This window comes from Phoenix dactylifera, chromosome 8, assembly GCF_051530095.1.
Source record: "Phoenix dactylifera cultivar Ajwa chromosome 8, Ajwa_hap1_PhDact_Kaust_v1.1, whole genome shotgun sequence".
NCBI classification, from domain to species: Eukaryota; Viridiplantae; Streptophyta; class Magnoliopsida; order Arecales; family Arecaceae; genus Phoenix; species Phoenix dactylifera.
In genome coordinates, this window is record NC_143197.1 from 21,139,377 (window position 1) to 21,282,620 (window position 143,244).

At 40.6% G+C, this 143,244-nt stretch overlaps 11 protein-coding genes, 1 non-coding gene and 1 pseudogene across 16 annotated transcripts in view; 8 read left to right on the plus strand and 5 right to left on the minus strand.

Annotated features, from left to right (window-relative positions):
* Nucleotides 1–15,047: 15,047 nt before the first annotated feature.
* Nucleotides 15,048–15,154, plus strand: LOC148714244 (small nucleolar RNA R71). Its single transcript, XR_015976899.1, has one exon. It is a non-coding gene; the product is annotated as a small nucleolar RNA R71 (small nucleolar RNA).
* A 3,298-nt stretch (nt 15,155–18,452) lies between these two features.
* Nucleotides 18,453–19,174, plus strand: LOC103723903 (uncharacterized). Its single transcript, XM_008814990.6, has one exon. It carries the CDS (start codon nt 18,622–18,624, stop codon nt 18,910–18,912), a length of 291 nt encoding a protein of 96 aa, XP_008813212.2. The 5' UTR covers nt 18,453–18,621; the 3' UTR covers nt 18,913–19,174.
* Nucleotides 19,175–38,195: 19,021 nt separating this feature from the next.
* LOC103723904 (uncharacterized) lies at nt 38,196–38,693 on the plus strand. The gene has a single exon (XM_008814991.6). It carries the CDS (start codon nt 38,300–38,302, stop codon nt 38,585–38,587), a length of 288 nt encoding a protein of 95 aa, XP_008813213.1. The 5' UTR covers nt 38,196–38,299; the 3' UTR covers nt 38,588–38,693.
* Nucleotides 38,694–43,192: 4,499 nt separating this feature from the next.
* LOC148702740 (protein FAR1-RELATED SEQUENCE 5-like) lies at nt 43,193–47,228 on the minus strand. Its single transcript, XM_089924886.1, has 6 exons — nt 46,928–47,228; nt 46,513–46,590; nt 45,256–46,427; nt 44,457–45,183; nt 43,702–44,175; nt 43,193–43,599 (listed from the first exon to the last, which is right to left on the minus strand). Exons 1-6 carry the CDS (start codon nt 46,970–46,972, stop codon nt 43,432–43,434), a joined length of 2,664 nt encoding a protein of 887 aa, XP_089781012.1. The 5' UTR covers nt 46,973–47,228; the 3' UTR covers nt 43,193–43,431.
* A 137-nt stretch (nt 47,229–47,365) lies between these two features.
* On the plus strand, nt 47,366–47,958 carry LOC148702741 (uncharacterized). Its single transcript, XM_088703036.2, has one exon. It carries the CDS (start codon nt 47,539–47,541, stop codon nt 47,800–47,802), a length of 264 nt encoding a protein of 87 aa, XP_088559162.1. The 5' UTR covers nt 47,366–47,538; the 3' UTR covers nt 47,803–47,958.
* Nucleotides 47,959–51,306: 3,348 nt separating this feature from the next.
* Nucleotides 51,307–51,927, plus strand: LOC113463394 (uncharacterized). The gene has a single exon (XM_026808535.4). The coding sequence runs from the start codon at nt 51,529–51,531 to the stop codon at nt 51,811–51,813; it is 285 nt and encodes a 94-aa protein (XP_026664336.1). The 5' UTR covers nt 51,307–51,528; the 3' UTR covers nt 51,814–51,927.
* Nucleotides 51,928–56,795: 4,868 nt separating this feature from the next.
* On the minus strand, nt 56,796–57,386 carry LOC148702742 (uncharacterized). Its single transcript, XM_088703037.2, has one exon. It carries the CDS (start codon nt 57,241–57,243, stop codon nt 56,995–56,997), a length of 249 nt encoding a protein of 82 aa, XP_088559163.2. The 5' UTR covers nt 57,244–57,386; the 3' UTR covers nt 56,796–56,994.
* Nucleotides 57,387–58,447: 1,061 nt separating this feature from the next.
* LOC103717315 (diacylglycerol kinase 1-like) lies at nt 58,448–67,763 on the minus strand. 2 transcript variants are annotated; one of them, XM_008805639.5, is made up of 13 exons: nt 67,543–67,763; nt 65,362–65,575; nt 65,105–65,227; nt 64,781–64,909; nt 64,157–64,242; nt 62,932–63,055; nt 62,544–62,592; nt 61,438–61,520; nt 60,932–60,999; nt 60,228–60,302; nt 59,451–59,538; nt 59,225–59,341; nt 58,448–58,947 (listed from the first exon to the last, which is right to left on the minus strand). In XM_008805639.5, the coding sequence occupies exons 2-13, from the start codon at nt 65,560–65,562 to the stop codon at nt 58,615–58,617; spliced, it is 1,476 nt and encodes a 491-aa protein (XP_008803861.1). In that variant the 5' UTR covers nt 65,563–65,575; nt 67,543–67,763; the 3' UTR covers nt 58,448–58,614. The 2 variants fall into 2 exon arrangements, with proteins under 2 accessions (XP_008803861.1, XP_008803862.2); XM_008805640.5 differs by having other exon boundaries at nt 65,362–65,564; nt 67,543–67,687.
* A 4,434-nt stretch (nt 67,764–72,197) lies between these two features.
* Nucleotides 72,198–75,454, plus strand: LOC103717324 (pentatricopeptide repeat-containing protein At5g66520 pseudogene; annotated as a pseudogene). Its single transcript, XR_015968110.2, has one exon. The product of XR_015968110.2 is annotated as a pentatricopeptide repeat-containing protein At5g66520 pseudogene (transcript).
* A 3,935-nt stretch (nt 75,455–79,389) lies between these two features.
* On the minus strand, nt 79,390–80,016 carry LOC103717323 (putative ribonuclease H protein At1g65750). The gene has a single exon (XM_008805651.5). It carries the CDS (start codon nt 80,005–80,007, stop codon nt 79,390–79,392), a length of 618 nt encoding a protein of 205 aa, XP_008803873.1. The 5' UTR covers nt 80,008–80,016.
* A 19,293-nt stretch (nt 80,017–99,309) lies between these two features.
* LOC103717313 (protein RRC1-like) lies at nt 99,310–134,510 on the plus strand. 2 transcript variants are annotated; one of them, XM_088703038.2, is made up of 18 exons: nt 99,310–99,451; nt 99,700–99,786; nt 99,889–100,024; nt 100,172–100,217; nt 113,515–113,569; nt 115,421–115,573; nt 118,925–119,044; nt 119,139–119,304; nt 126,113–126,225; nt 126,488–126,559; nt 130,020–130,241; nt 131,300–131,358; nt 131,551–131,629; nt 131,792–131,929; nt 132,203–132,427; nt 132,512–133,311; nt 133,415–133,593; nt 133,925–134,510. In XM_088703038.2, exons 2-18 carry the CDS (start codon nt 99,721–99,723, stop codon nt 134,182–134,184), a joined length of 2,889 nt encoding a protein of 962 aa, XP_088559164.2. In that variant the 5' UTR covers nt 99,310–99,451; nt 99,700–99,720; the 3' UTR covers nt 134,185–134,510. The 2 variants fall into 2 exon arrangements, with proteins under 2 accessions (XP_088559164.2, XP_088559165.2); XM_088703039.2 differs by lacking the exon at nt 100,172–100,217 and having other exon boundaries at nt 99,321–99,451.
* Nucleotides 134,511–137,263: 2,753 nt separating this feature from the next.
* Nucleotides 137,264–139,665, plus strand: LOC103717311 (uncharacterized). 2 transcript variants are annotated; one of them, XM_039116440.2, is made up of 2 exons: nt 137,264–139,275; nt 139,409–139,665. In XM_039116440.2, the coding sequence occupies exon 1, from the start codon at nt 137,523–137,525 to the stop codon at nt 139,236–139,238; it is 1,716 nt and encodes a 571-aa protein (XP_038972368.1). In that variant the 5' UTR covers nt 137,264–137,522; the 3' UTR covers nt 139,239–139,275; nt 139,409–139,665. The 2 variants fall into 2 exon arrangements, with proteins under 2 accessions (XP_038972368.1, XP_008803859.2); XM_008805637.5 differs by having other exon boundaries at nt 137,384–139,275; nt 139,369–139,501.
* Nucleotides 139,666–143,023: 3,358 nt separating this feature from the next.
* LOC103717310 (uncharacterized) overlaps nt 143,024–143,244 on the minus strand; it is a 2,323-nt gene continuing 2,102 nt past the window's right edge. Inside the window, exon 1 of the mRNA XM_026808513.3 lies at nt 143,024–143,244. This exon is cut by the window's right edge and continues 2,102 nt beyond it. Within this exon, the coding sequence (XP_026664314.3) occupies nt 143,204–143,244 (41 nt within the window). The 3' untranslated portion in view covers nt 143,024–143,203.

Sequence of the window (143,244 nt, forward strand, 5' to 3'; positions counted from 1 at the left end):
CTAGATATAATACTCAGGAGGAGCCGCATTTCAACTGAAAGCTGACTAGCGGACACCTCATCTGGTGGGGACTGGGGTGGACTCCCTAATATGGCCGTAAGGGCCTCAGTCCTATCGGCCGGGTGAGTGGGAAACACCCCTACTTGGGGAAGATGTAGGATTTGTGCTATAAAATCCTCTGAAATGAATAAAGGGACACCGGCTACGGTTCCCTATATCCCACCATTACCCCTAGAAACAGTCCCATAAAACTCCCTCACTAGCCCCGGGTAAGTAGGGAGATCTAGAGAGCAAAACATTTCTAATCCTTGGGCCCTCAACCTATGCCCTATAGTGAAGCTTTTCCGGGAGAGATAGTCGAAGTTGACATATCTCCCGGTGGAGACCGCCTTCCCGGCGCACGGACGCGAGGGAACCGGCCTCAGCGGGGAAGGAACCAGAGGTTGTGGCCTCACGGGTTCATTCCGAGCCTTGGACCGTCGCTCGGCGCCGCTCGCGGATTGAGGCCTCTTCCGGCTCGGGACAACTACCTTACGAGGCATAGTAGACCTAGAGAGGGGGAAAAGTCCTAATGGTCGGAAGAAGCTCGACGGAAAAGCCCTAATGGAGGTCGGAGACGAGGTCGGAGACGGCTCTAGGGTTTGTGAACAGTGGAGGCGGTGAATAGAAGTGTTGATTAAACGCTTCGATTAGGGTTAAAACATCGGATTCCCGACTGCGAGTCGACTCCAGTAAGTCGCGAGTCGACTCGACCTCGAGTCGACTCCAAAATATGCGCGAGTCGACTCCCCATATGTTGCCATCGACCTCGAGTCGACTCCCATCTGTGTGCGAGTCAACTCCCCCTCATGAGCCGACTCTGAAACGTATCCGAGTCGACTCGAACTCTAGCACGCACCTAAAAATCATGCTATTTTCATGCCAAACAAGGGATAATCACTAAGTTTATGATCTGATTTGATAATCATTGATGAGAGACTCTATATTTAACACACCTAATCATCAAAATCAATGAACTAGAAGAGAACATCACTAGGATGGATCAATCACTCCTAATTCTCTCCTAAGCACACTAAATCTCTCTTCACTCAAGGGTTTTGTAAAGATGTCAGCTAGTTGATCATCAGTGCAAATAAATTGAAGTATAATATCACCATTCAGTACATGATCTCTTATGAAGTGATGTCTTATTTCAATGTGTTTGGTTCTTGAGTGCTGAATTGGTTTCTTAGTTAAGTTAATAGCACTTGTATTGTCACAATTAATGAGAATTTTATCTTGTTTAATTCCATAATCTTCCAGTTGTTGTTTGATCCACATGATTTGAGCACAACAGCTCCCGGCAGCAACATATTCAGCTTCAGCAGTAGATAATGCAACCGAGTTTTGTTTCTTGCTAAACCATGAGATTAAATTTTCTCCTAAGAATTAACATGACCCGCTGGTGCTTTTTCTATCAAGTTTACAACCAGCAAAGTCTAAATCTGTGTATCCTATTAAGTTCAGGCTAGATTCTTTAGAATACCATAAACCTATATTTTTTGTTCCTATTAGGTATTTAAAGATTCTCTTGACTGCAATTAGATGAGATTCCTTAGGATTAGACTGATATCTAGCACACATGCATACACTAAACATGATATCAGGTCTACTTGCAGTGAGATACAATAAAGATCCTATCATACCTCTATACATCTTTTGATCTACAGATTTACCTGATTCATCTTGGTCTAGTTTGCATGATGAGCTCATGGGTGTGCTGATTGACTTATTTCCCTCCATATCAAACTTCTTAAGCATCTCCTTGATGTATTTAGCTTGATTGATGAAGATCCCTTCTTCAGATTGTTTGATTTGAAGCCCGAGGAAATAGTTCAGCTCTCCTATCATGCTCATTTCAAACTCACTCTGCATCAAGTCAGCAAATTCTTCGCAGAGGCGATTGTTAGTAGCACCGAAAATAATATCATCAACATAAATCTGCACTACTAACATTTCTTTGTTTTTCTTCTTTAAAAATAGTGTTGTATCTACATTTCTCCTAGAGAACTCATGATCTAGTAGAAATTTGCTAAGTCTTTCATACCATGCTCTAGGTGCTTGTTTCAAACCATAAAGTGCTTTGTTCAATTTATACACATGATTAGGGTATTGATGATTTTCAAAACCAGGAGGTTGTTCTACATACACCTCCTCATTAATATACCCATTCAAAAATGCACTTTTTACATCCATTTGAAATAATTTGAAATCCTTAGAGCATGCGAATGCTAGTAATAATCTAATTGCCTCAAGTCTAGCTACAGGAGCAAAGGTTTCATCAAAATCTATACCTTCTTCTTGATTATAGCCCTTTGCTACTAGTCTAGCCTTATTCCTAATTACAATTCCATTTTCATCAAGTTTATTTTTATATATCCATTTGGTACCTATAATTGAATATTCAGAGGGTCGTTCAACTAGGTTCCATACCTTGTTTCTAGTAAATTGGTTTAGTTCTTCTTGCATTGCATTTATCCAATTTACATCTTTTTCAGCTTCTTCTATATGTTTGGGTTCAAAATGTGAGACAAAAGCTAGATGATTATTTAAGTTCCTAAGAGATGCTCTAGTCCTAACAGGTTGAGATGGATCATCTAAAATTAATTTCTTAGGATGCCCATGAGCATACCTCCAAGCCTTAGTCAGCCCATGATCCACAATAGCCTCTTGGCTTGATGATGCATTTCCAATTAATTTTTGTTCATCTTCTTGTAATGTCATCTCATCAATCTTTTCTTCAAGAATTTCAGCATCATCATCAAGATCAACTCTCTTGCTAGAAGAGATATCACTAGAATCATCAAAAACAACATGTATAGATTCTTCAATAACAATGGTTCTTTTATTAAAAACTTTATAGGCTTTACTAGTTGTAGAATCCCCAAAAATATACCCTCATCAGATTTAGAGTCAAATTTACCTAGATTATCTTTCCCATTATTATGAACAAAATACCTACATCCAAAGACATGAAAATAGTTTACTTTTGGTTTTCTATTTTTCCAAAGTTCATAAGGTGTTTTCTTTATAATGGGTCTCAATAAAACTCTATTTAATATATGACATGAGGTATTAATGGCTTCTCCCCAAAAGTACTTAGGGAGGTTACTTTCACATAGCATGGTTCTAGCCATTTCCTCTAGGGTTCTATTTTTTTCTTTCTACAACTCTATTTTGTTGTGGTGTTCTAGGTGCAGAAAAATTATGAGTTATTCCCTTTTTATTGCAAAATTCATCAAATAGATAATTTTCAAATTCCGTTCCATGATCACTTCTAATAGCTATGACTGAAGTATCTCTAGCATTTGTTACTTCCTTATGAAATTTCTTAAATACTGAAAATGCTTGATCTTTATGAGCTAAGAACATGACCCAAGTATATCTAGAAAAATCATCTACAATAACTAGACCATATTTATTTCCACCTAGACTTGTGGTTCTAGTTGGTCCGAATAGATCCATGTGTAGTAGTTCTAGAGGTCTAGAGGTAGAGACACAATTTATGGATTTAAATGAGTTCCTTGATTGTTTGCCATATTGACAAGCTTCACATATTTTATTCTTCTCAAACTTTAGTTTTGGCAAACCTATCATGGAATCTCTTTTAACTAGTTTTGATATTGTGTCCATACTTGCATGACCCAACTTACGGTGCCACAACCAACTAGCATCATTATCCTTAGTTTCATTAACAACTAAACATGGGTTATGTTTGACAAGATCCTCAAGGTCTACTACGTACACATTTCCACGTCTTATTCCTTTAAAAACTAAACTGTTGTCATTTGAGTTGGTTATGATGCATAAAGATGGTTTGAACAAAACATCAAAACCTCTATCACACAATTGACTAATGCTAAGTAGATTATGCTTAAAACCATCAACATATCTAACATTATCAATAAAGGTTGAAGGGGTGATTTGTACTTTACCTATACCAATGATGTGACCTTGGTTATTGTCTCCAAATGTCACAGCACCTCCCTTCTTAGGCTCAAGGGTGAAGAATTGGTCTTTGTCACCCGTCATGTGTCTTGAGCAGCCACTATCCAAGTACCAACAATTTTTGTCGATCTTGGCTGCAAGACACTCCTACACAAGCAAATCATACAATTTTAGGTGCCCAAGTTTTCTTGGGTCCTTCATGGTTAGTAATGTTGGTTCCTTTTTGAACCCAAACCCTTTTAATTTTTCTCTTAGTTTTTCTTTTTCTATAATCACACACATTTGCTTTATGTCCTAATGTTCCACAGCAAAAACATGTTATTTTCTTAGTTTTGCTTTCCCCTGCTTTTACAAAGAAATTACTAAGGAGCTTTTGCTTATTTTTAGGTTTATACCCTAAACCAGCTCTATTGAACACAGCTCGTTGACTATTAAGTATCATTTCTAATTTTTCTGAGCTATATGTAAATTTTTCTACAAAAGGCTTGTACTTTTCAAGTTCTAGTGCCAATTTTTGTTTTTCTGTTTTTAGTCCATTTAGGTCTTTTGTGAAACTCTCTTTTATGATTTGTTTATTGTTTTTAAGTTCTAATATTTTTTTGGTTAGTCTTTCGTTATCTTTAATTAAGGCATTAGTCTTTTGAATTAACATTTGGTTGCTTGTCTTAAGTTCTGAATTTTCTTTAATGATAACATCTTTATCCTTAATTAATGTATCATACTTATGGAGGTGAGTTTGGTTAGTTAGTTTCAACTCTTTGTTCTTAAGGTTTATTGTCTTATACTCGTCCATTAATTCATTGAAAGCATCATATAATTCATCAAAGGTAAAGTCTAAATGTGTTTCGGATGTTACCTCATTGTCGTTAGCCATAAAATATAGGTTGGCCTTTTCTTCTTGTTCCTCATCCGATGATGATGATGATGTATCGGAGTCCGATAGGGTGGAGACGAGGACTTTCTTTTTCTTGTACTTGCTCCCCTTCTTCAGCAAAGGACACTCAGCTCTGAAATGCCCCGGCTTCTTACACTCATAACATCCGATCCCCTCATTTTCCCTTTCCTTACCTTTATCCTTGTGATAGGAGCTTGAGGGGCCTCTCCTTTGATGAGAGGACTTCTTTCGGTTGATGAATCTACGGAATTTTCTTACAAGGAGAGCCTCATCATCATCTCCCTCATTGTCTTCCTCTTCACTGCTACTGCTGCAAGACAAATTTTTGTTAGTGGAAACAGATTTTAGCGCTATTACCTTTTTCTTGTGAGAGGACTCTTCTTCATTGTGTTGTTTCATTGTTAGCTCATGCGTCATGAGGGATCCAAGTAGCTCCTCGAGTGGCGGCTTGTTTAAGTCCTTGGCTTCTTGGATTGCCGTCACCTTGGCTTCCCATGACCTTGGTAGACAACGAAGAATCTTTCTGACAAGCTCACTGTTAGTATAATTTTTGCCAAGGCTTTTTAGGCCATTGACAATGTCAGTAAATCTAGTGAACATGCAAGTGATTGTTTCATTAGAATCCATTTTAAATAATTCATACTTATGAACTAATATATTTATTTTGGATTCTTTTACTTGATTTGTGTCCTTGTGGGTCACTTCAAGTCTATCCCAAATCTCTTTTGCAGAAATGCAAGTAGAGACTCTATTAAATTCATTTCTATCTAAAGCACAATAAAGCACATTCATGGCTTTGGCATTTAGTTGTGCCTTCCTTATGTCATTGTCATCCCAATCCTTTTCAAGCTTGGGTACAGTGACACCCTCTACATAAATGGATGGGATGTATGGTCCATTTAGTATGGTGGTCCACATCTCATAGTCTTGGGCTTGGATAAATATTCTCATCCTAGCCTTTCAATATGAGTAGTCGGATCCATTAAAAAATGGAAGTCTATGGGTGGAGTGGCCCTCAATGTGAGAAGATCCAAATGGGGTTGTCATTTTGATCTTTTACTCTTTGGGTAATAGAGTTCCGGCTCTGATACCACTTGTTGCCCAGATAGACAACCCAAGAGGGGGGGTGAATTGGGTCTTAAAATAATTATAGCAATTAAAAGGTTTGTGAATAACTAATTAATGCTTTTTGCAAGTGGATTAATTAGATGCTGTGTGCAGTGTATGAAATGAAAGTAAGAGACAACAAGACAATCACAAACACAAGGAAATTTATAGTGGTTCGGAGCTAACCCTTGCTCCTACGTCCACTCTCCAAGCCTCACTTGGGAATTCACTATAACCCCTCGGATTACAGCCGGTTGTTTTACAAGCTCACAACCTAACTTGTTGTTTTACGAGATCACAACGAACTCGGTCGGTTTTTCCAGGCTCACCGACTAGAACCACCCGATTGTTTTTCCAGGATCACAATCAAACCCTTACACGTTGGTTTCAACCTAGGCTCACCAACAAACCTTTACACCCTTGATTCAATCCCCTAATTGAATCAAGTAAGGAACAAACGGATTGAAAAACAAATAGAAAAATACAGCTTCTAAACAAGCAGATATTCAGCAATATAAATAAGAGAGAAGTTAAGAGCCCTCAAACGAATTTATGAAGATGTAGAGGAGGGCTTCTCGAACTCGGGGTCTCCTCTTGAATGTCTTGAAGACTTGAAGACTGAAGGAAACTTCTTTAATGCTGGGAAGAGTTGGTTGGATGGAGTTAATGGCCCCTCTTCCTTCTTTTCCTTTGAAATCCTTTGGTAGATGAAGATTTCTTGTTCTCTTTGAATGGAATGTCGCTTCTTTCCTTGCTACAGTTCTCTGTGGCTATTTAAGCCATTCCCCACGGAAACTAGCCGTTCTGCACATTCTGCACATCCTGACAATGTTTTCGTTGGGATCGGAGTCGACTCGCGCGATCTGGAGTCGACTCGGCTGCAGCAGGAGTCGACTCATGCTTTTCTGGAGTCGGCTCGGCAACTGTTCCGGATTTGAATTAAAGTGCTCTTCTCGACTGGGAGTCGACTCGACTTAACCCGGAGTCGACTCCCCAAAGTCTGGAGCTGACCTGGCACTTTTGGAGTCGACTCATTTCAAGGAATCCATAGATGTATTCTTCAACTTTGCTCACTTGAGTCGACTCGGAAATTCTGGGAGTCGACTCGGCACTCAGAGTCCGAACTCCCGATCTTCTGTCTTTTGATTCGTGCCGTCCTGGAGTCGACTCGAACTGTTTCGGAGTCGACTCGGCTCTCAGTATCCGAAAAACAGTCTTCTGTCTTTTTGGGGTAGCGCTGTCTTGGAGTCGACTCGAACTGTCTTGGAGTCGACTCGCCTCTCAGAGACGAAAATACTGTCTTCTGTCTTTTTGGGGTCGCGCTGTCTTGGAGTCGACTCGGACCTTGCGGGAGTCGACTCGGCTCTCAATGTCCGAAAGTTGCTCTCTGACTTTTGCCTTGTATCACACTGGGAGTCGACTCTCGCTTCCTTTGGAGTCGACCTGCCAACCATCGGAGTCGACTCGAGTTCCTCAGGAGTCGACTGATAGTCCCTAGACTCTACCACAAGTGCATGGGTCATGACAAGTAGAATAGGGCAAAAAGAGTATCGTTTCCACAAGGAGGCGATTCAAGTACCAATTTATAAATTTCCTATATTATTTAGACAACCCCAAATTGATGTGACTGACTGCAATTTCTTGACCTGAAAAATCAAATGTGAAAGGTTCCTAGGGCTTGGATTTCATCAATTGAATTCCTTCAATGAATTTAAATCTGATTGTTAATATTCTGCTAATTACAATGACCGAATCCCTTTTTTTTATGTGATATCCTCTTTCAAGGTATAACACCTATACTTATATTAATCCTATGTCTACTTTCGTGATCATAGAAATTAATATAAATTCATTATGATCTGTGAAATTCTTGATTGTAGGTCACAAGGGTGTGCATTTATTTCTAAACTACACCACCAATGTTTGATAAATTCACCAACTAATATCGAACTTCAACTTTCGTTACTTCATTCAACATCTTAAGCATGCAATTCATGGCCAGTAAATTGCAAGAATGAAAACCGAAATCATCAAATTGCAATTAACAAAAGATATTCAATACAACCATACTCAATTCATATCAAAAATTCAATGACTACGTCCTAGCCCTAGGGTAAGAAAACTAGCAAATCATAACTAATAAATCAATCCAATTATTTCTCAAACATAAATTCGCATTCAACATTCTTAAAAACAATTCAGCAAATAAAAAATAAAAAAATATATATATATGAGAAAGGAAAAGAACTCTGTATTTGCAAAAATCCTCCGTTCCGTTCTTTCTCCCAGAATTCCAGCTTTTTCTTCCTCTCGGAATTTCTAGCTTTTCCTCCTCTCGGAATTTCAGATTCTCTGCTTCTTCTTTTTTTTTATCTGCTTCTCCTCCTCTTCGTATCTGCTAGCTCTCCTTCTCTTTTTCGGAATTTCCTTTTTTTGAATTTTAAAACAGATTTCCTCCCTATCTGCTAGCTGAAATCCCGAAATTCTAGGCTGATTTTTAGACTCGACTCCCAGCTGGATTTAGAGCACCAAAACGATATACTTTGGAGTTGGACCCTTCACGAAAGTTTTAGATATAGTTCTCAGCTTTCCAACGCATCTGGGTTTGCATTATTCTGACTTATATAACTCCAGATACAAGCTGAAAACCGAAACAGGGTCTGGGCCGCAGTAAAATTCTGGACAGATTCGGACTTCTCCGTTTCGGCTAAGTTTTGGACTTTAAAACGGCAGAACTTGGTTTTGTGATCTTCATAAAAGTTTTAGATCTCCATCTTATCTTTCCAGCAAGCTAAACAACATCTAAAACGGAGGTCTGTAGCTCTAGTTAGAACCCAAAAACCGAACAGTGTTCTGGGTTGACTAGACCAGCCCAATTTCAACCAATTCAATAATTAAACACCTGCAAAATACCAAGAATTTTCAAGAATTAAATAAATATAAAAGACACCTAAATTCTAGACAAATGAGCTAAGAACATACAAAACACTCTAAAACAAAATAATTAAGACTAAGAAAATGTGTGAAATAAATTCCCACGTCAAATACCCCCAAACTTGAATGTTTGCTTGTCCTCAAGCAAAAGAAAAACCATAAAAACAAAGGACAATAACCATAGTCAGGCTCAACTCATCACACCCAAAGGACCTATCATGTAAACATCAAATCTTCAACTTAGTACATAAACAATAGCAAATAAAGGAAAACTAAGCATACTCACATTCTCTAGATCAAATATCCATATATAATTCCAAACTCAATCATATTTATCATGCGACCAACACAATTGAATCATGTAACAACTCAACCTGCAATCACCCCTTTTCACTACTACAAACAAGGTAGCAAACTAGAGAGTTTTTTTTTTTTTTTTTGAAATTTATTCTTTGTCTTTAAGTTGTCACTTGCCTTTTGACGCGAATACAAGCATTTGTGATGGATGCACCCGGTTACTCAACAAGTCACATACTTAAAGTGCTTTTGCATACTCATATTTCAAGTTGCCGTTTGACGTAAAAGTAAACATTGGTGATGAATACCCCTAGTTACTAAGCAACTCAAAACATTGGAGTAGAAAGAACTTTGTACACATTTATTTATTCGACTGTCTAATCATTATCACTCTATTTACTTAAACCCTGTTTAGGACTAGATCAAAGGGGATAATCACAAGAAAAGCATCACACTCATCTTTTATGCATAATCACACAACTCATACAACTTTGCAAGGAAAGATGTACTTCAATAATCCCAAAGGAAAACAAATATGCTTACTCTTGCTTTATAAGATATTGCCTATCCTAAATCAAAATTCAATGCTTAAACACAATAAAGAACCCAAAAGTGTAATGTTGATCCTAGATAAGTCTCACACAAGTGCAAATGCATGTTCATTTCTCCTAATCTTTCACATAAAAATTTGGTTTGGAAGACATGGATATGATCACCAATTAACTTGCATGAAAGTGAACAAACCAGAATTTCGAAAAAATTTTCTTTCTCAAACAAACATAACCTGTACCAACATTCAGCATAATCAAATATCCACTCCCCCAAATTTTCACATTGTCCTCAATGTGAAAGCAAAGAAAAATGGAAGACTAATACTCCCCTTTTAGCAAGGCTGAACACAATGAATGTCCGACTGAATTGAACACGAACTAGCTTTTTGCTTGATTTTTCTGCACCTACACAACACAACCAAAAAGAAAGGGGTAACAACAATAATTATTCAAAGACTTAAATAAAAACAACAATTAAAACATATAACAAAAGACAAAAGAAAGGATTTTTTTTTTTTTTTTTGTGGTTGGGTTGCCTCCCAAGAAGCGCTTGTTTACAGTCATTAGCTTGACTTCCACACCATCAACCATAGGTAGGATTCTTCAAAGAGTAAATCACTCCTTTAGGAACCACATTACTAGCAAGATAAGGCTTCAAACGCTGCCCATTAACCTTGAATGCACCAGTGACCTCACTACGCACCTCAACAGCACCATATGGATACACTTTCGTTACCGTGAATGGGCCAGACCACCTAGAACGAAGCTTGCCTGGAAATAACTTAAGTCTTGAGTTGAAGAGTAATACTTGCTGCCCAATTTCGAAGTTTCTAATCTGAAGATGTTTGTCATGCCAATGCTTTGTCTTTTCCTTGTAAATCCGAGTATTTTCATAAGCATCCAACCTAAACTCCTCCAACTCACTCAACTGTAACAATCTCTTTTCCCCCGCAGCTTTCAAATCCATGTTCAAATCCTTGATTGCCCAATAGGCCCTGTGTTCCAATTCCACTGGTAAGTGACAAGACTTTCCAAAGACAAGTCTGTAAGGAGACATACCCAAAGGTGTCTTGAAAGCTGTCCTATAGGCCCAAAGTGCATCATCTAACTTATTTGCCCAATCCTTTCTTGAACTGCTCACAGTTTTCTCCAAAATTTGCTTCAATTCCCTATTTGCAAGTTCCACTTGCCCATTTGTTTGGGGATGATAGGCAAGTGCCACCTTATGAGTAACCCCATATTTCTTCAACAAAGCCTCAAATGACCGATTACAAAAATGGGAGCCTTCATCACTAATAATAGCTCTCGGCACACCAAATCTTGAAAAAATATTTTTCTTCACAAATCTCATCACCACTCGAGAGTCATTAGTCTGAGTTGCAGTAGCTTCAACCCATTTAGACACATAATCCACTGCTACCAGAATGTACTGATTATTGAAGGAAGAAGGAAATGGGCCCATGAAATCAATTCCCCATAAATCAAACAGTTCAACCTCCAAGATATTGGTCAAGGGCATCTCATTCTTTTTCGAAATGTTGCCAACCCTCTGACATCTATCACACATGCTCACATATTGTCTAGTATCTTGATACATGGTCGGCCAATAAAAACCAGATTGCCATACCTTTGCAACTGTCTTAGAGGTACTGAAATGTCCACCACACTCCAAGGAATGGCAATAGTCAAGTATATCCTCCATCTCATCTTGGGGCACACATCTTCTAATCATCCCATCTGCACAGTGTTTATAGAGTAGCGGTTCTTCCCAAAAATAATGCTTCACATCCCACAAAAACTTTTTCTTCTGATGATAGCTCAAATCAGGGGGAACAATGCCACTCACCAAATAGTTCACCAAATCAGCATACCAGGGGATGACTGAAACTGCCAACAACTGCTCATCTGGAAAGCTTTCATTAATGGGCACCTCATCTGCTCTTGACTGCCCCTCTAATCTAGACAAGTGATCTGCCACCACATTCTCCATGCCTCTCTTGTCTCGAATCTCAAGATCAAATTCTTGAAGCAACAGCACCCACCGAATCAAGCGCGGTTTGGCATCTTTCTTTTTCAGCAAGTACTTGATTGCTGAATGGTCCGTATATACGATTACCTTGGAACCTACAAGATAAGATCGAAACTTGTCAAAAGCAAACACAACAGCAAGCAATTCTTTTTCAGTAGTTGCATAATTCAACTGTGCATTATTTAAAACTCTACTAGCATAATATATAACATGCAACTTCCTGTCTTTTCTCTGGCCGAGAACAGCACCCAGAGCGAAATCACTAGCATCACACATTAGCTCAAAAGGCAAACTCCAATCTGGGGCTGCCATAATTGGTGCTGACACCAACTCTTGCTTCAACCTGTTAAAAGCATTCAAGCAGTCCTTATCAAAATCAAACACAACATCCTTATTCAACAGATTACAAAGAGGTTTAGAAATTTTAGAGAAATCCTTAATAAAACGCCGGTAAAATCCTGTGTGACCAAGAAAACTTCTAACTCCCTTAACATTTGTAGGTGGTGGCAATTTTTCAATAATTTCTATTTTTGCTCGGTCCACTTCAAGGCCTCTTGCTGAAATTTTGTGGCCTAAAACAATACCTTCCTGCACCATAAAATGACATTTCTCCCAATTCAAGACCAAATTGGTCTCCTCACAGCGCTGCAAAACTCGAGATAAGTTATCTAAACAACTATCAAAAGAAGATCCAAAAACAGAAAAATCATCCATGAAAACCTCCATGATCTTTTCAACAAAATCAGAGAAAATAGCCATCATGCAACGTTGGAATGTAGCAGGTGCATTACACAAACCAAAAGGCATCCTACGGAATGCAAAAGTACCATAAGGACAAGTGAAGGTGGTCTTTTCTTGATCTTCGGGGGATATAGAAATCTGGTTATACCCTGAATAACCATCTAAAAAACAGTAATATGCATACCCAGCAAGTCTCTCAAGCACCTGATCAAGAAAAGGTAAAGGAAAATGATCCTTACGGGTAACACTATTAAGTTTCCTATAATCTATGCAGACTCTCCACCCAGTTACTGTCCTAGTGGGAATTAATTCATTATTTTCATTATGCACCACAGTCATCCCACCCTTTTTAGGTACTACCTGCACTGGACTAATCCATAAACTATCAGATATAGGATAAATAATCCCTGCATCTAACCATTTAAGAACTTCAGCCCTAACTACTTCTTTCATGTTCGGATTTAACCGTCTCTGATTTTCAACAATAGGTTTATGGTTATCCTCCATTAAAATTCTATGCATACACAATGAAGGGCTAATTCCTCTAAGGTCTGATATAGTCCATCCTATGGCTTTTTTTCTCAATCTCAAAATACGTATCAATTTGTCAAGTTGCTCATCAGACAAAGAAACACTCACAATCACAGGCAAAGTATTATTCTCACCTAAAAATGCATACATGAGATGTGAGGGTAATGGCTTCAACTCCAGAACTGGTGCTTGCACATTAGAAGGGGGAGGGGGTGGCTTACCTTTGCCGATATCCTCAAAATAAATACCTCTCTTCTTTGGCTTAGGACATGTAGCCTCTAATGCACACGCCACTTTAGCAATCTCTAGATTATCATCTTTACTTGTCCCTGCACTCACTAAACAAGTCTCAAGAGGTTCTTTAGTATTTTCAGCCTTAAAAAACTCTCTGGTCGACTCATCTACAACATCAACTCGAAAAACATGATCAGTAAAAGAAGGATATTTAGTAGCTTCAAATAAATTAAACTCTACCTCTTCTTCACCAACCTTCAAAGTCAACCTACCATTCTTAACATCTATGATAGCTCCAGCTGTGGCTAGAAAGGGCCGGCCTAAAATGATAGGGATCTCGGTGTCTTCTTCCATCTCCAAAACAATAAAATCAACTGGAATGATAAACTTCTTTACCTTGATCAGCACATTCTCAAGAATACCTAAAGGATATTTGACCGATCGATCAGCTAGCTGCAAAGAGATGGTAGTAGGCTTTAACTCCTTCAATCCAAGCTTCCTAGATACAGATAAAGGCATTAGTGAAACACTAGCACCTAAATCACACAAAGCTCTAGAAAAATCAACATCACCTATAGTACAAGGAATAGAAAAACTCCCTGGATCTCTTAGCTTTGGTGGAAGCTTATTCTGGATAATGGCACTGCATTCCTCCGTCAAGGCAATGGTCTCGAAATCTTCCAATTTCCTCTTCTTAGACATGATCTCCTTTAAAAATTTTGTATATGCAGGAATTTGTGCTAAGGCGTCTGCAAAAGGAATATTAATGTGAAGCTGCCTAAACACTTTCAAAAATTTCTCAAACTGTTGATCAATTTTATTCTGCTTAAGCCTTTGAGGAAAAGGAATGGGAGGAACATAAGGTTCGACTGGTGGTAGTGGGGATGGTGTCTTGGCTAGGTCCTCAACTTCTTCACTGACCTTCTTGTTCACCTCTTCATAGTCTACTTTATCACCAACTATAGTCTCACCACTTACCTGACCAAGTTGCTTACCACTTCTCAAGGTGACTGCCTTGCAATGCTCCTTCGGATTGACCTCTGTCTTACTAGGCAAATTACCCTGTCCACGAGAATTGATGGAATTGGCTAACTGCCCCAATTGAATCTCCACATTTCTATTGGAACTCGCCAACTGGTCAACCTTTGCTTCCAGTCTCTCAAATCTCTCTGAACTGGCATTGGCTAACTTCTCAATAGCTATCTCCCAAGACTGTTTACTTTCTGGTTGGGATGGTTTTGGTTGGAAACCAGGAGGATGGAGAGGTCTAGAACTGCTACCTTGGTTACCTTGATCTTTCCATGAAAAGTTAGGATGATTCCTCCATCCTGGGTTGTATGTGTTGGAATAAGGGTTGTTCTGCTGTTGCTGCCTGTTATAATTAGACACAAATTGAACCTGCATACAATCAGAACTCATGTGAGCTCCTCCACAGCAATCACAACTCAATACAGGACTAGAAACGGAATTCACATTACCTAGCTTACCGAACATTTTTACTAGAGAATCAACCTTGGCATTCAACATGTTTATGCCATCTACATCATACATACCTGGAACTTTCTTAGGCATACATCTTTCATTAGACCACTGATAATTGTTAGAGGCCATTTCTTCTAACAACTCATATGCCTCTTCTGTTGACTTACTCATTAAAGTACCTCCTGCAGCTGCATCTATAGTAATTCTGACTGAATGTGTTAATCCATTATAGAAAGTCTGTACAATCAGCCAATCAGGAAGACCATGATGTGGACACTTCCTCTGCAAATCCTTAAACCTCTCCCAGGCTTCATACAAAGATTCACCATCAAACTGAGCAAAACTGGTAATATCATTTCTAAGTTTGGCAGTCTTACCTGGGGGAAAATACTTACTCAGAAAAGCTTGTGACAAGGCATTCCAGGTGGTGAAAGAGTTAGGCGCTTTGGAATTCAACCAGGCCTTGGCTTTATCCTTTAGAGAAAATGGAAAAAGTCGGAGTCGAATAGCATCATCACTAACTCCATTCATCTTGATTGTATCACAAATCTCCAAGAAATTGGCAAGGTGTGCATGTGGATCCTCAGAAGGTCCTCCACCAAACTGCTCCTGCTGCACCATCTGGATGAGACCAGGCTTAATCTCAAAATTATTAGCATTGACTGTAGGTCTCACAATACTGGGTTGAGCACCATTGACATTCGGCACTGCATAGTCACTCAACAACCTTTTATTCTGGTTATCTTGATTATCTGCCATGGCTACTGCTTGTTTTTGCTTTAGCTCTAATCTTTGTTGTTTCCTTAATGCTCGTAGGGTTCTCTCAATTTCTGGATCAAAAGGCTCAATTAGCTCACAGTTTCGTGGCATACACTAAATATAGAAAACGTAAATTAACAAAAAGAACAAAACAGTCTAAATTAATGCAGAAAATTATTTGTATTGATATTAAAAACAATCCTCCCCGGCAACGGCGCCAAAAACTTGATAGTCCCTAGACTCTACCACAAGTGCATGGGTCATGACAAGTAGAATAGGGCAAAAAGAGTATCGTTTCCACAAGGAGGCGATTCAAGTACCAATTTATAAATTTCCTATATTATTTAGACAACCCCAAATTGATGTGACTGACTGCAATTTCTTGACCTGAAAAATCAAATGTGAAAGGTTCCTAGGGCTTGGATTTCATCAATTGAATTCCTTCAATGAATTTAAATCTGATTGTTAATATTCTGCTAATTACAATGACCGAATCCCTTTTTTTTATGTGATATCCTCTTTCAAGGTATAACACCTATACCTATATTAATCCTATGTCTACTTTCGTGATCATAGAAATTAATATAAATTCATTATGATCTGTGAAATTCTTGATTGTAGGTCACAAGGGTGTGCATTTATTTCTAAACTACACCACCAATGTTTGATAAATTCACCAACTAATATCGAACTTCAACTTTCGTTACTTCATTCAACATCTTAAGCATGCAATTCATGGCCAGTAAATTGCAAGAATGAAAACCGAAATCATCAAATTGCAATTAACAAAAGATATTCAATACAACCATACTCAATTCATATCAAAAATTCAATGACTACGTCCTAGCCCTAGGGTAAGAAAACTAGCAAATCATAACTAATAAATCAATCCAATTATTTCTCAAACATAAATTCGCATTCAACATTCTTAAAAACAATTCAGCAAATAAAAAATAAAAAAATATATATATATGAGAAAGGAAAAGAACTCTGTATTTGCAAAAATCCTCCGTTCCGTTCTTTCTCCCAGAATTCCAGCTTTTTCTTCCTCTCGGAATTTCTAGCTTTTCCTCCTCTCGGAATTTCAGATTCTCTGCTTCTTCTTTTTTTTTATCTGCTTCTCCTCCTCTTCGTATCTGCTAGCTCTCCTTCTCTTTTTCGGAATTTCCTTTTTTTGAATTTTAAAACAGATTTCCTCCCTATCTGCTAGCTGAAATCCCGAAATTCTAGGCTAATTTTTAGACTCGACTCCCAGCTGGATTTAGAGCACCAAAACGATATACTTTGGAGTTGGACCCTTCACGAAAGTTTTAGATATAGTTCTCAGCTTTCCAACGCATCTGGGTTTGCATTATTCTGACTTATATAACTCCAGATACAAGCTGAAAACCGAAACAGGGTCTGGGCCGCAGTAAAATTCTGGACAGATTCGGACTTCTCCGTTTCGGCTAAGTTTTGGACTTTAAAACGGCAGAACTTGGTTTTGTGATCTTCATAAAAGTTTTAGATCTCCATCTTATCTTTCCAGCAAGCTAAACAACATCTAAAACGGAGGTCTGTAGCTCTAGTTAGAACCCAAAAACCGAACAGTATTCTGGGTTGACTAGACCAGCCCAATTTCAACCAATTCAATAATTAAACACCTGCAAAATACCAAGAATTTTCAAGAATTAAATAAATATAAAAGACACCTAAATTCTAGACAAATGAGCTAAGAACATACAAAACACTCTAAAACAAAATAATTAAGACTAAGAAAATGTGTGAAATAAATTCCCACGTCATCGACTCGGCTCTCAGGGTCCAAAATAACTTCTCTGTCTTTCTGTCCGTAACTCCCTGGAGTCGACTCGTACTACCCTGGAGTCGACTCGGCAGTATCGGAGTCGACTCGCGTTCTTCAGGAGTCGACTCGTTGACAGGTTTTGAGTTGGATCTTTCTGTTCGTCTGTCTGTTCTCAGTCGGAGTCGACTCGTAACGTATCCGAGTCGACTCGAGCCTGTGCCAGTGCTTCTGAAACGCTTGGAGTCGACTCGTAATCTCCCGGAGTCGACTCGAGTATCAGACTTTGGTTCAAATTGACTTCTTAACTTATCCAAAATGTCTTGAACCAAATCTAGAAACACTTAACCATAAATTTACAAGAATTTTACTGAAACACTAGATTGAATTCATTAGTAAACATAAAATATACTCAAATGCTTTGAGCTCATCAAAATCAAATAGGGTTATAATCAATCACTCCACACTATGCCATAAAAAAAAAGAATGCTAGATTGCTCATACACCACCCTAGTCCCATCTTGGATTAACATCTAAGCAAGACTTGATTTAGGAGCGGCAAGTTGTGTTTCATTGTGGACAAATAGTTGATTTTTATTTGAGTAAAATGTGTGTAACAACTTCAAAAAATAGCCAACTTAGATACGCGGTACGAAAGTTTACATTTTAAAAAAAAACAAAACAAATAGGTGCTAGCTTACAAAATCCATGTTAGGGTAGAAAAAATTAGAGTCTTAATGATTAGAATTCCCAAATAATCAACCCCCTCTATTGACATTATATATTGTTAAATAACAAACTAATGTGGAGTATATGCCTGGGTTGGTCATTTGATCGACACTGCTTGCAAATGGTTCATGTTACAGCTAGATTTGAGCTCCAATCAAGCTTGAATAATAAATAATTTTTTTCTTAATAAAAGTTATCATCCAATCCACCTAAAAGGCATGACTGTCAGCGGGGTCTTATCCACAGTCAATAAAGTGCCAAACTTCATGACAATTAACTTAGACGCCCTCCGTTATTTAATATATTTTTCTCCTGTTCTTGCTGAAGCCCTGTTACTCTGCTTTCAGCTAGATAAACAATATGGCCCCCGGTATCTGGGAAACCGTGGGAGGCCCAAAACCGGCAGCATCTCATCCCCAGTTTTCTCCCATCTCAATCTTTCAGCCAGCCTCTATATATACACACTCTCCTTCCAGCTTTGTTATCAAGCTCGCCAAAGCAAACAACTTTCCTCCCTTCATATCTTCCTCAAATTCAGAGTACTCAGAGAGAGAGAGAAGAGATGTGTTCTGCAAGCACGGCTTCTTTGATCGTGGCAGCGAGCATGGGTGCGGTGGAAGCCCTCAAGGACCAAGGAGGGCTGTGCCGTTGGAACTATGCCATCAGATCTCTCAACCAGCAAGCCAAGAACAACATCCGTTCCTTCCCTCGGACCAGGAGGGTGTCTTCTTCTTCTTCTTCTTCTTCTGACATTGAGAGGAGGAAAGGATCTGAGGGGGCTGATGAGAAGGCCAAGCGATCGGAGGAGGCGCTGAGAAAAGTCATGTACTTGAGCTGTTGGGGTCCTAATTAGGACTTCAGAAGCAGGGGAGACCCAAAGATAAAACAAGTCTTTGTTTGGGTGTCTCCGCATCTGACTATTTTAGTACTTTGTAAATATGATGAGCCTTGAGATATACTGCGATTTTTGGAAATGGCCTTCGTGTGTTTTTGTTTCCTCCCGAATTGCAGTTCGATATTATTTCACTTGTGTGTTTTTGCGACCTTTGAATTCCGATATGAACCAATTAAATGGCTGAGGCATTTGATTTTGATCGGCCCTTTCTAGGATCAAATTGAGAACACTTTGATACTAACGCCTTACTGGATGCATGTAATGTCTCATTTTATGTAGGAAAACTTGGAGATCCCCAACAATAATTCTCCAAAATATTGGTCTTGCCTCAGGCTTTGCTTGCACTTGATCCACCTACTTGGCATTCCATTCGCCAGAACTGCAACTGACACTGAGGATAATAAGGCAACAATCCACTCAATCCATTTATTTGGGAACCCTATGCCTCAAAGCACTGCCAAAAGGAAATCCCAATTCATCTCGTCAAATGTCTTTCTCAAAATCTAGCTTACACGGTACCCCCTTGTATCTGAACTATCACAGTATGCAACCATTTCTTGAGCACTAAAAAAAGTTCTCTATAATCCATCTCTTTTTTATTAAGGCTGATTGGGATTCATCCACCAACTGGGGAAGAAGTTTGGCTAATCTGGATGCTAGGATTTTAGTGATAATTTTCTACAGACCATCAAGTAAGCTGATGGGGCGAGAGTCACGAGCAGATAGAGAGCCATCTCAACGTAAGCAAAATTGAGGTGGGAGAGATCAAAGGTAGTATTGTGGAAGAAAAGCATGGGAAATCCATCCGAATCTGGAGATAGAAACTCTATTAATAATGTCATTAATATGGATGTCCATATGACGAAGGGAGAGCTCTGCATAAACAAAGCCTCTACTTTAGTATACATACATACATGTATATATGTCTAATGTAATTACACAGTAGGTCAACGATCGAACCAAACTACTATACTACAAGAGAAAGACATCAAGATTGGCTATGCTCTGGCTTTGCACGGCCAACGACTCTGGCGAAGTCACCCAGCTCAAGAGAGCATGCTTTACCGCATCTTGAGCCTCCACAGTGGTGGCACAAAGCAGAAGGAGGGGGTCTGCAAATCTTTTGCCTGGGGCTCGATGGCTCCCCGACCTCACTGTTTCGCTCCCCAACCTCATCATTGTTGTTTGCAGTCGAATCAAGATTGTCGTAGTCGGCCCATGGGAAGAGCCTCACCGTCTAGTTTCGACCCTCATTGAAGCCCTCCATGAAGGATTTAACCGTAATGAGGGCGAGCCGCGCTCGGTAGCTCCCCAACCCCATTAACCTCTCCATTGCCCGAGAAGTTTTCTTCTCAGCCTAGGCAACCTAGAGCCGAGCAACCCTCAATTCCTACTCCATTAACCTCTCCATTACCGAAGATGCCCCCAGGAGACCCCAACGAAAGATGTTTGAAGGCGGAAAAAGAGACCGTTGGAATTCCTGGTATCCCGATATTCCGAGCCCGCGCTATCTTCTTCGTTTTCTCTTTGGCCGTTGGAATATGGAATTATCTCTTCGCTGATATTCCTAGCTGACCGAAACCTCTTTCCCGTCTGATCACCCTTTCCTGTGTGGTCCCTCTTTGCCGTGAGACTGTGCCCCACTCTCCCTCTGACTCTGTTTTAACAGAGAGTCCCTGTTGGCCTGCCATTTTCTGTCCAAAGATTTCGAGCTGATTGCAATTCAGAAGCATCTGTTCCCTGTTGACCCAAAATGCTGAGAGTCACTCTTCCTCTTTCCATGAGACTGTGCCCCACTCTCCCTCTGACTGTATTTTAACAGAGTCCCTATTGACCTGCCATTTCCGGTCCAAATATTTCGGGCTGATTGCAATTCAGAAGCATCTGTTCATCCTTTCCTCCTTTTTCTAACCTGATTTTCATGCTATTTGTTCTTATGATAGCGAAGCTGTAATTATTTCTATCTCAGAGCACACAAATCTCGATCAAATTCATAAGAAAATAGTGAAAAGGCGGACACATCTATCTTCTACAATAATAGAAGTTAAATTTTATATTCCAAACAAGTTTCGAATGCTTGTTACCCTCATGGGCGATAAGCATGTTCGAAATATGCATCAAATACATATTAAGTTAAATGCGCCGGTGATCGAAATGGTTGTTACTCATTCTCCAAGCTTGATCGAAGTTGCTGATGTGCTAATTAATAAGAGGTAATGCAGAAGTTATTTTCATCCATTTATGTCTTGCCATTCGTAGTTTAAATTATTGTTGTATTGCATATTTCACTTCTTAGTTTGTGTATTTTAAGCTCAACATGGTTAGTTACTATGCTAAAATTTTGTCTAACCTATTGTATGAATAGTGGCCCATCCCATGATGTTGAATGTAGTTGCAGATCCAAAATTGTTTTAAAGGGTGGCTCAAGTAATTTCGATCAAATTGTTGAAGAAACAAAAGCCGCAATTGAAGAGGAACCTACTCAAAAAAATTCTTTGGATGCTTGGAAAACCTCTATAGAGGGCGTTGGTTAGGAGTTCAAGAATGTGAAAAGTCTTCGTGACACAATTCAAGGACGAGACCGCATTTCTATACCTCTTCCGGGGGGGGGGGATGTTTCTTTGTTTATTGTAATTGACTTGTGGAGCTCCAATAATGCACTACTGATAAGCTCCTATAAAGTTACTCGATTGAGAGGGTGAATCCTCCTTTTTAATGGTAATTGCCATACTAGCTTCACCTATTTTGCCGACTTTCATTTTTTTTAGCCTTTTTATAAGTCTTGGAAAGCTGTGACATGGCCTTTGCTTTTCTGTTGCCTTTCTCTCGCGTGCTCCTAACTTGACGCCCCTGCATAAGGAGAAACATATTTGGTGGCAGTTCCACATTCCTTTCTAGCTTTAGCATCAGTAGACCAAATAACCTGATAGAAAAATGCATTTTATATAATGACCATTTATACTACCATTCTAAAAACATATGCAGTACGAAGCAAACAATTATATACCTCCACGTCATCTGCATTATGGTGCATATCATCTTTCTCCACAGCAGCTTGGTCCATAGCTTCACCAACTGCAGTATGCTCTTCCCTCACCTAATAATTTGTTGTATTTAATTCATACATTAGTATATACTTGACAAGATTCCATAGTTAATAATTCGTCCAACTTTGCTTACCTCAGCAGAAACTGCAGCATGCTCACTAGGTTTGTTATCCACTAGAAGACCCTTATCTCATAGGACCTTCTCGACTCTCAACAGCCTCTTATTGATCAGGACAATCCTATCATCCTCCCCATTGATATCTCCTAAGATAGGTGATGAGGTCAGACGTAAATCTCCCCTTCCTATGCAGTTTGACCTCATCGTCCGTCATACTCAAACTAAGGATGAGTGCGAAATCACTCTCTACAAAAGGTACTAGAACCCTACCAAACCAAAAATCCTCCTCCACATCATCCTAAAAGAAGAGCAATGTGTCCAAGATAGGCCTACTCTGTTTGATATATGAAAGGCCTAACATATGCCCAAAAGGAGTGCCACTAACCCTTTCCTTCTGCTCACAAGATATAGATGGAACTAAGATGACGGTAAAATTGACAAAGTGGCTGAAGTAACACCTTCTGTTGACCATATTAGTAGGGCCAATAGCAGATGCTTTGTTCGTAGTCTGAATTTGGGCCATCTATGATGTCTGCATCACAAATATATTCAAACAATAATTTTCAATAATATCAACTTAAAATTAGAAACACATAATTCAGTAAAACATCTTGCATTAATAAATGATCTTAAAAACTAATACAAAGAGTAGAAATAGCACTGAATAGCTATCAGTGAAGGATATTCAAGATTTTTCCATCATAAATATGGCAAATGTGCTATCCCAACCTCTCTATCTATTAATTTCTAGAATCCTAACTATTGCTGGGGGTCCAAACCGAGAACGATTGGCACAGCGGTGTGAACGGGGTTCCCTTGGAATTGCTTCGGTTGCGCTCCACCTTCCGCTGGGAAACTTGCAAGCAAGCCTCGCACCACCACCGGGGTGGTGGGGGCCCTCCGACGATCAAGTTAGGGAAGATCGAAGGAGAAGGAGAGGTAGCAGGTAAGATGATACTCTGAAAAATCTTTCTTACCCTCCCCTTCCCCCCCAGCCGCATATATATCAGGCTGGGGGGTTTTTTTGGGGATTGGTCATCGTGTGGCACGATGGGGTTGCCACTGACATGGTCGTTACAGGACATCGTGGGGCAGCGCCGGGTACGGCCATGGCAGGGCGTAGTGGAGCTCCGCTTTGTACGGCTGTTACAGGGGATCGTGGGGCAGCGCCGGATACGGCCGTTGCAGGGAGTAGTGGAGCAGGGGGCCGCGGCGTGCCTCAGGGGAACAGTCTGTTGTTGTCAAGAGATTGCCGACTTGGGGTCGGATTGCTGGATCAAGGGGCACCCGACTCGGGGTCGGGCTGCGGAGCCGAAGATATCCGACCCGAGGTCGGATTGCTGGATCAAGGGGCACCCGACTCGGGGTCGGGCTGCGGAGCCGAAGATATCCGACCCGAGGTCGGATTGCTGGATCAAGGGGCAGCCGTAGTCTTTCTGGGCGCGCGTGCCGGTCACGTGGGGCATGGTGGCTAAGTTCCCCCGTAACAGTAGCCCCCCACTTCCGAGCCTGGAACCAGGAGGGGAACGGGTGAAGGGAGTGATGCTTCGAGATTGCCGCCATCCCTCGGAAAGGCGCGCGCGCTCCGAGCTCCCCGCCTTCTTTATGGCGTATGGCGGTTGTCGCTGATCTGGCGGTCTGCGGATTTCGGCGGACATCCTTCCTTAATGGCGTCGATTCGCCTTTGGGGCGCGAACGATCCTTCGGTAGCCAGGCGTCCTCTGGCGTCACCGAGGCGTCACCCGCCTTTCTGCCTATTTAACCGGGGGCCCTCCCCCGTCCGCCTTTCTCTTCACAGGCATCCTCGAGTTTTTCCCTTGTGCTGCTGCCGTTGCCGTCGGACTGTTCGTTCGCTCCTCCTTTGACGCTCTCGGAGCCGTTCTTCCTTCCCTTCCGGTGAGTTGCCCCACTCTTCAATTTAGGGCTCTCCGTACTTTCTCCTTTCGTATTAGTGTACCCCAGTCGTTCCGGTCCCTTCTCCCCTCTTGACCCCGTCCTGACCGTAGATTCACTGGCCGTTAGGGATGGACGAAGTAAGAGCGGACCGTATTCAGTCGGAGCTGGTCCCCGAAAACCTAGATAGGTTCGTGGCCCGGTACCACCTTCCCGAAGCCTGCAACGTTACGCTTCCGGGGCCTGAGGAGAGGATGTCCCATCCTCCTCCAGGAAAGGTCGCCATCAATGAGGACATCCTTCGGGCTGGGTTCCGCTTTCCCCTCTCGGACTTAGTCGTGCAGGTGCTTCGAGGTTTAAGAGTGGCGCCGACGCAACTGGTGCCGAACTCATGGCGTACCCTGACGGCCTTCCAGGTTCTCTGCCGCATGCACGAGGTTCCCGCCACCCTGAACGTCTTTTGGGAATGCTACGGCCTGAACGGCCACCCCCGGGACAGAGGGTGGTGGTGCTTTGCGGCGCGGCGAGGGTGCGGCCTCGTCAAGGAGGCTCCTTCCTCCATTCATGGCTGGAAGGAGCGTTTCTTTTTCATCGACGTAGATCCCTCTTGGGGAATCGGGACAACCTGGGAGACGCCGATGAAGTCCCCGATCGGCCTATCGAGGTTGTCGAGGGAGGAGTCCGATGGCGTCGCCATCTTGAGGGGGTTGGTTGCCGAGGGCCGGCTCCCCCCGGTGGCTCGCCTTATTTCCGAGGATGCCTTGGTGAACGTCGGTCTGAGCTCGGTCCCCGCCGACCGTGAGCCCGCCACGACTTCTTCTTTTTAGCTCTTTTCTCCTCTTTCATTTCTTCTTTCCATCAGTTTCTCGGTTTCTAACCATCTCGTCCTTTTTGCAGAAATCGACGACGTCATGCAGTCGGACAAGGCAATGGCTGTTAGTAGGGCGTCCCTACTGGAAGCGGTCCGGAGGAAGAAACGGACTCCTCCGAGCGGGGTCCCACCGGCGAAGAAGCCCCGCCAGCAGGCGACTCCGACGCCGACAGACGGGTCCGGGCCCACCGATCAGGGGGACGCCGCGGGCTCGGACCGACAGTTGACGCCGCATCAGCCCTCCGGTGATGAGACTACCGTTTTTCTGGAGGTGTCATCCGGGCGCGCCCGAGACGGCCGGGTCGGACGCGGTCGGTCCCCAGCCCGGCCTTCGACTCGGTCGGCTTCGGATGATACGGGAAGGAGGGGCGCGCCGAGGCCCCGGCCGAGCGGGACCCTGTCGATTTCTGGCGCGGCCCCCGCCCCGAACACGGTCGGCATGACTCTCCCCCAAGCGATGGGTAAGGGTAAGGCTGCAGAACCACCATCCGGCTCCGGGGCGAAGTCGGGGTCGGCCTTCACTTTCGCCGGCGCCCGAAACCTCGTCGAGACGGTGCTGCTGGAGGGGGACCGTAGGCAGGTCCGGCAGATGGGTATCTCTGAAGTTGGAGCTGCCAGCTGCGTCTGTCTCATGTCGGTGAGTGTTCTTTTGGTCGCTTTCGTCATTTATAGGCTCTATTGATCCCCGTCTGACGCTCTCATTTTTCCTACCTCTTAGCTCGCCCAATACATGATCCGCCTGGAGGAGAGCCACGAGGAACAGGCGGGGCTTCTGGCGAGGGCCGAGAGGCGATTGAAAGCTGTAGAGGAGGGAGGCCGGGCTGCGGCGGGGAGGACGACCAGGGACCTCGAGACGAGGCTCCAGGTGGCCGAAGAGCGGGCACTCGGCTTCGCCGCCCTCGAGAGGCAACTGTTGGAGGCTCAGGAGCAACTCAAGGTTGCCTCGGGTCTCGAAAGCGAGATCAGGAAGGCGGAGGAGCGGGCCGAAAAGCAGTCCCGGAAGGCTGCCGACTTTCGGGAGAGGTGGGAGAAGGCCCAGCAGTCGGCCGACAACGCCCGCAACCGAACCCGATCTCTTGAAGCCAAGCTGGCCGAATTGGAGTCGGCCTTTGAGGGGACTCGTGCGAGCAACCAGGAGCTTCATTCGCGCCTGGAGGAGGCTGAGGCTGCTCGCGTCGCTGCCGAGGCGAAGCACATGGAGGCTCGGGCCGATCTGCTGAGGGTCTCTTCCGAGGCGGACGACCGGATTGTGGCGAAGGTCATGGAAGCGAAAGCTCAGATTACGGAGCGAGTGGAGGCGGCGCTGGCCGAGAAGAGCGCGGAAATCGGGCGTCAGGCGGTACAGGCCTATCGTCAGTCCGCCGAGTTCATCCGTGACATGTCGGACGCGGGGTCCGACTCCTTTGCCTTAGGCTTCGATGAAGGCCTGGCAAGGGTGTCCGCTAAATACCCCGAAATTGACCTGAGTGGGGTCTCCCTCCTCGACTCCCCTCCGATGCCATTGCCTGCCGATTCTCCAACCGTCTCCCTACCCTTCGCGGACGCGCTCGCCGTTCCCGACCCAGGGGTTCCTCCAAGCTGACTCTCTGTACTTTTCTTTGTTCTTTTCTTTGTATGTTGGCGTTTTGCCACGTTGTATGGGTCTCGACCCTGATGCAACGAAAGTTAATGCAAACAAAGTGTTTCCTCATTTCACTTTCGTCCTTCCTCTTTTTAACTCCTGGTAGCGCCTCGCCGACTCCTGACTCTTGAAGTTCTTCCGGCGCTAGGCCAGGCATCCGAGGGTTAGGCCTCAGAAAATTTTTCCGGCGCTAGGCCAGGCATCCGAGGGTTAGGCCTCAGGAAATTCTTCCGGCGCTAGGCCAGGCATCCGAGGGTTAGGCCTCAGAAAATTCTTCCGGCGCTAGGCCAGGCATCCGAGGGTTAGGCCTCAGGAAATTCTTCCGGCGCTAGGCCAGGCGTCCGAGGGTTAGGCCTCAGGAAATTCCGCTCGTTGGTCGGCCAAGGCTGGCGCAAGCCGAGGCGACCGGTCGGGGCTTCAGGCTAGTCTGCTCCCGGGATGATCATCGGGTTAGCCTGGCATCCGAGGACCGAGCCTCGGGGAATTCCGCTCGTTGGTCGGCCAAGGCTGGCGCAAGCCGAGGCGACCGGTCGGGGCTTCAGGCTAGTCTGCTCCCGGGATGATCATCGGGTTAGCCTGGCATCCGAGGGCCGAGCCTCGGAGAATTCCGCTCGTTGGTCGGCCAAGGCTGGCGCAAGCCGAGGCGACCGGTCGGGGCTTCAGGCTAGTCTGCTCCCGGGATGATCATCGGGTTAGCCTGGCATCCGAGGGCCGAGCCTCGGGGAATTTCGCTCGTTGGTCGGCCAAGGCTGGCGCAAGCCGAGGCGACCGGTTGGGGCTTCAGGCTAGTCTGCTCCCGGGATGGTCATCGGGTTAGCCTGGCATCCGAGGACCAAGCCTCGGGGAATTCCGCTCGTTGGTCGGCCAAGGCTGGCGCAAGCCGAGGCGACCGGTCGGGGCTTCAGGCTAGTCTGCTCCCGGGATGGTCATCGGGTTAGCCTGGCATCCGAGGACCAAGCCTCGGGGAATTCCGCTCGTTGGTCGGCCAAGGCTGGCGCAAGCCGAGGCGACCGGTCGGGGCTTCAGGCTAGTCTGCTCCCGGGATGATCATCGGGTTAGCCTGGCATCCGAGGGCCGAGCCTCGGGGAATTCCGCTCGTTGGTCGGCCAAGGCTGGCGCAAGCCGAGGCGACCGGTCGGGGCTTCAGGCTAGTCTGCTCCCGGGATGGTCATCGGGTTAGCCTGGCATCCGAGGACCAAGCCTCGGAGAATTCCGCTCGTTGGTCGGCCAAGGCTGGCGCAAGCCGAGGCGACCGGTCGGGGCTTCAGGCTAGTCTGCTCCCGGGATGGTCATCGGGTTAGCCTGGCATCCGAGGACCAAGCCTCGGAGAATTCCGCTCGTTGGTCGGCCAAGGCTGGCGCAAGCCGAGGCGACCGGTCGGGGCTTCAGGCTAGTCTGCTCCCGGGATGATCATCGGGTTAGCCTGGCATCCGAGGGCCGAGCCTCGGGGAATTCCGCTCGTTGGTCGGCCAAGGCTGGCGCAAGCCGAGGCGACCGGTCGGGGCTTCAGGCTAGTCTGCTCCCGGGATGATCATCGGGTTAGCCTGGCATCCGAGGGCCGAGCCTCGGGGAATTCCGCTCGTTGGTCGGCCAAGGCTGGCGCAAGCCGAGGCGACCGGTCGGGGCTTCAGGCTAGTCTGCTCCCGGGATGGTCATCGGGTTAGCCTGGCATCCGAGGACCGAGCCTCGGGGAATTCCGCTCGTTGGTCGGCCAAGGCTGGCGCAAGCCGAGGCGACCGGTCGGGGCTTCAGGCTAGTCTGCTCCCGGGATGGTCATCGGGTTAGCCTGGCATCCGAGGACCGAGCCTCGGGGAATTCTGCTCGTTGGTCGGCCAAGGCTGGCGCAAGCCGAGGCGACCGGTCGGGGCTTCAGGCTAGTCTGCTCCCGGGATGATCATCGGGTTAGCCTGGCATCCGAGGGCCAAGCCTCGGGGAATTCCGCTCGTTGGTCGCGCCCCTATCACTTGCCGCTCGATGGGGTTTCTCCGTGGCCAGCTGCGATCGTGTTTCTCCTCCTCTCGAAGCGTCGCCTGGGGAACACCAGAAGGCCATTAAATGCTAATTGAGGCGTTACCTGGGAAATCGGACCGGCCAGTTGCTGCTTGCGAGGAGTGCCAGTTAAGCGGCCGCGATACGCGCGTTCTTCGAGGCGGATGCGGCCTGGACGCGTGCGGAGATATGTGGGCCGCGGGATACACGCCGCCCGGAGTGTCCTGCACGAAGAATGCAATTAAGGAGAACGACGCTTAGGAGATCGTGGGGGGATAAACCTCGAGAGCCGGAACGGCTCCTGATTCGATGTGCCCGCATTTATTGGAGCCACCCGCATCGGAACGACCAGGGGGCCACAGTTTGGCTATAAATATAAGCGCAGGTGCGGTGGAGCCTGCCAAGCCGGAGCTGTTCAGGTTGCCATGGATCGTGGACCTCCTCTCCGGCGCGTGGCTGGGAAACCCCCGCCGGAGGAACGGGAGGCGCGCCCCTCGCAACTTTCGCCAACTAGTCGTTTCATCTGGGATCAACAGGGAGATTCTCTCCGGTGGAACTCCGTTCTAGGCGTTTCATCCGGGATCACATCCCCCCTCTTTTCAGTCCCACCTCCCGATTGAGCTCTGCGCTAGACGCTTCATCCGGGATCGCGCCTCCTCGCGCTCTTCTCCCTTGTATTCCTTTCCTCCCCTTCTCCTGGGAAGGACCGGAATATCCCTTGGAGGTGGCGTTCCTCTAGAAGCAGTGCGAACTTCTTCTTCGTCCGCGCCGGCTCTTCGTCTTTTGCGTGAGGCGTCGATGGCGCCTCCGGGGGGACGCACCCACGCCCGGTGGGATTGCAGCTGCTTCGGATGGAGGGTTCGGGATCCCAGATCTTCAGCTTAACGGAGTCCCCACCTCTTCCTTACTTTCTTTACTCCCCAATTCCCCTCTGGGAATTCTTTGTAATCACACGAACACGCCATTGTAACCAGGAATTATTGAGATGAAAAGGACTATACATTTTTTGAACTGTCTTTCTGGCTTTGTCTTTCTACTGGTAATACACCCGTAGGTTAGCGGAATTCCAGCTCCTTGGAATTTCTCGACCATCTAGGGCCTCCAACTGGTAGGAGCCAGGTCGGTTTACCCAGCGAACCCTATACGGGCCTTCCCAATTTGGCGCCAGCTTCCCACCTTCCGCGGGTTGAGATGCTTTGGCTCGCCTTAGCACCAGATCTCCGATTCTGAAAAGTTTTGGTCGGACCTTGGAGTTATAATATCGGGCCACCCTCCGCTGATACATCGCCATCCGAACCTGCGCCATTTCCCTCGCTTCTTCCAAGAGGTCCAGGTTTCCTCGGAGTTGCTCCGAATTGGCCTCGGGTCGGTGCGTAGCCACCCGGGGCGAGGGGAGTCCGAGCTCCACGGGGACAACCGCTTCCGTGCCATAGGTTAGGCTGAAAGGCGTCTCCCCGGTAGGGGTCCGATGCGTGGTCCGATACGCCCAAAGGACGTTCTCGAGTTCTTCGACCCAAGCTTGCCCCGTCCGACCGATTCGCGCCTTAATTCCTTGGAAGATTGTCCGGTTTGTCACCTCGGCCTCACCGTTGGTTTGGGGATGCGACACAGATGTGAACCGATGCTCGATCCCGAACTCTTCGCAGAAGTCACGGAAATGCTTGTTGTCGAACTGTCGACCATTATCCGAGATGAGGACCCGGGGTACCCCAAATCGGACAATGATGTTTTTCTTTACGAACTTCCGGACTTGCGCCTCCGTGATAGTGGCCAGCGGCTCTGCCTCCACCCACTTGGTGAAGTAGTCGATTGCAACAATCAAGAATTTCCGCAGGGCGGAAGCGACGGGGAATGGTCCGAGGATATCCATTCCCCACTGTGCGAAGGGCCAGGGTGCGGTGATTGGTGCCAAGGGGACAGAAGGGACTCTCTGGACGTTGGCGTGGCGCTGGCAGGCATCGCATTTCCGTACGTGATCCTTTGAGTCCTCCAACAAGGTAGGCCAATAATAGCCTTGCCTCATGATCTTGTGCGCCAAGGACCTAGCCCCCGAGTGCGATCCGCAGACGCCCTCATGGACTTCGCCAAGGACGTAGGCCGCCTCCGAGGGGCGGAGGCACCTTAAGAGGGGGGCGGTAAACGAGGTCCGATACAGCCTCCCTTCATAGAGTACGTAGTGGGCGGACTTCCTGACAAGTCGCCGAGCTTGATCTTCGTCTTCAGGGAGGATCCCTTCGGCGAGGTAGGCGACGAGCGGGTCCATCCAAGACGGCTCCGGATCAATCGCCATCACTGCTCCAGCCTCGCCGATGCCCGGGGCATCCAGGGTCTCCAGGTAGATTGCCCTCGACAAGTTGTGCGCCTCTGCGCCCACCAAGCGGGACAATCTGTCGGCCCTGGCATTTTCGCTTCTGGGGACCTGCTGGATGCCGACACTGCCGAGGTCGGGAATGAGTGCTTGCACCTTCCGGATGTAGTTCTGCATGGTCGGGCTCCGGGCCTCAAACTCCCCACGGACCTACCCGACCACCAGCTGGGAGTCGGTGAAGACCTTCAAACGCCGGATGCCGAGCTCTCCGGCGAGTTTGAGTCCCGTGACTAGGGCCTCGTACTCCGCCTCGTTGTTGGTCACTGGAAATCCAAACCTCAAGGCATACTCGGCTATCACTCCATCAGGACTGGTAACGACCAGCCCGGCCCCTCCACCCTCGGGGTTCGACGACCCATCGATGTGAAGCGTCCAGGTCGGGAGGTCGAGGCTGGGCGTTTCCGGTGGACTAGGTTCCGCCTCCTACACCGTGCACTCAGCGAGGAAGTCCGCGAGCACCTGGGCCTTGATGGCGGGTCGAGGCTGGTAGCGGATGTCGAACTCACCGAGTTCTACTGCCCACTTCACCAGCCGTCCCGCATTCTCGGGGTTGCTGAGGATCTGTCGTAGTGGTTGATCAGTTAAGAGGGTGACAGAATGGGCCTGAAAATAGGGGCGGAGCCTCCTGGTCGCGGTCAGCAGCGCGAAGGCGATCTTTTCAGCCTTCGTATACCGCGTCTCGGCGTCCCGTAGGACCCGGCTGATGTAGTACACAGGCTTCTGGAGCTTTGCCTCTTCCCGAATCAGCACCGCACTGACCGCGGTTGGGGAGACCGCCAGATAGAGGTAGAGCATCTCCCCTTCTTGCGGCTTGGACAGTAGGGGAGGAGACGCCAGGTATTCCTTGAGCTGGTCGAATGCTGCTTGACATTCGGCCGTCCAGAGGAAGTCTTTCGGGCGTTTTAACACCTTGAAGAATGGTTGGCAGCGTTCGGCCGATTTTGCCATAAATCGTCCGAGCGCGGCGACCCTTCCAGCGAGCTCCTGAACTTCCTTTACTTTGGTCGGAGGGGACATACCTTGGATGGCCTTGATTTTGTCCGGGTTGGCTTCGATACCCCGTTGGTTGACAATGAAACCAAGGAACCTCCCGGCCGAAGCGCCAAAGGCGCACTTCGCTGGGTTCAGCTTCATGCGAAACTTCCGTAAGGTGGTGAAAGTCTCCTCCAGATCCACAATGTGCTGGTCTGCCTGGCGGCTCTTCACCAGCATATCGTCCACGTACACCTCCATGTTCCGGCCGATTTGCTCTTTGAAGATTTTGTTGACGAGGCGCTGGTAAGTGGCGCCAGCATTCTTCAGACCGAAGGGCATTACCTTGTAGCAGTACAGCCCCCGGTCCGTTATAAAGGCAGTTTTCTCCTCGTCCTGTGGGGCCATCATTATCTGGTTGTAACCGGAAAAGGCGTCCATGAAAGACAGCAGCTGATATCCGGAAGTCGCGTCGACCAGTTGGTCTATCCGCGGAAGCGGAAAGCTATCCTTAGGGCACGCCTTGTTCAGGTCGGTATAGTCGACGCACATCCTCCACTTCCCGCTCGCCTTCCGGACAAGTACAACATTTGCCAGCCACTCGGGGTAACTCACCTCCCTTATGAATCCTGCCTCCAAGAGTTTGTCTACCTCCTGGTCGACCACCCGGATCCGATCCGGGGCACAGTGTCTCTTCTTCTGCTTCACTGGCCGGTGGGTCGGGTCGACGTTGAGGGCGTGAGAAATGACCTCCGGGCCGATCCCAGGTACATCGGCCGCCGACCAGGCAAATACATCGGCATTGGCTCGGAGGAATTCCACCAACCGGGCCCGAGCTCCCGGGTCGAGATTGGCGCCGACCCGGACCACCCGGTCCCGGCGGCCTTCCTCGAGGGGAACTTCGACCACACCCTCGGCCGGCTCCCCCTGCCGCAAGGCCACCTCGTCTCTGGCATCAAGGGACTCGACGCTTAGGGCTTCTGCGGGCTTCTTCCCTTTGAGGGTCGCTAGGAAACATTGCCGTGCAGTCGGTTGGTCGCCTCGGACCTCCCCGATCCCGACCGCCGTGGGGAACCGCATGAGCAAGTGGTACGTAGAGACCACCGCGCGAAGGGCGTTCAGTCCGGGTCGTCCGAGGATAGCGTTGTAGGCCGAGGGAACACGGACGACCAAGAACCCGAGTCGCACCGTGGCTTTTGCGGGTGCGACGCCCGCAGTCACAGGCAGCTCAACGACACCTTCCGCCGGGACAGCGTCACCGGTGAATCCTATGAGGGGGGTGGATATTTTGTGCAACAATTGTCTGGACAAGCCCATCTTTTGGAAGGCCTCGTAAAACAAGATATCAGCTGAGCTTCCACTATCCACAAGAACACGCCTTACATCATAGTTTGCCATAGTGAGGGAGATCACCATGGCGTCATCGTGGGGGGTCTGAACCCCCTTTACATCCTCATCACAAAAGGTGATTACATTGCCGACCCTCTGCCTCTTTGCGACGGCCGCCCCTGACGCCTCCGTCGAGCCCCCTGCGTTCCTCACGGGCCGGGGGCAGCCCCCAGTGATAGTGTGGATCACCCCCGCAACGGGTCGATTCTGCTCCCGAGGCTCCGGAGGAGCCGGGTCGGCCGGACGCGGGTCTGCGGGGGGACGTCGGTCGCTCACATATCGACCGAGATGCCCCCGACGGATGAGAGCCTCGATCTCATCCCGAAGCTGGAAGCAGTCCTCTGTGTCGTGGCCGTGGTCTCGGTGGTACTCACAGTACGCCCTGGAGGGCCTCTTCCCAGGTATCCTCCGCATCTGTCTCGGGGCCGGGAGGTCCTCCCGCCCCTTGATCTCCATAAGGATCTGGGCCCGGGGAGTCAGGAGAGGGGTGTACCGGTTGAAACGTCGGGGCGGAGAACGAGGGCGTGGGGCGCCGTGGTTCTTCGCCGGCGACGGGCTTCTGCGCCGACGCTGGGGCGTCGGGCTCCTCCTCTGGCGTGCCTCTTTCCGCCTTTTCTTCCCAAGCTTTGGAGGGATCTCGACGGCCTCCTTGCTCCGGTGGGCGGCCGCCTCCTCGGCGTCCGCATACTGGTTCGCCCGAGACAACAGCTCTGGGAAGCTCCGCGGCAGGCGTTTGTCCAGGGAGAAGGTGAGTCTGCCCTTCCGGAAGCCACGCTTCAGGGCTGAAAGAGCTACCTCCTGACTCAGGTTCCGGACCTCCAGCGTAGCCCTGTTGAAGCGGGTAAGATAATCCCGCAGGCTTTCTCCCTCGTTTTGCCGGACATCAAAGAGGGAGTCGGAGACCAGTCGCCGCCGGCTACTGACGGCGAAATGAGTGATGAAGAGGCGGGTGAACTGGTCGAAGGACCGAATTGAGTCAGCCTCCAGCCCGGCGAACCACGCCCTCGCCGGGCCACGGAGGGTTGCCGGGAAAGCCTTACAGAGAAGGGGATCTGATGCTCCGTGGAGGAGCATAAGGGTCCTGAAACTCTCGACGTGATCCCGCGGGTCCGCCGCCCCGTCATAGGGCTCGATCGCCGGCATTTTGAACCCCGGCGGATTCGGGGTCCGCAGGATCCTCGAGGTAAGCGCCGGCTGGGAGAAGATCTCTAAGTCGGCGAAGGGATCTTTGGAATGGCCCTTCAGGACCTGGAGTTGTCGGTGGAGATCGTCCACCCGCCGGTCCAGGGAGCGCGACCGGTGGGTGGGAGACAAGGAGCGGCGAGAGGGAGACCGACTGGAGCGCGGGTTCCTCGAGGACTGGGGGGTCTGGGAACGCGCCCGGGCCCGCCTCTCGTACCCCGCGCAGCTCCGGTGGGAAGGTCCCGGCAGAATGGAGCGTGCTCGAGAATCCTCCTCGCGCCGGCGCTCCTCCCCATGGGAGAGGAAGGAGCGCGGGTTGAGGAGGACAGGCGAACGCTCAGGCAGCGGCGGCTCCTGAGCCCACTGCGGCGCCCGGGACATCGCACCCTGCAGATTCTGCACCGCCTCCGCGAGGGTGCGAACCTGCTAGGTTAGCTGGTCGAACTGGGCGGCTTCGACCGTCTGAATGGGCGGTGGGGCGGTGGAGTGTTGCTGAGAGTGTGTCGGAGATGCAGCGGCCTCCCGGCCAGAGGCGCGAGAGGCCCCACGACCGGGAGCATTGGAAGCTCCACGACTACCTCGCCGTGCCATTACGATCGCTCTGAAATCCGGTCCCTTCCTCTAGCGCCAACTGTTGCTGGGGGTCCAAACCGAGAACGATTGGCACAGCGGTGTGAACGGGGTTCCCTTGGAATTGCTTCGGTTGCGCTCCACCTTCCGCTGGGAAACCTGCAAGCAAGCCTCGCACCACCACCGGGGTGGTGGGGGCCCTCCGACGATCAAGTTAGGGAAGATCGAAGGAGAAGGAGAGGTAGCAGGTAAGATGATACTCTGGAAAATCTTTCTTACCCTCCCCTTCCCCCCCAGCCGCATATATATCAGGCTGGGGGGTTTTTTTGGGGATTGGTCATCGTGTGGCACGATGGGGTTGCCACTGACATGGTCGTTACAGGGCGTCCTGGGGCAGCGCCGGGTACGGCCATGGCAGGGCGTAGTGGAGCTCCGCTTTGTACGGCTGTTACAGGGGATCGTGGGGCAGCGCCGGATACGGCCGTTGCAGGGAGTAGTGGAGCAGGGGGCCGCGGCGTGCCTCAGGGGAACAGTCTGTTGTTGTCAAGAGATTGCCGACTTGGGGTCGGATTGCTGGATCAAGGGGCACCCGACTCGGGGTCGGGCTGCGGAGCCGAAGATATCCGACCCGAGGTCGGATTGCTGGATCAAGGGGCAGTCGTAGTCTTTCTGGGCGCGCGTGCCGGTCACGTGGGGCATGGTGGCTAAGTTCCCCCGTAACACTAACCATTCCAACAATTTAAAACAAGCTGCAACGGTTGACAAACCTGTTCAAAGGCTCCAGAGACAACATGGGGACGGTTTGGGAAGTAATGCTGAACGAAGCTTTGGCTGCCACCGAGTCGGCTGAAATCGAGAGCGTCAGGGAAATCTTCTAGAGAGTGCGAGTTGATAGAATGTCGTACGCTCCCAAATCTCAGTCGAAAAATGGAGAAAAAATAAACTCAAACTAGCAGAGGGGGAACAACGGAAGATTGGATGAGCAAAAGAGCGATAGAGCTTTCTCTAAGGATGAGGAGAGCAGATTAAAGGTGGGAGAGTGGACCTAGGGTTCGAAACGGAGGAAAAAACAAAGAAAGAAAAATGAAGGGGATGAAAGGGCATTAAGGTCTTCTGATGGTCATTTATTACACCTCGAAAATACGTCTGGAGTGTTTGTTAAAGAACCAGTCAACAGAGACTGAAAATTAGAGACCGATTCAAAAATGGACCGTTCATTAATTTCTCCAAAAAAGAAAGCAGAAGAGCAGTAGAACCACCACCCAAGCTTGATATGGAGCAAGTTGATAAGTATGTTCTGTAGGAGTTCTTCTCAGAGTGATGGAGAGGGTGCCTAAAGCCTTCTCAAGTATGGTGGACTTGAGGGGGGGCTCCGCCCTCCTTTAAAGAATTTTGGATGATCCGGATTGGTCCACTCAGTCACCTTCCTATCGAGATCGGTAAATATGCATCGCACCAATATTGCTCTAAATGGTCAAATGACACCTCAGGAGGCAGAGCATTAGGACTTGTCCTTCAGAGGATATCATTCTAGAGTTAATGTCCTCATTAAAATAGCATTGAGTGTAACAAATGGCCACTTTTTGTGCCGGATCAAAGAGATGCTTCGGACGCAGAAGGAGGGCTAGTGTTACGGCATTTAATGACCAAAATGATGTGTCACAATGAGATTCGTCCAGCTCACAACTCGTGTGGTGACACAAGGCTACCCAAAAACTCTCCAAGGTATTCTAATCAAGCCCTCTCTACTGAGACAAGTAGATCTAAGGCGGCTGACCTCCGAGACTAATATCTCTCGGTTCAGCTCGACTATCTCAGCCACCTATTCGAGCTGAGCAGGATCTTTCTGCAAAAAAAGCAGCTCAATCCCCCTACCTTAAATCTGCACATGGCCTCAACAATCCAATCATATGCCAAACTATTACAGCATGTTCTTAAATTTGTTATGCCGTATCCGTAGTTTGTTACGGCTCGACTCCAAGTTTGTTAGAATATAATTCATTGGAGATGTGGGATACTAGCTATAAATAAATCTGAAATCTCTCCATCGAAAAGGTAACACAAAATCACTATAGCTAAGGAAGACCTTGCCATTATGTTCTTTCTTCCTTCTTTTGTTCCCCTCCAAAATTCTCTCAACTTAAGCATTAGATGGGATTGGGAAACCATATTATTTCAGCTGCGGCGGTATGGAAGAAGGAAGGCGTAGCGCTCACACGAGTAAGTGCAAGACCCCCTACGGGCCTTTCTAAAGTGTGACACACTGATTTCTGCTAGGATTACATCGTTCATCCAGCAATTTAAGCGAGCGTTAGGGTTAGAATAGACTGCGAGGGAGAATTTTTTCTAAGAGCTCATCCACTGGCTGACATCAATGAAAGCAGTCTTTGTACTAAGTGCATCAAATATGTATTTTCAACTTTTGCTTTGCTTATGGGCCCCACTTGGAATACTTAGTGTGTTTGGTTCAAAATTATTACTAAAACTCCTCAGGGACCGTCGATTGAAAGAATTTCAGAAAAGATGGATGTCGCAACTTCATCATTCTTTGAGTCATTGGCAGACCCACGAGAGGACATAAAAATAAATGCAGTTGTACCCTTTCCGCAAAAAAGCTACTTCAGAAAGAAATCATCGGTAGAGATATATAGAGATGGTCCGTACCAGCGTCTCAAAATTGGTGGTAATAGAATTGTTGGTGATCGAATGTTGAGTCCCCTCACATGATAATTATCACTAGTTTATGAAATCTTTAACATAAATACTAAGGTAAATCTACGTGTACCAAAGCAAATCCAAGCGTGTTTTGCTGTGGTGGTTGGGTTTTCGGGTTTTCAAGATGGATGGACCTCAGCCCAAACCTCAGCCAATAATATTTCGGGCTGAAACTAAAGGAGTCGAGTGCCATGTAAAAGACTATCAGCTCATACAACTTTGGACCCACTCCCAAGATGTCGATTTGGGTCCTGTCAGCTACCAAGTCATCCCCACCCCCATGAACAGCCCCTACCTGTACTTGAAGACGAGGCCTGTGAACTCAAGATGCAGCCAAACTTCGCTTGACCCATCATTGTCCGTGTGATGCTGAAACCTTTGCTCAATAATCATAAACAAACAATATAGCCCCCGGTATCCAGGAAACCGCGGACCACAGAAGGTAAACAAGCAGCAGCTCACCCCCGGTTTTTCTCCCACTCCATTTCTTATCCATTCTTTATCACGGCTTTATATATCAACCACCTCCTCGCCACTTTCTCGGCGAACTCACCAAAGCACCCTTCTTGCTTCAACCTTTTAGTTCACGGTATCAACGAAGGAGAAAGAGATGGCGTCTGCGAGGAGTGTTTCTTTGATTGTGGCAGCAAGCGTGGGGACCGTGGAAGCTCTCAAGGATCAAGCGGGACTTTGCCGATGGAACTATGCCCTGAGGTCTCTCCAACGGCGAGCCAGGAGTAGTGACATGGGATCGGTAGCTCAGGCCAGAAGGATGTCTTCTTCTTCTTCTTCTATTGTTGAGAGGATGAATGGAAGGGAAGGGATCGATGAGAAGACCAAACGGTCTGAGGAGTCACTTAGGAAAGTCATGTACTTGAGCTGTTGGGGTCCCAATTAGAGAACTGTGGACGCTGAATTCTGTTGGGTTTTTGTGTTCTCGTTTATGGGACATTTGTAATTGTAAATTTTGAGTGCATATTAAGATATTTTGGAATTGGTCATCATTTTCGTTCTTCTCTTGATTTGGGAGTGCATTCTAAGGCTATATTATCTTTGGATTTTGCTGCGACAAGATACTTTGATTACAAAAACAAAAGAAGATGATTATATTTTTTTAAGAGAAAGACTGTTAGGACGCTATCAATGAACCACTCCCCATCTTCGTTACTCCAGCGGGTTGGGGATTATTTTCTCCTCATCCAATGTAATGGACTAATAATGCTGTTCCTCTCGCTGGAAATGGCTTGATTTCTTGCCCAACAAATGAAAGGTTTTCGATGGGCAGAGGGATTTGGGTCGCAGCATGAGCAACCATTGTACCAAAAAAAAATTTGTTAGGGTTATTGTTTTTTTTAAAAAAAAAATTTCTTGAACATGTCAAGTTCAGATGTTTCTTCTTTGACCTGAATAAGGTGGGATCTCACCATCTAATATTTGGAACCTTGGAACTCCTTTGAATGAAAAAAAAAACCAAAAAATATTAAAAATAAATCAAATTATAAAATACATGTAGAATTATTACATAAATTAATTTATTAAAAATAAATAAGTAATTAAATAAATAATTTGCTTGGGTAGGTTTGGTTTAAATAAATAATACATAGTATATCTGTTCTACCAAAAAAATTATAAATCGTGCCCAAGCTTTAGATGTACAGACTCGGGACAAGTCTGGGTAGGGCTGGATTTACAGGATTTAAGAATAATCCTAGAACAATGGTCAAAAACATGTCAAAAATAAATTTTGAGTTAATAAAATAACATTTTGTGGACAATAACATATTTTATGACATTGTTAAAACTCTAATATAATTTTTTAAAAAACATCCTGGAATCTAAACTAGATGTACAATCTAGGTGGGATCAACTCAAACACACCGCCTAACTAGCTCATTAGATAGTGTTGAGTCAAGCATTTACAAATTCGAGTCTAGGGAAGGCCTAACAATCCCTACCGGCCTTACTTAAATTAGGTTAGAATTGGTCATTAATCCAACCCAAACCTGACCAACCTGATCCAATTCAAGATATAAATAAATAATTAATTTACATATATGTTTTTAATTGCTTAATATGATTGAGATCTCAAACATTATCTTTAATTTAAATTTATCATCAATTTAATGCAATATCATATATTAAAGGCGATCAAAAATACTTGAAGAGCTGCCTCCCTTCAAACAATAATAACGAGGGAAACGTATGGGCAAAATGGAAACTTCACCCCAAAAACCACCCCTCGGAACCGGGTAGTTCTAAATACACCCCCCCGATTGCTCAGGACACCCCCCAAAAATTAAAAAAAAATTAAATACTCTCTACACCCCCCCATTTGCTAAGGACACCCCTAAAAAAATAAAAAATCCTAAATTACCCTTCACCCTCCCCACCCCCTCACCTAAATTGCTCTCTACACCCCCCAAACCCCCCCCCCCCCAACCCCGCTCTTCCCCTCCAAAACTCCACTCCAGCCGGCTTCTCCCTTCCGCCCAAAAAACTTCGCCTCAAGCACCTCGCCGGCGGCCAAACCCCCTCCGTCTCCCCCTTCTCCCTCGCCCAAAACCCCCCCGTTCCCCCTTCTCCCTCTCGTCGCCGGCATTCTCCCCTTCTCCCTCTCGTCGCCGGCATTCTCCCGGAACCACCTCCCCGGCCATCTCCCGAGCAACGAGCACCTCGCCGGCGCCTCCACGACCACGTCGAGGTAGCTCCCCGCCCCCCCGCCTCCAGTGCTCCGTTCGGCACTGGATCGCCGAACAGAAGGGTTCTGTTCGGCTGAACAGTGCCGAACAGAAGCCCTCTGTTCGGCAACACTCAACCGAACAGAAGCCTTCTGTTCGGCTGCACGGTGCCGAACAGAAGCCTTCTGTTCGGCTGCACAGTGCCGAACAGAATGGTTCTGTCCGGCTCTGAGCAGCCGAACAGAAGCCTTCTGTTCGGCTCTGTGCAGCCGAACAGAAGCCTTCTGTTCGGCACTGTGCAGCCGAACAGAAGGGTTCTGGTGCGTGCCGTGCTGAATTTTGTGCCGAACATTTATGTATGCAATTGAATTATTTTCTTTGATATAGCCTAACATTGAATTTCTATATTTTCAGACATGGATCCCCGTCCCGCCAGAGTTAGACCTACGGCGTCAGCTAGGAGACGTCGTGCTAGGATTGCTTCTCCCGAGCCTGCTCATATGCCATTGGACTCTCCTGAGTCAGAGCATGATGATATGCCCGCTAGGGGCGAAGACGATGAGTCCGTTGGACCATGTCCAGGAGGTCCAGAGGATGAGTCCGTCCTGATCAGTTTCAGGACGCATATAGCAGCTTCCATCTGGAGGCAACAGGTATTGTTTATTTGTTATAGCATTATATTTTGTTTATTGATGTTTTATAAAGTAGTAGTAATTATACATTTATATTACAGGAACGAGCTCCACTAAAGTGCATGAACCATACTGCCAAGGTTGGTGAATGGAAGTGGTGGTCTTCAAACCAACCAAATACCAGGTTCAGAGCACTATTGAGGCAGTCGGGCCTCGTAGAGTTAGTACAGTGCTCTTATCGATTCATCGATAAGATTCTGATTTCGGGCTTCGTAGAGAGATGGCAGCCCGAGACGAACACCTTCCATATACCATTTGGCGAGATCACTATCACGTTGGATGATGTATCCGCCATTTTAGGGATTCCTGTCGCAGGTTCCTCAGTATCAGTTTCTCCTGAGAGGATGAGTGATCGGGATGCTGAGGAGCTACTTGTGGAGTTGTTGGGGGTGTCAGCTGGAGACGCGCGTCAGGAGGTACTGTCATCGCGCGGTCAGTCTGTGAGGATGGAGTGGCTGAGGACTCAGTTTCACTCTGTATCTGATAGAGACAGGCAGCAGAGGATAGAGTGTGCAGCACGAGCCTATTTGTTATTTTTGTTAGGCTGCACACTCTTTGCTGATAAGAGTGGGACCAGGGTGCCTATAGCGTATCTGTGTTTACTGCGGGATCTGGATAGGGTGAGCACATATGCCTGGGGTACAGCTGCCTTAGCATATTTGTATCGGCAGTTGGGGATTGCGTCGAGGTCATCAGTGAGACAGATCAGTGGTTATATGACGCTTCTGCAGGCATGGATTTATGAGCATTTTCCAGCACTCAGTCCTCACCCGTCGCTCGAGTATACTGATGCCAGTCCCCGCGTGCACCGCTGGATGCCCGGTACTCCATCCCGTACCACGATGGACCATTTAGTGGTTCTACGTGAGTCATTGGACCTTTTGAGCATCGATGAGGTACGTATCATATTACCATTTGCTTGTGTTTGTCAGTACATTTAATATGCGATATAGTATAAAACTGAAATGGACCTTTTGTTTTACAGGTTATTTGGGATCCCCATCATCGGCTTCGGGGAGATCGCCCATATATACCCGTCGCATTTTTTAGTGGCTCCATCAAGTGCCTTGATATCGTAGAACCCTATCATCCAGAAAGGGTTCTTAGACAGTTTGGTCGTATTCAGACCATCCCTCGAGCGCCACTAGCCCCTACGCGAGCCAACAGAGGTTCCACAGCAGGCTCGTACCGGATACATTACTCCTATATGGATCAGCTTTGGGAGCGGTGGGAGGACCACGTGCTGAGCCAGGCGAGCAGGAGCCACCCAGTTACCCGGCCATCAGACAGCGTACCGGGATACATGGAGTGGTATCTCCGTATCACGCACGTTGCAGTTCAGCCTCCTCATCTGCGCTCGAGTACTCATTCTGGAGCTAGGGGAGGTCATGATGATGCTGACATGCACCGGCGGCGTAATGCAGCTGCACTCGGTATCAGTACCGACATTGTACGGATGGGTCCCTCAGAGGCTACGTCACTAGGTGCCGGGCACCTATATGATGCTATTTCTCAGATGCATCAGGTACTTCTGGGTGATGAGCCTGGCCCGAGTACAGCACCCTCTCATTCGGATCCAGGACCCTCTCATTCAGACGTACAGCAGTACACGCGTCGACGATGGCGTCATAGGGATTGATGATGGAGCCTTTGTAATCTTTGTAAAGCCTTTGATATTAATGAAAAATATATATTTTTGGTACATTTACGTGTAATCTTTGTAAAGCCTGGCCCGTTCTATTTTACACAAATATAACAGTGCACATAACAATCAATCTAACAATGCGAAGACAGATATTTTTTGATTTATATTGATGATGGAGTTTCAAAAATTGTACATATATAAACAATCAATCTAACTCTACTGTCTTGCCTCCACCTCCCCCTGAGGAGATGGAGTCCCGTGGGGGGTTTGACCCTGAATCTGATACGACTGATGTTCTGCCTCCACCTCCCCCTGAGGTACCTCCAAATGTTGTTCCAATCAAAGCTGACCCTGGACAAAGTTCCCCTCCAAAAAAGGCAGCAAAGCCTAAGAGGGTGCCAGTGGCAAGACCTGGCCTTGCAAGGAGAGGGCAGCCGATTAACCTCTTAACCAAGAACATCACAGAGCCCTCTTTTCCAACAAATGTGTTAATCATCTGCTCAAGCTTGTCACCGTTAAGTTCTTGTACATCAGAAAGGTCTATTAGTTCCCCTGTTTGATTTGTTTGCTCCCACCAGCTCTTAAGTATGTTTCTGTTTACATCTGAAATCTCAACGGAAACAACAGTCGTCATATGTATTCCCAGCTGATGATGGAGTTTCACAGTACATGACTCTAAGAGCCCCAAAAAATTTACAACTTTCAAAAATTGTACATATATAAATAATCAATCTAACTCTACTGTCTCGCTAATTATAACATTAGGTGAGATGCTCTCTTTGAACTGTTGAATCCGTGCTTCATATGAATTTTCCCATCCGGTAGCACAAGGAAGATGATATTTTCGCCAGTTGGTCGCTACTGGCGGAACGGGATGTCCCGGCAACAAGAACACCTTCAAAATTAGAAATAAGAAAATATTAATAGCTACAAAATTATAAATAAGCAAAATTAAATAAGCAAAATTAAATATTCGCAAGTGTTGTGAACGTAGTACCTCAACAAAATGATTTCCATTTACGAATCCGATAGCGATATCTTTGCGGGATAGAAGAGGTACTGGCACAGAACGGAGAGGTAGGAAGGTCAGACATTGTTGCAACGAGAGATGGTATAGGACAACATTATAGCAGGATGCTATAAGATGACCCATGTCCGGCATAGTCATCCATCTGTCATATGGTGGACAATCATCATAATATGATAATGCATGAGTGATCTCAGCAATCGTCCCTTCCACACCATATAATGTGCGATAGTGGTCCGAATGACATTGCAACTCTTGCAATAAATCCTTCCTAACACGCACCCAGTCATCTTCTCCAAATCCCAGTAAGTCAGCTATTGCCCTAAATCCGCAATTCCCATCAGCTTTTACATCCTTGATATGCTGGATGTATGGTCTCAAGGCAGAAGGAATAGCATCAATATAGATAATGGGCGTATGTGACTGGGCTCTAGTACGAAAAATCTGCAAATAATATCAAATGATAGAAAATATGTAACAATGGCAGAACATGTCCCGTATCGGCACATCTCGGCACGGCACATCCCGTATCGGCACATCTCGGCACGGCACATCCCGTATCGGCACATCTCGGCACGGCACGTCCCGACATGTCCCGTATCGGCACATCTCGGCACGGCACGTCCCGACATGTCCCGTATCGGCACATGACATACCGGCATGGCACGGACCGTCCCGTAGACGTTGTGATACCTATTGTAAGGAAATAAATATTTGGTACTTACCTTTTGCTTGGGCCGTCTCTTTTGAATCTGAGTAGATGGATTGCGGATGGTAACTTTCTCAACACCAGGTGAATAACTATCCTGTCCAGATAGAACCAACTCAAACGCAGACGGGTCACGTCGAGTAGACGTATCAACCTTCAGTGAAGCGCGCCCACGTGAACCGGTCTTCCGTTTTGCAGGCTCTAAAAGAGGTGTACTATCTGGACTTGCAATCTCTCGTAACTTTTTGATCATCTGCAATTGAGAAGCCCCATCTAACTTCTTGAATCGTAGCGCAATCAAATCTAACTCTGCATCACAACTCAACTGAATTGGCTGCACGGGGGGGGTAGGCAGAATATCAAGTTTCCTCCAATGAGGATCTATGCAGTCGAGAGGAATGGGCCGACCTTCCACCCTGTACCGCGCAATCTGGTGAGCACATGGTATACCATGTGTGCGTCGAATAGCGCACCCACAATTTGAATCATCAAACCCAACTGAATTGGCTCGTTTCGATTGGGCGAGGACATGATTTAACGCACTTATAGATATGAAACCTCGCAACTCTTTGAATTCAGCTGGCTTGAAGTTGTGCTGCACTACCAATAAACTCTTCTCCAATGAGGCTTTAACGGAGCTGTGCTGCAACTCAATCAATCCATGTATTCTAGTCCAAGATGACTCGAAACTTCCTTGGCTTGATCCAAGCTGCTTTTTGAGCTTTGCATGTGCACTCTCGACCCTAGTAAACAAATGAAAGTTAGATATAAGAATTGAGGCAAATTAAATTTAAATGAGTCTTTATTTGTGATACCTATTTGTCGTCACATTTCCGTAGTGCCTGCATGTATCAGTCCACGCCGCAACAAATCTTTCCTTGTATTTGCTCAGCCAAGTATCTGACACATACTGTAGTGCATCTGGATAGGTACCGAACTCTCTCTGCAGTGCACTCCAGCGATCATTATACTCGTCTTCCGTGGAGGACAGCACTAGTACATTCCAACTCATAATAAATTTATCCCATTTCTCCTTCAATTCGAAAAATTTTTTGCACTTGGCCAAAACATTCCTACTAATATGCCATCTACATAATAAATGTCTAGCAGTAGGAAATACTCTATGAATTGCATTCATCAAAGCCAAGTCTCTATCTGTAACAATCAACTCAGGCAAAACATCATCAGCTATGACACTGCGCAATCTCTCTAATGCCCAAGTATAGCTTTCTTCCCCCTCAGAATTTAAGTATACAAAAGCAACTGAAAATGTCATGTCAGTAGATGTCACCCCCACAATCTCTAAGAGCGGAAGACGATACCTATTCGTCTTGTACGTGCAATCCATTATCAACACACGGGGAAATGCACGGAACAAATCAATGCTGCCAGGGTGTGCCCAAAATAAGTCATGCACAACATCCGTATTAGTACAATTCCTATGCCACTCAATATATTTAGCCTCTGATAATTTACCTAATAGATGTTGCATTTCAGACCTCCCGGCTTTCTCTGCAACCTTAAACCGTTGACGTACATTGTAGATAGTCTTGATAGTCGTAACATTGAGGGCATCTCTTTTCTTCAATGTGGATAATATGTCCTTTGGACGAACCAAACTCTTCGACATATCCACTAACAATTCCGTCTCCTGCTCAGATAATCTCCCTGCATATGAGTGCCCCTCCAGATTCTCTGCAGCGGGATGATTGTGCACTCCACATACGACCAGTAATATCCAATCATCCGCAGTATCCAATTTCTTTCCTCTTAATGCAAAAGGGCATCCACACTTCTTTGTCCCACAGGCAGTCTTTATTCGCTTTTCTTTTGTGGTTCGGTACGTCCCACCCCTCTCACAACCTAACGTAATTCTGGGTTTCTTAGAAATGGTACCTGCATCGGATGATTTGATTACAACAACAAAACCATTTCGCCTCCCAGCTTCACGACACCAATTACACAAGTCCTCTCTACTCTTGAAGATCTATACATTAAACAATTTATGTAAGTACACAGTTGTAAAAATAGCTCGCTAAACTAATACAAAATTGCACAATATATTATAATACCTCGTAAGTTGTAAATTCGCTTGTGTAATCCAGTACAAATTCTGATCCAATTATACTCGATTCGGTTGTAGCATAGCCCTACATATAAAATAATTTATCACCAAGAATTAATGAATCAGAGGATCTGTTCGGCACAAAATTCAGCACGGCACGCGATTTGGCACGAGAAGGCTTCTGTTCGGCTGCAGAGTGCCGAACAGAAGCCTTCTGTTCGGCTGCAGTGTGCCGGACAGAAGCCTTATGTTCGGCACTGTGCAGCCGAACAGAAGCCTTCTGTTCGGTAGAGCGTTGCCGAACAGAAGGCTTCTGTTCGGCACTATGCAGCCGAACAGAAGCCTTTTGTTCGGCGATCCAGTGCCGAACGGAGCACGAACCGTGAAAAAAAAAAACTTTCGAAACAAGGTGGAACACGTACCTTTGCGGCCGATTCTTCGTCCCAAATCACTAGTTGCTTGTCCATGCTTCGAATGGGGCTTAAATCTCCTTCAAAGATCGCCTAAACGATGTAAATGGATCGAGGGGTTTAAGGGGGGTTTGAGGGGTGGTTTTTTTTTTCCTTTTCAAAACGAAACGGAGGAGGAGACGGAGGAGGAGGAAGGGGGGTGTACTGAGAAAATTTCAAGGGCAATATGGTAATTACACTAAAGGTTAGTTTGGGTATTTTTTTTTTTTGGTTTTTGGGGGGTGTCCTGAGCAATCGGGGGGGTGTATTTAGAACTACCCCTCGGAACCGGACCTCAGCCCCTGCTTTCATTTGGCCAACCACGCGGTACCGCCAGCCACGTACTAGCCTGTAAACAAACGACCACGCCCCCGGGATCCAGGAAATACGGGGAAAGAAACCAAAACCAGCAGTACTTAGCCCCTGGTTTTCTCTCGTGCCACCTCTCCCGTTCCTTCCATTGGCGGCTTTATATACCCCCCATTTCCTTCCACCAACCTCGTCAAAGCAATCTCCACCGAAAGCACGCTACTTTCTTCCATTAAAATCTTCTCTGGTTTCCCAGCGTTAGAGAAAGAGAAGAGATGGCCTCTGCAAGCAAGGCTTCTTTGATCGTAGCGGCAAGCGTAGCGGCAGTAGAAACGCTCAAGGATCAAGCAGGGCTGTGCCGATGGAACTACGCCTTGAGGTCTCTCCACCAGCGAGCCAAGAGCAGCGTGGGATCTTTAAGTCAAGCCACCAGGATGTCTACCTCCATTGAAAGGAGCATTGGGAAGGTGGAGAGAGCGAAGAGGAGGGAGCAGACACTGGAGAAAGTCATGTACCTGAGCTGCTACGGGCCCAAATAGAATTTTAGAAACAAGGGGATGTCTGAAATGGCAACTAATCTCTGTTTTTTCTCTCTCTCTCTCTTTATTTCTAAAGTTTTGGGGATCGAACTTTGTAATACTGAATACTGAAGTTCGAGTATATTCTAAATTTTTTTGGTGATGGCCGTTTATATTCTTCTATTGTTTTGAAATGGCTCTGATGTTTTCTTCACAATGTTATCTGACCTTTGAATTCAACATTAATGTTAAATGGCTGAGGTGTGTGAGGTTGGTGAATGGTCTTCAGGAATTATAGTGAGCTTCAGGAAATCAGTTATAGCAACAAGTATGTATCAAAAAAAGTTAGTTGGAGTAAATAAAAGAAAAAGAAAAAAAATTACATAATAATTAAAGGATCAATAAGCTGATTAAAAAAACCTTTTATTTTGCTAATTCTCTATTAAAATGGGGAGACCTTGATGAAGTCCGAGATGCTCCGTAGGCTTCGTATCTTTTTGAGAGGATACGCTGGCTTCCTATCAAGCAAGAAAAAGGGTCTCCTGGCGTAGATTCATACAGCACAAATTCACTTGTAAGATATAACTTTGATTAGAAATAAAGTAATCATAAATTAATGTAGTGGAATGGGGAGTGATATGATTTACGCGTAACCCAATGCTCAAGCTGAGATCTCCACGAAATTCGGGCCGGACGGGCAGAAACGCTTTTCAGGAAGTATTAGCAACTCTAATAAGAAAAAGATTTTGTTTTAGAAAATAATGCTGTGTCTAAAACGAGGATCTTTTAAGCATAAACAAATGGTTTTCCATCTCTAAATTATATTTCATGTTAAAGTGTTCCAGCTCTAAACCATTTTTCATAGGTAAAATGTATTATTAACCATATCTCTTCTAATGTTGGATGAAGAAAAAATGCAACAATAAAATGTATATGCATGCACTAGACCCTTAATCTATCTCGGTAGGTTTCAATGGGGCTTGTGAGACATTATATGGATAATTATGATTCACAATTAGATTGGTATTCTATTTTTCAGAAGGCAATTATTATTGTACTTTTTTTCATATTATTTTATAAATATGGGATTTTTTTTAGATATCATGCGAGAGATTAGAACACAAACATTCATTAAAAATAAGTTAGACAAAACCAAGGGGTGCCTCAAGATCCCTAAGAAGTTGTTAATAACCACCGTAGCAGTATCCAGTGGATGTTAATGGGATATGTGCACCCTAGGAACGTAGAAATTTTGATACCTTAGAGTTTCACTACATATAGATATATATATGAATGGAATAGGAAACTAGCATTATTAGTATAATGCTTATAGATTCATCAATTACACAGCTCATTAATCAATCGAGCCTACACTAATACTTACTATACCACATGACTAAAACAATAGAACACAAAATAACCATATGATCACAAAATTAATTCTAGACTTCTTAAATATTTATTGAGGTGACAACTTAGCCCATATAACATAACAAAACAGTCAAATTGGTTCATAATTAATGGAAGCTATTTTATGTGAAATTCCAACATTCTTCCACTTAAGCAATATTGATTAAAACTTTAACTTTCAAAGAAAATATATTTATTATGTATAAAAATTGAAAAAGACTCTCAAGCTATATTTATCTTATATGGCCACATATATGAATGTCTTGAATGAATAACATTTTAAATCAAAATTTAATTCAACAAAATCACTAACATCAAATTATAGCAGATTTTATGTTATCAATTGACATGCTACCTGCATCGCCACCACCATCCTCAATTGCTCCACCACTACCGTCTTCAACTCCCTCGCTTGCCTCTTCGAAGAGTTCAAGTCCAAGTGCATGTCTCATCTCACCAGTGACAAGCTCATCGGCATCGCATCGGGGTTGAGGGTTGAGAAGGGGCTTCAGAAAAAGCTTCTGAATATAGAAATATTTAGCGTATCATCCATACTTTTTCATTCCAAAATACTTTTGAAGTATTTACCGTACCAGCCATATGCTAACCGGCTCCAACTAGCTTGCAATGGGTAAATCAATGCTACCCAAGTTGAATCGGATGGCAAGAAAAAAGCTATTGATAAAAAAACTTAAAAGCCCTTTACAAGTATTTAATGCTGGTTATAACGTACATGCAACATCATTTTACTTCTAACAAAATAAATAAAAAATTAGGTAAAATTTAAAATTTAAAAAATAATATAACATTAATTATTAAGTTTAAAAATATAGTTATGGTTAGTGAAGGATTACAAATTAGTCGACAAAGTACCCAAAAAAATATTTTTTTTAGTTTAGAGATTGGATGGATGGAGGGAGATTAGAATTAAGGAGCAGAAATATTTACACGAAATCCTCCTAATGGCAACCCTAAAATTAGAAAAGATATGCCTAAGAGTGGAAACAACCTTTACCAACAAATTTTTATTTAAAAATATTGTACATATCAAAAAGATTAGAAATATTATTATTTATAAATAGTGTGAGAAAAGAGTAACTATAATAGGTCGAAAATATGGAAAGAACGGAAGCTCATTTGTGCCCTATACCCATATCCAAATAGGGCGGAGTCGAAACAAGAAAATAACTTGATTAGAGACAACAAAGACGGAAAATGGAAGATCGAGTCAACTATATTGGTGGAGAAGATATAGAGATTTAGGTTCCCTAAGTTTATATATTAAGGAAAAAAAAAAGTGAAATTGCATTGAAATTCGGCTCACAATGGGGCTGAATTCAGAGGATTGACACATCTGCCAAAGTACAAATTGTATTTAGAAGCAACCAAAAATATATGCATAAATTAACAAAATCAATTTAAGCTTGGCATGACCCGAAGAGAGATGCTAGCTAGAGTCCATGTATTTGTCCAGAGGCAATGTAATTCAAGGTTTCTGTTCGCTAGCGTTAGATAAATATATCCTCTTTGTTATTTCTATTTATCATTATAATAAAAATAATGATAATAGACGAGAATTTGTCCCTTCTTTGCTCCAGTATAGCTTTTTACAAAAGCCAATTTATCATTATAATCGAAGAAAAAGCACAATATTATCAATTTAAATAACTATTCATCAAATAAAAACTATTCTGAAATATCACAAAACGTTAATTCAAAAATATTATTTATGAACAATAAAAACATCAACCAATGCTCCATCAGAATTCTTTGTCACAGTCATCATTAATATAATATCATGTAGATGAATGCCTTTAAAACTGGCATTATTTTAAATATGAGACCTAATTAAAGTTGGGTCCCAAGTCCAAGTTGGCTGGGGTGCTTTCCACCTGCACTCACGTATCACTGCACGGCATATGCAGCTACCGTTCGCCACCAACCCACGTCGCTGCCCGTTTCCTGAGGTCTAACTAAAAGCTTACAAGGAACCAGGAGCCCTCAGTATGCGGCAAAGTGGCAAACTTCCACCTACCTTCCTTGGCACTGATGAACCTTTCTTGTTGTTGAGACGTCTGTTTCCAGTTAGCTTGCTTATTTAAATGATAAACAAAACAACATAGCCCCCGGTATGCAGGAAACCATGGAGCCCAAAGCTGCAATACCAGCAGCAGCTCTCCCACTGTTTTCTCCCATCCCTCCTCTTCTTATCCCATCTTTCCTACTGCCTTTATATTGCCATGGCCATCCCCACTTTATCATCAAGCTCACCAAGGCAGACAACTTTGTTGCACTAAGATCTTCTTCAGATTCACAATACTAGGAGGAAGAGAAGAGATGGGCTCTGCGAGCAGGGCTTCTTTGGTTGTGGCAGCGAGCGTGGGGGCAGTGGAAGCTCTCAAGGACCAAGCAGGGCTGTGCCGATGGAACTATGCCATCAGGTCTCTAAACCATCAGGCGAAGAACAGCATGGATTCCTTCTCTCAGGCCAGGAGGATGTCTTCTTCTTCTTCTTCTAATATTGATAGGAGGAAAGGAAGGGAAAGGGTTGATGAGAAGGCCAAGCGATGCGAGGAGTCGCTGAATAAAGTCATGTACTTGAGCTGTTGGGGTCCCAACTAGAAATTTTAGAAGCAGGGGAGATGCAAAACTTGCAACTGCTCTCTATTGAGCCTCTGTTATGGTCTCTTTGACACATTTAACTATAAATTTGACTGCATACGCCTATTGTTTCAATCAAGCCTTGAGATTCTTCGCTTTTGGTTTGAACCATATGGATGTATTGTAGTCTTGGTAGGAAAAAGAAAAGAAAAAAAGAAGAAGGGAACCCTGTTCACTGGGTGCCAAAAGCTGAAGTTGGTTGAAGCATTAGTCTTCAGAATAATGTCTTATTCAACATAATAGAATAAGATTTCAGAAAGAAATTTCAGAGGTTTCGTTTAGTAGAAGGGAAGACTAAAGAAGAGAACCCTCAGAACAAAATCTCAGCATTTTTTTAGGGAAAAAATAACAAATGCTCAACTTATTAACTTGGCTTTTCCTTCTTTCTCTGCTGGGGCCGCTGGGCAATTGGTGTCTTGGATTTCTGCAGATCTCTCTCTGTATGTGCGTGTGTTTATCACGATCCACCATTCGGTTTCCATTTCTAATTGAAACAATGGGATTTCTACTACGTTCTTGCTCTCCCCTAACATGATTAAGTGCAAAGATGACTAAGAGGAGGGTATCAATGAGCCTTTGTAATGCACTAATTGATCCAATTATGATCTGAAATATGGCATTTGGGTATGAAAATAAGACACGATAATCCGGTTCAGGTTTCAGAATTAGATCTGAGCTGATGGGGTTTAGTTTTGGTGGATTCATTCATAATTTATATATATGCACATATATTTTTTTAATTAAAACATTATAGTAGAGAATTATTAAATCATAACCTACCTTGTCCCACCAAATTCTAAATTTTGGTTTTTGATTTTACTTCAAAGCGAACTTGATTATCTAAGAAGAAAAAACAAAAGACTAAGTCGGAACCTACTTGCAGTTTTCTATCAACGTTTTGTATCATCATTTTATTTTTCAAGGCTCACACTTTTTTTTATTGATTAGGGAAGGCTTAAAGGAGCCATCAAGTTTTTATTAAAATAGAAAAAGAAAATTATGACTTGGAAGAGAAAACAATATCAGTTAGAAAGAAATAGGAAAGAAAATTGGAACCCAAATGAAATATTGAACAATTGGAAGAGAGTTAGGAATATCTTTGATTTTTCTCCATTTTTTTTTAAAAGTTGATTTTTTTTATTATTATATAGAATTAGACCATTCATTGAAATTATGACGATCAGTATAAGCAATAGAAATGATGAAAGATTGCTTGTTAAGAAAAATCTCATATATTTCCATCCTTCTAAATAATAAGCTGAAATTGTTTTAAGAAAATTCTGAGTTTCTATTCTATTCAAAAATTCTGAAAAGAGATTTGAGGGTGAAGAACTCCAAAAAAGTAGTATATTCCTTTCCAAAGGGTAGAAAAAAAGAGGGCATGAAGAGAATAAGTGATCTACTGATTCGTGTGCTTGATGACATGAAACACAAGCTCCAAAGCTCCTATGACTTTTTTTTAAGGATATCTTTGGTATTTAATTTTTCCTTCCAACAAAGCCAAAGAAAATATTTGCAATTTAGAGGTACATCAAGACTCCAGATTGAGGAAGCAAACCAACATCTAACTTCCCTAGTATTGAGAAGTTAATAAATACATGCAATGGTGAAGTCACCTTTGCTATCAAGTTTCCATACCGGCTTATCTTCATGTAGGTTCAAAGTTATCCGTTCAAAAGATGAATTCTAACGTCTTGAGATGGTTGAATTGGTTCCATTTCTTAAAGAGATCTACAACTGCACCAAGGTCCAAGATATAAAAGGGGTCTTTCACTTGGTGCTTCTTGGTGACGATGGACTGAATGAGGCTGATTCCACCTTCCCTTGAGCCCCTTTTGAGGTTTGATACCTTCTTCCCCTTGGCCCCTGGGGCACTTACGGCTCACACTTTATGACATAATATTTTGGCACATAAAATCATTTAGAAAAGACTCATATTTATAGTAAAAATTTTGGTAAATACCCAATCAGTATCCAGTACAAAACTTTGCTGATAGTTCTTGTTCCCGTTAGTTGACACCCCACTTCTAAAGGCTCAAAGTAGATCAATGTTCAAATCCTAGGCGTTGTTCAAAAGACCAAAAAAGAAAAAAAATCTAACATTTAATCTAACGCCTGATTTTTTTTCTTTGCATGGATATAAAGTTTTAATTGGGTTTATGTTTCAATCTAGATACATACATATATTTTGTATATGCATATGTTTCATGTATGTGCATATGTGTGCATGTATATGTATCTCCCTTTCATATATGAACTCCATGGCTGTACACATCAACCTCTTGGCCATTCTTTGACCATCCAATGTGAAATTGCTTTCTAGACGCAGATAGAGAGTTCAAAAAATGGAGTACTATTTTTCTGATTAGAAGCATGATAGCTGGAGTTTATGGTTTGTTCACCTAATTTGAGTAGCAATGCTGTCATGTAGGGTAGGCATTGGTTACCTCCTGACTCAAACTTGGATCAACCTAGAGATTTGGTTCTACGTTTTAATTCGATCGTTAATTAAGAATTAGAAAGATAGGTCTTGTGTGAGGATCCATGCGAGCGTGTGTTTAGTCCCACATCGGTTATTTGCTAGATAGATCTTAGATACTTATACAAGTTTTGAAAAATTATTTAAAAATTAGTGCGACATGAAGAACTCTTTACGTTGAGCCGCCCATTGGTCTCCCATTTTTTTCATCAACAATAGGTTTGTCCAGAGCCGGCCCGAGCCTTAGGCGATCGAGGCGGTCGCCTAAGGCCTCGGGCCAATGGAAGGCCCCCAGGAGGTGAAGCTAGCAAAGAGATTGAGAGAGAGAGAGAGAGAGGGGGAAATTTCTTGCGTTGTGACCAAAAGGAAGCAAAGGCCCCATATAAAACGGGAACAAGAGCCGGCTACGAGTCTTCCCCCTTGATGGAAGGGAGGTGGAGAGTTTCCTGGCCTGCAGAGGGGCAATTTGGGAAGTTGGGGACAGTAGTTTTGCTTTGGGTGGGGAGAGAGAGAGAGGGGAGGGATTTGGTTGGCTTGATACACGCCTGAAGCCACTCCTATCTTTCATCCCTTCTCTTTTTTGGTTTTGGTCTTGGTTTTCCTTCCCTCACATTACTCCTGATCCAGCAGGGCCATCGGGAAGAAAGATAGGGGGATTGGAGATGGACTTCTTGGAGGGTAGAGAGAGAAAAGGAGGGGGGGGGTGTTGAATGGCTGCTGTGCAGTGATGCTGCAATTGCTGCTTCGGTACTCACTTGAAAGGGAGATGGTGGGATGGGATTTTTATTAATTAGATCAAGTGAATCTCCCATAATGCCCCTACTTTCTTTTACAGAGAGGTTCTTTTCTGGACAAATTCTTTCCTTTACCTTGACCATGAAGTGCCATGGGATGACCTTTTCCTATTCTGCTCTTGCTTGACAGGGTAAAAATATTATCAAGCATTATCTCAATTATTTAATCAGTTTCATAGTTAAGATAATTACTTTTCTGTGCTTCCATTCAAAAATTATATTAAATTGAAAAGACTTCTTGTCTATCTTTGTTAGATTCATGTATCTTTGTTGAAATAGTGTACTTGATAACTATCTAATTTCATATCATTTTTTAAATATTTTATATTTATTCAAAATTTTATTATTAAAAAAATGCCTTATTTATTGGATTCGCCTTAGGCCCCCAAATGTATTGGGCCGCCCCTAGGTTTGTCCCGGCCTCCAGCCTAATCTGAGCCTATTGGCACCTCTCCTTCGTTTGGAGAGGGAATGAGTTTGAACCAATCTCTTTTGCTAAATTCTAGGAAATAAAACACAAGTTTCAAAAGAATATACCCCGAAACCACAAATCAGATGGCCACAAGCCTTTGGTTTGTGAGAAGGCCATCAGTTTTCTTTTTATGCCCTTTGGTTGAAGCCCATTGGCAGCACAACGAAACTGCCGTTGTCCCGTCGAAAACGCCCACCATATAAGTCCCATGAGTTAGGTGTGGAAAGCCAAGCATATTCTTTCACAAACCTGGGAGTCCCCAAAAACCATCAACTGGCTATGGTTTTCATTCGAAAGCCATCTATTTAAGCTCCTGCAACTCGAGAGGGAGGGAAGGAGGAGAAGTTAGTCGCCATGAGTTTGAGGTACATAAGCAGGATGAGCCAAAGAGCAATACAACTGTTGAAAGAGCAGCAGATGGGCTCCAAGCCCACGGCTACTCTAAAGTCCCCCAACCCCACCCAGACTCAGGCTGGAGCCAATCAGGTCAGGTGGTTCTCCGGTGCTGCCGCCGACCACTCGGCGAAGAGTCCGGCTTTAGATGAGAAGCTGAAGAGGAGGAGAGCAGAGAAGGCTGAGAATGTCATGCACCTCATCTGTTGGGGTCCCAACTGATCTTGTGATAAGAGTTGTTTTTTATGTGTTTATGAGAGGATAGCAGATATTTAAGTATACGGAGTATATCCACTCATGGATGGTGATAAACTCGTATTTCTGGTTACTCGTTAATTTTTATTTGTGGATAAACTCGCTTCCTGGTGGATAGCAGTGCTTCTGTTGTCCTTTCTTTCCCCTTCATATGAGGCTTTGAGACAATTACACTACTTTGTTCGCTTGGCCGTGCATAATAAATATAAGAAGGGTAATATGATAGCCCGTGAAGGGATTGAATGGATTATGTCTGTAACCATTATTTTTAAGCAAAACCATGATTATCCGCCACATTTTATTGAATGGAATGCTGTAAAAAAGGCTTAATCCTAAAGGAGAGAAGCAGTAGAGGCTCTTACATGACATTAAATAACATCCTTTTTTTAACCTCTTTCCTTTCATGCCACCATACGTTTGTCAATATAAAACATCATGAGTTGATCTCAAGGAAGTAAAGACAGCTATATTGGATTGTCTTATTCCACTTATCGATATGCCGTGATTCATCGACTTCATGAATCAAGGAAAGAAAACATGCAAAAGAATCCAGAGCGCCTCATGCCACCCAAATATTTGACTGAATTATATGAAAGGTATGAAAATAATAACTTTATTTCCATGAAAAACCCACTGTACAAATTATGCTTCTATCTCCACCAAAAAGAAAATTCCTTTACGAAACTTATACACAAAACTCTCCTCATCTCCAAATATTCAGATAAACGATATGGAAATCTACAACCCCTTCAGTTGGGGCCCCAGAAGCTCAAGAACATGACGGTCCGCAGCGCCTCCTCGTTCCGTTTCCGCTTATCCTCACCGGCCGTAACCCGAGACTGGAGATTCGACGAGGCGGTGGAAAGTCGCCTCGCCCGCCCGGACGCAGAGGAGCTGGCGGCGGTATCCTTAACCGACCTCGACGCGTGGTCGCGCATCCCCTGCGCCGCCCTCGCGCCGCTCTGGACCACGATCCTGCTCATGTACCGCAGGCTCATCCAACCGTCCAATACTCAATGAATCGGAAGACCGTCGGAGATTTCTGAAGTGGAGGATCTCAGATGGAGAAGAATGGAAAAGCGTTATCACTTTAAGAAAAGCTCGGAACTTAGAAAGTGGGATTTTGGATGGGAGAAGGTTGACAGCAAGAGAGGTATGGTACCTTTATATATAAAGATAAGGCGGAGTTCCGGTGGGCAGGTATCAATGGTTTTGGATGGGAAACAGTGGCTGGAGTTCCGGAGGGAAGTGAAAACGACGGGCTATAGCCAGTGGATTTCGACGAGGAGGACACGGGGATTCGGGGTGGATTTGGACGAGATACTGTCGGTTTTGGAAGTGGGAATTTTCTGGAAGTCGGATTCCGTGTTTGCGCCGCACGTTTATTGCGGCTGAGGGGGATTTAGTGGTAACGGAAGGGATTTGACGTGGCCTGGTGCTTGGATCCGGGAAAACCAAGGGCTTCAGTGGAGAATTTGATGCAATAAATTTCTTGTACGTCTCCATAGGAGATAAAACCAAGGATACCAGCCGTGTTTTTCCCTCGTTTTTATTAGGCCAGGTGGGGCTAATCCCAAATCCGACGGAGCCACTCGCAGAGTCAGAAGATTAATTAATCAAAGAAGGAAAGGGGAGGCCAAGGGAACCGAATTTCTGAACTGTTGCTTAGAATAAAAGTAATAGTGATTATAAATATTTTCGCTTTTTTACTGCATGCTATATAGAAGAGAAAAGATAATGGTTATTATGTCATGTTATTTGATGTTTAATATTCTATTATAATACCAATAAAAGTTGCTTTACAGAAAAGATTGTAACAAGAAAATATTGCTCCATATTTTCTGCTGGGGGTTTTAGATCGATGGCTACAAAATTAAGGTTTAGACAATTAGAAAATTTTATGCTCCTGCAATTCCTAAGATATGCTAAGATTCAGAAGTGTTTAACCTTGGCAAGTTAGAGAGAATTTCAACTCTCTCAGAGTAATTGGAGAGTAATCAATGGAAAGAGTTTTTCCAATTATTTTTTATATAATAATTAGCTAAAATGATCTTGATGATAAATTTCCTTGTTAGAATTTTAGAAATGAATTTTCAGTACTTTGCTCTAATTGCTGAAAATATATAGAATATGGGCTAAGTAGTTCTAATAAATATTGGTTTCTCCTGGCTAAAAAAGCCAAATATAACTTCTAGTGAGGAATTTAATAAAAGTAACCATAATATAAATGCTTTTCACCATCAGTTTCAAATTGACAGCCCTCCACAGCAAGTAATATATCAGAACATGGAAAATGGGCAAAAAAGATCTTGGGCCATCCATAAAATTATAACGAACATGTTCCAACTCGAGAAGGTAGAGAAACCTTATTAGCTGAGGTGAGCTATGTCTATATCCTCTGGAAATTTGAACGTCTCTGCAGCGCCAAACTTCCTCCTCTCCCCTTCCCACTCATCTTCAGAGTCTTCGCAGCTATCTTCATCATCATGATGGCTGCTCGCTGATGAAGGTGTTGAAGGGTCATGGATACTTTTGGATCTGCAGTGGTTAGTTGCAAGCATTTTAACCTGACCAAGATGGGAGATCTCCACAACAACAGTGTCATCATCCATGGGAAGAGGCTGCTTCCAGGGCTCCCCATCAATTCTCATGTATGTGTGGTCTGCTGCGCCCTTGTGGAACTCGAAGCGAATTCGATGTGCCTACAAGCAGAAACAATGGACTCAAGTTGTGCATGAATTTTTTGTCGAGTAATGCATGAGTTTGACCAGAATATCCTCTAGTGGAAGTTCTCATTGTTCTGTAACAGCATTAAAAAAGATGCACAATTTATAAATTTCAATAACTAGTTGTCATGGATCATTATTTCTGATGGAATAGAGAGCAGATCATTACTGATACAGCAATTTGCTCGGATAAGAGTGGAAGGTGAATAATGATACAGATAACATGGTTAGTTGAAACAGGAGATTAACATACCTGTGCAAGACGAGTTCCATGTCCATTGGGAGCAAGCAAAACAAGCCCATGCCAAGCATCTCGAAAGCCAACAACCTCAAGAAGGCCATCATCGACATATGGTGCAGTCAGATCCCTCTATAGAAGACCACAATCAAAGTTTCAAGGGATGTATTTGATAAAATTTTGTCCCACAGAACCGTCTGATTATAATGAGGGAGGTGTAAGAATGGTAAAGCAAACTCACATCTCGTGTTTTCCTCTGATTTGGAGTTCCCCAAGGATTTAATCCTCCAGAAAAGCTTGGTAAGTTAAGACAAACTATCGATCTGATGCTGCAAAAAATTAAGCAGTTTACTTAGTTGGATGACCCTTTAATGTTGTGAAATAATCTGCGACCGAACATGATTACAAACAAGCAGTATATCTTGAGGAGTATATCAATGTGGTGCATAGAGTCTACAGCCGCTTTTCAATCATCCTCCCATCTCAAAACTACAGACATGGCTGGTCTTAAGAAACACCTAAAAGCCTAAAAGTCAACCAAATTAAGCCTGTATTAAAAGGAGGTCCTATTCTTTGGAAGTGCTTCCAGCAACAAGAATTTGGTAGTCTCACAAATTTTTTCAGGCAATCACATATCCATTAAAAAAAAAAAATCAACATAGCAGCACAAAACAAAATTAATATACAAGGAGGTTGTGTGAGAGTATGTTGTTAGGTGAAAGAAAGGGGAAAAAAATATACACATTAAAATCTAGCTATTATATAATTAAACCACTTGGAGTAGGGCATGCAAAACTGGCCACCAATAAGTATCCACAAGGTATATGCTTTTTATCTTCTTCTGGAGGATCCTGCTAAGAGAAAGAGGGGAGCGGCACTGATAGAGAGATAGAGAGAGACTCCCCCTTTCTCTGCATTCCCACTCTATCCACAAATTTATTAAATGATTATACCAGCTGAAGCATACATGGTTGTAACTTGGAAATGAATGAAGAAAAATGTTGCGCCATCAGTTTACCTGTGCGGAATATGGAGTTCTTCCCACTGGCCCGGTCTTTTCATGAGCTTCACCTTTGCAAGCTGAGCTATGTTCCTGCATAAACATTAAAATTAAAACTGAAAAGACCGATGCATGTTATCAGTGGTATTGGATTCTAGTAAAGTTTAGGCTGGAGATTTAAGCATGAAACAGCAGAACTGCCAAGTCCCTACTGTATGGGTAAGATTCTGTTAGTCCTTTCTCGTCATCCTCCATGCAAGGCCAGATGTTTATGTTGAGGACAGAAGTTTCATTCTAATAAATTAAGCATGCAAGGATAATAGAAGTATTTCAAATATTTTTTCACCAAAAAAAAAAATAAAGCCAGTATAAAGGTGAAGAAATTTGCTCAGATATAATATCTAAACCAGCATAAATCATGTGTTTAAAGAATTAGTTGTATAAAAATATGTTTCTTGAGTGTATGTTAAAGCTGGAAATAAAGCCAATAAGAAGACTGCGCTCATTCATGTTCAAGTGTAGCCCTGGATCCTTCAAAAAGGGAAACTTTAGCATGTTCTCAGTGGTAATTGAAATTGCTTATTATAGTTTAGATTGCAGGAATATAAACTTATAATTTCCTAACCATCATGAACTTCATTGGGCTGAGTTAACAATGTCAGAAAATGATGACTACTCTTTCAGTTAGTACACATTATATAAACCAGAAACAAATATTTTACCTTGAAGAAGGATGAAAGAGAGAAGCACAAAACCATCCTTGTGTACATCCAAGCTTCGCATAGGTACTCTGCACTATGATAATTATGTTTATTAACATTTCCTCAAAAAAGCTTGGCTTTGCATGATAGAACGCACATCATTTAAAATGCAGTTAATAATTTCACACTAATGCACTGGTACCACACAAATTTATCTGCATCAGTCAACAATGAAGTTTATTCAAAATATTGTAGAATTTTGACAAGTTTACCAAAAGCAATAAATGCATGAGTACCTATACTTAATGGTTATATGGCGGAAAGAAAAAAGAATAGCATTTTGTGGACCTCCACAAGAGCTTGCAGCAAGACAAATTCATTTTCATACTAGGCTAAATTAAAGAATGGGAAAACAATTTCTCCTTGGAAGAATATTCATCTTGTTGTATGTGTACTACAACAGCACATAACAACAAATAACAAGAGAGAATCTTCTTATTTCTGAACCAACATGAAGAAAATATGACCTGATTAACTAACTGGTTCTTGAACTTTTCCGGGTGCTGCTTCCTCTCAGAGTGAAATGCATATGATACTTGAGCATCCATTCCTGTAACAACAGGAAATTTATCATGCACATAACCATGTTGCTCAAAATTTTAGTTAAAATAATCATCAAACGACATACCTGACTGGCATATGTTTTGTCCCTACTCACAGATTTAGTAAAAGAGAAAATAAAACACTGCATAATATAAGAATAAGAAACATAACATCTCAGTTTATTGAACAATATACCATTTCTGTTTTCAAGTTCAATCATGCTAAGCTTGTATTTCAACAAGCAAGCATATTTTCCAGAGCAGCAATGCTTCAAACATTCTTCATATTGTGCTTATATTGCTAACAACTCTAGAGTTCTAAAGTGCTTACTGGCGGGTCACCAACTTGACCTTTACAACTTGCGGAGACAACTAGTTGTTGCACATCAAGGTGAATATATGATATCTACCCAAAATAGCCATTACCTAAAAGCTGCTTGCTACCACTTCATTCAGATTCGCCCTACAGTAAGCTTTTAAAATGAAGTGAACCAAAATGGTGACATTTTAAACTTAAAGGTGAAGATGAGGAAGCAAGAATACATGTTGTCCATTCTATAGAAGCATCGGCAGATAAGCTCAAAGCAAGATGGCTATATATACAAAAAGAATTAGTCACTAGACTCCTTTATGTGAAGAGATAATATGGGCACCATGAGACCTCACTCTGCCACATTTTGACATAGCACTAGGACATCGAGGGTGTTGATTTAGTATTTCTTCCCGTCAGTATTCTCTTTTATTATTTTTTTTCTTTCTTTTACATGCACATCTCTGAAATCATGACTAAGCAAGTTGACCTAGATCATCGAGAATCTCATAGACGAACAAGCAAAAATCCCAAAAGACAATTAAATAATGTGAATAAAAAATAAAACTAAAAAAAACTAGCATTAAAGGTAAACGAAAGTTGATAAAGATGATTGTTACAAATTATTTTAATAAGATAATATCAGGATTTGGAACTTGTGAATAAGGCTATTTAAATAAAATGTTCTGATATTCCCTTGCAATGAGACTATATTTCTTACCCATACTAAAGTAGTTCCAAAATCCCCCACGGAACGTGTCATAACCTTCCTGAGAAGAGGTAAACAAGAACAAAGAACTTAAATTATTTATTAAAAAGAAACAGAATAAGAACTGATGGTATTGGAACCAAAAGTTTAAAATTCAAAAAGGGAATTACATATCACCAAGTGTGAGATAGTATGAATAATCAATAGAAAGAGTAAAAAAGGTCAAAATCTATAGTTAACCATGTAAGCAAGCTGTCACCACTGCTTGTCCATCAGCATAATCCAATAATTATACAAGTCACATGGTAATTAGTGTTTTGGCTGATTAATACTTTTCAACACAATAAAGTAGTTTATAAAATTGTTCAGACAAGCATAAAAGCAGAAGAGATTTCCTTACCACATTAAGCGAGTCTGAGCTAGAGACACGGTGAAATGCATGCAGAGCATGTGGAAGCTCTAGAGGAGCAATTGGATCACAGGAACCATCCTTGGGAGCTCGCATCCTCATGATAATATGCCAGCTGAGGTCAAAAAACATAAGCAATTAAATCAAACATTGTGCTTCAGATATCTATATGGCATGCAGGAATATTCCTCCATTCTTGCAAACATTATTATCAGATTACGAAAAAGTCAACTGTAAAATGGAGAAAGCAATTATATCAAAAAAGGAAAAAAGAAAGTAACCAACTCATAATGAACAAAAAAGCTAAAATAGGTAGACTATGATAGAATTCCAATAGATATAGTAATTGACCAAATGTTTATCATGGTATGCTGCATCTAAGCAGTGGAAGCACCTTCCATCAAGGCACCAATAAACTAAATATTACCGTGGACATTTGACCATATATATTTCAGCTTTGGGTCAAGAATGGAATAGCATGTACACAGTGTTAGAAAAATGTCAACTATGTAGTATATTTTACATATAAATAATAGCATCATATGTTGCAAAATTACACAAACCATAAATACAGGAAAAATCCACCATGTTATAAGTAAAAAAATGGTTTCTTAAGAGCATTGGCATTAATATATCAGGTAAGATCTGATCTAGGTCCGTCATAAATAGTAACTCATACTTAAATGTTTGGATTTGAAATTGGAGTCAAGATCTGAAATGGCAGGATTTTTCATCATGCCAGGTCGGCTTAGGCATGGCTTCATGAAAACCTGGATGTGTATTGGAACTCTAAGGGGTTCTGGATTTTCATCCTGGCACTGAATCAACTGATGTAGTTTAAGGTTCGGGTAGAGGGTCTGTACCTTCATCGTGGATTTGCAGCAGACTGTTGTGTTTTTCCTCGATACAAAAAGATGCTATAACAACGGAGCTAGAAAAAAAATTGGAGAAGCTATGCACTCACAAAAATCTAAATTACGTGAATAGAATATCACCGATGACAGACAAGCAGATAATATAAGATAATTGACGAATCATGGATTGCAACTATAAGTGCTGAATTTTAGATCCCAGCAACATCACTAGTTTAACAAAGTCGATATAAGTCATATAAAAAGTAACATTAATACCTACAGAGGAATAAAGGTGAGACACTATTTCATTCAAAGCAAATAAAAGTCCTAAAACTAAGAATAATGCGATTAGAACATGCTACCTATCAATTTGCATTTCTCTTGCTTTCATCACTTGCTCAAGAAAATATTCTACAGATTGACGATCCGTACCAGGGTTCTTCTTTCCCTGCAGTGGTAGTTGAATGCATGACATAGAATAAATTGCTTGATATGAATCAAGGAATCATTGGTATCCTGAGATAAGTCGAGCAATATAACCTGGAGGCTCCAAATTAATATTTATATTGATTAAAAACTATCAAAATAAGCCTTACTGGTTTGCATACATACAGATACACAAACACATTCAATCACTAAAAATATGTTTGTGAAGCACTAAACATGAAGTAATTTAGTAAGATTTTTCATCTCTTACTGAATTTGTATTTCTCCAGATATTTCACTAATCTAAAGAATATAGTAAATGACAGAAAAATATTATATAGTCACTTTTGCTTGTATCCTGATGAAGGATCTTGGCTTTTGACATAGAAGCATGTGCATAAAAGTTGAATGTTGTCCTCTGAAGATTGAATCAGAAGAGGCAAATCTCTGATTCCAGGATCGCCCCAAGGCCCAAAATGCCAGTCTTCGTAAGCAGTGAGAAAATGTACTAATTACAGAATAATATTTGGATCCCCAAACAAGAAAGTTACGTGGCCTACCCAACCAAATGAAAAGGGAAGGTTGTTCCCTGTTCCCAAGGGCACTGTAGCAATAGGAGGTGGCTGAGCAAGTTTAAGGTCACAAACAACTCCAAGCAGCCAGCTTGCTGTGCCATCACCACCTGCAACCTAATGAAATAATTGCATGTCTAAGATAAAACATTGGAGTTCCTTCAAAAAAAAAAAGGAAAAAAGAAGAAGAAAAACATGTAGTTGATAAAATCTGTAAACAATTGTATGCTCTACTAATTCTGGAAAATGAAGCTGTAAGGAGCACCAGCTAAAAAAGATCTCCTTAGCACCATTTCAGAGTCTTTCACTTACAATTAGTCTCAATCTCCTCTCAATGTCAGCGGCAAGAATATCTTCATTGGACTTAAGTTTTTCAAAGTTGCAGTAAAGTCTGTGAAGCACCTTATCGGGAGCCTCCTCTCCTAAATCAAAAACCTTAAATAAAAAATATAAATGATAAATTAATGCAGTGACCATAACAAATCATATTCACCATAACAGTTGGCGGATTATGATCATGAACAGCACATATCTGTGCAATCTCCTTTCTCTCAGGGATCAAGAAGTACCTGAAAACTATTGAGAAGCTCACGATACGTTTTAAGTAAATCACCTCCAAGCTGGCCACCACTTTTTGAGTTAATGAACACTATTACAGGACAAGTGGGAGTATAACTAACTTCCTCGCGCTCTGCATCAGGTACTAGTATGTAATCTGGGATATAGAAGTTCTTCAATGGCTGCTTCATCTCAGAAGAGCAGTCATCCATCCCTGAAATGAACCTACAGCAATTGCATTATAACATGGATGAGGAATTGTGATTTAATTCATGAATGTGTGGGAGCTGTCAGTGGCAGAGTTGCATGGATATGGATATAAGAATTGGATTTGGAAATGTATCCAAGTGTCTACTTGGCAAGAGGGAGAAAGAGAGATACAGGGATATGTGAGATAACATATGAATTTGACTAAATTATATATTTATATCTTTAAACATTACCTATTTTAACATTAAAGAAGTTCAAAGATATTGTTTATTAAGATCTTTCAAAATACATGTTTGCCATTCAAACTTTTCAATTAAATTAATGACTTTTAAAAAAATAATTTCGCAAAGTTGTTTCAATACCTGTATCCTTAGCAAACCTCAAAAAAAAAAAAAAAACTCATTCCTAATATCAAATTAGAGGATCAAACTCATTGTTGAAGGAGTTCGAATCAAACATTGTTGCAACAGTTCAACTCTCTTCCAATTTTTAAAAGTGGCTAACAAAGAACTTCATGTCATATATATCTGGTATCCAATACATATCAACTTGGATATGTATCCGACATAGATTTTAGAACTGAATGCATGTGTCCAGGTAACACTGATCAGTGGCATGCGATAAGTGCATAAGCAATGTATAAATTTAAGCTATGCAAATAATAAATGATATACTCAAAATCTAACAATAGCTTACAGAACCAAAGTACTTGTTAAAACAATGGATCTGTGAATAAGTAACCTTTTCCCAATTGTTAACGGGTTGACCAATCTGAAGGCAATGAGTTATGGTTATTGTAGAGTTTAGGAAACGATCTCATGTGTATTATAATCTTTTTTCATGGCTGATGAAAGGTATATTTAAGATTGTAATACACAATGCCCATAGTAGTTAAAGCCTAAGACCTGATGCAGAACTGCAGCAATAACACCTCTGAAGATAAATGAAAGAGTCCACCCACTAAACGTCCTCTTTGTCCTCACCAAGGAATATGCTAAATGTTGCAAAAGCTGTCAACACCCAACGCCATCTCCCCAATTTAGTTGGCCGAGCATAGAACAGGGTCAAGAGTATGTTATCAGATCTTTCTTTCTTTTACATACATTTCAATTCTTATTAAGAAAAGTATGCCAAGAGAGTTCAACACCAAAACCGAACAATTCTGAACCTAAGAGAGTAAATAATAATTCTTATATAATACCGATATGTTCGAGACGTTAGAGAAATTTCCCCATTCTCCAAAGATGGTAGCAGAATTCAGTTGAGAGAGAGAGAGAGAGAGAGAGAGCAGAGAAATGAAAATTGCATTCAATTCAGATACATATTTTGAATACCAGTAATCCAAATAAGACGCATCTTATCATCGAGATGTAATCAGATCACGTTAAGAGTTTTCAGAAGTCAAAAATTGAATGCCATATTGCATTACACAAGGCTTCAAACTCCATACAAACATAAAACTTTTTGAAACATGTCTATCAGCTCAAACACAAGTCATATTTTATAGAATAAGCAGGTTGTAGATGGAATCAATTAAGATAGATCGAGCATAGCTACCAACCACTCGAAAGCTACAAACTTTCAACTGAACGTGCATTCAGTAAATAAGTCATATTTGAGACGAATCACACTTCTCAAGGATCTAATGACGACGCGACGACCTGAAGATAGATCACCATTATAACCACAGGTCATCATACTCCACAATAGACTTTATCAACGACGCACATTCCCACTCTCTCTACTGTCCATTAATCAATTCAAATAACAAAAGAAATCAAAATGGCACCAGCAAACTCAGCTGGATTTCAAGTTCCAATGGAGATCTCACACCATCAAAAGAATCTAAAAAACAACATCTCATGCCTTCTAAAAAAAAATCAACTTTTTGGAAGAAAATTGAGCGGAATAACCCTAAGATTCTTGCATGGATTGAGAAATCAAAAAATAAATTCCATTGAATTCGGATCCGAGAGGCTCACCAGAGAAGCAATCCGCGGTGAATCGGACAGATCTGAGGAGAAGGTCGGGGTGCTTCTCCCGGTTTGAATCCAAGACCCGATCCGGAAGCCGAAGTGGGAGAAATTTTGACCGTTCGGGCATTTAATTGCTGGATTGGGGACAAAACAGGAATTGTGAATTTCTACGGAGGAGAAGAAGATTCAATGCTCGTTTCTCATCTTCCAGAAGCGCACGTATGCGTACGCGTTGAGTGCGCGGACAAGATGTATTTGACTGTAGATTTAAACGGTGGATATGACGTCCGCATAGCAATTATTATGATATTCCCCTTTTCTCGGCATTCAGGTATAACATCCTCCACGCGGGACTCGTTTTTACCATATAGAAAAATCAAAGTGCACAGCCAACGCGACTTAAAAAGGTGACCCTGATGGAATTATCCTACGTGGCATATCTTTTGGCCTTAGGGATTGAGTTTAGATGGTTGTCCCGGTTCGGATATCCATGAGCTTCCCGATGCGCTGAGGTCCGTGGGTCAAGCCTTCTCATTCGTTTTCAGATTATACCTTTCAGTGTGAATGGCCGTCTTCTTTCAACATGATTGCAACTCTCACTCATCCATCTATTCAGATCTTAAAGTTGCTATTTTCAATTCAATAGTTGACAAAAAAAAAAAAAAAACACCATTTTGAAAAATACAACCCGAGCCCAATAGGCGCATGTCCCATTTGGTGCTTACACAATGAGCTCTCGATGAGCTAAAGTTTTTTTTTTTTTTTTTGGGGAGGGGGGGATACTAGAGCTAATTAGCAAAAAAATAATAATAATAATTTTTTGGATAAAATCATCAATCATCTATTAGTAATATCATCTTATTTTGGGGCTAACGCTACGTTGCACGTTAATGAGTAGTTCTTTTGCCACATGGAATAAGAGGATACGTGCAACATATGACGTTGGTCGTTATGGATAGAAAGTTTGTTGTTTTTTTCAATTGTCCGATTTGTTCATCTGGTTTTTTTGTGTGTGTGTGTGTCCGTGCAAGTCCACTTTTGCCACGGTCATGGACTTCTTTTGGCAGGATACATCGATGGTGGAGTTGGTTGTTGTGGACCTGTGGTGGATATTTATTGGTGGGTCCCATACGTTACGCTCCTCCCCCTCCCAAATTATCGAGACCAAAGTTGGGTAGGTAGAGAATGAATGTATAATTTTGAATATTTCTAAATGGTTTTACCAAGGTTTTCGTAAATGTATTGGGGTTGGGTATTAACTAGTATAATTATTTTATTACTCTGGACGGTATAAATTGATATAGGCCAAGATATCAACTGATAAAATATCACTGTACTGGTTGAGACTGTAAAATTTACTTTTAACTATTTAAATATTTTTTACTAGATTTTTTTATATATATATATTTGCTTAGTTTTCTTGGCAAATAATGAAGCCATCGAAAAACTAGCAAACCTAGCTAGATTTCAGGCTCCATTGGAGATCTTGATCAATCGTAAGAAATCGGAAATGATTGTCTTGTGGCCTAATTTCATAAAACTCTAAAATTTTAACTTTCTTTTTTCGAGAGAAAACTGAATGGAATTTTTGCACGCATTAGGTACTCTACAATATTATTCAGTTAAAATCGGATCAAGATCTTGCCAAAGAGCCAACCGGAAATTTTTGACCTAGCTCACCAATTTGAATTGCAATTGACTTGAGATAAGCAGGTTCAACTTTGGCAAATATTATTCATAAAACAAGTTATAAACTCAATCATGCATGCATAAATCATCCGTAGAACATAGTTCTTGGTGTTTAGTATAAACAAAATCATAAATCATTTATTATTGATTAAATCATTTTTCTCAGACTAAATTCTAAAGTCACTATTATACCTGTGATAGGGTTGTAATTGACAAACACTTATCCATTGGTAGGGTCGTATGCCAACTACTATTACCTGCTAGCAGGGTCATATGCCAATAACTATTATCCATTGGCAAGGTTATATGTCAACTACTATTATCCGCTGGCATGATCGTATGTCAACTATTATTACCCACTATTAGGGTCGTATGAAACTGGATGTCGATTAATCCCACTTTCAGGGGCGATACAAAGCTATTTGAGAGTTCTGTTGTCATAGACAATGAGACATTTTTTCTTAAGTTGTATTTTCTTGAATTATACATGATTAAAACACTAAATGGCTTTATAAAGTTCATAGCCCATAAATAAGTATTTAATAGTAGAATAACCATGAAATTATTCTTTTCAAAAACAAAAATACAATTTTATAAATATGGAACTCATTGTTCACAAATAGTGCTTAACGGTAAAACAATCATGGATCCATTAATTCACCATAAATCATGAGTTTCATAATATTGTATGCTTGATTTTTAATTTAAAAAAAATATGATATCATCAATATTTAACACTATTTTCATATTTTCATAATACGAGAAAATAAGTATAAATTTGAAAATTAAACATAAGGCATTAAACTTCACTAGGTGATTTAGTTAACTCTATTAAAAATATTAAAAGTGAGATTAATTTTTATTTGAATTAAAATAAATAAGAAATGAGATAGTTGGTCGGTGGCAGTATTCGGCAGTTTCGGATGGATCAGGTCTGAGTGATTCGATCTTTAAACCATAAGGCATGACTTGATCGGGGCCAAGTTTAATCAACATGGCTCATTAATGAAGGTTTCAGAGACATTCAACATATGCCATTGTTTCTTCGAAGGAATTCATAAAGCACGGCTTTCACTGTTCGTTTGTTAGGCGCATAATTTTGGTAGTGTCAGCTAAAAAGTTCTCGCCTCACTGCAAAAAAAAGAGGATATAGCAACAGCCACGACTGCTGGTGAAAGCACTGAAAACTGATGGAAAAACCCTTCTCAACGATTGCACTGGCTGCTACTGCGCTGCCGCCAAAAGTGCCATTGCTGTTTTTAATCCCGACAGATTATTATCATTTGTTCGTTGCATGGTGATCGGAAGGTTGGCTGGTTAATTAGTTGGGTCATCGGTTAGGTAGAAGGTTGCTATTTGGGCCTACGGGCCAATTAGTGGATGGCTTTCATTACTTATGATTGAGACCACCTCATCGTGCTAGAAGAAGGGGAGCACCAATCTAACGAACAACTTTGGAGTATAGAAGACTAGCTGCAGCACAAGGAGGATCGGATTGAATCGACTTGATCAAGTGGGGATCTGTCTAGCATTTTCGCATGGTCCATATCCTCTTACACAATTTTGTAGATACATTGTAATTTGATGTCATGAGCTTCTTTATGTCAGTTTTGCAGGGGCGTTTTCTATATGTCCTTCCATTAACGAGCCAACAAAGTTTAATAATGCTTTTCGATATTTTGGAACCCTAGGGTCGCATTTCAGGATGCTCTGTTAGGTATTATCAGGAAGGTGGACAGGAACAATCCAGTAGACCAATTTCCTTGCGGATTCTTGTGGTGTCCATTATTGCCTCCCCTATTTCACAAGTCATTTTGTAATTATAGTCTGAGTGATGGTTATATAGGCTTGTAATCATCTGGTTTCGTTAACAAAAACTTTATTTTTATAGTTCCATAACTTCTATTGTCTTGCCTTTGCCTTATATGCAATTCCAATTATGTCGCTGGCTCCTTGATGCAGGAGCAAGGCGCCCAATCCTTAGGGCGTGCGCATGAAGTTGGGTTTGATTTTTGGTTCGTTTTGTTAATTGAGTCCTTAATTAAGTTGTAGTTTGCTGAATTGAGTCTTTTAATTGAGTCCATATAATTGATTGCCAAGTGGCATCAAGGGGTCCACATCAAGTAGTGTGAAAAGAGGACTTGGTCCACTCCTACTTTAATTAGGAGTCTTACTTGGTCCCTTGGTCAAATCCTACTCTGGTTGGAAGTCCTTTAGCCCTTAGTATTTAAGTTTAGTTATAAGTCTTAATCTGAGTTTTGTCATAAATTAATTTTCTATTTTGTTCCAACGTCCCATCTATTTAAAGGATGGACGTTGAAGAATAAAAGCAGAACTAATTTGGTTTTCAATTGCTCTTGCGATCTAGAGGCGAAAGGCTTCTTTTTCCTCCTTTGGTAAGACTCCAAGATTCCTTTCTTCCTCAGCGAAATGCCGAAAAATTCTTGAGTTTAGAATAGAGGTCAGACTCTTTTATTCAGCCCATAGTTATTTTGTTCTTCACGCAATAGCCCTAATCTTTTGATGCCCTAATCATCACAAACTCCTTTAGGTTTCAGATCTAAATCGCAGGCCTAATCCCTTTCTTTCACGTCCTAGCCCATATTAACTTAGGATCCAAACAATTTCAGCCATCATCCACCAAAAATCCAACAACCTTCCCACCCCAACTGCGTCACTTCTTTGTACAAATGACATAGGAGCACCATGCTGGATTAACGTTGCGAAAGGTCAAACCCGTGACAAATAAATAAATATGTATCTATATATGCATATGTACATGTGTATATATATATATATATATATATATATATATAGAGAGAGAGAGAGAGAGAGAGAGAGAGAGAGAGAATATATATAAAAGTTATATATTTAATATATTTATATACATGAAATACTCAAACCATACAAGACTTGGACTGGCTGGCATCAGCCTCGCCTAATTCTGAGTTTATCAAATCGAAACCCAAACTCCATTTAAATAGTGGCCCCACCCATTTACAACACAGGCTGGTTCGAGTGGACCGTTAGCAGGCCTGGCCCAAAAATGCATCACTGTCGGTCCAGTGCTCTGCTCCGAATGCCTCTAATGCCCTTTCGAAGCTCATTCCCTTGAACGGGGGAGGGAGATACCCTTCCCCTCTCTCCTCTTCCAACGGCTACTTAACTGCCAATGGCGGCTCCTTCTTCCTCGCTGTCATGAGCCCCGACTTCCCCGCCCTCATCTCCCGATGCACCCACCCCAGGCAGCTCCACCAAATCCAAGCCCACCTCACCGCCGCCGGCCTCCTTGTCTCTAGCGTCTTCCTCCACAACACCCTTATCCGCGCCCACGCCCGCACCCCCTTCCCCCACTCCTCTCTCGCCCTTTACGCCCAGCTCCTCCGCTCAGGCCTCCTCCCCGACACCCACACCTTCCCCTTCCTCCTCAAAGCCTGCTCTCTCATCCCTGCCCGCCCCCAGGGCCTCTCCGCCCACGCCCACGCCCTCAAGCTCGGCCTTGACTCCCACCTCTTCGTCAACAATGCCCTCATCCACTTCTACTCTGTCGTTGGAGCCATCGCCGATGCCCGCCGCTTGTTGGATCATGCTCGAGACGTCGACGTGGTTTCTTACAATTCGATGATAAGTGGGTATGTGAGAACTGGTGATCTAGGACGCGCCAGAAGGCTGTTTGATGGAACACCTGCAAGAAATGTGGTGACTTGGAGTGCGATGATCTCCGGTTACGCCCAAGGTGGGTGTTCGAAGGAGGCGCTGGGGCTCTTTTCGCGGATGCAAGCTGAAGGGTTTAAGCCTGATGACACGACTCTGGTTAGCGTGCTCGCTGCTTGTGCCCATCTGGGGGCGTTGGAGCAGGGGAAGTGGGTCCATGGCTATTTGAGGAGCAACGGGATTAAGATTAGTGTGTTCCTGGGTACTTCTTTGATCGATATGTATGCAAAGTGTGGGAAGGTGGAGTTGGGTTTGGAGGTGTTCAATGGGATGCAGGAGAAGAATTTGTTGGCTTGGACTACAATTATCACAGGTCTTGCGATGCATGGTCGGGGTTTGAAGGCACTGAAACTCTTCTCAGAGATGGAGAAGTGTGGTGTTGTGCCTGATGACATTGCATTCATAGGTGCACTATGTGCTTGCATGCATGCAGGACTGGTTAATGAAGGCTGCAAGATCTTTGATTCGATGAGCAGGCACTACGGTATTAGGCCAAAGATTGAGCATTATGGGTGTATGGTGGACCTCTTGGCACGTAACGGGTTACTCCATGAAGCTAGACATTTCGTGGAGAGTATGCCCATGGAACCCGATGCTCTAATCTGGGGAGCTCTGATGGCAGGGTGTAGGTTTCATAGAAGTGTGGAACTGGCTGAACATGTTGTAAAGCACTTGATTCAATTAGAGCCAGATAGTAGTGGGGTTTATGTTCTCTTGGCGAACATTTATGCTGCTTCAGGGAGGCATGATGATGCTAGGAAGGTGAGGTTCTTGATGAAGAAGAAGGGAGTACAGAAAACCCCAGGGTGCAGTTTAATTGAGATTGGAGGAACAGTTCACCAGTTCTTGGTAGGTGATACAACTCATCCCCAGATTAAAGATATCTTGATGAAGTGGGAAGAGATTGAGAATCGGTTAAGACTGGAGGGATATGTCCCAGACAAGAAAGAAGTGCTGCTTGACATAGATGAAGAGGACAAGGAAGATGCACTTGCTCGTCATAGCGAGAAGTTGGCAATTGCTTTTGGTTTGATTAGCACAGTGGATGGGATGGCAATTCGTGTACTAAAGAACCTTAGAGTGTGTGGCGATTGCCATCATGTCATTAAACTTATATCTAAAGTTTATGATAGAGAAATAGTTGTCAGAGATCGAACTCGTTTCCATCTTTTCAAAGGGGGTAGTTGCTCTTGTAAAGATTATTGGTGAAGATAGTGTTTTCATTGGGAAAAGTATGGTCATTTATTCCTTCCAACTCTGTTTATTGAGATTGTCTGACTTTAGTTGAAGTGGTATCAAGAGAGATTCTGATTTTTTTCCCTTTATGATAATGGAATGTCAGATATAAGATGGGAAAAATAGTTCCAGTGCATCTCCTCATTTCCCGGAGAAGGAGCAGAAAGGGTGGGACTTCTGCTGAAAGAAAAGCAATTGAATATGACTCCAGTGTAAAGTTAAGATAATGAATATGAACATCGCTCAATTGGTAAATTATCAGATTCAGAGATAAAAGAAAGATGGGAGATGCTGAGTTGCTAGGAAGCTTGCGAGCATGTAACTCTACTAGAAAAGATCATGCTGCTTGGGATATATATGAACTTGCCTTTGGCAAGATTGTCATCAATGTGCTTGCAAACCTTGTATGGCAAATGAGCTTGCTCGAAAAGGTTGATGATTATAAAATTGTTGCAGCAATTAAATGGAAAAAAGAATTCCATATTTATCTCAATTTGTGGTCCAGTGGAGGTTTTTAGGATATGAATGCAACAGGCTTGGGCATATATCCAGTTGTTTTCAGTTAAGTATCCAACCACATAATGAATTATTGCTTGACATAGACAACTAGAAGCAAAATGTGGTTGGATATTGCTTTGAGAAGACAACTGCTTTTGGATTAGTTAGTACAAAGGTCAGGACAACCAAGGCTTTTGAAGTCTAAAGTGATCGCTATTATGACATTACTGTAAGATCTTATGACTGAGAAATCATTCGTAGATGTTGGATGTTTTCCTCATCTTTTATGGTGAGTAGCTCCTAACTCATGGATATTTGTTGGGAAGATGACTTCCTCAAGAATTTCTGAATTCAATGTGCGAAATATAATTATGAGCCACTCCTTATTGTTTTCGTGAATATTATATGACAAAATGCATTGGACCAAATCTCATTGACGGGAAAGCCAGGCAAGGTGCCTTGTCTCAGTGAAGATTTGATCAAGGGACTAAATAATCCCTGGTTCACAGCATAATATAAGAACAATGAACATTCACAAGTCTTTAAGAAGTCAGCATTTCATTCTCTGGTGCAACTGAATAATGAAATGGTACAGGTCATAAGAAGCTATTGTTCTTCCCAATTATGTAAAGAGCTGGCATTGCAAGAACTTGGCATCTGCTTTTCAATAGGCCAACTTGCATGTAGCCACAATAACTTGTGTTGCTAAAGTCTTGTACAAGGATCTATTGTTTCATCATTAACATCAGAAAGCTTGACATCAAGGTATCATTTGTAGAAATTGGATGCATTTCCATCATTTTCTTCAGAGAATTTGATCTGAAAATATATAGTATTAAATTGGTGTTGGCATAGCATTTTTAGCACATCATAGCATTACAAAAATTTTACTAATTCAAATTCCATAGTTTATGGAATACAGGCCCTTTCGGAGTGATTTGAAGTGTTGCAGATTTTCTATCAATAAAATGAAGCTTACCTATCAAAACGTGATTTTTATTCATATTGGTCAGACTGAGACAAGGATGGTATAATTTACCTGTAAAATTGGAATGAAAAATTATGATTCAAGAATGATTTCTCGGTCATAAAATCTTGGTCTGAACAAGCCATGATAGGACCTCGAACCACTTCGTCCAATCATTTACCTCGACAGTAATGACTGCTTGTAATAAGTCAGGGCAGCAGACAATATCTGAATGGAACTCTCGGTCTGTCCTCGAGGAATTTTTTTTTAATGACATGGTGGACATTTAAAATGAAATCTGGGAAGAATATTGACACAATCTTGGCTTACAAGCAAGAGCCTGAAATTTGATTCTCATAGACCTCTGCAGCGATGCAAACAATGTAGAGTTTAGAGAAGCAACTTCCCATCAAACTCATAGATCTGATTATTAATGCGAGCTTGGGGCACTCCAAGGCTCATCATTGATTTACTTGATTTTCTATTCCTCGTGAATTAGTAAGCTTGAGTCTTGCATCTAAACCGAGAGAGGTTCTTAAGAATCCTTGAGAGATCAAAGGGTAATCACTTTAAGAATGTAATAAATGATGCTATTTTCATTACATTCTCTTAGGAAAGCTAGATACATAACAAAAATGAAATCATACTACCTCTCATGATGGCGTTTCGGTGCGCTCACTGATCGATCCAAAATCGTAAAACCAGCTCCAATCCAAGAGAGGAGATTTCACGAACAAAATTAATCATTGCCTCTCAAAAGAAAGCTATTTATCTTTCTTTCTGATTGGGATATCAAAGACATGATTGAGTGCAGTGCTGGTGAATTCCTCAAACCTTTGGTGCGATGGATCGCCCAACAGGATGCAGAGTTTCATCAACGCTGCACTCAATGATGCTTTTGATCTCAAACTCCCATGCTTCATCCCCTTCCCATTCTTCCTATATATATTTGACAGCCTCATCTTGGAATCTTGACTCTTAGAGGCATGGGAAGTACTTTAACTTAAATCTTGCTTGTACCGCACATCGATAAACAGCCGTTCCCATTTGTACTGCTTGCTATTGCTTTCTTTAATGCAATTTGGAATGTACGACATAACAAACTCTGTTTAAATGTCTACATCCCATTTTTCTTTTAAGAGAGAGAGAGAGAGAATCCATATTACATGGTTTAGATTTCTGAAGATATTAAACGTTATTAATAGCTGGACTACTGTACCCGTCCAATGAATTGGGGTAGTACAAGAATGTACTGCACTAGTTACCATGTCAATTATTATAAAAAGGTTAGAACTTGGAATCATGATCCCGTAGAGTGAACTTGGACCATTTGATAGTGTTGCAGGTTTTCACCCGGCAACAGTCCGCACACCAGCCGAGCAGGAAAAGCGACTGCATCCTCACCGAGATATTGTCTGCTCTGGGGATCGGAGATCGTCGACTGCTCCTAGAGGTCCACCCTCTAGTGGCGCCCCGGGTGGAACCACCTTTTCCACCCCTCACAGTTTTGCCCCCAAAAGGCGCCTCGATGAGAAGAGATTATTGAGCCCCCCATTTAAGGCACAGACCTTTCCGCTGATTAGCCGATGTGGGACTAAAGTTCGGAACCCCATCCCACAACACAGCCCCCCCAAGCGGGAAGGTCTGTACGTGGCCGGGGCCCTTCCTCTAGCGCCATCTGTTGCGGTGTTTTCACCCGGCAACAGTCCGCACACCAGCCGAGCAGGGAAAGCGACTGCGTCCTCAACGAGGTATTGTCCGCTCCGGGGATCGGAGATCGTCGACCGCTCCCGGGGGTCCACCCTCTGGTGGCGCCCCGGGTGGAACCACCCTTTCCATCCCTCACGGTTTTGCCCCCAAAAGGCGCCTCGATGAGAAGAGGTTATTGAGCCCCCCATTTAAGGCGCAGACCTTTCCGCTGATTAGCCGATGTGGGACTAAAGTTCGGAACCCCATCCCACAACACAGCCCCCCCAAGCGGGAAGGTCTGTGCGTGGCCGGGGCCCTTCCTCTAGCGCCATCTGTTGCGGGGTTTTTACCCCAGCAACAGTCCGCACACCAGCCGAGCAGGGAAAGCGACTGCGTCCTCACCGAGGTATTGTCCGCTCTAGGGATCGGGGATCATCGACCGCTCCCGGGGGTCCACCCTCTGGTGGCGCCCCGGGTGGAACCACCCTTTCCACCCCTCACGGTTTTGCCCCCAAAAGGCGCCTCGATGAGAAGAGGTTATTGAGCCCCCCATTTAAGGCACAGACCTTTCCGCTGATTAGCCGATGTGGGACTAAAGTTCGGAACCCCATCCCACAACAGATAAATGTCCCCATTTCAGATCTAAAGCTAATTTCAGAGATAAAAAGCTGGTATGATTTTACGAAAACAAGGTTTTCAAATTTCATAGGCCATCTTAATAAATCAGGGTTTGTGAATCGGAGGCAAGATGTTTCAGGTGCCAAGGCTAATGCTGAATATGAATTGCATTAGTAAAGGTCATTACTCGCTTTAAAGATGTGTTTTAGGCTTCCCACAAAACTCATTGGGTTTCCAAGGCTTCTTTGCCGCCGATGAAGTCAGACAGAATCGTTCTACCCATCATTTTTCTCTTATTTCTAGCAAAGAAACAACCCCCGACTTTTTTCTAGTTCTTTTCTTCTATTGATATGCCTGAGATTCTGGGAGAGAGAGAATACCAAGACAGCATATGGATCGATACCAGTCCACTCAGTTTTCTGGTCCAAAACATAGAAAGCCGAATCCAACATGTAAACCTTTTATTTATGTGTGACAGTGGGAGCCCCCCACAACATCACAACAAGGAAGCCCTAAATTATTTTCGAGAACTGAATCGAGCAAGTTACAAAAAAAAAAAAAAAAAAAAAAGGGAAACATGATATAGGATGTAGTTGTCATAAAATGAACAGCAAAAGCTAAGTACAAAAGGCCTTCCAGAGATAGTTTGGATAAGGCTGGGGATGGCAATCAGGTCGGGTCGGATCAGATATGGTCATATTGGATGTGGGTCGGATCAAAATTTCATCAGTACAAACATGACCTATTTATTAAACATGTCAAAATTTCTAATCTGAATCCAAACTGTTTATTAAATGGGTAATCCGATCCGACCCACATGACATATTCATTAAATAGGTCAAGTCAGGTTAAACAAGTTAAACGAGTTAGACGGATTTTTAACAGATCAAATGGATTTAAACAGGCTAATCAGGCGGGTTAAACTAGTTAAAAACAAGTTAAGCAGGTTTCAAACAGGTTAAACAAGTTAAACGGATTGGGTTATGATCAAACCCAATTATTAAACGGGCCAAAGTAGGTTAAACGAGTTAAAGGTTTAAACCTGAATCCAACTTATTTAATAAATAGGTTTGGACAAATTGATCCGATCCAAATCTGTTTATGTCAAATCCAAATCTATTTAAAGCGGGTCGTTCGCCGGTCGGGTTGACAGTGAGTTATAAATTGTCATCTATAATAAAACATGAAGATAAACTATACAAATTCCATTTACAAAATCATATGGTCAGCATTGTTGTAAATAAAAAAGGAAAAAATGATGATACATGTACAATTTATAAACATGGTTTGATAAATTACCACCTATAATGACACATGAAGATAAACTATACAAATTCCATTTACAAAATGATATGGTCGGCATTGTTGTAAATGAAAATGGAAAAAATGATGATACATGTACAATTTATAAACATGGTTTGATCATATAGTTCCTGTACATCTCATAAATTTTGCTTTCTCCGAGTAATGATTTGACCCTCGGCATCCTGACGGAGGAACCGTAGTACTTCATCAGGAGGAACATCCCACCAAATTTGAGGTTTGTGCATTTTGTAACCCAATTTAGCAAGCCTGTGAGCAACCTTGTTCCCTTCCCTGTAGATATGAGAGGCCTTGAAATATTTCAGTTGGGGAATTAACACACTTATCTCTCTAAAATGCCTAAGATCTTCCTTGGATTTTGACCGCATCCTGTTTGTAATGAGATCCACTACTCCTTTTGCATCTCCTTCAATCCATATGTTGAACCAGCCATTCTTAATGGCCAATTCGAGGCCTCGTTTTGCTGCAACTAATTCAGCAACAGAACTTGTAGCCTTGCCTATGCGTTCAGCATAGCCAAATAAGAACACTCCTTCATGATTTCTATATACTCCTCCAATGCTTGCATCGCCAGTTCCATATTTCGAAGCACCATCAAAATTTAGCCTGATACAACCTGCATTGGGTTTTCCCCTTGTATATGGATCAGCATTATTGTGATGGCTTCTTAGGAACAACCCAATGGAGGACCCAAATAGATTCAAGCCCCTTGAACTCACCAAACAGTTGCGAATCATCTTTCAAGAAATCACTATAAAAAAAAATAGTTTAAAAATTCAAAATATTTTCAAACTATTCAACACTTTTAAAAAAAAAAAATCATAAAAATTCAACTACTTAGAAAGAAGTATGTAGATACATGTTTTCCAGCAAACTTATGTAACTAATCTATTAAACAGTGCAAAGAAAAGGCTAAATGCAAATATATACCAGAAAAGAAGAAAAGAAAATGTAACTTTTGATAAAGCTATTGCTTTAGGCTCCAATAGCGAGTGTGGTATGTATCATATGGTACTAAGAAAAGAAGAAAATGAGAAGAAGAGGAGGAAGGAGGAGGAGGAGGAGGAGAAATGGAAGGAGGAAAACTCCTTTTGACATGTTTGGAAGAAGGGGAAGAGGGAGGAGTCCCTCCAAACGAATTTAAAAGGTTGAAGGAGAGAAGGCTTGAGGGGTGCACCATACAACTGTAACAGATACCAACCTAGGCATTCCAAGAAAAGCATATATCCATAAACTGCCATCAAAAGTAACCGTTGCCATGATACGTAAAAATAACTACCTATGATACCTGAAAATAACTACCTCTCTAATGATAGGCTCTTAAGATATCTCTGGCACCAAAAGTGAGAGAGCCTCCACATCTAGTGTACTAAGAAGTAGGCCAACATGGCTGATTCCTCTCCAAATATCTTGAGCCTAAGCCAACTAAATGTAGCAAGAGCTTGGATTAAATGGTAGCTAAGTAGAAACACCCATCATTAAAACTAGCATCATTAATACTGGCATCTATATAGTGAATGAAGAATCTGCACAAGCTGAGTTTCTCTGCAGAAACTCTCATTATTGATACTAGCCTCTTGGGATGCACTAGATACTGTTTTTTCTCTTTTTTCTTGTTGTTCTTCAAATACAATATAATAACATAATCAATTACAGTAAATAGAAGATTTCAATAGGTAAATTTTTATTGTATATTAAGTACCAACAAACTTTGATGATGGTCAAGCAAAAACTTTCATTATTAATAATGTAATTAGTACTAGCATCCATATGGCAAACAAAGAACTCTGCATAAAAATCTTCTTATAAAAATACCTATCTTTGATACCAGTATCATTAATACCAGCCTCGTGCGATTCGTACGGTGCGATTTTTTCTCTCTTTTTTTAACTATTCTTAAATATAACATAACAAAATATAATAAATAAAAAAATTAATTTAAAATCTAATTTTTGTTAATGGATTTTAATGATGGCCAAGCACATTATTATCGATATCCACATAGTGAATGGAGAACTATTTTTGAAAAATAATATAATATAGCAACAAATTATAATAAATATTATCTTCAATAAAAGAATCTGTTCAATAAAAGCTCAAATATCGAAAAAAAAAGTCTGTAACAATCATGCACCATAGCTTGTCATATATAAATACAATCTTTTTTTATATTTTAAGAAATTAGTATATGAACTAGATAATTTGTTTATAATAGAATATAAAACTATCAGCATAAGAACCATAAGGAAAACATAATCATCGGGATCACGTAGCTTTAAGAGAATTGGGCGGAGGCAATCAGTAGACCCAAGCCCTTTAGTCCAAACTAGGAAACGGAACAGGAAAGCGAAGCGCCTAGTTCTAGAAGAGACGCGAACGACCATGCAAAATTCTTACCGGCCGGATCATAATTATTTTACGTCAAAAAAAGACACTCAAATATGTTGAATATTTAACTTATGGTTGGTGTTGTTTTTTTAAGCACCTACTCTACAACACCAAAAAAGTACATGACATAAAATATAGGCATCAAAAGGTTTATATAGATTAATTGTTACCCTAAGATATGATATATTTGTAATCAATCATAACATTCATTTTTCTTGGAAAGGAGGAAAATAAAGAAAGGAAGGAGGGTGTGGACACCGTTAGAGGGCCACAACATTATCAAAGGAGGGTTTGGAGGTGCCACCAATTATTTAAGATAAGAAAAACCAAAAAATCAATAATGAAAAGATGGATAAGGCTATCAATGAATTTGAGCCTAGAAATAGTCCAAGGATAATGTTAGACAATGTTTAAGAATTTAGACACCCTCTCTACATAGTATAGGCTAGGGTACACTAGCCATATGCCTATCAAATAAATGCAAGATGGCTAGGATCTAAGATTCCAAACAAAACCTAAGAAGGTATTGTATGGGGGCTTAAATGTTATTAAGATTCTTTAGAGGGTCCCCTAGATCCTAAAGTCTTATCTAGATACCCAAAATAAAAAATGAAATAAAGATCTACTAGCTAATTACCAAACATAAAGAGATAAAGCAAAAATAAGTAGAAAATAGTAGAGACAAAATAATTTTCCATCAAGGAGCCATAATTTTTTATTCTGTCAAAAGATATTACATAGAAGTATCCATGATTACAAGATGTAAGCAAGAAGTAGAGAGAGAATATGGGGAAAAAGATGCTTCTCCAGTGTGTTGACGCAACCGGCATGCAATTTGTCTTTTTGGAGGAGAGCTCTAAGAGAAACTCCCTTGACTTGAGCTCCTCTTAGCTTTTAGCTTTTAGGTTTCCCTCTTAGCTTTTAGGTTTTCTTAGATTTGAAGTAAGAAGTTGCTCCTTGGACTGGAGAGATCTAGATCTAAGAAAAGAGGGAAAAGAGGGGGGAGAGCTAAAAAAACCTAAGCTAAGAAGCTAAAGAGAGGAAATAGAATGAGAGAAAAAAGGGATCAAAGGGTTATAAGGGATCAAAAGAGTCAAAATGGGATCCAATTCTTTTCACTTGGGGCTATTTGTAGATGAAATATGGGAGAATCAATGGCTGAATTTTGAATTTTTGAAGTTAGAGAAGGTTTAAGATGATGCCATCTGGAATGATTTAATTGGCTTAAGGAGAATGTGGATCAAAGATTCAAACTTGGCTCTTTGGTGACTTAGGTGCTTTCTCCCATACTCGATGGCAAGAAATTCTTCCATCCTATTTATTTGAGAGGAAAAGTTAGTTAGAGCCCCAAAATATCATATGTATTTGATCTTCTCACTCTTTTTCTATAAATTATGAAATTTTTTAAAGTGTGATGCACAAGCTATGGATCCAATCAACTTGCATTTGTGAAAAATTGAGTATAGGTAAGTGCAAAAGGGCTCATGAATCCCTAATATATTGAGGTGGATAGAAGGCAAAATTGAAGGGTAATCTGAAAAGTTGGATTTTGGTTTCTAAATGGACTAGATTGGGTGGATCAGATTTGCCGGTTTGAGTAAAATTAATAATTGGAAGAAATATTGTTTAATTGAGCCAAAGTTGGTCAATTGGTGTTGGAGCTAGGTTAGAGAGGAAGCACGGCGTGAGATTGAGTGTTGCCCAATTTGAAGTTAAATTGCAATATGGAGGGAGGGTTAATATGATAAGAGTCCAATAAAACTAAGGAGCAAATTTAGATGCAAAATTGTTTAATCATTTTTGGCCAAAGAGCTTCAAAGGGGATGTTTAGAAATGTCTGTAAGATGAACATCAGAAGGCTTCTACAAAGCCTATGCCAAATCACATATGTTGTTTTTCTTTATCTTTAAGAGCCATGATTTAAGTAGCCAAACTAAAATCAAAGCCATGAGCACCAAGTGGGGCCACTATATGACCAATATCCAAGCTAGGGACTTTAGGAGAAAGTATCAATTATAAGGGAATTTTACTAAACATTTAGTATAATTATCGATGTAAATTATAAAAACCTTCCTGAGATTGGGAGTAAATTATACTTACACTCAATAGTATAAAAAAGCTTTGCTAACCTCACTGAGGTTTATTTTTATCCAATACTTCAACCCATAATTTAACAGATTGTTAATCAAATCGTTAACTTTTAATGGAACTCACATACCACGTCAAAAAAATTTAAAAATGATCAAAATAACCTTACAAAAACCTTTCTGAGGTTTATATTTATTACGCTTATACTCAATATTTTGTAAAAACCTACACTTATACCTATTTAAATTGATAGTGTTAGTAAAACTATTTATCTACTGTAAAAAGTCAAAATTACCTCTATAAGAAATAAGGCTCCTCTTTTACTTTTCCAACTCTTGGAACTCTTCGAAGTATTACATTTTCAAGAATTTTCTTCTCTTTGAGATTAAGCATCTAGAGGTTCTTTTCTACTTTGCCAACCCACCACGAGCGTCCCTTCACAATGAGCAACCAATAGCAAGCTTCCTTCACAACTGACATCCGACGACGAACATCCTTTCCGACCAGCATATGTTCTTTCTGATTAGATTTCGTACTCGCTTTTCTACCCACCACATTATAGAGATCGAAGATGCTAGTGTATTATTTATTGATTTTGACTTCTACTTGTCAAATATTATAGACATGATTTCTTAATAGCGTCACTATGAATGAGAATTTTTATATCTATATATGGAGCTATAATAGATTTAGCAGCCTATTGTCAAAAGGATTCAAATCAATATGTGCACGATAACTCTTTTTTTAGAGGGTGCATCAGTTGCAGTTCCATAGCATGACTTGAACCATGGACTGGCTGGCTCAAGCGATAAAATTTTTGATATTAGTTTTCTGTAGCAAAAAATTTTTGAGGCGTCTATTTACTTAAGATATCTAGATTATTTTTTCTTGGCATATGGCTCTTTTTTGATAATTTATCAAGATCAACCTCAGACCTATGGCACCTTACGACTGATCTCCTCCTCGAGTGGATGTTATATCACTTAACGCTAGTTTGGTCATGTTTTAAATTTTTTCTGACGTGGCATTTAGGTCCTATTTAAGTTAATGATTTGGCTAACATTCTGTTAAGTTATGGGATAAAGTGTTGGATAAAAACAAACTTCAAGGGATAAGCATTGATTTTTCAAACTATTGGATGTAAGTATAATTTATTCCTAATCTTAGAAGATTTTTTGTAATTTACTCGGAGCAATTTTGACTTTTTATATGATGTAAACGAATTCACTAACACTGTTAATTTAACCGAGTGTAAATGTAGGTTTTACAAACTAGTGGATATAAGTGTAATAAACATAAATCTCAAGGAGATTTTTGTAATTTACTTTAAAAAATATGTCCACTAGCTGCGACATATTTTAGGAATATACTGTAGTTTATATATATATAAACCTATTGTTGGCTAACAAATCCCACTAGGTTTGCCAAAATGACTTGTTGGTAGGGCTCTCTTTCCTGCGTGGAGACCAATGTGTGAGAAAACTTGCAACAAGTCTTTAGGCTTGGTGTAGATACACAAATGTGCTACTGACGTTGGATTTGTCGGAAATAGGATCACCAAAGAATGGTAATGAGAGTAATGTAGGTACAAATGCCTTAACCTTTGAGGACTTTCACTATTATCACACTGCCTATTTAGTAAAAGATGGATAGGATAGGATGTAGCTAGAACCATGATTAAAGTATGCTATTGCTACTCCTAAGGATAAATTAGAGTCATATTGGTAAACTAAGAGCAAAAAATTTAAAGATAAAGTATAGTCAAAAATAAATTAATTTCATGATAAGTCGAAAGATCCATCTTCAGTAATACAATATGATATCTATAAATGCCTTTGCTTACTTGGTAAGATAGGTGTTACTATTCATTTTAGATACTTGTCCTCACTATTATGTGCCACATAGTGATGGCGGACCACTGCAGGGAGAAGAGAGAAAGAGAAAGAAGAAGAAAAAGAAGAGGAAGAAGAGGTTATAGAGACGTAGGAAGAGCATAAGAGGAGGAGAAAGAAGAAGAAGAAGCAGAAAGGAGGCTAGGGTTTTTTATTCAATCATTTCATTCCTAATTTATGAGCGGGGTGGCCCTTATATAGTCCTTACATTATGAATTGACCAAGTCAAATAATTAACAACTAACCAAACTTGGACCCTTCAATTAATTGGCTAAGTCAATTAATTCATTACATAACAAATTAAACCTTACCAACATTAGACCATTAAACCAATTGATCACATCCAAAATTGGACCTTTATAATTAGGTCTTACATTGAACAATTGATCCAATTACTTGACTCAATTATACGACTTAACAGCTAACCCAATTGACTTGACTAAGACAAAAGCAACTAACCAAACTAACTCGATCAATAAAAAAAAGCAACGAACCAAATTGACTCGACCAATAATAAAAGCAACTAATTGACTGATCTGAATGAGGGGCTCTGATGTCCCTATTAACTCCTCTTGAGTGGAAAAAAAACTCGATCCCGTCGAGTGCAGGTCTGGCCGGAAAAATTTTTGCAGGCACATGGTCATGGAGAGGAAAGGAAATACTGTGGAAAAGGGGCCTGATGGGCCGGAGTGGAAGCGGGCCTTGGGCTAGGAGTGGGCGCATGGGCTAGGGATGGGAGTGGGCGGGTGGGCTTGGGCTGGGAGTGGTGAAATGGGTTTGGTCTTGGGAGTGTCGTAAGAAAGAGGGAACAGGGGTGGTGTGAAAGCGGGTTGGGAAGGGGCGGCCGGCGGTGAGGAAGGGTGCTTCACGGGTGGAACCGGCTCGGGTGGGATCAGCGTCGGCACGGGCGGAGCTCGGGCGACTGTGTCCGCCATCCTACGTCGGAGATGGAGGCTGAGAAGGGGAAGAGGCGCGAGCGGAGGCAATGGGGCTCGGCCGGGGGGCGTTGGTGGCGGAGATGGCGGGCAGCGTGGAGGAGGATAGCGCGGGCGGCGCTGGTGCTCGTCCTCGTCGTTGAGTGGCCGTAAGGATGGAGGGAAGTTCCGTGGGGGGAGGTGGCGGTTGTGGGGCAGCTCGCGGCGGAGATCCGGCGACGCTGCGGTCGGCCGCGGGGAAGGGACTCAGAGGGGCAGAACGCGGCGGGGTGGTGATGTCGGCCGGTGGGGCGGAAGGAAGAGGGGATCGGCGGCGCTCTGCGGACGGTGAAGCAGAGGAGGTGGCGACGCTCGGGCGGGGTGCTCGACGGTGGAGTTCGGCGATGGCAGCGGCACGGCGAGGAGGCAGGCGCAGCACAGGGGGCGGCGACGACGGAGGAAGACGAAGAGGTATTTTTCTTCTCTCCCTCTTTTTCATTTTTTTTGTTGTGGTGAAAACCGAGAGGAGGGAGGAACGAGGTGAGAGGGAATGCCTCAGTGGCGGTGGGGTGCTGGCACAGGAGGGAGGAAACGAGCAGGGCCTTCTCCTTTGGCAATAGAAAAGGGGCTTTTCCTCTTTTTTCCTTTGTGTGAGGGTCGAGATCGAGATCGAGAGAGAGAGAGAGAGAGAGATGAGAAAAAAAACCAGATCGTGACTTTCGCCGGAGTAAAGCCGACCTGCTCTTATAACAACCTGGTGGCGAATCACTGCAGAGAGAAGAAAGAAAGAGGAAGAAGAAGAAAAGGAGAAAGAAGATATTATAAAGATGCAGGAAGAAGAGGTTATAGGGATAAAAGAAGAAGAGAAGAAAAGGAGGAGAAAGAAGAAGAAGGAAGGAGGCTAGAATTTTTATTCAATTATTTCATTCCTAATTCATGAGTAGGGTGTCACTTATATAGGCCTTACGTCATGAATTGACCAAGTCAAATAATTAACAACTAATCAAACTTGAACCCTTTAATTAATTAACTAAGTCAATTAATTTATTACATACCAAATTAAACCTTACTAACATTAAACCATTAAACCAATTGATCACATCCAAAATTGGACCTTTATAATTAGGTCTTACATTGATCAATTGATCCAATCACTTGACTCAATTACACGACTTAACCAGCTAACCCAATTGATTTGACTAAAACAAAAACAACTAACCAAACTGACTCGACCAATAACAAAAGCAACGAACCAAATTAACTTGACCAATAATAAAAGCAACTAATTGACTCTATCATCTGAATAAGGAGCTCTGATGTCCCCATCACATAGTCTACTATTGCCATATATAATAGGTAATGCTACCCCATCTCTCATGTTATGATAGTGGAAAGATGGATACCACTACTTTGGATACTTGTCCTTACTTATTATATACTACATGGGCTACAAGTTCATCTGGATGTGGTGTAAACAATGCCTCCCACATTCCATTAGTTGATGATCAGAAGAGTGATGGGATATGTCTGGTACCATATCTATCAGTCTAATTTTGGAATTGGTCGTCATCCAACTTGGCTGATTTGAAAGAAACACCGATCGAGATCTTGTTGACCCATCATTTACTTCACCAAGGAGGTTGATAAGTTCATATCTTAAAAAAGATGAACTTAAGCAATGGGTACAAGTTATGAAGGATCTGGTGGAGGTGAGGCTCAAATGTGAGCAACATGTAGAAACCATGGAGAATCGAACCCACAACTTCCTCCAAATCAAACCAACTCACCAACCATCCAAGCCATGCTTCCATCTTAACCTATATATAGGTATATATATTTTAAGTATGAAAACTTTTAATCATTATTTAACCAAAAATCTAACATTTCCTACCTGATTAAAAGGTTTTCAAAACTTTATAAAATCAGAAAATAGTCAAATCGAGCTTGTTTATGTCACGACTTCAATAAAAGTAGCTTCTAGCTTTAAACCTTTACCTAGTGAAAATATATTTTCATCTGAAAGGTATAGTGGTAGCTAAAAAGCTTTGAACCAAATTCTTTGGTTCAGATTTCTATATACTTCACCCATGACAAATGCAAATACTGGGTTCATCATAGGTGGTGTTTTTTCCAGCCTCATGCACCAATACCTCAGTTTCATGAGCGCTCTAGGGGTTAAACCTTTATCCCCATAGACTGCGGCCACACAGTCACACTCACATAGGTGAGTCCTTTAAGGGCGCTCGCAGCACAGCACCTTGCTATAGACTCAGACTCATTCAGAGTTTTAAATTCTTCCATATACCTTTGCTGTGTTTAGCACTCACATCATAAGGAGAAACCAAATGACATAAAGTCATTTTATAATAGTGCTAACTAATCATTAAACAACTTGTTTTTTTCGTTGAACCTTTCGTCTTGGGATCTCCAGACAGAATAGGTTGGATTGCCATTGTCAATGATTCCTTATAGGTTTTAGTCCTATCCCCTTTGATGTTTCTATGACTTTGCTTCTAGCCAGTCCTTTAGTTAAAGGATCTGCTAGGTTATCTTTATATCTAACAAATTCCAAAGTCATGATACTATTTTTAATTAGGTATCTAATAGTCTTATGTCTCACACTAATGTGTTTTCTGTTTCTCTTGTTATACTCAGTATTTCTACAAGTATTAATTGCAGTTTCATTATCACATAACAAAGAGATAGCAGGCATAGGCTTTTCCATAATAGGTATTTCAGACATAAGATTCTTAAATCATTCTGCTTCTTGACTTGCAGAATCTAAGGCTACAATCTCAACCTCCATAGTGGATCTTATGATCACAGTTTATTTGGTTGATCTCCAAGCAACAGCTGCACCACCCAACATGAATATGTATCCACTAGTTCCTTTTCAGTTTACTGAATCAATGATCCAACTAGCATCACTGTATCCTTCAAGTATAGCGGAAAATCTTGAGTAATGTAAACCATAATACATGGCACCTCTTAAGTATCTAAGTACTCTGTCTAGTGCTTCCCAGTGACTAAGACTAGGGCAACTATTAAACCTACTGAGCTTTCCTATAGCATAAGAAATGTCAGGTCTACTTGTATTTGCAACATACATCAGTGTCCCAATAATTTGAGCATATTTCTCTTGGGCCACTGGATCACCTTTATTGCACTTCAAGTTTAAACCATGCTCATAAGGTGTACTCACTGGTTTACAGTTGTACTTATCAAAATTTTTCAATATTTTCTCAATATATTGTGATTGATCAAAAATTATACCATCAGGTATTTTGGTAATTCTGTTACCAAGAATTACCTCTGACTGACCTAAATCTTTCATATCAAAATTATTAGACAAAAAAATTTTGATATCAGTCACCATATTTATATCAGTACCAAAAATTAAGATATCATCAATATATAAATACAAGATACTACATGAATCATTTTCTAACTTAGAAATAAGCACTTATCAGATTCATTTGCTTTAAAGCCATAAGAAACAATTATTTTATTAAATTTCCTATGCCATTGCTTAGGAGCATATTTTAAACCATAGAGGAATTTGATTAACCTACAAACTTTTCTTTCCTGTCCTTAAGCCACATATCCCTCTGGCTGATCCATATAAATCTCTTCCTCTAAATCACCATGGAGGAAGGTAGTCTTGACATCCATCTGATGGATTATCAAATTATGGATTGAAGCCAATGCAATTAAGGTACGGATAGTGGTTATCCTAGTCACAGGAGAATACATATCAAAGTAGTCTATACCCTCTTTCTGAGAAAAGCCCTTAGCAACTAATCTTGCTTTATATTTTCTAATTAAACCATCAGGTCTTAATTTCTTCTTAAATTTCCATTTGCAACCTATAGCCTTACTACCAGGTGGTAAGTCAGTTAGAAACCATGTTTCATTAGTCATAAGTGAATTCATTTCGCTATTAATAGCTTCCTTTCAAAACATAGAATCTAATGAGTTCATAGCATCTTTATATGTTTTAGGATCATCTTCAATCATAAAGGTATAGAAATCAGATCCAAAATCTCTCTTTTTCTTAATTCTTTTCCCTTTACCAAGCTCATTAATATCATTAAATTCATTTTCATTTTCATTAGTAGGAATAATTAGAGAATTAGAGGGTGAACTACAAGATGCATCATTAGATCTATCTATTACATGCTTTTCTATTTTATCCTTAAATGGAAAAACGTCTTCAAAGAAAGAAGCATCTTTAGATTCAATTATAGTATTCTTATCTATACCATTAATATCAGAACTAATGACTAAGAATATATAAGTAACACTATTAAGAGAATAACCAAGAAACACAACATCAAAAGTATTAGGTCCTAATTTTCTTTTCTTAATTAAAGGAATATTAACCTTAGCCAAACAACCCCAAACTTTTAGAAAGTTTAGGTTAGATTTTCTTCCTTTCCAAAGTTCATAAGGAGATTCATTAGAATCTTTAAATGGAACCTATTAAGCAGAACATATGCAATAAGCACTGCTTCCCCCCACCAAACCTCAGGTAAACCTGAGTTGGAAAACAAAGATCTTACCATATCTTGTAGAGTCCTATTTTTCCTTTCAGCCACTCCATTAGACTGAGGTGAATAGGGAGGCGTTACTTCATGTAAAATTTTATTAACTCTACAGAATTCATTCAAGTCATTGGAGGTGTATTCTGCTTCTCTATCTGACCTAAGAATCTTTATTCTCTTGTCAAGTTGATTTTCTACTAAAGATTTATAAGTCTTAAACATCTCAAATACTTCATCTTTAGATTTCATTAAATAAACTTGACAATACTTAGAGTAATTATCTATGAAGGTAATAAAATACCTTCTACCCCCTTTAGTCAAAGTTCTATTTAAATCACATACATCTAAATGTATTAATTCTAATAAAGTTGAATTTTTATTTGCCATTTTAAATGGTTTTCTAGGTTGTTTAGATTGAACACAAATTTGGCACCTTTCCTTTTCATTTAATGAAACATTAGGCAATAAACCAGAGTTAATCATTCTTTTAATAGTATTATTATTCACATGTCCTAATCTAGCATGCCAAAGAGATGAAGAACATATTAAAAGCATAACTTTATTATTGCTATTAGAAGGAAAATCCAAAGATACATTATTTATTACATATAAGCCATCACACTCATAGCCTTTGCCTACAAATGTTACATTCTTTGTTATAATCACTTTCTTAGATTGAAATAACAAAGAATAACCACTTCTAATTAGAACAGATCCACTGATCAGATTTCTCCTTCCATCGGGCACATGGTACACATTAAATAGTGGAAGCACATTTCCAAACGTAAGCCTTATAAGTACTTTTCCAGTTCCAAGCACTCGTGCCAAGGTGGAGTTCCCCATAATTACTGTTAGGCCGCTCCGGACCTGATAAGTAGTAAAAAGGGTACAATCAGCACATATATGAACATTCGCACCTGTATCCGCTAACCAATCGGTAGAACAAATTGCCAAATTTAATTCTGAACTTAAAGTTACATACTGATCATCAGTATTAGTAGGACCAGTACTGGATAGCACCATGTTGGTTTGTGGATTTGCTGGTTGAGAAGGCGCATGTTCATAGTTCTGATACTTCTTCCTCTTCATCCAGTATACTCGAGCTATATGACCGAATTTTCCACAATTGTAGCAAATCGGCTTCCGATCATTCTTATTGATATGGTATTTTGGCTTCATAGGTTTTTCTTTGTTTCTAGGTCCACCCTTTTCAAATTTGGAGTTCTTGAACTTATGGGTCTTATTCTTACCTTCTACAAAGTTCACCTTGGTTAGAAGCTCAGAGTTCATGAGTTGTTCATTATCTTTCTCAAGGTGTTGTTCTTGGATCCTAATGGCAGACAATAGGGTTTTCATTGTCATATCCTCGGTTTTATGTTTCAGGGATAACCCAAAATCTTTCCAAGAAGGTGGGAGCTTGTCAATAGTACAAGCAACTTGAAAGCTCTTAGTTATACCCATTCTCCTTAAGCCTAATTCATGATAAATCACTGTTAACTCATGGGCTTGGTCAACTACAGGCTTGGTGTCAACCATCTTATAAGACAGAAATTGACTAGCAGTATACGTGTCCATTCCGGTATCTTGGATACCATATTTCTTATTAAGATCATCTCAAATCTTCTTGGAAGTTTTAAAAGTGCAGTAGACATCAAAAAGGGGATCAGAAAGATAGGATAGAATCCTTCCCCTACACAAGTAGTCTTTCTTCTTAAATTCCTCCAAATTACAAGTTCTAGTCGGTTCATTCTCTTCCTCATTTGGAGGAGAGTCAAAAATTATAGAAAATAATCATAGTGTGGTTAAGAAGATCTCCATCTTCTGTCTCCAATGCTTAAAGTTATTTCCATTAAACTTTTCAGGAGGAACCGGGTCACTTGTATTGGCCATTGGGATAACTCTAAGTATTAGCGTATTATATGTAGGATATCTACTTCAAGAATATTGGGATAAACTGTCCCCAAAAAAATAAAATCTAAAAACTATTCTATTTCAACAAATAATAAGCAGAAATAGGCTTAGAGAAAATAAATAGAAAAAGTGAAAAAATAGAACCCAAGATGCTGAGGCGTGGTATGTTGGTCACTTTCCTTGTAGTAGATTTCGCCGCCTTACAGTGCACTAGGTTTAGATGGCATTCTACTCCTGAGATACAACAGCCTCTCGCACTGTTCCTTCTGCCTCAATGATTTGCACGGATCAAAGAGACCTTTGAACCCAGAATCAGGATGCAGAAAGCCCGTTGATTAAAAGTAAAATAGTAGAAAGGGAGAATAGAAGTTCTCTGCTTTGCTTATCTCCTCTGTCTAACACTGGGAGTAGGGCCAGCAGATGCGAGGTCGGTCGCGAAGAGGTGCAAGCGAGAAAGCGACGTAGCTCCTCGCGCCTTGGGTGCGACGCATGGCCCACGCACCTGTGGTCCGACCTTGGCCTCGGCTCTTCTTGGCTCATTGCACCTATGGTCCGACCTCAGCCTCGGCTCCTCACATCTCTGGTGCGAGGTGTGACCTCGGCCTCAGCTCCCACCTGCTTGCGGGTCGGACGAGCACAGGAGTGAGCTCAGGCGAAAGGGGCCTCGGATGAGAGAATAAAAAGGAGGGAATGGAGAATCAAACCTGCAACCTCCTCCAAATCAAACTAACTCACCAACCATCCAAGCCATGCTCCCATCTTAACCTATATATAAATATAAATAAATATATATATATATTCAGTATGAAAACTTTTAATCATTATTTAACCAAAAATCTAACACTCTTTTCACTTTTTGGGTGGTGTGCGTATCCCTTCCATGTCACATGCAGTGGCATCTGCTGACTAACTACTATTTTTGGACTCCCCTCATTAACTATTTCACCTTAGGTCAATAACTCCCAACCTCCTTTCGTCTCTAAATTAATTACTTAGCTTGTATCCTTGGTGTATCACTCTACACCCTTGGTGTATTAGCCTTTACCTTTATTGTTTGGTATATTAAATTTGCACCATTAGTCAATTCTCACTTTTTAATAGATCACATCATCGTTCTAGGTGTAGTATAAATACTTATGCATAAAAAAATCCACCCAGCCAACTGAGCTTGATATTTTTAGAACTTCATTCTTTTAGATTTGGACCAAGATTTTCGGCTTGATGGGATGATCAGATTAAGAAGAAGGAAGAATTTCTTCAACTTGAATATCTCACAAAAAAATTAGAAGAAGATGGAAGAATTGCAAAAATAGTACTTAAGTCTTTTTTTCTTTCATTGATACTCTACACATACTTCATAAAGAGGTATAGAGCTCCTATTTATAATAATAGTGAGGTCCTTCCTTATACAATTCAAGTTGGTTCTTCTCCTAGTTCAAATAGAACCAGGTTTTCAAAAATAAATATGTCTAATAGAAATAATCATAAAAAAATAAAATTCTACAGAGATAGATCTCAACTTCAACATCAACTATAGGAGGTAGATCTTTGACATCAACTTTAATCTTTGTTGCTCCATCTAATTTTTCTCAGATTGAAAGATATAATCCAATGAAAATCTTTCTTGAAAAGGAAAGTTTCAATTTGAGTGGCCCGTTTCAAGATCCAAATGACAGAATTTTGGCTTGTTTTAACCCTTCATGGGGTCGGCACTAAATTGTAGATCTTGAAAAGTCACATGATCTGAAAGATAAAATCATCTCAATTGACTACTGTGCGACAAAGTTATAGTCTCTAAAAATTTGGCATACGATTTGGCTTTTTGATATGATGGATTTTGCTCTAAATTCTATTCAGCCCTACTCGTAGTGGCCAAAGTGATCCATATCAAGTCTGATGACCCTTCTGGATATCTATAGTAGTTAAAGTGGTCCATATCGAGTTTGGTGATCATTTTGAGTACTTGTATTGGCTAAAGTGGTCCACATCAAATCCGATAATTCTTTTGGAACATGGGATAGGCTCAAGTTGCATGCTCAATTTAAAGTCAAGCCAACTTAGGCTTGTCAAAATTTAATCCGAGTTGGCATGACCTATCTTGACAAATATATAGTTATTTTTATATATTTATGATATATTAATGATTCTTTTTATAATTATTTATATCTTTATTTTCAATCATAAAGTAGTGGAGGATGGCATGTTAATTGCATGTGGCCTAGAAAACATGAATAATAGAATATAGTGGGAACACATGTATACATAGGTGAGTTTTGAGAGGAATTCAAAAATAGGCAACCTGATGCACAAGGCTTCTATCATTGCGGGATCTAGGGATCGTTAGATGTATGTAGTCTTACTCTTGCTTGTTGGGATGATCTCTGTGTTTCTCTTTTCACTTAAGATTTTCTATCATTTCGGGATATTAAGCCTTAGCATCATTGTGCTCTCCTCTTTCAGATAAACATGCCTTTGCAAGAAAAAGGTTGTTTTTGAACCCATGACCTCTAGATCACAATGGAGCAACTTCTTAATTACCATAGTGCTAATGCTAACCCTCCTTTGAGAGAAGTTTACTTATGAAACATATTCTACATATTCATATTAAAAAAGAATTGGAGCTATAGGTACGATATAGTTGGTTGGAATATGATTCTAACATATATAGAGGTGTTGTAGTTAAAAAAATATATGAAATGTTGCATTCCTCATAGGGCTAAAGTTGGTTTGGATATGGATCGGATACTTACATGTCCATATTTATATTTATTTTGTTTGACGAAAATAGATACAGATACGGATATTAGTCGGATGCAAAAATTCATATATATATATATATTTATTTTAAACGGATATAGATATAAATTGGATACTAAAAGTATGGATATAAATATGGATATAAATCGGATAATTAAACTTTATAATCACACCATCAAAGATATACTAAGTGGATGATAAATCAAGTTAATAGCATGTTAATGTAGTCATTTATTTTTCTTAAAAGTTTATGAGTGCTATATGGTTACAAATAGAATCGAATATTCGGATATGGATCGAATAGTTGTCTATTCATATCCATATCCATTTTTCTTTGATAGATATAGATACAGGTACGGATATTAGTCGGATCCTCAAATTTCTATGCATATTCAGATGGATATGAAAATGGATCCGGATGGATATTATCCGATCCACTTTCACCTCTAATTCCTTGAAAACTTAGAGACATTGACAAAGCAAGCTCCTCATATAAAAGGAATGCATATGTTATATATCAGATAGAATCGACAAAACAAATATCATACCATATTTGTAGTTTGAACTTTTGAAACAAAAAGAAAGTAGAAAGAATAGGATTTGGATATGAACCCTAATGCATGTCCTCATTCTCCTATTGCATCTAGCAAGTCCTGCCCTCTAGACCCCAACCACATGTTCCTTGTCTGACTACGACTAGTTTCGACCAGTGTTGCAGTTGCAAATACTCCCCACCTCTCTTCCACTTGCAGTAGGCCAACTTTTTAACTTTTTCACCTCCCTCTCATTTCCTCTCCCCTTGACCGGCCTCTTCTTCTTGACCTTCTTTTCTCATTCTTCCTCTCTCTATCTCACTCCCTCCCCATATCATGCCCCGCCTGGTCGGTCGTGTCATGCCTGAGGCTGCAAATGGGTCGGGTCGACTCATGACCCGATCCGACCCGACCCGAATTTTAAGGCCCGTGGGTAGTCGACTCGACCCGACCCAAAGAATGGGCAAAACAGAAGGAAACCCAGATGCCGAGCTCTTAAGCTTTTGATTTAACTCGGGGCAGGTATTCTTGTGCCAGAAGAAGACAGGAGCTCCACACAGCTGTGCTCTGCTTCAGAATCTCTTGGGCCCGAGAGAGAGAGAGAGAGAGAGAGAGAGAGGACTGCTGGTTTGAGTTGGAAAGAAGGTGGCTTGTCTAAGGACCAGAAATGATGCTAAATAGGTGGCTTTAACAGCACTGAGTTGGTGGTAATGGAAACAGAAAAAGAGAAACAAAATCAGGATAAAGGCTGCACAAAGCCACCTAAATTCCAGGTAAACCTCGGAGAAATGAGTTTGCTTCGTGATAACAAGCAAGAGAGTCTCTTCTTTTTTTTGTGTGTGGGTGGTGGTACTATTGGTCGTTTTTAAGTGAATTTATGGCGGGTTTTCAAGGCAGACAGGAAAGAGATATGGGTTTCTTAGGAGCTTGTTAGCTTGCTCCCATGGCTTTATTGTACACAGCCTGAACCAGAACTCGATCCTTGGATTTATGATCTGACACTATAGGCATGCTCACCATACTTTCCAGTGCGTGTGAGGAAGATTCTCTAAGGCCCTGTTTGGGGGAGCTGTTAGTAGTAGAGCTTTTGGAAGTAAAGTTGTTAGAAGTAAAGCTGTTTGAAGCAAAGCGTTTATAAAAAGCTGTTTGCTGTTTGGTAACATATTTCTAAAGTGCTGTGGCACTTTAACATGTGTTTGGTAAACAAACTGAGAAAGTACTTTTGTGTGACAAAATGACCATAAAGGACATTACCAGTATTATATAATAGAGCATAATAAAATATAATATGTATTATTGCATAAATATATGATATATTATAATATTAATGTAATGTAATATAATATTATTATAATATAGTACTATAATATTATGTATTATAGAATAATAATTTAATATAATATTAAATTATTTAAATAACATATCAATGTATTATGATATAATGTAATATAATATTTTATTTATAGTATAATATAATAATAAATATATAAAATATTGTAATTATTAGTGTAAATTAAATTTTCATCCTTCTAATGACCATTTATCACTCTAACAAATAGAGAGAAAGGAAGAAGAAGATTGAGAGGGAAAGGGAGAAAGGAAGAAGCGGGATAAGGGTTTTGGAAGAAAAAAGTGTGATTTAAATGAGGGTATTTTGGTCCAAAAAATAGCTTCCCGACAAAACTGAAAACAACATTTTCGGAAAGCTCCAAATTGGAGCTTCTTCCCAAAAGCTGTTTTCAGCTTTCCGCAAAAGCTGAAACAGCTTTCCGAAAATTTTACCAAACACTATTTTTTATCTAAAAGTACTTTTGGAGGGCCAGAAAGTGCTTTTTGGCCCTCCAAAAGCTCCCCCAAACAGGACCTAAGGGATGGGAAATGCCAGCAAATGAGGAGGAAAAGCCCTAAGGGGAGTAGGGTTCAAGTTTGGAAGGATAGCAGCAAGCATAGGTTCACAGAATCCAAAGGAACCTCGGCTCGTCAGGATTCTCTATTACACTGTTGATACCTCGGGTTCTCGGTAGCTGGCTTTTTTTTTTCCCTTTTGTTTTTTGGTTTTTGTTTCTTGTAACTTTTTTTTTTCTCTCTATTAACCCTACCTGTGTAGTAGCCTCCACTAAGCCCCCCTTCCAGCAAAAAATGTCCGATGCGGGTAGACAATATTTTTATACCCTTTCTGACCCGTGGGGAGCTCCACCAACATGGCAACCCCTTCCACGTGTGAGTACGTCACTTCAGCACCACCTCAGTACCGACGGACAAGATAGCGACTCTACCGGATAAATCAGGTGGAGGGCATCCGGTCTCCGCATTTAATCGACGCCCGCACATTTCGAATCTGGGCTATTCTGATAGAATCTTAGCTTCATTCTAACCGTGCTACCATCTTGTTAGTCAATACTGAAGGGAGTAAGTGAGGGGAACACTGAACTACATATGGGTCATGTGCCAGTTTTCTGCAATGGAATTGGATTTTGGAAGTAGCTTTGGGATTTTTTTTATCCTCCTAAGAGGGGAGAGGGGAGAGGGGAGAGGGGAGAGGGGAGACGGCAAGTTCCCTCCAATCAGTCATTTAGATAAAAAAATAGTGTGATATGAAATTTGGCTTGTAGACCAACTTAGTTTGTAAGTCATGGGTCACCTGTTCTGACCGGATGTCAATTGCAAGTCGTTCAAGTCATGGGTCACCTATCACCATATAATTATGATATGACCAAATTAAATTTGTCCAATTTTTTTTCCAAAAGCACAAAAAAATAGTGGCAACATGTGATTCGGATCCGACTCGATCTTCAACCAGATTGAGTCTCGATTCAAAATTAGAATCCGAACAAAAAATTGGATTAGATTATGATCACTTAGGACTCGATTCGATCCGATCCATTTGCACCCTTTGTCATACCCGTCCAGCTGGGCTTATCTTGGGCCAGGCTTCGGCTTGGCCTTTATAAAATTGGCCGGGTGAGGCCCGGATCGCCAAAGTCCGGGTATTGATGTTAGTTCGGCCCGGACTGGGGACGCTCGCGTTTATCTATGTAGGAAAAACACCAAACGCACTCCTCGTTCTCTCCTTGTCCATGTTCCCGTCCCATCGTGCGCGCTCGAGAAACCCTAGAACTCTTCGCAGCGATCGGAACCCCTATCAATCCCTGAGGTGCGTCGGTCTCTCTATCTGATCTTCTATGGTTTACCTCGGTTTCTTGATTGCTCTAGATTTTCGTAGAATGCTCCTTTTTGTTTTCTTTTCTTGATCGTACTGAGCTCACGCGATATAACCAGAAACAGTAAAATTCCTTGGTGACTTATGATGCGATGTCTTTTCCTTCATTTTTGAAGCTATAAGGATCCAAACTTGATTCTCCATTGGAGATTTATGACATGTTTCTTGCTTTTGCTTCGTAGGTTCTAGTATTTCCTGAGAGGATGGGATCGTCCCAGAAGAAGATCCCTTTCCACAGACACAGGGAAGCTGAAGAGGCCAGGAAGAAGGTAAGAAAATCTCGGTTCTTTTTGTTTTCTTGATTATGAACTCTGGGCGGAACAATTTGATTAATATGTATTTTTAAAAATTTCGAATGGTGGAACTTGAAGAGGGAGGAGGATGAAGCTGCTCGTGTGTATGCCGAGTTTGTAGAGTCTTTTAAGGCCGACGGCGCTCCTGGGTCGAAGGCTTTTGTCAGAGGAGGAGTTATGGATCCGAACGAGAAGCTGAAGGCCGATTCAGAAGGTTGGTGTTTTGCAGTGATGATCTCTTTTGTTGATTTACTTTGAGCTTTACCTTTTAGTTTCTCGCAATGGATGCATGAATGCTTTTTTTAATTACATGAGCACATTAATAAGAAGATGGGCTTTTTTATTCATTCAACAATGACAGGTGGAAAGTCCAAAGATGGGGCATCTGTTCCAAAGAAGGGAAGTAGGTAAATAAATGTACTTGATTCTTAAAAGATGGAAACTTGGTGGTAGCCATATTCCATGCCTAGAGCAAAGAGCCCTGCCATTTGATTTCATCAGGCTATGATGCAATATTAACTTCTTGTCGCTTTCAAAATAGGAAGATAATACTTTGGAATGTAGCTTTTCTTATTTTAATTCCAGTATCATATAAAATATACATCTTTGTGCATGCATGTAATCTTTTTTTAGAGATGAATACATTTTACTACATCAAAACTACATTATCCTCTTTCAGTGCAGACACTTCTTGACTTAACAAAATCTTGCTTCCCCTGCTGCACGAGATTAAAATATGTTGTTTTAAGATATGTCTCTGTGCTGGGTAATTTACAGTTTAGCTTTACTGCTGGTTCCTTGTTGGCCAAAATTACCATGGCATAGGGCTTGTCATTGTTTCCATAATTAGTTCTTTAAATGGTGATCTGGTCATTAAAAAATCATATGGAGCCATGAAGCAAATTCCATGTAGAAGAAATAAGGCTTGCTTGTTTCAGGTCAAAGTGTACATACATATGCATACACAGATAACATGGATACTGCTGCAGATGTTTATAAGAAGGAGTGGTACAAGAGCTTACATTGCTGATAGTAGATTGATGTCATGCTACATTTAGTTGAAAGGGGTAGACTTAATATATTTGGGGTGCAATATATCAGTCTGATGAGAATTTGTTTGCTTGATTATGCAAATATGCATTTTTAGATGTCACTTTTCCTTTTGCAGTTTAATTTTAACCTACAAGCAATTCATCAATGTAACTCCTGCATTTCCAAGTCCTTGATTTTCTCTAGTTCCTTGTAGTGATATTTATTTCTACCTTTTGATTCCATGTTTCTCAGATCTGTTTAGATGGCATCGTTATGTTTGTTTGAGTCTAGAATAGTGAATAGCCAGATGCTTGGCATTTGTAAGAGTGTAATTGAGCGTAGACTTTTTCTTCTCTTGGCACCCATAAATTCTTCAAAACTATTACTTGCTCTTAGCATGCAAAATTGTCTTATTTCCTGCTTCTTTCATGTTCGAACCAATTTGAAATGATATGTGCATAGGAGTGGGAAGATTCTGCTTTTGCATTTGATGATGATACTACTGTTCCTCAAATACCTCATACTGATATCATGTACTTTCTTTTTGTACGTCTAGAGTGGTTCATCATGAACTAATTGAACAAGTTGACTATGTAAATCCACTTGTAAGTTCATTCAGCACATGGTGAATTATTGTTTCGACATACTGCCTGCTTTTGAGCTATTAGAGTTAACAAGTAAGATCAGACCTTATCTAGCAGATCTCGAACCTTGATCATGTGGTCTCATGTGGCCATCCTATCTTGGATATCTAACTGATGACTTTTGCTGCCATGGATTTTAATATTCTCAAGCATTTTCTTGTCGTTTAACTTGCTTGACATTCTAGTATGCCACAAGAATTAGTGGCAAGCCTACTTATGCATGTTACTCTAACATGCATCAGTTTAACAAAGTATTTGTGGTGCAAAAAAGATTCAGATGATCATACTACCAGGAATAGAGATATGAAATTTAGTTTCAACGGCAAAATTTGTGGAAGTCTGGAACTAAATGCAAATTTTATGTAAAATCTGCACAAGGGAACAAGTCCTTCTTTCTAGGTGAATTTTATCCTTATTTATGTGGCGAACATTTAAGAGTCAATTAATGGGATATCAACATGGAAAAAAGAGAGGAAGAGAGGGTTAGAGAAGGGGAAACTAGAATATTGCTAGTTTTTCTTCAGTATTTTCTGGATTGGTTTTATCCTATATGTAAATTATAATGATGGGAACCCTGAGATATCTGCTCTTTGTTTGATCCTTTAATTTGTCTAAAAAGGTTGTGTAAACCAAACTTATGATTTAGGAAACATAAAGGGAGGAACATTTAAATCCCTAAATCTCTTCCTGGTACTTTCAGATCACAATAACTCTGTCAAGAGTTGCATGGTTTGCGATTTAACACATCCAAAAGATTCATCTAGTGAACCTACCTCACAATCATATATAACTGAAAGGAATGCTCAAATTTGAAGCTATTGTTTTTGAAGAACTATGCCATAATTAAATCAGAAAATGTTAAAAAACAAAATCATGTTTTAGAGTAGAGACTTATACAATTTTTGAGATGGAGACTTCTAAAGGGTCAGCATCATTATAAATGTGTGTCAAAAGCCACATCATTCAATTGGATTTGCATCCTATTTCGATACACGTAGCTAAGCTACGTGTATCTTGGGATGGCATGATATGTTTTGGAAGTGGGGTGTGGTGGAATAAAAACCATTTGCATATTTAACACTAAGAATAGTTGGAAATCATGGCTATCTCCTCTCAGCATAGTCATATATAGTATATTTTATGTTAATACATTGGCCATAGAGGCAAAAAAGAGTCCACGAGTACTCTGAGTGTTTATTCAAGTGGAGATGATGTTTTCCACAGGGAGCATTGGATATTTGTACGTACTCAAATCTTGTTCTCAGCTATGGGTGAGGTTGGATATCACACCTATAAGGTTGTAGACCCAGATAATGATGTGGAGTTCCTCCATCACCGAGGTTAGACCTCACTAATACCTGGTGTACTATCATACTGAACAATCAATATGTGACAATCCACCTCACAAAGAATTGTCAGGAATAAATGTGTGAACTAGGTGCACGAGCTTGCAATAGTACCTTGCTGTTTTTCAGATATCAGTAAATTTGTAGCCAAGTCCGTTTATCAATCATGATATACTTGATTATATCCTTGATAGGAAGCATTATGGTTTACTGGATTTGGATGAGTGAGGTCAGGCTTTGCAACATGGAAACCATCATAATGGCATAACGTCCATATTAGAACAGAGATGTGGTCGGACATATTAGACCCAACCAAACATAATTTGAAAGATTTTAAAAATAATTGTTATCAAAATTATTATATTTAATAATTGATTAATTTAAAAAGGGATTCATGTGAATAATTGTCATAAAAGGATGTCAGACACAATCCGGAGTTCAGTGAGAGAAAACCTGAGTTGACCTACCCCAGTAATGCATCTAGCATGTGCCATCTATCTTCAGGTCAGTTGGGAAGAGATTTCAGTAGAATATTCTCTCACAAATTGGATTAAAAAAAATTAAAATATAATTGGAGAGGAGATTGTGCTAAAAAAGTAGTCTAGATACAGAGATTGAGCTAGATCTGGTCATATAAGCGGACCTAGGTCAATCCTAGGCTGATTGTATTGGATCCAAGTAGGGGCTTCTAACCAAGGAAGGTGGCTGCCACCCTTGCTACATATGGTGCCCTAAATGCTGTGCATCTAGTAGATGAGGGGCTGACCCTTAGGGTTGGTGCCCTTGCTTTTTAGGGCATTCACAAGGGGTTCAAGGCGTGCACCCTTCTAGAAGGAAAAGGGGGTTGGCTCCTTAGAGGCTGACATCTCGTATTTCTCTCCCAGTTGGAGTCCAAACAAGACTTTGGAGAATGGCATCCAAGTAAGGATGTTGCCTCATCCTTATTCTCTCTTGAGGCGAGTCCCTTTGGGACTCTAAGGAGGCACCCCTCCTCTATAAATAGGGGGAGGTGGCCCCTTGAGTGAGGAGTCCAATTCCAATTCAAGCCTCCACACATACACGCTAAGAGGGAGAGAGAGAGATGCCCTCAGAGGCTAGGTTCTTCCTTCTCCTAGATATTGTGTGAGAGTAAGAGAGAAAGTTGGTGAGACAAGCTTATCTTGCAGAATGTCCTCTTGGTCTGTGGTACTAGAGATTCAGATCTAGGCAAAGCTTTAGATCAACATGTGGATAAAGTAGTAGGGATAGTAATTCTCAGAGGGTCATATGCTTTCACATCCTCAATGTCTCCTAGTAGATATACTTCTCTCATATTGTGCATGATATCTATGTTGTAATGGTGATTTATTAAAAAGAGTGATCTTGCTCCATGCTTTGCATTGTTTTATTCCGCTACATAACGACAAAGGGCCTACTGCATCCTTCGATTTGTACTATTCCAATTTATTCTACTTTTATTTGGAAGGTGACTCCAAAAATGTACTAAGTTGGTCTTCTACCAACTAGCACTTGGTCCTTGTTGGGATGAAGGCTTTGGTGAATGTGCTTGTAGACTGGCTATGTTATTGGGGGATGAAGGATTAAACTCCACTTAAAATTGAAACTTGGTGGTCAAATTCAAGGAGGGCTAGGTTATTTTTAGGACATTACCATGATAACTAGGCTTTTCCTTATTTCCTTATTCCGTTCCAAGCCGTGGTGAGGAACATCGAATTATGTGCAGTCATTTGTTGTGTTTGTTCTCCATCATTTCCTTTGCCTCCTGTGTCCTCATGACATAATCAAGTATTGCTGGGACATGATGCAGGACAATTCTTCTAGAAAAAGTGCAGCACAGCTAGCACCTCTGTCTTGTTCAATTTCATTTATGCTTAGGTGTGTTGAATCTATGGTCAAAAGAAATTGTGCACCTAAGTTTGCATTAAATAAAGAGTTTTTCTGCATGTATACCTTTCTAAATATATAAAATTGTACGAATACGCTCATAAAATTACTATTTGCATGTATATCCTTTTTTTTTTTGCATATGTACTTGTACCATCTAACGTCGTTAAAAAATAAACGGCTTGAAACTAAATTGATTGAAATACCTTTATGGGTAGGTATGCAAAAAAAAGGTTATAAGGGCATACACGCAAATAGCAACTTTATGAGGGTATTTATACAATTTTTCATATTTAGAAGAGTATACATTTAAAAAGTTCATTAAACAAAGGTTAAAACTCGGTTGGAACTTGCTAAATCTTTTATGATTCAGCTGGATTAACAAGTCAAACAAAAATTAAGCCACTTTGTCATTTTTTTTAAAGATCATGACTCGGTCAACTTGGAATATTAGGTGATCATTTTGGTAATTCTATTCTCCATTTGATTTTGATATAATTATCATTATTGAATCTATGACATCTATATATTCTTTATTATTTTTAAAAGATTAAAGCATATCAAATTTAAATTAATTATAGATGCTTAGATTAGTAAAATATTTTTTAGTGATTTGTAAATGTTGAGTTGTTTGTTTTTGAGGTGAAAATTTCGTAAAAACAACATGATTCATTCTATAAGAGCTGATATTAACATGAGATCATGTGATATGATAATATTAATCCTTTTTTGCTACCTCTTTTTTAAGAACAATTGAATTATCTTTACTGAATTTTGATAATTTTTTATTGAATTTTTGTAAGTGTATACCCTCCAAAATATGCGTAATTGCATGAATATCCTTGAAAGTTGCTATTTGCGTGTGTATCCTTATAAAGTTTTCTTTTTGCACGTCTACCCGTAAGGGTATTTCAGTCATTTCAAATTTAAATCGTTTATTTTTTAACGGCGTTAGATGGTATGGGTACATATATAAAAAGAAAGAAAAAGAAGGGTATATATGCAAAATAAGTATTTTATGATGGTATACATGCAAATAGCAATTTTATGAGGGTATTCATACAATTTTGTATATTTTGAAGGGTATACATGCAAAAACCCTTAAATAAAATTGGATTATCTCGAGAACATCCCTTGTGTATAATAGTTTCCGCCCTTCAGCTATCAAATGCTATGAAATACACAAATAATCAAATTCCATGACTGCCATCGTGCATGAAATCATTTGATATAATTATGCAAGCCTATTGCCAGCAGCATGCAAATCATTTGGTCAAGCTAGTGCAAAGCATGATGTCAAATTTATGCTTGTGTTGCTCTTTAGCACCCTTGGCCTCGTTACTGTTATGCAAACCAATACTTGATTGTTGCCTTGGTCAATTGCCATATTATTTGAGACCATTTTTGATGGTTGAGTTGGATAGTATAGACCGTTTCTGGCCAATTCATGTTGTTTGGAATTAATTCAGTATCATTTAAAGCATCCATGTTGAGAATTCTATAGCAATGTGATCTGCTATTTACTTGTTCCTCATGTTAAATACACGATTTTATTGGGTTGCAAAATATAATGTATAAGTGGCAATGGTTGAGGTGAGCAAAATGTGGTAAATAGAATGCATGCTTGCTTATGCCCTCTCCACAAGATAGCACTGCCATTGGTTGTCTAAAGTCCCGTTTGGCAGAGCTGTTGGCAGTAGAGCTTTTTGATGTAGAACTTTTATAAAAAGCTATTTGCTGTTTGGTAATTACAGTTATAAAGTGTTGTGGAACTTTAATATGTATTTGGTAAACAAACTGAGAAAGTACTTTTAGTATGATAAAATGACCATAAAGGACATTGCATAGTATTATACAACAGAGCATAATCAAATATTATATGTATTAATACATAAATATATGATATAGTATAATATTACTGTAATGTTATATAATATTATTATAATATAATAATATAATATTGTATGCTATAGCATAATAATATAACATAATTTGATATTATATAATATAACATATCAATGTATTATATATAATGTAATATAATATTATATTTATAGTATAGTACAATAATAAAGGTATAAAATATTATAATTTTTATCATTATATATTAATATTTTATTAATATAATATTTTTAGGAACTTATGTAGATTTCTGTAATATAAAGGGACATTTTCTGTAATTATAATATTTTATCATGGGTATTTTGGTCCAAAAAGGAAAAAAATTATAAATCAAAATAGCTTTTTGACGCATGCTAAAAGTGCTTTTCCTTGGAGCTTCTTCCAAGAAGTTGTTTTAGCTTTCTAGCAAAGCTAAAATAGCTTCTCATTTTTTTACCAAATACCCTTATTCTATCCAAAAGTACTTTTGGAGGGTCAGAAAGTGCTTTCTGGCCCACCAAAAGCTCTGCCAAATAGGGCCTAAGAGTGTGTTGGACAATACTTTTCTACAAAAAGTGATACATATTCTATAACCCCGCTGCATGGTACATATTCTAGAAAACTGATATTTATCTGGATGATACTTTTCAATGCTTGCACATGGCACATGACAATATGTGCATGTGGATGAAATGCTTTGAATTGTCCTGGTGGCATCTACGAAAAGTGTCAACATTTGGTACTATTGTTCTATTTTTGGAGTGTCATATATGGGACTCTAAGTCTTGTGTTTTGGAAAATTTAAGTGAAGTGTAATTATTGTTTAAGGTAATCACAGCCACTTATCAATTTGAGTTTTCTAAAAATACCGAAAGCAAGCTGAAATGAACCTAATGAATAACTGAAGCAACTTGCAAACTCGTGGTTATTCAATTAGTTAGTTTGTTTGCATATTCTCTCTCTCTCTCTCTCTCTCTCTCTCTCGCGCGCGCGCGCGCACGCGCTCGATCTCGCTCTCGCTCTTCCCCCTCTATCTGCCCATGTCTCCCTCCTCTTTACTTTCTCCTTTTGGGAAAGCATCGCGATAATGAGTTATATAGCACGTGTGCATTCATGATGTGTTGATGTGCCTAGACTTTTAGAGGCTAATGTATCCAACACTTGAGGAAATTGAGACACTTGGGACATGTTGATGTAACAATAGACAGAGTGGCATGTCTATATCATGGCTTAGGAAGCGTATTTTACACAGATAATGATAGCTACCAGGACTTGAATTATTGAGTTGGTCTATAGCTAGAGCTTAAAAATTATATATAGCTATATATGGAGGAAGTCCATTAATTTCTCATTGAACTCAGTGTTCATTAATCCTATTCTTCCTTGAGCAGAATTTGCCGTTTAATCTTGTCTTCTTATGAAGTCGAACTAGGCTAGAGTTAGGGTTAAGTGCCATCTGTACTATTGTATATATATATATAATACATACCATCATGTGTTTGTACTGTTGCACCATGTTGGCCAGTTTGTATTGATGCATGTTACTTTGGTGTGCCTTGATATTGGGTGTCATGTAGACAAATAGGCTTTATCATGTCCTCTTTGTAGGTAGGGTCTTAAAATGCTTAGAAGAGAGGAAACGGTCCAATTTAGGAGAGTTCAAAATCATCTAGAATAGACACAAAAGATTATTAAAATTCAACATACTATGCTATACCAAGGATTACAAATTAAGGTAACATATAGCATATGAGCTTCCTAACACTATGAACTTGTCAGCTTCCTATGGTACCAATAGTGTATGTATTACACAAATTTTACCAATATGTCAACATGGTTACATTATGATCCTATAGTTCTTTTATCATGAAATTTAAGCTTAGTTGCATTAATGATGTAAAATAGTTGCATAGAGGTAGTCTACATGTTAGATTAATTGAAACTATGTAAAACACATGTTAAACTATGAACATTGCTGCTGTCTATTATCACTTCTAATCGTTGTTTTCAATAAATTTGTTAAAAGCTCTGTTTATTTGTTTCAACCATATATTCACTGTATAACATAATTAATATTAGTCTATATTTTGAAAGTTGGATAAAGTAGTTTACATTAGCGTGGCAATTGAAAGCAGAGGGGATTGTATATCGTTGAATGTAATAGGACAAGAAATTCATGTGCTAGTATGATCAATTGCTTAAAGCTGTGCTAATTTTTTATGAAAGCTGTGCTAATTTCATCGAGGTTAAAAAAATAATGATAACATGTTTAGTCTTATTTTACTCGATTTTTCATGTATGCATATTCGCACTAGATCAGCAAAGCCTATCGACATTCGGCTTGACATTGGGCTTGTGACAGAGATTGATGTACTATTATGTTAATAAAAGCCCATGGTTTTAAAACTTAGGAGGCATGAGGGGGTGGCCAGTGGGGCGCCCAATGCCATGTTGCCGGGTAGGTGCCTAAGCGGCCGCTCAATACAGTCCCTTGTTGCACCTATTGTGAAGGCACCACGAGCAGTAGCCATTGTTGGCTGCTGCAGACAGCACTACCATCAGCCGAGCTAGCACCACCACCATTGTTGTAGTGGTGGCTTTACCACTAGCAGCAACAATTTCTATTGGTGGCGCTAAACATAGCAGTTGTTGGCGGTAACCCCCATAGTTCCTCCTGCACCACCTTAGGAACAAAAGAGGGAAAAGAGGTTTAGAGATGAAGAGAAGAAAAAAAAGGGGGAAAAGGAAGGAAAAAAACAAACCTCCAAGTGTTGATGCCTATTGCTATTCATCATCTGCTGCTCACCGATCACCATCACTAGCACGTATAGGGTTGATTGAAACTCAACCAATTTACAGTATTCTTACCCGCTCGCTTAGTGCCTAGGCATTCACCTAAAGCCATGCTTTAGGCACGGACCTTGCTTAGCACCCACCTTGTGGCATGCCACCTTTGCTGGCCCAGACAAGTTGCGTAGGGGCCTGACTTGCCTAAAGCAGGTTTCTCGAAGGTCACCTAGCCTGGTTTCAAACTTTGAAACCATGCAAAAGTCTAATCTAAATTAGAAAAAGAGACTTAGTATCAGCCTGGAGCAAGATCCGCCGAACCGGTACTGGGACCAGTACCGGTTCGGTACGGTACCGACACATGGCACGCTTGGGCGTGCCGGTGTGGAACCAGCGCACCCATTTTTTGTAAGCTCAAAAAGCAACATGAAATGCCTTCAAATCAAGTAGTGAGATAAAAAATATAAAATAGTACAATCAATTACATATATTTAAAGTATAATATACATATCGATATGTAAAATCTCATCGAGTGGCGATGTCTTTTGTAGATATCTGGATCATTAGCATAGTCAGGAGGCAGATCAGTCCACTCTTCTAACGAAACGACGTTGTAGTCTTGTATGTTCATTCCATAAGGAATACGCTTTGGGTTATAAGCACTCTCGAACTCTTGCTGAAGCTTTGATTTTGAGAGGTGTCCTTTGGTTGATGAAACGGCTGTGAAGTGGCCCATCCGAATAAGCCGATAGAAAAATTAGACCTGTAGGATGTTCCGGGCTGCATAGGGTAGTCGCCGTCGGAAGATGCCTTAGACGCACCATATCCATATCTGTATCCATATGGGTTAGTTGCATGTGGTTGCGGATAATAGGATCCAATATAGGGCTTGAAACCTGATACATGTATGGATTCTACTCCATGCACGAGGTCATCTGCGACTGCATCGTGTCCTAAATGACCTTGAGGAGCCCATCTCTTTTATGCAATCATATTCTCGCGCGCTCCACCAGATCGTGCACCGTAGTTTATATCATGTGTAGCATGCGTAAATTAGGACTCACCGGTGAATCGAAGACCATCTTATAGCTGTGCCTCATGAATGGTGGTCTCATATCCACTTTTTTTTTGGCCAGCAGATTTATGACCACCAGAATTGCTGCTCCTGGTCTCTGAATCTGAGTGAACTGGTTCCATACTCTCAATTGGGGCTGTAGGTGCCTTTTGTTTTTCTTTTTTGGTATGCTAGGCAGTTGCTTGCTTACCCTTTGTGCCATTCACTGCCTGCTTACCTTTCGTGCAACTCACTGCCTGCTTACCCTTCGTGCCACTCTCTGCTTATTTACCCTCGCGGCCCTCTCTGCTTGGCTATATTGGGAGGATGTATGTTGCTCTTCCTGACCGAGTTGACTAGTGGCCTCATCTAAGCATCTTTCGATCATATCTTTGAGAGGATGTCTCGGACAAGGAGTCATGTGGTGACCGGCTCTCCTGTGGATGTGGCTGATCAACTGGAAGGATGCGTGGAATATGGTTGTGGCTGATCAACTGGACTGTTCGCACCGAGTTCGAATGGAACCGGCTTGGTTCGGTCTGGTTCCGGCCTTTTCCATCCGGTTCCGGTCAGTTCGGTCTGGTTCCAGCCTTTTCGGTCCGGTTTTGGTCGGTTCGGAACCCGTTTCGGCCTTTTTTATCCGATTCTGGTCGGTTCGGGATCGGAACCAAATTTAATAGACGAACCGACTCGGTTCCTCATCGGGTCGGCTCGGTACGGGCCGAACCGGGCGGTTTGGTCCAGTTCAGTCTATCTGGGCCTGGAGAATCGGCAACACCCTTTTGCTTTCATTAAGTGCTATCAGGCAAGTGCCTCTTTCCAGTTCAGCCTATCTGGGCCTGGAGAATCGGCAACACCCTGTTGCTTTCATTAAGTGCTATCAGGCAAGTGCCTCCAAATAGTCGATTAGTGTGGGCATCTTTAAACTGTAACCATTGGCTGCAAATAATTTCTGTGCATTTAAAGTTTATATAATTTAAATATTGAGAGTTCTGTAGTAAAACTTATGCTAGGAAGCATGAATATGGACATGGGATACAGATACAACATGATATGGATTTGCCGCTATGACAGATTCTGAAAAAAATAGGATAACAATACAGCTTGGATATGTCAAGGAATATACACGCATTCTTTACAAAGATACATGCATAAACATGCATACATATATATGCATGTATGTATCTAAACAAGAAGATATAAATGATAGTGGGCTATCAAAATGTGATTATAACTATTTTTGAGACATGTATACTTACTCATTTCTCGCTGAAGTCAAAGATGGTTGGACATTCCTTTAATCTTTCTCCCTCTTGCATATGTTATGATTGGCTGTGCTTATGCATATGGGTCAAGGTGCTCAAATGTAATACTTGCAAAATCAAGGGTAGACTAGTACTACTAAATACTAATAACAGTTATAAGGGCACATATGGCTAATGAGATAATGATGTGGTTTAAATACCGAGTTAACTTGCTCAAAACACTAAGAAATAACTTACCTATAGAGATTATTATTCGTTGTCTCCACTTGCAAAACACATGCATTGCCTAGTTTTCTAAATGCATTTGATTTCTCATTTTACTTTCTTATTGTATTAAAGTAAACTAGTGGTTTTGTTGAGGTATGGATATTCTGGAAAAACTGTCAACCCGGAACCCTGTAAGTAAATGGGTCAAAAACTCGAACTTGGAGCTGACCTTCTTATTAAATAGTAACATGAGCTGACATGTGTAGCTTGTTTAATAAGCAAGCTAGAGTGTTGGATTGACATGGTTTGGAAAGTTTAAGAAAGAGGGAGAAAGAGAGAAATAATTCTAATCCAATCAAGAAAGACATTAAACCATCATTGCTACAACCCTAATCGAAGAATTAATCTATCTAGACATTAAACCATCATTGCTACAACCCTAATTGAAGAATTAATCTATCTAAATATTCTTGATACAAAGACATTCAAAACCTAGAAAATTAAACTCCTCTAAATTAATCAAATATTCATCTCCAACCAAAAGATTTCTCAACGCTATAGTCTTAAAACCACATCAGACCCCAGTGATATCAGCAATTCAAGAATACTCAATAGTCAATGATCCATTTAAATATCCTAATGGCTGACTCATTGGATATCAAACATAATGATGATATTGTTGGCATTGTTAGAATTGACGGTAATGATGTTTTTGCCAGCATAGGGGAGCATCTTGGAGATGTGGTTGAGGTTCTTGGCTTCTTGTTCATGGAGGGGTTGGTTGAAACTTTAAAAAGGCTCAAAATCGTCAAAGTGGAGTCTGACTAGGGTCACATGGTTCAAAGACATGGTTTGGAGGGATGACCTTCAGGAGTAATTGAAGCTGCTGGGTTTGAGTCCTCGTCACCTCTAGCACCTTCTTTAAGGGGCTTTGTTGCTGGGTGAAGCGAGTCAATTTAGAGGGGTCACAAACATTGAGGTTGGTGGAGGTGACTAGCGGCCAAGGTGGATGAGCTCTAGGAGGTAGCAAAAAAATGCAAGGAAAGGGGTTAAAGGGTGGTGGCTGGGGATTTTTGAGGAGAATGAAGTAGAGATGGAGGTGGATGGGTTAAGACGTGCGAGAGAGGTATTTTAGAAAGTAGGTGTGGGTCTTAAATGGGTCAACTCGGGTTAAATGGATCATGACTCTAGACCCAGATTTGACCCATTTCATAAGTAGGTTAGTCAGATCAACTTGTTTATGACCCAGACCTGTTTATGCTAAACTGATTTGATTATCTCATCCATTATGAGTTGGGGTAGCAGGTTGGGTCATGAATTGCTACCTTTAAATCATCTCTTGGTTGGTTTATTTATTTATTTATTCGTATGTGGTTCATTTATCTCAAGTGTTTTTTCCTCTTTTTTTCAATGATTCTGCCTTTATCAAATTTCATTTTGGTCATGACATTATCCACCTTCCCTTTTCTTCTCTCTCTCCCCCTCCCTCTCTCTCTTTCATACACGCTTACAAATATGCACAGACACATGACACACTCGCGCACATACATATATGATTTCCTTTTATACTATTGATTTTTTTCTTAATAATGTATTTTCTCCAGGTATGTCCCATCTTTTTTGCCCCCGGCATCTCAAGGAAGAGATGCTGAGAAAAAGGTAAGCATGGAGTGTTATCATCCTTGTTTCTGTTTGCAGCATTGAGCCAAGAAAGAATGCTTTTTTTTTTTTTTGGTTCATTTGATTCTTACTTACTATATTGACCTCCCTTCTTGTTTAAACATTATATAAGTTTTATAAATGAAGTGTGTTTCAATGCATATTTTCCTATCACTTTATTTCACTTCGTCAAATTCATCTTCATTGTCATGATTTTGGTTGAAGAGCATCAAATGGTTATAATGGTCTGGAAAAATAAAACCTTTTGAGATATTTATTTTGTAGCACAATATGGGCAGCTATGGTTGATTTGATATACATTCAAGGATTAGATAATTATATAAGCATCTTTACTCTGGTTTTAAGATTTATGGTTATATTTTGCATGGTAAAGGGAAAGGATGGGCCAATAAGATCTTGTTATGATCCGATTTTAATGATCATCCCCTTCACTCTTTGTGGTTTTATTATATTTGATTTGCCTTGCACTATAAAGGACTTCTAGCAAGGATCATCTGGATTGAAATGCCTGTGAAGAGTGTGATGGGGCATGGGTACATTGCTTGTTGCATGCTTGAGGAATCAAGTATATCTGGAAATTAGTGGAGGGGCTTATGTGCTGGTTCGTCTGGCCTGCTAGTTGTCTAAATTGGCAGAAATTGCTGCACTATTTGAAATTTCAAAAATGTTTCCAACCTTTTGTTGGATCCCTTTTCTGGTGGAAAAACATGGGAAATTATGTAATATTTAGTCTCTGCTGGTAGATAAAGTATGTTACTTGGTCCTTCGCTTCATGTTATATATTTTTCTGTTTATTTTTAATATCTTTTTTCTTTATTTTCTTTCCAAAAATTCTGTAATGGCGAAATAAACTGACATGCTCTTTCTGAGATCTTAAATTTCCTCAAAATCTTATTTAACTTTGGAGATATCTTTCCTGTCAAATTTGCAAAAAAGTTCTAACTCAAGTTATTACTTTTTTTTTTAAATTTTCCCCTGTAAATATAGTTCCCAATAAATCACATGGGGCCATTACTTCTTAAAGTATTCTCTCTTACTTTAAAGGAGACTTTCACTTGTTAAACATGTAATTGTGGAAATGTAAGGATTAGACTCTTATTACCTTAACCTTTTTTATTTGCCATCTTTTTTAAAGATTCAACCTAAATTAATATTGTCAAAGGCAAAAAGTATCCTTTGTTCCAGATGGTTGATACTGCTGCATAGGAGCTATAAAATTTCCATTTGTCTAATAATATGACAAAAAGACTATACACCTCGGAGTATATAACAAATGGAGCAACAAAGTGCTTGATATGCTAGATATTTTGTGATAATAATTAATATGCTTGTTGGCTCTTCTCTCAACATGTATTTCTTATTCTATTTCACACAATATGGTGTTAATTATTTACCATAGCTGTCACACAATAAGCATAGTTCTTGCATTTGTTGACTGGATTATATCCAGCCATAGACATTTGCAGTCAGAATCACACACTTATGTACTTAGAGACCAAAAATCACGTTTTGAAGTTCCCTAGGCTATGCATCAAGTGGAAAAAAGTTAGAGGTAGTAGATCCTATTCAATAGCTTGGATCATCTGTACCAAACTGCTTTCTTCCGATTTCACCTGATCAGATCCAACTTGAAATCCAGTTGACCAGATCCTACTTGGAATCTGGTTGATGAGATCATAGTCCACCTCTATATGCATGCGTTTGTATTATTATGTATGTATGTATAACTGTAGCATGCTTATGATCTTCTTTGTTTTGTTTGGAAGTTTACAAAATGTTTTTGGGGACCTTGCACATTATTATCTCTGAAGCAATTCGTTTCATTTGCAGAAGGAGGAGGAGAAGCCAAGGGAGAAGGAGAAAGGAAAAACACGAGCCATTGATAAATTTTTGGAGGAGTTGAAGTTTGAACAAGAATTGAGGGAGAAGCGTAATCAAGAACGTGAACAGTGGCGAGAAGGTCGTCACAATGATAATTCTGCTGTAAGTAGTTGCTATCATACTATTTTTTGAACTGCAGAAGCAGGTCAATAAGAATTTTATGGTATGATAAGAAGTAGAAATTAGTGTATTACAACCAGCAGATGGAAATGTTAAGGGTTCGGTAAAAAGACAAAAAATTACAGGCTAAAAAAGAATTCCAAAGAGAGAAAATAATCCAAAAAACGTCTCTTGAGTAAAACTCATTTGAAACTTATTTTCTGACAAAACAACCAACACTCAGCTACCAAGATAACCGACTCCTACTCCTTGAACTCTCTTACCAAGAAGAAGGTAGTAACACAAGCACAGGAATTTCACATATTTTTTGCAATTTTGTTGCTTTTCCATATGCAAGTCACATGTTTTCTGGTGCAAAGTATGGTCCAAGCTGGCCATCTCACCTTTCATTTGTATGTTACCATGCATACTTCTTGGGCCTATATCATTCTATACTAGTTTTAAGATGTAGCATTTTGTTAATTGGCACAATTACAGTAAGATGTGGTGACATTGCATTTGCTGTTGTAAAATTTGGGTCAGCTTGACATCCACCAATGAGCAAAACCAGCAATGACTTGGACCTGCCCAACCTGCTGATCGGTTGGACAAGGACTAACTTGAACCTGCTAGATGATTGGCGACAATGACCAGATCCTACCCACCTACCCAAATCAAGGAAGAGATGGGGAGAGGAGGGGAGAGGAAAAAAAAAGAGTAGGCAAAGGTGATTGATGGAATGTTGTGGCTCATTAATGGCTGCTGGTGCAGCACTGAGGCTTGACATGACAGTTGGTACTTACTACTTAGCAATATTAGGTAGGGGTGAAGGTGCTGCAGTATTGGTGGAAGCGGAATTGTGGTTGGGCTAGCTGTAATGAAGGGAGAGGAGAGGAGTGGAAGAAAAGGATAGGGGAAAGATGACCAGCAATGTGGTGGATGCACACTGAATGATTGTTGCAGGGCTGCTGTAGGGCTTAACAGGGTGGGGGGGTTTTAGTAGCTGGCTTGAGCCAAGGTGGAAGGTTATTGGCTGGAATGTATTAGCATGAAGATGAGGGAGAGGAGATGAAAGGGGTAAAGTAGGAAGTGATGAGCTGGCAGTGAAGAGGAGAGATGCGGAGGGGAGGCCAAATATTGGGATAGGGGTTATGGTTGATGGTTGGCTTTGATTCCATTTTTCTTAGACCTTCATTTATGCTTTTTATAAGTGCATTACCCTTTGTGGTTGGTGCATCTCTCTTTTTATTATCCCTTAGAAGCAATAGAACCAAGAGTTCATATTTTATAATAGAAGCATTTAAAGTAGAATGACGATAAGAGTTGTATCTCATAAATTTGAACCCAATCCAAACTTGCTAGCAGGTCAAGCTTGCCCAAACCATATCTGATCCGTGGACCTAAAACTGTTGGTTAGACTGGCTTGTTCTGTGCATAGTCATGTTGGATAAATGAGCTTGTATGTATTTTATTGGATCAATTCTAGGGTCTAATAGTTAGCGTTTAAAGGCCTGGGCCATTTCAACATAAACTGAAATGCTTAAATTGCTCTTCCAAGTTGACCATGCTAGCCATCTCAGTCTAGCTGTCTCTAGAGGATGCCTTTCAGGTATATGAATATGTAAGGTCCCACCTTAGTTATGATCCCCATGAATTGTGGAAATTTACAGAAGTAGTACCTGAACTGCCCTATTGGAAGTGATTGGATATGAGGAAGGTGACCAGGAAAAGGAGCGATTAGTAGCAGCAAGCATATGACATGGCAGCCTCCAAAAGTCTCAGCATGTGACATGACATATGTGCATACACATTTAGAGATTAACTTATACTATATACTAAATGTTAAATCTCTAGTAAAATATCTAGCGATTCAAAATAAGTGATGGACCCTCCAAATCGGAGATCCACACTACTAAAAATGCCTATAAATCATATGTTTGGATGGACTGTGACCTTTATTATTTGAGTCAAAAATGGACAGCTTCCACAACATGATATGATGTTCTGTTGTGATCTAAATATGGAATTATTTTGATTTGTGATCTATACATACTTTGAGATGTCTAGATCATGTCAATAAAGTGGATTCTCAATTTGAATGTCCTATCATGTATTTTGTCATGCTAGCACAACAGGCACTACTCATTTTTTCATCTCGAGGTGCTTTAGAGATGTAGAATAAGATCAATGGTGTGAATCTTTGATGTAGATGGTCCATCATTGATTTTGGAATTGTTAAATATTTTATGAAAGATTTAATGTCTAATGTGTACTCCAACTTATAAATGTTGTCTAACAACTAAAATAATAGGAAGCCATGAGCTTGCAGTTTCCAAGTTGTTTGAGTTACTTGTTGGGTTCATTTAAGGTTACTCAGGATGTATTTTGATACTCAAATTGATGCCTAACTGTGATACTTCATGAAATAAACATGCTGGCATTTTGGTTAAGGTGTTTATTATTACTCTGTAAAGAATATGACACTAAAGTTAAAGTGTCCGGCACTTCAAATTAAGTCCCTTGCATGTCATTTCCGAAAAAAATGCCAAGAGACGCAACTTTCAGCTGGTTTCAGCAAGACACGACAAAATAGAGCGTCCAGACATGTTGTGTCCTATCCTGTTGCATCCAGGTATGTTGAAAGTTGCAGCACTTCCAGAAATTTAAAAAAGGGGTGTGTCCAAGTGGCACAGATAATTATGACAATCTGATAGTGCTAAAGTGGTATTTCCTTTGATGAGGAAGAAAACAAGGAAAACAAGTTATAGAAACGAAGTTGCTTCCCCAAAATCGTACTTGAGAATAAAGATATATTGGGATGCTCCTTTCTGAGGCCCATTCCCATCTCTCTTCATCCCTACCCCCACACCCACCCTCACACTCCCAATGTTCCCTTTCTAAAAAGTGGGTAAAAGACAATTGTTTTATTGACTATAACTATATTAAAGCAAACAGACAGAGATGTGATGTTTATTGTCAGAATTAATGTAGCTTAATTTTGAACCAGGCAATCCATTCTTATGATGAGATTTGCAATATGTTGACTATCAAATGTCATCAAGACTTCAATAGGAACCACTTCAAATCTGTAAATATATTTCTTTTATAAAGAAAAGCTGTTACTTTTAAGTCTTCACTTGCACTCAACAGATCCGACAAATTACAGAGGCAACCTTAATATTAAAATCTGAACAGCTGATAATTTTCTTTTAAACTTTTTTATTTTTCTAAAATTAATGTTGCAGTTATATGTACAGACCTGTTAGCATATATATATTTTTAAATTTCTGAGAAGCTTGTTTTTAGACTTTACAAAGTTCTGATATGTTTTTATTGGAAAATTTCTTTCTGCAGCCAGCTAGCCGTTTTGATGAGCTACCAGATGATTTTGATCCAAGTGGAAAGTTTCCAGGATCATTTGATGATGGGGATCCTCAAACCACAAACTTGTATGTTGGGAACCTCTCACCAAAGGTCTGATTATGCTCTCATCACTTTTTTATGTTACAAGTATTTTTTTTATTGGTTCAAGAATGTAAACAACTCACACCATTCTGAATAATGTTAGGTGGATGAAAATTTTCTTTTGAGAACATTTGGGAGGTTTGGACCCATTGCTAGTGTGAAGATAATGTGGCCTCGAACTGAAGAGGAACGGAGGAGGCAGAGAAATTGTGGCTTTGTTGCTTTCATGAACAGAGCTGATGGACAAGCTGCCAAGGATGAAATGCAAGGTTTGCTGATCTTTCTACCTATTGATGTTAATGCTACACTAAGCGGTAATGGGCTGCTAACAATTGGCATTTGATGGGGTTATGACTTAAATTATAAGATAGTTTCTTTCTAACTTCTCATTTCATAAGGCTTTGGTTGCATACAGGGATTGATTCTGATGTGGATTCCAGAAAGCTGATTTCATTACAAATCATTGTGAACAATAACTAGTGAAAAGTTTTATACTTATTTTTATAGTTATTTTATACTTATTTTATACTTATTTTTGTGAATTGGACATATATATATATATATATATATATATATATATATATATATATATATATATATGTATATATATATATAATCATCTGTCGGAACAGTCAATTATCCAAGTTGTACTCTGTGCTTCCTAGAAACATTACAAAAATCTTGAAAAAAGTTCTGCTTCTCTTGCACATGAGATGCCACAAATTTTATTTTCTAACTAGTGATATGAGACTTTAATATGAAGTGATTAACAAAAGGAATGAAGAAAAACCCATGTGATGAGGAAAAGTAAATGGATTTTTTTATAAGATAACAATAAAGTTAGTACTAACCAATCCTCTTGCTTGTAAAGATTGTTGTTAAATGTTGCCATCGTGCCAAGTGATCATCTAGGGAATGATATTGATTGTTTTTTGAAGTTGGTGTGCCCTTGAGAAATACCATGATCAAATTCTCACTCTCTACTACATTTATATTTGATGCCTTTTCCACCATTCAATCTTGCCGGTCTTATATCCAATCTTCATTTGGCATCGAGACCATACTTCAAGTCCTCACAACAAGGTTTTAAATACATGTACTAGGGTTTGAACCAATTTTTGGCTAAAATGGCATGGAATCGATCAATCCCATACTCACACATGGTACTGGGGTATTGGTCGCCATATCAGGACACCCAAAAACCAATTTTTATTTGTTTTTATTTTTTAAGTTTTTTTTTATTATATGCATTATATGGGTATTGGGGTGATTTTGCTTTTTTTTTTTGTGTGTTTAAATTGTGTTTTCATTCGGTATCATGCTAGAGTATCAATAACAGTATCAACGCTCCCCGTCGAGATCCTCCACTCTCCTCTTGCTTCCCCTCTCCCTGCTTTCTCTTCACCCTCTCCCTCTCTTCCTCATGGCCTGGGAAAAAAGAAAGGGTTTAGCCTCTAACGAGATGCCTAAAGGCACCTTTGGATACCACACTAGCCCCCTTGTCCCTAGACAACATATCAAGGTACATCATACTGTACCGAACCTTACAGGTGTGCCATACTATACTGATATCAAACCGGTACGTGGTATGAGGGGCGTACCGAATGCCGGTATGTCAAACCAGCTCGCGGACTGGGTGTACCAACATAACAATAGGGTGGTATCCATATGGGGCCTGGTATCGAGATGGCGTACCTTATAATTGGTCGGTGTCGAACAGTTTTGGCCAAATGCATAGTCCATGTATCATACTTGTTGAAGCAGGGTCTATATTGGTAGGTACTAGTACTAATCCTACTCGATACGGATGCTTTGATTTAACCTGTTTTGACGATGATGCCCTTTTTGGATGGGACAATATGTACTGCTTGAACTATCCTGTTCTCGTGGTATTTAAAATGATTGTTCGGAACATTGCTTGATTTTCTTCAATTGATTCCCACAATGATTTGTATTATGGTTGGACATGATGCATTACTTAATTTATGCACAAAGGAGTATGACTTACATGATTCCAATGCTCGTTTGAAGAGTGAATAGCTAACTATTAGAGTGATGCTTTTTTGAAACAATGATTAGGGTGATTAGTTAAATAAATGATTGCATGATTGATAGTCAATTTTTTAAAGTTGATTCAAATAATCTTCGAGATAAAGCAATCTTATATGAAATTCTTAAGAAAAAGAATGGGATAGTGGAACCTAATTGTGTTTTCACGGGTGTAGGCAATTATTTAAAGCAAGATTGACCATCTCGATACTGATTCCATCTTGGTATAGTGTTGGTACTTGGTACACTCGATAGGAGGGGTCGATTCACTCGGTATAGTGGGTCGGTTTGGCATCCTGACACTAATTATGCCCCTTGTACTGCTTATTGATTCGGTACTTATACGGTACAGATGTCTGGCATGCATTGGTATTGACCAGTATGTCGTACTTTAAATATATGATATAATAGTTTACAAAAGATTAATAATGAAAATCATGGTGCTTGATGACGTGCTCCAACTGCACTGCTGTAATGGTTAAGCAAGAGCTACTTCTGGATTTGAATCCTATCTACGCATTGAACACAAAACATACTGAAATTTTTTGATTGTTGTAACAAAATTTGTAATTATAAAGTGAGATGTTCTTTAAATTTTTAATATCATGGTCTGATTTTTGCCGCCTTTGGAATCACGAGCTTATTTTCAATAATGCCTTTACTGATAGTACACTTTCATGTCCCGAAATATCAAAATGAATGTTTTTAAAACCGAATCAAATAGCGAACTGGCAAGCTATCTGGTTCTCAGGTCGATCTGGCAAGTTGATCGGTTGGTCTGGCCGGTGATGCAAAAGTTATTGGAGGAGAGGAGCTCCAGGACAGTGGGGGGGGGGGGGGAGGGGGAGGGTCGTCGAGAAAGGCAGTGAGGCTGTAGACGTCCAGGGCCTTCACCCTTGGAATGGAGATGCTATTATGGGTGAAGTTGATGAGCTCCCGCTGGGCCTTCGTGAAGCTGACGTAGGGCATTGTTGAAAGGGGCTTCGAGAGGGTGGCCACATGGCACTAGATGCAAATCACCTCATCGCTGATGTAGAGCCAAACATCGCTTTCCTTATCGACAATTAAGGGTTTGACAGCGGGAATGATGGAGGGGTGGTGGCCGGGGGAGGAGAGGGCGGTGCAGGGGCACTCGAGGGTGGGGCTGGTGCCGGAGAGCCAGGTGGAGAGGAAAGGGCAGTGGTGGTCATCGAGGGTGTGGAGGTGGGCGGAGTAAAGGGAACAACAGGGGAGCTTGGGGTTTGGCTCATGAGAATTGGATTGGATCGGTTAATCTAATCCGGTTCATCCAATTCTCCCACGTTTGACTGAGTTTGACCTATTTTAAGATATCCTTTGAGCCAAACCGAACAAAAGACATGTTCCCGGTTAAATCGGTTGAACCGGCCGATCTGGGCCGATTTTATAAACATTGAATGGAAGTATCATGCCATAAATATGACCATTTATTTACAATAGTTATGGGCTCCATCACCACTACTGGGTACCATAAAAGGTGTCTTTATATGTAAACTATGATTTTTAAAACAATAATCTCTAAATAAGAAAATTTAGTTGGTCGATAGAAACAACAAAAAGGAGGTGTGATTCATTGCCTATAGCCACTTTTAGAACAAGGTCTTTAGAAGAGAACTCCTACTGAATGTCTGTGTTTGTAATGGACTAGTTCATGGGTTTTGTGAGGTGGAAAGCTAAACTCTTACTTGCTTTGTTAATCTTTAATTGAACTCTCTTTTTGATCTTCTTTTTTTTTTGAGGGTGAACCCTGGCACATTGGTAAAGTTTCTCCATTATGAGCTCACGGGTTTGAAACATGAAAATAGCCTCTCCATACATGGGTGGAGGCTATGTACATCTGACCTTTCTTAGACTGCAGGGGCCATATGCTCTGGGCTGCCCTATTTTTTCATCTGGATGTTTCAATTTTAGAATTCTCTTTATTTTTTTTAATCAGTTAAGCTCCCTTGGACATGATTATGAGAGGAGCTTATGAACAATACTAAATAATTTCCCCAGTAACTTTTTATACACCTTCAGTAGTTTACCTGTTTGGTGCTATAGCCTTCCTTTAACCATGCGAGCCATCTCATTTGCACTACTTGAATTTCTGGATGTTGTCTGCTTACTCCTACAATTGTGTACTTCTTTTTGATTTTTCCCCTGATGTCTTTCTTTGTATTCCTGTAAAGTTTGGTATATTTATTCTACATTTCTACTATATTACCAATATTACTAATTATCATATGCTGCATATGTAGTAATTTCTGGATTTGCAGTGGCTTCATATGTATTTAGAATTTGTAACATACCTAATCTTTACCTTTCTTAGCTCTACCTTCTCTGGTCCTTGGCATGTCATATCAATGTTTTTTAATTTGAAAATCTCGTAACAACTCTCTTTGTAGTTCCACATCTAATTTCGCCTTCAAATTTACTTCCCAGACCTCTGGTCACTCTTTTGTTGAATTGTTCTTTTAGGATTAACTTCAAGGTTTGTAGTCTTGGTATTGGACTGCATACCGGTGGGAGACTATATGTTATGGTACTGGTTCTATACGGTATTGACCTGTACCCAGTTTTGAGTTTGTTTTGATGTTTAAATGTAATATACTTTAATTTCTTACGTTACATAGCTAAAGAATAGTGTGACTAAGTAATACATGTTAAATTAAGTTTAAAATTGAAAATATAAAATACTTATATCAGAAGTTGGAAATGCAGCTTGCGTATATTCAATTCTAGGTTGAGCGTCAATGCCCCTTTTACACGTCAAGGTCACATTTATAGTCAAGCGTTGGGACTTGACTCCAACCTTGGTGTTGTGCCTATCTAGGATCTCGGTAGGCTGTCCATATCGGATGGCCATGTTGATATTGTTGCTTTGTTGGGTATGGTAGCAGAAATCTAAAAAGGACCGAGCAAGCTTTAATCCATAGTCTGACGAAGGTTGGGGAGGATGGCACTTATCCATAGGGGTCATAACTTGGCACAAGAGGCTGTGATCTGGCGTAGGATAATGGGCTTAAGTACTAGAGGATCCTAATGCGTCTAGGATTTCCACTCGATGCTTCACTCTATCAAGCAGATTGGTACCTATGCATCACCTCTGGGTCCTCTCCTCTTGTATACTATGGTGTCCTTCGTTGACTTATGCCCGTGGTCCTATCATGCATTCTATACTCAAATTGGGACTTAAAAATGAATAGAATAAGCAAAGGGAACTCCTTCCTTGTCCATTTTCTCTATCTTGACCATCGAATGCATCATCACTCAAAACATCATTGTCATTATTGCTTGTATCACGAGATGGCCTAGGCAATCCCTTATTGAAGGGCTTGATAGTCTTCGGAGTTGTTGTGTACTAACTCCTCTTCCACTCTCTCCAATTGTATCTGCTTTCTTCTTTTCTTTGCCTAAGTTACTTGGGGCATTGGCTTTTTACAGTTTCTCGATCGACATCCTTGATTCTCTTGTTAGCTCGAATAGGTAGATTACCTCGATTGGTTCTCTTGCCTTTACTGGCTCTGCTTCCTTGGCTGGCCGTAGGAATTACTTCAAAGTTGTGCTTTTATTCGAGAATTAATTGATGTACCAAAATTTTATCAAATTGTTGTCAAAAAAGATGAGATAGTATGCTAGACTTCTAGCTTTGTACCAATTTTTTGAATCTAACATCTCCTTTGCTTTTTATTTATTTTTTGTAAAAAATATATTTTAATAAATTCTAATAAATATTAAAAAAATCTAGAAAGTTATACCATTGTGTAGATGTGACTAAGATTTACGATATATCACAACCAAAATGCATAATTGTGGCATTCTTCATTTTTCATTTTTTGCCCATTCGTGGTTTTGAAAAAAGAAAATAGAAGAGGGAATCTAGGAAAATACCTTGAAGAGATGAGGATCTGTCCTGCCCTCTTTTCCTCCCTTTCTCCTTTCCTCTTGCTCTCCTCACTTGCTCACGAGTGAAGCGGAGGGAGAAAAGGGTGTGGTGACCTTTTTCCCCCAACTATTAAGGAGGGGTTAATCAGGCCCAAATCAGGCCCTTACTGAGCTGAGCCACTCGGAACTGCTCGGTTTTGAGTGCTTCGGCCCAATATGGTCTAGTTCATACCGATTTGGGCCCCACTTTGTACTGAGACCACAAACCGTCATGGTTCGTGGTTAGTATGGTATAATAGTGACCGGACTAGGCGGTTCGCTCTGGTATCTTATACCATGCTTTGCTTTTATAACATGTTTGCTCGTCAAGTATTCAACATGTAAGAATTTTTTGAGAAATAACATATTACAATAATCTCTTTTCTTTAACAAATTTATTTTGCCTTACTTTTTTTGAACCCTATGAAGTGATCATTTTTAGTCCTTCACCATCTGAACTGTCTGTGCGCTCTCTGCACCTCGAGAATGACAGGAATTTGGGTAGAGAAAAGTGTGGCAAATAGGAAGGGAAACATTTATGCTAACATTTTAGCATCATATCCTGCTGAATGTGTACAACTGTAACTTTATTGCTTTTATTTCTCTCCAGCAGTACTTTAGTTGGTTTTTCAGTAATGTATACCTCTAACTCTTGTATGTTAACAAGCTAGTGGTTTGTACTTAAAATTGTTTTGCACCATGGCTCTTAGTCTTCTGAATTCCCCTTGATGTTACCGTTATATGCAATCATTATGACATGTTTTAGTGCTAGGTTAAGCTAATGATATGTGGCCGCAATGATGTATATTTGCATTACCTGGCATTGCTATTTGGCAGACAATGGATGGTTTTAATGCAGAAACCATGTTTTGGCTCTCTGGTACGCATGCCTAGCAACAAGTTGTTTTTCGACATTTCTTAATGTTCTTTCTCAATGTTGACATATCTAGAAGGAGCAGCTGTTGTTGCTGGTTACTGTTAAATGTTGTCCTTCATTTGTTGCACTGTGTTTTGCTGAAATCATTTAGGCAAGAAGGTGAAAACCTCCAATTTGAATATGAATCTCCATTTTCAAAGTCTCATTACTAAGAATTGTTTATTCAGGCGTAGTTGTTTATGAATATGAGTTGAAGATTGGGTGGGGTAAATCTGTGGCTCTTCCAGCACAGGCACTACCTGCTCCCCCACCTGGGCACATGGCCATCAGAAATAAGGAGGTTGGTTGACTTTCTTCTGTGCTAGTTATATGTACCTTGTTCTTCTTCTTCTGTTTTTTTTTGGTAAATGTACTTTGTTCTCCTTTGAAGAAAGGAGAAAAGAGAATTCCTATTTGTGTACTTGTTTTTGTTAGACTTGCATCTACTTTTTACAAGGGATTATTCTTTGAAGTATTTTGTTCTTTTAAATTTTTTCACTTCACTCAAGTGGCTTAGTTGTTATCTAATGACACAATATATTTTTCATTGTGGTAAATGGCAGGGTGGCACTGTGATTATATCTGGTCCTGATGGTGCACCAGTTAGTTCTGTTACCAATCAAAGCTCGGAGCTGGTAGGTTAATTGACTTATTGAGAAATACATTAATAAGCTTTTTCTTTTCATCATTGGATTGTAATTACTGCAAGACTTACAGTTGCTGTTATTGATTAATAGCCAATTCTATGAAATGAAACTACTTTTTCTACGCAAAAGAGAAATAATTTACAGCAATGTACTCTTTTAATTTTTGTTGAATATTCTTTAGGCAATAATTCATAGTTTGTTGAAACTAAGTTACATTGGCGTTTTAATCCAGTTATCTTTTCAGTGCAGTTCACATTTAAATCTGTTGCCTGCTTAAATATTTGAAGTTGTATGTAGTGAATTGGCCATGTGGACAGGTTTTTCTATTTAGATTAACGTGGAATACTGATCCATCCCAACACAGGCGTTTGCAGAAATCAAGATAATAGGATTTGGCATCATAAGATGACAAAAGGAGGAGGTAGAATTAAGCCTGTTTGTCCACAGGTGAACCAAGTGAATGTAAAATCTGGTTGAATTTTGAGCTGGATATATTCTGAAAATTGTGGCTGTAATTAAATCTGGACACTACAACACTTATATCTAACCTAATGTCCTTAATGAGCGTAGGACGTCAATGGACTGATGTGTATTAAATTTGATGTCTAGAAATTAAACGTAGTCTGTCCAATATATGTTAGTGAAGTCCTTACTTGACAAAGTCACTTGAGAGCATACAATTTTGAAGTTTTGAACCATCTAACTTGACAATGTGCCCATGAGGCTTGCCTTGGCTCATATGTACTGAATTCAGCACAAAATTTTCGCTAAAGTGGAAATTAAATCTGCTGTTATAATTACTAAACGTCTGATTTTGGACTTTCATCAATTTATTTCTGTGAAATTATCTCGTGACCTTTAAACTATTATATCCACTGGATTGTCAAACTTTAGAGCATCCGCAAGATCATGGAGAATGTTTTTGAACCTGTTGTTAATGTCTGTTTTGCTAAAATTTGCAGAAAATTTTAGTAGCCTGTAGATATGGTCAACCTGTTGTTGGTTGGAGATACTTGCAATGTTTTTCGTGTAGTGAAAACGAATGGTTAAGTTGTCAATTCATTGCTCCATATTATGTGAGAATTATAGTTGTACAACTGTTCACTTAATTGAGAACTAAGGTTTAGTGCCAGCTTGATGGTTATGTTCAGAAATAATGGAAGTGAATAACCATGATTGCATGGGATTGCTTAGCTGGCTGTCTGCTTGCTTGCTATTGCTTAGATCCTAAATCATAGTGCACAAGTCCTTGACAAAAGGATGCTACTGGCTCTTTGAGGACATTTAATCAATAACATATTTTTTTTTTGCATTCTATGCCTTTTATTCCTTATATTCTTGTGTGATGGAAATGTGCTTTGGTAGCAGCATTTTTTTTTTCTTGTGCTTCTTGTGGGCCACGAGGATATAATATGTTGATGTTTATGTTTCTGAAATCATTTTGTATGTACTTACAAGTTAAAAGGTAATGGTGGTTAGCTTAATTGATTAAGAGCATCTACTAAAATCACTCTAAGCAAAATTTGGGTTATTTTTAGTTGACTTTCTTTTCTGCTGTACTAGGATAAAGGTGATGTGCATAATTGCACCAATTATAATCAAGGTAATGCTTATTAGCTGCTGAATGGGGTAGTGGAACATAAAAATAACAATGTCCCCGAACCAATTCACTTTGATACCCAGGTAGGTATATCTTGATTTTTCGCCCTTGGAAGCTGTTGAAAAGACCAGTAGAGTAGACAGTGCTTTGCAGATCGTCCTATCAACTTGAAGCAAACTCTTGATTGAGTACTACAGGAGGTGGTTCTAAGATGTATGAATCAGCTTTCCTTGAGATGACTAATTTCACATAGTTGCTCTATACCTGAGGTTGGTCTGGCATGTCCCATAATGTGTTAGTTTTTGATAACTGAATATTTATTGAAATATGATCTAGTTGACTGGTAATTAATATTATTAAGAAAAGTTTGGCTAGATTAGTGTCTAAATATAAGCAAAAGTGGAGCAAGCACTTACAATTTTTAGTCAGATAAGTTTTAATAAAAAGAGCAACTTCAAAATGATGCAATACTAAAATAGGTCATATTCGTTACCATTATTAGTGACGAGAGATTAGTGAAGAAATCTCTCCCTTACAGGGCTGTTTTTAGGTGTTATAATGCCTGTTTCTTTTAAAGTTACATTAGTCGTTAACTTTGTAACAGGAAAATGAAGCGTATCATTTTATGTGGTCAATACATGCCTTCTGAGACTTTCACAAGCATTACTTAAGGCAGTTGTGAGGCTGATAATGCTAATGGGATATGCAAAAAACATGGACCAAATCTGCAGATGTTCTAATGCCTGTTTCTTTTAAAGCTTGATTTGTTGTTAACTTTCTAACAGGAAAATGAAGGGTGTCATTTTATGTGAGCAATACATTCCTTTTGAGACTTTCCCAAGCAGTACTTATGGTAGATTGTGGTTGATAATGCTCATGGTATATGCAAAAATCATGGGCTTGACAAAAACTGTGGTCCTTAATATGAAGAAGGTTCCTTTGATAACATAAAATAGTTGAGTTAATACTTGACAGCTTACATATTTCAGTGGTTAGTGCCACTGAAAACTAAAGTTCGGTCACATATACTTTGTCTGATTGGTGGTTGCCTGTAACTATAATTGGTTATCATGTTGTTACATTGTAGAAAGAAAACAAAGAATGCATTTCATTAACACTTTTAGTTTGTTTTCATTCTTTTATTGATAAAGCTGAAATAGCCATCATTCTGTAGACCTGTGTTTGTATATATTACTTTGGGTGCTGTCATCTTGCTTAACTATCTATGATTAATACTTTATTGATCATATCTACTAAAGGTTATTAAGAATACTGTGATGTAGAAGTTCTTGAGAAATAACAAAGTTTTATTTAATCAGGGAAAGAATGTTATTGTTTGCTTCCTTTTTCTCTGATTATATATAGTGGATTTCATAGGATTATGAAAAAAATATTTTCCTTTAGTATCAAATCCAGTCCCCATAACTAATTGATGTCCGTTCCAATCTCCATAATGTGACAGCTTCTTCATGAGCCCATGAAATTACAATGCTTTTGCAGACTGGTAGTTTTATTCATCTGCCAACGTAAACAAATTTCCATTAGTCGCATCCGTTTGAATGAACTCTTGTTTTACTTATATTTAGAATTATCTCCAACTGATTGCTGTGCCTCTGAGTTCAGTATACTGTTGTTCTCTGTCTCATAGTGTAGATGGTTTTTAAGGTTTTTTGCTATTTTGAGTTGATGGGCTGGAACTCAACTCACCTCATGAAGGTTTATTGAAATTGTGTCAGTGTTGGTGGTTTTACATGTTGTTTTAAACTTTCTATCTTATTCACATAATATCTGCTTGTTCTCACATAAATTATACATTTATGTATTTCTATTTTTTGCTTGTTTCTCTAGGTGCTTACTCCAAATGTCCCGGATATAGTAGTTGTACCTCCAGATGATGATCACCTACGACATGTGATTGACACAATGGCGTTGCATGTTCTTGATGGTGGATGTGCTTTTGAGCAAGCTGTAATGGAGAGGGGCCGTGGAAATTCACTTTTTAACTTCTTATTTGATCTTAGATCAAAAGAGCATACGTATTATGTCTGGAGGCTTTACTCCTTTGCTCAGGTTTATATTGCTTTTTCTTAGCTGTACATCTTGTTCTCACTATTTTGCCTCTACTTAGAATGTTCCTTCCACTGTTACTTTAGCATTATCCAGGTAATTTAAACACCAAAAGATCAATAGGCATAGAGTAGGTAAAACCCTTGCAGAAGAAGAGGTAGTGCATTTTTACTTGGTAGAGCTTCCTCGAAGTCATGCTTAGTTTGTCTAATAGTGACTTAAAATTTGTTTGACTTCCAAAATGTGAAGATTGAATAAAATTCTGTGCCAGAATCTTCTCTACTTAATTCACAATTTAGCCATGATCAAATCCTCTAGATCCCAAACAATATTGCAGCAATTTTTTCACTTGTAATAGCATCCATGTATGTCAGGAGTCAAAAGGAACATATCCTTTTGTGGACCTTTACAATGGTGTTGTAGTAAACCTTGGTTTCCTCATTAAACAACGTCAAAATTCAATGTATCCAAGAATTTTGTCAATCATTCTTCCACTTATTAAATTCATAGGATTTTGTGCCTGAATAACAACACCATGTGGGTTCTTTCTTTTTTTCTCTAGAAAACAGTAACGTGGTCTACAAAATTAAAGGGATGTAAATTCAGCTCAATTTCATAGTCCAGCAAAATGTTGTAACTCTGGTGTCCCACAAGAATGATGGAGTGTCAAGAATAAAGCCCATTCTCATGTGCTTAGCACCGTCCTATTGATGTTCTGATGCATTTTCCCATCATATTTACCCCACGATGATGGCTGGATGACAAGTTAAAATGTCTCCAATGGTTTGGCATTAAAAGCCTTGAATGCATCTTGAATGAAGTTTATGGATGTGAGCCATGAAAAGGCACAAGAGCAGTGGCAGTATATTGGGTTTGCAAGCCGAAACTACTTAATGCATCTAAAGCTGCCATCAAACAACCGGAAAGATTTTATGAAGGGACTTGTCTCCTCCATTTATGCCATTATGTTCTATATTGTGGTTTCTTTGGAATTTTCGTCATGGAAGGGATATTGCTGATCACCCTTTTGAGAAACTCAACTGTATTCTACGACATTGTAGGGTGATACCCTTCAGCGATGGCGAACAGAGCCCTTCATCATGATTACAGGCAGTGGAAGGTAAGCTACATTCTTAGGTTCTGTTTCTTATTGCTGTTATCTACATGACACAGGCTTCTGTTAGGATCAAAATTTTGCTGTATTGCGATGTGAAATCTGTAGGACATCATGACCGCTTTCTAATTCTGAGTTGGTTTTGATATGCTGTTATTTTTTTTTCTTTTCTAATGCAACCTCTGTTCTCAATTCTAGGTGGATTCCTCCTTCTCTGCCACCTAGTCGAAGTCCTGAGCATGAAAAAGAGTCTACTTTTGCAGCTGGTAGAAGCAGGGTGAGCTTTCACATCAGAACGGATTATAGCAATTGTTTTCTTCTGTCCGTGAGTTGCAGATAATGTAGTACATGATAAGATGGGCCATGCTTAATTTATCTCTCATTCACGTGGTGAGAATAATTCTTTCCCTAATTAATTTATTCATTTTCATGGTTCCAGCGTGTGGAATTGGAGCGAGCATTGACAGATGCACAGCGAGATGAATTTGAGGATATGCTGCGTGCCTTGACTTTGGAGAGGAGTCAGATAAAAGAAGCTATGGGGTTTGCCTTGGATAATGCTGATGCAGCTGGAGAGGTAAAGATAACCTTATATTATGGTTGATATTAAGTAGTTTATTTCTGATTGATATTTTTGACTAGTTTTCCTGTAGTTTTCCTGTAAGATCCAAATTTGATGTCATTCTCACTGTAACCTTTGCACAAACTAATAAGATCTTTGTGTTTCACGATCAATAAGCTTAGCTCCACAGCTATGCTACGCTTTTTGTCTTTTTCACTGTCCTTTTTGTTTCAGGGTCTGCAACTCTTTGTTGTGCTAACCCTTTGAGTTTTGCTTGAGGTACCACAGATAGTTGAGGTTCTTACCGAGTCTTTGACACTCAAAGAGACACCTATACCAACAAAGGTTGCAAGACTTATGCTGGTATCTGACATTCTGCATAACAGTAGTGCCCCAGTGAAGAATGCTTCTGCCTATCGTACAAAGTTTGAAGCAACCCTGCCTGACATAGTGGAGAGCTTCAATGATTTGTATCGCAGCATCACTGGACGGATCACTGCCGAAGCTCTGAAGGTAACTCAAGATCTTTGTCAAGCCATAAGCTTGTCGTTTCTGATGATGTTGAAGCATGTTGCATTTTGCTTGTGATGGCTGCAGGAAAGAGTTATGAAAGTTCTTCAAGTATGGGCAGACTGGTTTCTCTTTTCAGATGCATATTTGAATGGGCTGCGAGCAACTTTCCTTCGATCTAGCAATGCGGGTGTCATCCCCTTCCATTCGATATGTGGTGATGCACCGGAGATTCAAAATAAAACGAGCTATGAAGATGCTCCTTATGATGGAGGTAAGCTTAACCAAGATGGTGAATTGGCAATGGGAAGGGCAGCAGCCATGAAGGAGCTACTAGGTCTTCCTATTGCTGAACTAGAAAGGCGCTGCAGACACAATGGTCTGTCGCTGTGCGGTGGTAGAGAGATGATGGTTGCCAGATTGCTTTATCTGGAAGAAGCAGAACGGGAGCGAGGCTATGAACGAGATGATGATCTAAAGTATGGACAAAGCAATTTACGTAAATATCCAAGAGATGAGGGTGGCCGGAATGCCCGTAATGCTGGACGTAGAGAACCTAATCTTGAAGCAGAATCATTGGGCTCAGCCGGATCAAGTCAGTATGGTGGGGAAGTGATTAGAGTACATGGAAAAGGTTCTGTTTCACCTGAGCATGAGGCAGTTATGAACAAGAAAGGAAAATCCGATCCAGTTTTACCAGCATCTAAATGGAGCCGAGAGGATGATGGTAGTGATGATGAAGATAAGAAAAGTCCTCCAGGTTTGGGATTGAGTTATTCATCTGGGAGTGAAGATGCTGGTAATCTTGGAAAGGCTGATGAGTTAGATGCCACTACTGATGCCGGCATTCATACTCACCCTGACAATGTTATGAATGAAGAATATAGGTTGGAATATGCTTCTAGAAAATTAAAATACCTGGCTTGTTTAGTTTGTTTTGCTAAAATGATAATCTAGAGTCTTTAATTGGTTATGTTATTTCCCCTGCAGACAGAAATTAAGGCGTTTAGAAGTTGCTGTAATGGAATACCGTGAATCTCTTGAGGAACAGGGCTATCAAAGTAAAGATGAGATCGAAAAGAAGGTTGCGCTTCATCGAAGACGACTTCAATCGGAGTTTGGTTTGTCTGATTCTACTGATGATTCAGGGATCAACAAGCATCCATCTGGTGAGTGAGAAAAATGATTAACTATTTTCAGTTATATTCTGATATCCATCAATATATATTGAATATATTGAAGATGTTATATTGCAACTTCTAATCATTTGATGGAAAATTACATTAAATAGCAAAAAATAGTCAAATATTAATAGAAGTAGAAAATGTAGTAAAGTTTTATTTTGGAGTTTGTGCTCCTTGCTTTTAATTTGGACTGTTTAATTCTAAAGAAAGTGCTAATATATGTTAGTTTTTGCATTGGATTCCTTTTAATGGCGTTGCAGCAGCCATGTGCATTAGAATTCTTCTAATTTTTACCTCATAACTTCTGAAATTGCAGAAAGGACATCTATGGAGAGGAAGGAGAGACCTGATGCTGGTGACAGTGCAAGGAAGCGCCGTCGCAGTCATAGTCAGAGCTGCAGTCCACAGAGGATGTGGTCGGACAAGGATCGAGATAGGCACCGTGACAGGTCACACGAGAAGGAGAGTGGGAGAGAGAGGTCACGCGAGAAGAGTGGGAGTAGAGAGAAGGATGATCATCATGACAAGGATAGGACCAGAGAAAGGGACAAGGATAGGAGGAGAAAAGGAAAATAAACACTGCAATCTAGCGGGGTGTTGGGATGTTTGCCTCAAATTCCAGCTGAGAGTGCCTGAAACTGCAATCTTTCTGAAATCTGGCTTTGTTGATGATTTGGGCTTTAGAAAGTTGAAGGCCGCATCTATATCAACATGAAAGGCGAAGCACATAAACTGAGTTGGATATTGTAAAATCTTATTTAAATATGGGCTCTGTTTCAAACAAAATGAGTTTTCTCGGATGAGAAAGGAGTAGCGTCTTGAGGTCCTGTGAGATTGTAAGAAATCTCTGCTGCTTAAAGTTGGTGCAAATGAAAAGAAATCCCAATTATTTTAAAGCAAAACCATTGTGGAGGAACTGATGTCTTTTTCAGGAAGGTGAATCATTTTTCACTAATTGAACTTGATCGGAAAGCAGCCACCGTATGAGTTGTCAAAAGACTTTTTGAGTCTTCGATTGCAATCCTCTGAGTCTTTCAGCTGTAATAAAGATTTGGCTCTCAAAATTCCCTTAATTCGAACACTGGTGCTTATATATACATACATACCACAACTGGTTTCATTACATATGTATATATGTATGCACATAGATATCTAAATTTATATCTATATATGCATGTATGCGTATGTGCGTAGAGAGAGAGAGAGAGAGAGAGAGAGCTAGATTTGGTTATATTCAGTCAAATTTAGTGTGGATTTTCATTCAAATCTAGTTAGATGCATATTGGACCATTATCTTTAAATCAATGATCCAAGTCACTCGATGTGATTTACGACTTCTTAATTACTTACATATAAAAGATCATATGATTCGGAAACTTCTAACTTATGCATCAAAAAATTGGGCAAGTTAAATAATATTAAATTAGAGAATAAATTATAATTTTTTTAAAAAATTAGAAATAAATGATGCTTAGATCTAATAGTTTAAAAGATCTACGTTTATTTCTTTTGAAGTTTATTTTTATCTAATACTTTAACCCATAACTTAACAAAATGTCTGTCAAACTATTAATCTTAAATGAGACTCAATTGCTACATCAAAAATATTTTAAAAATGATCAAAATAACATTAAGTGAAATAATCATCTAAGGATATAAGAAAATATGGGTATGCTCCTCTCCAATTAAGAGCAATTTTGACTTTTTAGATAAGAAATAATTTTACTAACGTCGTTAAATATGCAAGTGTAGATTTTACAAACTATTGGATGTAAATGTAACAAGTGTAAACCTCAGAAGAGTTTTTGTGGTTAATTTAAATTATATATACGCATACTCTTTTTTTTGATCATTTGATACATAAGCTAGAGATATGTAAATTCTATGATTTTTGGTGTATAAGTAATTTAGAGGTAATAGATCGCATCCATTAACTTGGATCGTCGTTATGAGATTTCAATTGGTCAATGTAGATCTAATTGAATTTGAGTAGCGATCTACTTAACTGTAGCTAAGTCTTTCTCTCTCTCTCTCTATATATATATATATATCCAAAATATAAAACAAATTTTAGTTTTTAAGCAAAAGTGGTACAAATATTAGTTCAGCATATTGATACGATTTTCATCCAGCGGTTGAAATTTTATCTTCTTTATATTATTAAGCTTGCTAGGTCTCCCAGTAGTTGCAAAACGATGCAAAATCTTATTTACGTACTTCAGGAGTGCCCAAGCCTGAGGAACTTACAGCCTTCGCATGAAAGTTGTCAAAAAATTCTTTCAAAAAATGATATCCTTACCATTGGTGGATGGTAGTGGTTGAAGGGCCTCGACCGGATAGAGAATAGAGATGACAATGGGGCCGGTATAGGTTTGGATTGGTTATTACCTATACCAATCCTGTAATTGGGATTCATGTACCTATATAGACCCCATACTTGTCTAGGACTAGGGTAGGGCACATAGAGTTAGATAGGATGGATTGGAATAGGTCCCGATGGATAAAGTTGTAAAATTATTATTTTTTACATATAATTCAAATATATAAAAATAATATAAAAGTAAATCTCAGTACTTTAATATAATATTAAATAAAACAAGAATTGAGGATGGAGAACATAATAAACTAAATTTTCAACTAGAAATAATAAATAGAAATATCATTCCTCAAGAAGTCAAATATTCTTTAAACTAAGAAAATCAATCAACTAAAAAAAATAACTAAACATGTATCTTAAAAGTCTTTCTCATAATTAATCTTGCTTACCAATTGATTGCAATACTTTCTTCTTCTTCATCATCATATCATTAAGGATATTTTGAATTTTGCTATGTTGTTGTGATTTAGATGAACATAACAAAATACGAATAGAAGTAAATTTCATGAGTCAATAATATATAATATAATCACGATTTGAAATAAAGGATTGGGAGGGTCTGATTAGTGAAGGCTTATGTATAGTTGGGTCAGGTTTAGGGTGGGTATTGCTATTATCCGTACTCACCTCGGATCAGTTGTGGGTTTTAGAATGAAGACACATGCTTGCGGACGAATCTAAATAATTAGGTCAGGTTAGGTCGAATACTGAGGAGGCAGAGTAAATTGCCATCTCTATTACAAGATTCAGGTGCATCAAGAACATGGCTGTAGTACTAGAAAATTAGAGTATTGGTTGAGCTTTTAGTTACTGATCTTACCTATTTTGATGTCTTACTATCTTTCACTAGTAATCGGAACATTTATGAAAGGATATAATTTGATTAGCATTGAAGACAAAAGCACGTTTGGCAGTTAACACGGACAAATAAGGCCCTATTTGGAAAGCTATTGGCAATAAAGCTGTTGGAAGTGGAGCTTTATGAAGTAGAGCTTTTATAAAAAATTGTTTACTATTTAGTAACTATATTTTTAAAGTGCTGTGACACTTTAACACCCCTCATCGTCCTCTGGTTCGAATTCGGTTCAGTATGTCAACCTCTTCCCTTCCCTTTTCTTTTCATTTTCAGATCTCGGTCCCCATTGCCGCATTGCAGCTGCTGCCCCGACCGCGTCGCCCCGCTCCCCGAGCGCCTGTCAAATTTGTCAGTCTCTCACGGAAATTTATGCCATTAACAATTGCGTCCGCCAAAAAGGGTAGTGAGTGATTACGCCCTTTAATCCCCACTAAATCATATCGGAGCGTCTCCGTTTAGCATCCAACGATCAGAATTCAACCACCCCCAACGTCTAGTTCCTCCAACGGTCGAAAAACCTGGAAGACAAAACCCCCCGCCTCTCCTCACCTTCCCCTTCCCATTCCCATTCCTGTTCCCAAGAATCCCCAAGAAAAAGCTCGCTAAAATATCTCCCCTCTTCTTACTCTCTCCCCCTTCTCTTCTCCTCAGAGATCTCCTCCTCTCCCAATCCACAAGAAGATGAGTCTCCTCCATTTCCCAGATGCCGTCAACCCCAGAAACCTCCAGATTTGGAACAACGCCGCCTTTGACGACGCCGCCGGTGGCACCGTCGTGGCTGCAGAAAAGCTGCCATGGTCTGCTCTCCAACCCATCTCCGACAACCAATCGGAGTCGCTCGATCTCGATCCGTGCAAGGAGAATCGCAGCCCCAGTCCGGTCTACGAGAAAACCCCCGTCTCCAAGAAATCTTCGACAGCTCTCAAGCCAGCTATTTCTGGGAAGGCATCCAAAGTATCCTTCAAGGAGGATGCCCAGATCAACGATGAAAGCTTTGACGACGAGATCGAGGAGATCGAGAAGGAAATCAGGCGGCTGTCATCGAGGCTCGAAGCGCTCCGGATCAAGAAGGCAGAGAGGGATTCGAGGGTTGCGGCGGCCAGACGGCATGGGAGGATCGTGCCGGCTAAATTCATGGACCCGAAGCAGAACACGATGAAGATTCTTGAAACGCCTGCTTCGAAAAAGATCGCGCAATCTCCGTCGAGCGCAAAGCTTCGGCAGAGGTGTGGTAGTCTTGGACCGCTGGAAATCATTGCTAGCTCCCCAAAAGTTCTGGATTTGAAGCAGAGCTCGACAAAGAGTCTTGGGTCATCATCGGCTCTAAAGAAGATCGAACAATCTCCAGCAAGTGCAAGACTCCAACGGAGAGGAGTAAGCCTCGGGCCACTTGAAATCCATGAGAGCGTCAGGTCTCGGCAGTTGAAGGCACCTGAGGGCACTCCTCTGAGATCAGTGCAGATTCACAAGAAACAAGGCTTGTGGAAACTTGAAGGCATTCAAGAAGAGAACAGGGAAAGGAGGTCAAGTCCTAAGTCTCGGCCATCAAGTGCTGCTAAAGCCTCAGTACCAAGGAAGGGAGCTACGGCAACCATTGCAGCAAAGAAGGTTGCGGAGTCTCCAACAAATGCCAGGTTCCAGCGAAGGGGTGTCAGTCTTGGACCCTCAGAGATAGTCATGAGTGCTCGATCTTGTCAGACAAGGAAGATTCAAGAAGTCAAAGAGAAAAGGATGAAGGCAGAGAAGGGGGGACGAAGTTTGAGTGTTAGTCCTAAATCACAACGGTCGTCTGTTGCTGCTAAGGTCTCTGATCTAAGGAAAGGGATTGCGACTGTTGGAGCAAAGAAGCCAGTGAAAAAAGAGGAAGGATCACTGGCTAGCCTTAAACCTAAGGTTCTTTTCCATGAAGGAAAGATTACAGTCCCTGCAAAAAGGCCATCGAAGAATAGCAGAGCAAGAGTTGTGGCGAGCCGTTACAGTCTGGCCATTACAGGTGTCGCAGGAGATAAGGCAGGAAGCAGTCGGCGGAAATGGTCATTGCCGGAGTTAGGCATGGATGAGACCAATGGATCCCTTCAAGGATCACATGGAACTGCACATGAAAGCCAAGAGGAGTTGGATGTTCAAATGAAGAGAGGGGAGGAGATGTCAAGCAAGGTGGAGGGAAATGTAGATCACTTGTTATATGTTGATGAGAATTCTCCTCCATCAATCATGAAGATTGCTGAATTGCTTCCTAAGATCAAAAAGCTGCGATGTGTCACTGAGAGCCCCCGTGACTCTGGGCGTGCCAAGAGAGTTGCTGAATTAGTTGGAAAAAGGTCAGTTTTTGGTGAGGCAGATGATGAGGATGTCACTTCCCCTTGCCAGGCCCTGACATTTGAAGAGGAAGAATAGTGTAGCTTAGCATCGATCCAGTCATCTTCTTGTACCGGTATGGGCATATTTTTAAAATTGTTCATGTTTCAATTTTTTTAAGCTTCCTTTTGCTGCAATAGGCTTGACTTTTTGATGTTTTGCCTTGCAGTGGCAATAACTTGTAATTTTTAATCTGTTTGTTCCTGAAGGGGTGAGCTGTTCTTCAGCCTACAGTACAACATCTTTGGTTGCTGGTTTTTGAAACATGGAAAAGCTTTGTTGAAAAGCAGTGTACGGTACCTATTATATGAAATGCTGTGTAACAATTTGTAACTACTGCTTCTCTATGGAAAGAAATTAGTGATAATTTTCATATTGAAAATGCTACAGTAGTAGACAAACTTCATTCTTTCTTGATGTTGAATTTTGCATTGAAATGGGAACTGGGAAAATGTTTCAATTGGTGTAAGCTTTCTTTTAGTTCACTGAGGCTTGATTTTTGGATGTTTTGCCATGTAGTGGAACATAATTTGTAATGTTTCTTTTGTGTCTGCTTGTTCCTGAAGTGGTAAGCTATTGTTTTCCTTGCAGTATAATCTTTGATTCTTAGTTTTTTGAAAGAGGGGCAAGCTTTGTGCAACCCCTTTTCACATTCAATGATTGAAACAGGGTACTGTAGCCATAATGCAAGAAATGTCACATGTGACATTGCCTAACTACTGCTTCTGTATAAAAAGAAATAATTGATGATCGTTATACTGAATGCTAGAATAAATAGACATTTCTTGAAGTTGAATTTTTCATTGAAATGGGAACTGTGAAACTTGAAACGGAAATGTTTAATTTTGCACCAACATGATAACTGATCAACAATTTAGAACTGGGATTTTAAGAATAAATGAATAAAATTCCAGGCTAAACTAAATTTTTAAGTTCCTGAGAATTACGTATGCAGAAGGCTGAGATTCTAAAGCAGAAAATAGCAACACTGAAGTCCTACATTGAATCACAAATGGACAAGCCAGCAATTGCACCCCTCCATTTGGAGGAGGCTCTAAATGCAAACCTTGGGAGTTTTTCTCCAAGCTGTTTGACCTGGGTAATTCTCTCATGACATCTTTGAAATGATTGTTGATGCACCAACTGCTATTCTTTAAAAAGGAAATCCTTCATGACAGTTTGTTTCATTTAGCCTTTTGATCTTAAAGTCAACACTGTGCCAGTTGAGAAGAGCATATGATTAAGCATTAAAAGCATCGATGTTTTGGAACATCAGTTTTCTGAGAAATCTCAAAAGGAAGTTTGGTTGATCTGATGTCTCATACCTCCACACGGGGGTCAACACTACTAGAACTTCAGTCCTTTCGTTTCACCACATAATAATGTGAGAATCAAGTATATGAAAAATGAGTCTGCATGACATTGCAAGTAGTAGAAACATGATATTGAAAGTTTAAGTTGGATAGTCTTGAGTGTTTGACAGTATTGATCGAACAATCTAACATTGCAAGCCATAAGCAAACCACACTGGATACTTGAGATATGGTCGAAGGTAGTAACTGACGACTAGAACTAGTGGTCAGGAATCTCAATGCACCCAAATTTAGTGGACAGCAAGAAACTTCGAGACTTGGATTAGGTAAAGGAGGATAGAGTACTAGGTGATTAGTTATAATTTCATGCAATTGAAACCCAAAGCTGCAAGAAGTTTTATTTTTCTAGCACCAATATCAGATTCTTTTGGAACCCCAAAGGTCTGAAGGCCTTGCATGTGACTTCCCTATTCATATAGCAGAGGGATCATGGATTTTTATTTCACGTGAAGTGGATTAGAGTTTAAACTGATTTATGGTAACAGGAATATCATATAGTGGAAGAGTTAGATTCAATTACCAGTTTTGATGGAGAAGCTTTCTGATTGGATTTCTATGACAGCGAATGCCATATAGTATTGGGAACACAACATAGTGGAAATATGTATTTGACCAGTTTAGATGGAAGAGCTTTCTGATGACAGAAAAGAGAAATTGAAGGCTTACAATTTATTCAGTCTCTGGATTTAAAGTTTATATTGTGAAAGGTGGTGAACTTGGGAATTTACTGTAAGCTTTGAATCTGGAAGCTGATACATTTAACACAAACAGAGACCATGAAACAAGGATCAAAAACATTGGAAAGACAGTCCACCAGTATGTATAATTATATGATTAGAATGTTGTATTTAAATTAACATGATTGGAGACTTAGTTAAGGGATTGAGGGAATTGGTGTGAAAATACCGCAAGAGTTACAGTTGAACTCGGAAAAAAGTAGGAAAATTGCTAGAAAAAAGCATCATGCTGCTCTGACCGAAGATTGAAAGAATGTAGGTTCAGTGGCCTTGAATCCTACAGGTGGCATTAAATGAGTGAATTTATTTTTTGAACCTTCAAGTCTCCATATCGAAACTGGAAATCTGGGATGATAAAACAACAATTACATAAAATTGAATGTTAAGAGCAGCTGAAGTTCCTAATTAAAAAGTTATGCAAAAATTGACTGGCATAATTAAAACACAAAAAAATCTTCTTTCCCAAACAATGTTCTCATGTTTTTTTTGTGAGCATCTGACACCTCATAACTTGATCAAGAAAATAAATCAAATTCTCAACAACTCATAATTTTACTAAGCAGGTAGTCAGCATAACAAAAGAAAAGAAAAGAAAAAAAACCTAGCTTCCAGATTGATGTTATGGTGCAAATAAACCATGAAAATGAGTTCATCTGTAAAACTCGAACATAAAACTAGTGGCCAAGAAGCTTGTGAGCAGTGGCAAAATATATCCCTGGACCACACTTGTTCTCAGATATATTCCTTTCAAGGGATACTGTACACAGCCAGGGCACATGCCAGTGATGGTTTATGTATGTTAAAGTAGTACCAGTCTGGTTGATGGGGTCTACAAGAGGAAAGATGGTTTATTGGTTTGATGATGAAGAAAGGTTGAACAATAGGCATATACATGGTAAAGGCTGCTTGTACAAAATTCTGTTCATTTAAAGATTCACATGCTGCCCACTCCTTGAATGGATATAGCACACAAGTAGACTGCAGCCAGCATAGCTAGGAGCATATACTTGGGTTATCTCAATAAGCTCATGGACAAGCCTTGATGGGGCTGCTTTTGGAACATACTTGGCAACCATGCCCATACCTATCCCTCCATGACATAGACCTTCTGACAGTCTATGACTTTCTTAATTATTTGTAGGAAACCCACTTTCTGGCTCTTTTAAGCTGTTTTAGCTGACCAGATTCGACTATGTAGTAAAAACATATGCTCATTGAGCTGTCGAAGAATGCATCACTTGAGTTCTATAAAACTTATTGGACTCTCCATCACTCTTTTTCGGCTTTATGAGGAATCCTGAAGGAACCCAGAATTTTCAAATGCTGAAGGTAGGAGAACTGCCTCACTCAAAGACCGTTCTTGCGAGGAGAGAGCCATAACCTTATGGATGTGATGGATAATTTTATAGCTCTATTTTGTTCAGATAGGAAGGGTACTAATATTATTTGATGTGTAGCAGAGGCTTCCATGTGCAAGTTAATGTGTATGTGGCACATGGTATGACCCACATTGCCTCATCCCATTAGTAACGAGTGCTTTTGCTGCTATGAGACTGACACCAAGTTGGCAAGGAAATTTGAAGTTTTTGGATTAAAGATTCCCCATCAAGTGTTGATAGACCAGCAACAAGCATCTCTAATGTCATCATAGAGGAACATAAATACACTTTTTGGCATGTAATTTTTTTAACAACCACCAGCTTTACTTCGAGAATGTTGGAAACAATTTCTTACCATTGATATTTCAGTGATTGTTTCAGAGAAGAAATAAAAGTGCACAAAAAAGCGGCTTCATATCATAATTAAAAGGAAAGAAACTCGGGAGGGGAATAAAAGTAAGAAACTAAAGTCAAGACATATACACTAGACGATTTCAAAGTACTAATAATATAACTCACTTACTCCAGATTTTACTTAGGATGCTATGAAATCTGT

What these genes read in the sequence shown, in the direction of transcription:
- LOC103723903 (XM_008814990.6), top strand. Translation starts at nt 18,622, where the DNA reads ATGTGTTCTGCAAGCACGGCTTCTTTGATCGTGGCAGCGAGCATGGGT.
- LOC103723904 (XM_008814991.6), top strand. Translation starts at nt 38,300, where the DNA reads ATGGCGTCTGCGAGGAGTGTTTCTTTGATTGTGGCAGCAAGCGTGGGG.
- LOC148702740 (XM_089924886.1), bottom strand. Translation starts at nt 46,972, where the DNA reads ATGGACAAGCAACTAGTGATTTGGGACGAAGAATCGGCCGCAAAG. An exon ending in AGAGACGGCCCAAGCAAAAG is followed by an intron (nt 44,176 to 44,456) that starts GTAAGTACCAAA and finishes TATTATTTGCAG; the next exon opens with ATTTTTCGTACTAGAGCCCA. An exon ending in ATGGAAATCATTTTGTTGAG is followed by an intron (nt 43,600 to 43,701) that starts GTACTACGTTCA and finishes CTAATTTTGAAG; the next exon opens with GTGTTCTTGTTGCCGGGACA.
- LOC148702741 (XM_088703036.2), top strand. Translation starts at nt 47,539, where the DNA reads ATGGCCTCTGCAAGCAAGGCTTCTTTGATCGTAGCGGCAAGCGTAGCG.
- LOC113463394 (XM_026808535.4), top strand. Translation starts at nt 51,529, where the DNA reads ATGGGCTCTGCGAGCAGGGCTTCTTTGGTTGTGGCAGCGAGCGTGGGG.
- LOC148702742 (XM_088703037.2), bottom strand. Translation starts at nt 57,243, where the DNA reads ATGAGCCTGCGGTACATGAGCAGGATCGTGGTCCAGAGCGGCGCGAGG.
- LOC103717315 (XM_008805640.5), bottom strand. Translation starts at nt 67,663, where the DNA reads ATGCCCGAACGGTCAAAATTTCTCCCACTTCGGCTTCCGGATCGGGTC. An exon ending in AGAGGAGATTGAGACTAATT is followed by an intron (nt 64,910 to 65,104) that starts GTAAGTGAAAGA and finishes TTATTTCATTAG; the next exon opens with GTTGCAGGTGGTGATGGCAC. An exon ending in TTCCCTTTTCATTTGGTTGG is followed by an intron (nt 64,243 to 64,780) that starts GTAGGCCACGTA and finishes CTACCACTGCAG; the next exon opens with GGAAAGAAGAACCCTGGTAC.
- LOC103717323 (XM_008805651.5), bottom strand. Translation starts at nt 80,007, where the DNA reads ATGATTCGCAACTGTTTGGTGAGTTCAAGGGGCTTGAATCTATTTGGG.
- LOC103717313 (XM_088703038.2), top strand. Translation starts at nt 99,721, where the DNA reads ATGGGATCGTCCCAGAAGAAGATCCCTTTCCACAGACACAGGGAAGCT. An exon ending in CTGAAGAGGCCAGGAAGAAG is followed by an intron (nt 99,787 to 99,888) that starts GTAAGAAAATCT and finishes TGGAACTTGAAG; the next exon opens with AGGGAGGAGGATGAAGCTGC. An exon ending in TTGGGAACCTCTCACCAAAG is followed by an intron (nt 119,045 to 119,138) that starts GTCTGATTATGC and finishes GAATAATGTTAG; the next exon opens with GTGGATGAAAATTTTCTTTT.
- LOC103717311 (XM_039116440.2), top strand. Translation starts at nt 137,523, where the DNA reads ATGAGTCTCCTCCATTTCCCAGATGCCGTCAACCCCAGAAACCTCCAG.